The 106,098-nt window shown below is 37.6% G+C and overlaps 2 protein-coding genes and 1 long non-coding RNA gene across 4 annotated transcripts; 1 reads left to right on the top strand and 2 right to left on the bottom strand.

The window, feature by feature from the left end:
* Window positions 1-9,891: 9,891 nt before the first annotated feature.
* On the bottom strand, window positions 9,892-27,017 carry LOC108674770 (mitochondrial proton/calcium exchanger protein). 2 transcript variants are annotated; one of them, XM_018162741.2, is made up of 14 exons: window positions 26,701-27,017; window positions 22,063-23,131; window positions 21,661-21,804; window positions 21,273-21,410; window positions 20,811-21,014; window positions 20,452-20,598; window positions 20,120-20,221; window positions 19,557-19,748; window positions 17,097-17,231; window positions 16,271-16,414; window positions 15,752-15,898; window positions 15,107-15,282; window positions 14,021-14,153; window positions 9,892-13,776 (listed from the first exon to the last, which is right to left on the bottom strand). In XM_018162741.2, the coding sequence occupies exons 2-14, from the start codon at window positions 23,128-23,130 to the stop codon at window positions 13,546-13,548; spliced, it is 2,961 nt and encodes a 986-aa protein (XP_018018230.1). In that variant the 5' UTR covers window position 23,131; window positions 26,701-27,017; the 3' UTR covers window positions 9,892-13,545. The 2 variants fall into 2 exon arrangements, with proteins under 2 accessions (XP_018018230.1, XP_018018231.1); XM_018162742.2 differs by having other exon boundaries at window positions 19,581-19,748.
* Window positions 27,018-28,753: 1,736 nt separating this feature from the next.
* On the top strand, window positions 28,754-30,321 carry LOC125178639. Its single transcript, XR_007156974.1, has 3 exons — window positions 28,754-28,963; window positions 29,953-30,039; window positions 30,201-30,321. It is a non-coding gene; the product is annotated as an uncharacterized LOC125178639 (long non-coding RNA).
* A 16,672-nt stretch (window positions 30,322-46,993) lies between these two features.
* Window positions 46,994-94,853, bottom strand: LOC108674774. Its single transcript, XM_018162745.2, has 6 exons — window positions 94,781-94,853; window positions 87,991-88,761; window positions 56,490-56,695; window positions 54,292-55,706; window positions 50,296-50,407; window positions 46,994-47,360 (listed from the first exon to the last, which is right to left on the bottom strand). Exons 2-6 carry the CDS (start codon window positions 88,739-88,741, stop codon window positions 47,223-47,225), a joined length of 2,622 nt encoding a protein of 873 aa, XP_018018234.1. The 5' UTR covers window positions 88,742-88,761; window positions 94,781-94,853; the 3' UTR covers window positions 46,994-47,222.
* Between the last annotated feature and the right edge of the window lie 11,245 nt (window positions 94,854-106,098).

The following is a 106,098-nucleotide window of genomic DNA, read 5'->3' as shown; positions in this document are numbered from 1 at the left end:
GAGATTATTATTCGGAAAGTTTCACTACAAATTCACGGAAAATAAAGCCTGCCAATTTACTAATATGATAAGGTTCAATATTTGTTATGGAAGACCTGGAAGGTTTAATGTTTGCTTATGGTTTTTAATTTATTAATAGTGCACACTAGAATGAAATAACTGTTATCTTATTGCTATTGATAGTGAACAACGGTTGCAAAGCTTGGCGTCTTGGCCGAGTCTGGGCTGAAGAGAAAGCCGCCCTGTCGAAGCGATCCATCTAAGGCGCGTCAGCGAGACTCTTTCATTACAAGCGCCGACGAGCCACGGCACCGCTCCCATGTCAGCGCTGCAACCTTCGTTTGGGGCGGCAGTTTAGTCAAGTAAACTTGTAAGCGAGGAACATTTTTTTTGGTATACATCACTTTTTTTCGGTTAAATAGAAATAAACTAGTACTCTTTTGGAATAGCATGAGCGAGAATCTGTCAGCTCTCGAATCTACTTGGTTAAGATGGTTAAGATGAGGCGCGTCACCGACTGAAGTATTGGCGCCCCCTCTCGAATCTACGTTTGTTGGGTGTAGTAGAGTAAACAGGAAAGAGATGAATTTTTTCAGTGAATAGAACTTATTTTTCAGTTTCATTAGAATAAACCAGCAAGCTATTAAAATATTATGAGTAAAAATCGGCTTTGAATTTCAAGGCCTTTGTGAAGTGAGGTCGGTAAACAATGAACTTCAATCATACCAGAAACAATGAACTGTTGCACATCACTTTTTGTAGGTTTTAGTGAAATTAATTAATTTGAACCCAACTTATATCAGTTTCTAATCTCCTATGGCAAAAATATTTCTAAAGCGACATTTTCCAGGTAATCCTCACTTATTTTCGTTTCAGTGAAGTGAATCCAATGAGCGATAAGTTTCTCCTCAGTAATCCAGCAGTTATTTGTAGATTACAATAATCAACAATTTAAATTATTATACAATTGGTGCATTTACAATATATTTTGAATGTAATTAAATAATTAATTACTGAAATTATTGTTCAAACAATAACAAAATACTTCAAATCTACCAAATTTTGACGAGCTTTGTCTCCCGGAAACTAAAAGTATTTTCAATAGATAGGCCCATTTTCAAGACGTATATTAGTTACTAGTTTTCTCGAAGCATGCGAACTCATGCATCTATATATAGGATGACAATATTTATTTCTGATTCTAAATATCTTCACTGCGAATGTCCCTCAACACTTATATCTTCTGTGTCCAGGTGTGAATGAAGCAATAGAATTTAATTTCGGAATATGTTTGAGGAAGTAACATTTTTCGATAGTTGATCCTGTTTAGCTGGCGCAGACAAGCGTTTCATATAGGAGCTGGTGTTTGAACTCCCTTGTTTACCGCGCTGGAACGTGTCAATTTACTAACAATAGACCTGACAACTAGCGACCCATCACAATAATTCTTTAGTTTATATTTAGGTGCTCCCTTTACGGTGAACTATCGCTCCCATTAAGTTGTAAGTATAGATAATGCTTGGCAAGAGAGACCTTAGACATGCATGTATGCTGTAGCATACTCGTGTGCATGCTCAATAGAAATATATGAAACCCCTAAAGTTAGTGAGCACCGTGAAGTGTGTTTTACTGAAATAAAAGGCTTGTTGATGAATACGGAATGATTAAAAAAATATATGTCCCAAATGTCTACTTACATTTTTCGTCCTCGAAAAGAAGATAAAAATAAGTGTGTTTTGCAACCAGTAAGCAAATTACACAATCTCTGCGATTCGATGAAGCTCTTCAGAAATCGTGATGTGTGAATCTAATTTAGCAAGCTTCCGCTGCATGAACCTACCTATCTTTGTAATATTGCTTTCAAGGAGCTAATAATTAGATAACCTTTACAAGCTATCCTTTGAATATCATAGCCTGATTATATATGCATGGCCAAAAACTAACTTTTGACGGGCCAAGAAGCAACTCTCGTATTCTAATTTAATTTTTAGAAGTTCTGAAAATTCAGCGAACTAGGCAGCCAACGTCAGACTTCTACTCTCCATTGGCACCAGCGATAATTTTTTTCCGTAAATATTACAAAAAATTGAGTTATATACCGACGTCAAACCAGAAAAAAAGCCTACACAGGCAAGATGATTCTAATGACTGGGCCGTCACACCCACGCGATGTTCTTCCAAACGTGCGAGAGGGAACTCGATCATAATGACGGCACTATATCATAATGACTGTAATGAGAGAAAGTGTCCAGGACAGCCAGCTGAAATGACGGCGAGAATAACAAGATGAGTTGGACAGAATATATTGCATTTAGGTTGTAGATCTACCGGCCTAAAAAAGAGGTTAGGAAAGGTAATGATCTTGCGACGCAATCATTATTTCAAAATGACACATAATAATGATTGCAGCTGTTCTTAACATTGAGATAAACGGATTGATTATCGCGGCTCGTTGAAGTGTGTACATAAGCGGTAAAAAATAAATTACATTTTATTAGAATTGTGTGAAATATATTTACTTATCAAGTTTAAAATTTAGAAACAAAAATCTGTAAGAGTTTGAGCGTAATATCGGCTTTTGTGTATCGCACTGCAGATTTAAGTTAAATAAGAAAAATTCGTTTTCTGAGGAAAGTCGCTTTGCTTGTTCTCATGGGTTGGTTTCGATTGTTTCCACGATTCAGTGAGAAAAATTAATGGGCAATCCGGTCTAGATAGTGACACACTTTCTTATCCACAGCATGAATACAGAGCTGACATAGCTCTGATACGCCCTTTTAATTGCCGGGACAAACTGGCAAAAGACTCACATTAGGTCAAAATGTGCATCGTTATTTGATCAAATTCTCACTTGTTTTTCTAACACGCTGCTAGCGTATATTGATTTGATGGAAGAAAATCACGCATGCATGCAGACCTAGCGACTCCATAGGGTTTTTCACAAATGACGATTCATTTAATTTCCTTCATGTGACGTAAACGAATTTATGAAGGTATGAGTAAAACGCAAATGTCATTTTATCTTGCTAGATAGCTTGATTCAAGTGGCTTTCAAGCTATTCAAGAGGCTTTTAGCTACGATAAAATTTTGCTCAGTAGTCTCGAGAAGTTCCTAAGCCGATATGACTCGGTTTATTTTGTATAAAGTTAAGTAGTTTGGAGGAATACTTATAGTTAGTGAAAGTTAATATGCTTCTAACAATTTACATTGAAGCTCTTATTTTGCCTAATTCCTGACATTTCAGGTCGGTTAAATACGTACTTTCAACTGGGAAAACTGTAAAAATAAATACGTTAACACGCTAGATGATATAATGATGATAATGATAATACAGCAACAGTAAAAGAAGAAATGGCATACATCGAGAAAGGCAGGACGTAGTAAAACTTCCTTCTCGGCCCAAACCAAATTTTCATTTTAAAATCTTCCACTCGCTCATGGAAACTACCGCTCAATAAATACGAGCTACATTATATACACCTAATATTAGTTGTCACAAATATCATGAAATATGCTTGTATCCTTAAATCAGGAAAAATAATACCGAGTGCGGATCGAATTGCATTAATAATCTGGTCTCAATCATACAATTGCTTATTAATGTTCAACTAACTATGCAATCAATGTACTGAATTCGGCGACTTCAGAAGTATATAGTGTCGTTAAAATCGGTCACGCCAAGATTGTCATGTAATTAAAAAAATAATAATGACAGAGTCATACTCCGATCTAACTTGGCTAGAAAATTTCGGAGAAGACTCGCCGATCGATTTTCTTGCTCATTGTTCGGACAATTTCACTGTAAAGTCACGTACAGTATTTTGTTCTGAGGGTTTTAAATTAGGCCTGAGAAACGCCCATGTTTTGGTCTGAACCCCTCTTGAGAAACTGCGTTCGTGTGTCTGGACTATCCATCAATTAAAATAATGGCCTTCAATGAGATTAGTTTTTATCATTTTGCAGATGAAACAGCGGTCTAAGCATTACAAATTTTGATGTTAAAAGCTAAAAAAATCGCTATGAGTTTTCACATTTTAATTTAACCACTGTCTTTGCATTTTCACACCCTCAATTACACGCGGTTACAAAACAAAATTAACATATTTCCAGCTAGAGCAGCGTGAATCATGAGCAGAAATGCCTGGAAGTCTTGCCAGCAGCACGGGAACATCAAGAGGAAGTCTTGTTTGGATCAAAGCGTGTCACCAGCCCAGACAGGCAGAGCGCGCGGCCCACACCTTGATGACCAAGCAACCTGAGCTCGTCTTCAGCTAGAGAAAGACATGGGATCAAAGCAAGAGAAAGACATGACAACAGATCAGAAGAAAGACATGACAACAGAGCAAGAGAAAGACATGATAACAGAGCAAGAGAAAGACATGACAACAGAGCAAGAGAAAGACATGACAACGGAGCAAGAGAAAGACATGACAACAGAGCAAGAGAAAGACATGACAACGGAGCAAGAGAAAGACATGACAACAGATCAGAAGAAGGACATGACAACAGAGCAAGAGAAAGACATGACAACGGAGCAAGAGAAAGACATGACAACAGATCAGAAGAAAGACATGGCAACAGATCAGAAGAAAGAGAGCATGTTCTGCACAGCTTCTATTCTCCTGTTCTTACGCGAGAGGAAGAGAATACGAGATGGTAGTCTGTGCACAACTGCATGCCTATATACATGATCTCAGACGACATGGAGCCATGCGAAGAACATGTTCAGCTTTATAGAACAGAAAACAATAAGTTCTCAGCGACGACGAATGACGTATAATGTCTCTCTTTCTATAGGCGGAGCGGAAAAACAGGCAGAACGTTACGGTATTGAGGTTATCAAACTGATAAGCAAAATTTAAATTTTATGGCGGCATGCATTTTATCAGATTTATCAGAAGTTAATTAAAAAAAGCGAACTTTCAATTTATAATGATTGGTGATGGAAAGAAGTAGCAGAAAAATCATTAAACATTAAATAATCACTGGCAGTTAACCATTAAATATATTTCGGTGTTCAACGTCAGTTCGAAAACGTTTTATATATGCCTACTCAATATATCACATAAGTGAAAGGATCGAGTTCATGGCTAACACTACATCAAATTTTCCACAAATCCCTCGTATTCCAACAGGTAGGGCACAAAATTAGTCAAGCCCCGCACTGGATGAATGTTAATTAAAAATCTAATCTGTGTTGTTGAGCTGGTGGGCAATTAGGCAGCGGACATTAATTAAGAGCAGCGCAAATTATGACAGACCGCGCGTGCTCGGCGGGGCCACATCGTAATCAACTTTCCGATGACATTATTGGAATCTGCAGCCACAACTTCCACTCCCGATATCACAGTTTCGTCGCTGATCTGTTAAAAAGTATAAATACGAATGACCTGTTAGTTGAAATTTGTGATAGAGTGCAGTGTGACAACAAATGTAGGTATATAGAGTGAGTAAATGTGAAAAAAGTTCTGAATATATGAATGAATTCTTGGATTATTAGTGTTGTATTCTGTACGTTCATACTCACAACTGTCACAAGACTAATTTATTTCAAAATAAAAATTAATTTTCAAATGAGAACGTCAGTCGTAGGTTGATATCTGTATTGTATCACGTTCTGAAATCAAGAACAATAACTTGAAATTTATTACGTGCTTTAACGCCTTGGTCGTCATCCGGGAATTTATTGAACATGAATGGGAAGAATATAGAAACTGGCAGGTATTTATTGAACATGAATAAGTGCTACGAAACATTTTCAATAATTTACTTATAAATTTTACTTGGTCCTAATTTTTAAATTAATTTACAATTTAAGCAGAGTAACGAAATGAATAAATTTACTGCTACCGAAAAATGAAGCAAATTAACAATCGCTGATCCATTATAAAAGCTCTCGAGGGTAGATAGCTGCAAGCATCTCGTATTAACATTCGCGGTCCTTGAGTGATTATATATAATTATTATTTTCAATGAATATTATCTTGGAGTCCTATCGAAGTTGCCAGTTCAGCGTCCCAAAGAGAGATAAGAACAATCTTTCTAACTGGAATTTATTGAACATGAATGGGAAGAATATAGAAACTGGCAGGTATTTATTGAACATGAATAAGTGCTACGAAACATTTTCAATAATTTACTTAGCAATTTTACTTGGTCCTAAATTTTTAATTAATTTAGAATTTAAGCAGAGTAACGATATGAATACTTTTAGTGCTACCGAAAAAATGAATTAAATTGACAATCGCTGCTCCATTATAAAAGCTTTCGAGGGTAGATAGCTACAAGCCTCTCGTATTAACATTCTCGGTCATTGACTGATTATTATGTTCACTGAATATTATCCTGGAGTCCTTCGCAAGTTGCCAGCGTAACGTCCCAAAGAGAGATAAGAACAATCTTTCTAACCCATGCTAGCTGACCGCATTGGCTGCACGTTAAATGTTCATCATAACAAAAAGCGATATTACAGACTTCTATGCGCAATGTAATCAAACAACAAGCATTACATGTATTGAGCTGCACACACAACAGAAAGAAAGACTCACCAAAGCTTCCTTCTGTAGAACAAACATGGAGGTCGGGATAGGATGGGTTCGTAGAAAAGGGCAGCTCCCGTTCTCCTTGTACCCTTGCTACCCCTTAATGGATTGACTTACGTGGGAGAAGATACACTAACATGATTATTACTGAGAGCCCTTAGCTGAAGGGTAAAATTTTCCGTGAATTCATCGATGTGGAGGCGTGAAATATTACAGCCATCAACTTATTTGTTCATATACAAAATATTGTCCGATATAATTAATTGTCTTGATTAATTAATTATCTTGCACAATTGAATCGATTCCAGTAGAACTTATTCTTTTGTGACATGTTTAAATAAATGCGATATCTTGGCAAGATATTTTTCTGTGCCTCCGTTTGTCAGCGCAGTGGATTACTTTATTTCGCTATTATTTTACACAAACTTCACTTGGAGAAAGATTCGCTAGCAAGCATAAAGCTGTGGCATCCTTCCCTTCTCCCTAGTCATCCATTCGTAGAACGGGTGGTGCCGACAAATAACTGCAAATGTCTGATATGCGACTGCATCAATAAGTTTTCAACTTACAGGGAGAACTCGATTGTCGTTCTTTCAAAGAGATGGACAATGCAAGAGAATATACATTTTTTAAACATCATATATCCCTATAACAAAGCACAAAATTTCAAATCATTGAAACAAAACACATTATAAAGTACAATTAGTTTTGAAGAAGGAGTTTCCTCAAAGATCTTAAATCTAAACACACGAAAAGAACACGAGCAACGCTGCATTTTGTACGAAATGTATGGATTACGGCGAAGTTATCATTCAGACATTTCGATGAAATTTGGTTGACCAAAACAGCACTGAAATGCAAAAAGTATAAATGATGAGGCACAAATTTTTTAAGCGAGTATGAACTAATTTTTTAAAACCTGGAGGCCAGGTTATGATTGGTTAAAGCTCAAATGATTTTTAATCTTTCATTGGGCAGAAACAACCGTGACCACAATATTAACCGTTGCATGATGGGCGCCGGCAACAACTCGGAGGAAAAAAATTCAAGTGGCAATCTCACGTGCGAGTTCAAATTAAGAATTTTCAACTGCGATGAGAATTCTTTGCACGTATCATATGAAGCCTAAGGCTAAATGCTACCACATTTCCCGTAGACGAAAGCGAGGGAAAGAATTTACGCGGCTGGCCAATTTTATTACTGGCTGTATTGGACGCGCGTGTTGGGGCGCTGGTGAACCACGATATAATTCCTAGCAAATGAGAGCAGTCCCGCGGAAAGCGGAAAAATCGAATATCACAAAGAAAATATAATTTACTGAAGGAAGGCGGCCACTCGTGCTGAGAGATATCAGCTGAATGTAACACATTTTCATATAAACCTGAGAAAATTCGTGTTTAGGGAATCTAAAAGCAACTTAAATATTTTTACTCATGCACATACGAAAGCGATGTTTACATAATAAAGGCAGGACGTATGTAAGAAATATAACAAGTTAAAGGGTTGACGTGACAGCGCAATTTTATCTCGTGGTGCATTGGCCGAGCGTGACAGGGAGTTTGATATCACGCTACATTCAGCAGCCACAGCACGCACGCTAGCCTGAAAATTGACTAGCCGTTTCACCGTGTCTTTATTGAACGCGAAATACACTTAATATTTTCGGAGCCATTTCTCAGCCACGTAATAAAGAAAATTGAGGCCAAAATACTAAACGATGTTTACGTTCGTGTCGAGACTGTTATTCGGTGTAATTGAGTGTGTATCAATTAAAATATACGTGAACTCTTGCCGTTCAAATCGGGTTGGAATAAATGCTCTCACTTTGGCAATGAAATTTAATAAAATATTTGTTCATTTTTAAATGAAAAACTAGATACCTCAGTGCACAATCACATTAAATAATATCGTGTGGCAGATAATTATGATACCTGTATCAGGAGGTAGTCACTTAGCCAAAATCAATACAGCTTCTTGTGCAGACTCTCGCACTTATTTGTCCAGGCTTCAGAGTGCTTGCTGCAGATTCCGGATAAACCCTACACAAACAAACCCTAATTTGCGGAGGCACTAGCAAGGCTCTCTCCACTTTCCGTAAAAATGCCAGTGGATGATAAGCCATCAACTTGCATAAATATTGTACGATCTTATGCATTTGATGCAACACAACTTGAACTTAACTTGCCGGCTGCAATTTTCTATGTTTTGGCATTGCTCGAAATCAAGCTCACGACAGTTAACATAAACGTCGATGTCAATTGAACCCCATATTTTAAAGTTATCCTGTGTTATTTATTAGTAATTATTTCCATTTTTGTCACGCCATGAAACTAGTTTTCTTCTAATAAAATCTTCGAGGCAGGCGGCGATGGCTTTGACAATTGAAACAATTAGATAATAAATGAAATGGCATGAGATTAACATTAAACAACCTTAATTACTTGAAGCCCAATAGAACATTCTAAGCAGTTCAAATAATTGAAGATCAACCAGGCAGTTGCAACTCAGTACCGCGAAATTGAGGGGAGGAAGTCAACGTTAGCCGTGCATTTGATACATGGTTCTATTTCAGGCAATTAATTTAAGGTTTCACATCTAACCGACTTGGAACGAAATATTGAATCAAATGAAAATACGTCGCCACAGCTGCACCTAGTGTTTGAACTCATCTAAACGTCAAAAACTAAGTGTGCAATTCAACTCACGCAACAACTCGTTGTTCTCCAGTTGGATCAACAAACTAGAGGCTATTTTGATAAGACACGGGCCGGGAATTTACGTCCGGCAGGGCAGACAGTTTTAGAGGCGTTGCGATGTTAGGCGAGCAGCTGCCGTAGATTATCTGCCTGCCGCCGCTACTAAAGCATCGTTTGGAAGCAGCGCTCTGGCACGCGAGCTGTAGCACGGCTGGCACGCTCCTTGCAGATGACAATGATGTCTTCATAGCTTAGAAATTGCGTTCATATTTAATAATTTCATTCAATATCTAATAATTGAATTTAATATTTAATGAAACGTCGGAATTGCTTCCCTTATTATTTACCATAGTTAAATATTTATGCCTTAGAGTTCGGAGTTGGAATAGCAGGAGCATTTTTAAAAACGATCATGAATATAATAAATTGAAATTTTAATTGAAGTCTCAACAAAAACAGTAAGCAACGATAAATAAGCTAGCTATCTAGATCTAGAATACTCAAGTAAGATAACGATTTTATAATACAAGGATTTATTCGCAGATGAAAGGCTTGTGTGCGATTGCCCAATATTACAGGGTGGACATTTACGATCAATATCTCGTTCATTGCGAAGCTAAGATGATTTGAGTTATCAAAATAAAAAACGCCGTGGCATATATATTTCTTTATTGTGGTTCAACGAAGTCAATAACAACTACAGGACTCATGAAGGACAAGATGGCGGCAACTAGCCACAGTTCCTGGCGTATTTACTAAGAAAAGAGGCGCCATTTTACCTTGAGAACCGTAAGAGAAAGAGAAGGATTTCCGAGAATAATTTCCATACAAAAAGTCATCATTAAAGATCAGCCATTATTCTTTAAATGCCGTCAACGTTTCTATAATAAAGGAAAAAATGGCCAGGTGATGCAATGGTCAGTCGAGTCGACTTTCGCTCATCACATACATGCAGACAATTAATGTTCTGTGGTGTTCGGAAAATAAGATCTTTTTATATTGAATCACGTTACATGTCACCAAACCTTTAACCAACCGATTCCAGACGGCAGTGGTGCATGTGAATACCACTTAGACTTATGTACATAATTATATAAATTTAATTTGAATGTAAGTCGATTATGAACTTTGTAAGCCATGTCGAGCGCATGTGAATATACATACTTGAAGTTTAAGTTGTACGTATAATTGTATATAGTATGAAGTCATATAATTTAGTCGGACAGTTGGCACCCTGGGCGTGCATCAATGTGTAAAGGCTTGAAGCTAATAAGCTCGGTTTTCACATTTGAATAAAAGCGATAGCTTAGAAGCAATTAAACTTCTAAAGTTATGGCGAAATAGAAGAACAAATGAAACATTTTTCAGATACATGACAATTAATAACAATACGAAAATATACGCGATAATTATTTCAGTAGTATTTATGTGATCTATTAGTTCATTTCGAACCAGCGAGCCCGGATTTGCTGTAGTGAAATTACCTTTTAATATTCAGGTCATCTTGGACTCTGTTTAGATTTTAAAAATCAACAAAAAAAGGAAAACCATATTATACGTAAACGTAATTAGGAATAAATGCAAAATTGAGACAAGACGCAGAGATCATCGCTGTTGTTATAACGCTTAACCTCCTGCAACTAATAGGAGAAATCCGTGGATATTGAGAAGGGAGATAACGAATGTACGTATTAGTATACGAATACAAAATTCATGCGAAATTGGGCACGGGAAAATACAAGATATCATAAAAATATACATTTCTGGTATAAAACTCACCGAGATGGATTCAGTCCCGGCAACATGGGAAGAGAAAAAATTCGGCGCATGTAATATCTCGATTTGATGTAAGAAGATAGCAAGTAATTACACTTCATGATGATTATTTTAGACATTATTGATCATTATTAATATATCTTGATAAACAAAACGGGGAACGAAGAATACTGTCAACGATATAAGGTCAACAGATGACAAAATGGTTTAATTAGTAGACAAGTTATACTCGTCTGTCCTTAGAGGTCAACGAAATAGAAATCAAAACTAACATAATTTTAAAATAAATTTCTGATTAAAAGGAAACGATGATAAATTTTTTCAAATTAATTAATTCTAATGTGTGTAAGTAAGAAAGAGAAAGTAAGAGAGAGAGAAAGTAAGTAAGAGAAAACGAATTTAAGATTACCGGAACTGACGAGATAATTGAAATAATTTGTAAGCGTGAAAAAAAGACTTCACATCTGCACGCAGAGACTGGGAAGCATTTGAAAATAATGAAAATGAAAAAATTATTTTCGTATTTAAGGGAAATGAATAACAACTAGAATATTCAAGTAAGATAACGATTTTATAATACAAGGATTTATTCGCAGATGAGCATTTTAAACTTTTACACTCCGGAACTTACAAGAGAAAGCTTGCTCGATTACCTCCCAAGTCCAGGAGAGCTTCAACACAAAGCAGAGACTCAAGCCTCGACAGTTGAGAGTATCTCATAAGACCCCGAAAGCACCTACAGCAGTCAGGTAATGAAGACGTTAATATATTGTAGAAGTTTCATTTTCAAAAGCGCACCGAAATGTGCTCGGTAAATCTCAGGAGAATTTTTGGAAACATTGTATACAATTCAAATATGAATAGTCAGGACAGACAACAAAGCGCAATACATTAGATTCCTAAAAATAAAAATACCACAGTGAAGACGAAAAAGATCAACAAAATATCTGAACAAAAGCACAAATAATAAATTAAAATTAAGGCAAGGGTGTTCAACGATAACACTACACAAAAAAATGAGGATAAATCAAAGTAAAATGCGACAGTGAAACGAGAATCGATGAGGGTATATATAATCACCCAGTACCATATAGAATCAAATAAATATAACCCGAGGATGACACCGAACAACAACAGTTAACACAGGAAAACAGCAAGAAAATTGTATTGTCTGTATTAAACCTCAAAGTTTGAGCCTCACTCGGGGTGAGTTGTACCTTCTATAGATTAGTAATAGAAGAATTTCTAAATGAGATCCTAAAGCATTTGTAATTAAGTATTTCGAACAGGCCGATCGCCTAACTGCAAGAGCCTCAAGCGTTGTAATACAAGTGGCGATATTGTATATACATATAATGTGATAATTTACATTGACATATGTTACTCAAATTATCATTGTTTTAGGATTAATTAATAAAGAGTTGCTTCCATTCATGACACGTACTAGTATTTATCAATAATAAGCCAGGAACGTTTGACATGTCATCTAATGGCAGGCTTGATTGCAAACAATGAGATTTTAACCGCAGCTTACAAGAGAAATTTTGCTCGATTACCTGCCAATTGTGGCAGACACAAATTTTAAATAAAAATGTTGCTTGCAAAAAGTTACCAAGTAAGGTAAACTGTAATAAACGAAACATTTATTAGTAGCAACATCGGCGCTATAGCATCAGAAGGGCGGCAAAGGTCAATAAACTTCCAGATTTTGAAGGGAAGCTTGAATTTATGACACACAAAACTTTTCAAGGTCGGACAAATAAAATTGAATGAAGAACAAATTAGGAAAACGCTAATAGCATGGAATTTTCAATTGCGACTTCTCTTAATTTTATTCAGATGTTACAAATGAAAACGGAGAAGCAAAAATACAATAGACTGCCTCCATCTGCATACCGTCAAACCAACTAACTTTACAAGCTTCTTACATGTAATTTGGCAATCTAACCCTACAAATCGTAATTCTGCCCAGTATCATACGAATTTATTATTTATTGACAAGCGGCAAGTTAAGTGCAGTAGCTGCTGAGTGGCGACTTGTGTGGCATTGAAGGTAGATGATATAGTAGGTGCTTGCTGAAATTTTGCATTCAACTGCGACACTGAACTGCTATACATTTAAGTAGTATTGAAACTCGAACAAGTTGAGCTCAAAATGTACCAATGCTTAAATGACATGGCCTTGAGCAACGGCTTTTGTTTTCGTTCTGCACAACCAAAAATATAGTATTTTACTATTTTACACTACTTTCTGCATAACACAATCGAGAACAACAACGACAACAACGTTATCAGGTTGCATGCAGAGGTGACTTGCTCTTCCCTTCGTTCATTGGCAACACGGAAAATGAAAGTTGTTTCGAACTGACTCGTGTTCATCACATCCAACACCGATACACTTTTAACACAGGTGTCTGTTCAGGGATTTCAGATGCACTAGCATTGATGGCAACATATCAAATTCGGGCAGCGGAAGCGTTACAATTTAAACTTTACATCGTTTTCTATCCTAAGATACCCGTGCAATATTCTACAATTGCTTCTGCTCAGCAACTCCAGCATCTGGAGCATCAAGAGCAGCAGGAGGCGTGTCGGCACCAAGTTTGGAGGCAGCGACGGCTTTGATGGCGGTCTGTACGACGGTCTTAGTCTCGAGCTGCTCTTCCTTCGCCATCGCCTGCACCACCTCCTCGAACACCTTGCGCGGCACCTCAACCTGGTCCTCTGATAACAGCTCGATCGTCTTCAGGATGTGCTCCAGCTGCGGGAGTAAAGGCCATGAGAAATCAACTAATAGTTAATTAAACCGAATAACATATCATTGACAATACGCAATAATAATTTTAAAGAAACGTTACGAACAACTAGATATTCTGAAGGAATCTTAATAGCTTGGTCAACCTTGATAGCCAGATGTCACGTCCATGATAATTAAACAAGCAGGTAATTAATCCAAATACTTGATTAAACAACTATAAATATTTTAAAGCAAAGTAATGACCGACCTTGATGGAGCCGTCGTTGTCGGTGTCCATGGTGGAGAGGACCTCCATGATGACCTGCAGCTTGGCCGAGTCCGGCGCGTCAGCGACCTGACGAAGGTGCGTCACCAGGTCCTCCAGGTTCACCAGCGTCGTCCTGTCGTGCAATCAAATTATTGAGTGACAAATGACTTGTTAATATATAACATAACACTAGAACCTAGAACAAAACACTATAACCTAACGTTACAGAACCTAGAACATAATACTGGAACCTGACGTAAGTGGTTCACCAGGTTCTCTAGGTTCATGAGCGTCGTACTGTCTTGCAATCAAATTGCAGTGAAATTATACATATACATGACTAATAAAATATACTATAAATAATAATTTTAATTACATTATTACATAAATATAATAATGTTAATATATAGTGATTCAAGGTTATGGATAAATTACATTACGAAATACTTGGAATTTCTTAGATACCTATTGGACTAAGTTTGATCAATCATGAACTCTTTACAGAGCAGAAGCAGGTTTAAATCTTCTATGCTGGATTAATTTTTCGGATCTTTTTTGAAGGTGATGTTATAAATTTATAACAGCTACTAAATGATTCAACATGTATCAAAATTCGAAGAAAAACACACATGATTACTATTCGACCTGAATTTCGACATTAGAGATTTGACATCAGTTACCGACGGGACTACTTCTGATTTTCCTATAATCGTAAAGAAGAAATTCTCATATGCACTCAGGAAAATGAACGAATCATTCTTCTTAAAGGGCGACACACTTTCTTTCCACAGCTCGAGCAGAGGGCGGACGCAGATAGCACCTACATGCCCTTTAATCTGGCCAAATAAGCTAGGATGACGCACAGATGGACAAAAAATTGACGAGGTCTCAGTTATTACTCTGAGTGAAAAGCAGAGAATCTCAGTATAAATACACAACTGGATAGGACGACACACACACAAGGACAAAAAGTGCATTACTTTTGGACCAAGCCTCAGTTATATAGTCCCATATAGTCCCTATATGTGGTAGGTAAATAGAGTCCCATTATAGAAATCCAGTAAAGACAAGAAGTGATGCACTCACTTCTGGAGTTTGGTGGCTTGTCCAGCCTCGACGACCTTATGCATCTCCTCGGTCTTGGCGTTGAGCGCGGCGATGACAGGCTCCGTCTTGGCGATGAGGCGGTTCACCTTAGCGAAGAGGCGGCGCGCTGCCTTGCTCTCGCGCAGGTCCGTGCGCTCGGGGAATTGCGCTACAACCTGCCAATCATAATTAAATAACAATACAAAGCCAAAAATCACAAAATTTAATGCAATACAAAATCTACAACAACAAAATTGAGTACCACCAATACGAAACCTACATTCATAATCAAATGCGGTACCAATACATAACCTACAGCTACAATTTAATAATTTCAGAGAATAACCTCGATATACTCGAAGAAAAAACACTATTTTGATCAAATCAACTCCTCAATCGAAATTTAAAAATTAAATTTCTCCTCAACCGAAAATTAAAAATTTACGTAAATTATTCACATTTGGATAGTTATAAATATATTCGAGTGTCAAATTAACGAACTTGGTCGAGTTTTCCTTGTAATCTAATGGAAATAACCGGAATCCGCCAAAATGATTCACACTTAGCGAACGGTGACCTGTATTATAAACCTAAATGACCTCGCCCAAAATCAAAATCCTGACCACAGCTTGGCGAAGGCAGTACCTGCTTGAAGTCCTCGATGTCCTCCTGGTAGTCGCGTAGCTCGTCCTTGATGTCGAGCAGCTCCTGCTCCTCGATCAGCAGGCGCCGCTGCTTCGTCCCTAGCGTCTCGAGGGCTTCCTCAACCTCAGCCAAATCTTCGCTGCTTAGCTGCACGCAATTAAAATTTATAATTAATAGGTTAATACTCGTACTTCGTTACTTTTTGGGCCGTACTATCAAAACTCGCTAAAGTACATAAAATATAACTCAGTACTCACTGCAGTGAGTGACAGAGAGCGCATTTACTCGTCGACGAAAACGTGAAGTCACGGACAGACGGACAGACAGACGGACATGACGAGCACAATAGCTTTTTTCCGTAAATGAGAAAATGCGCTAATAATAGTTAAAATACACGTAGTGGCCGAAGTACCTATGCTAGCAGCCGATTTCTCGATTGTGATTGGCGAGTTTAGCTTGATAAGCTGTCAGTGATTGGCTGATGGAGTTTCAAAGTTTCGAACTCTCAAATGTTTTTACCTCTTCAGACTTCTCCTTCTTGGCCTTCTCTTCCGCGAGTTTGTGGTCAGCAAGTTTAAGCTCCTGATCCTCTCTCTCGAGGCGCAGCTCCTCGGCAGTGTCCACCAGCACAGGGGCGCGGTCAACGAGCTCTTCCTTGTCTTCCTGCGGCACAATCATTCACTTCGTTAAGTATAAACAGGCTCTTCGAGCAGTAAATATACTTATACCCTTCTATACTTTATGCAAGTTTGATCGGAGCCCAGAGAAAGTTTTCTGTTAATAATAACAAAATTCTAGTCTTCTGTTAACTTGCATAAAGGAATTACTCCAGCCCAAATAAACCAATATTTTTATATATGTTACGCATGTCCGGTTCATTGTAGTTGATATGAAAATTTTTTCGTGAATCTAATGCAATTTTGAACATAATTTTCAAACATGTATATTGTTTTGAAACCATTTAGCAGGATTTTTACACCATAATAGCATTTGGTACAATATTTTAACCGTCTCTATACGATTTAATTATGGTTATAATGGGAGATGCAAAGGAGGATACTAGAAGGAATATACTAGTCAGCCCCATCAGAATTGGTACAACCGGTCTAACATTATACTCAATTCCATTAATGTCCACTTAATAACTCGATACTGACACCTGAAAAAGGTAAATAATTTTAGAATTTTAAGAACGATTCCTCTACCTACGAATCCTTTATAACATTTTCATCACTGACACACATGTATACTAATGAAATTAATCAATCAAAAGCAATGCAAACCCAATAATGGTTAGCCTACACAGAATATATACAGTAGCTATTAATAATAGAATAATAATTGCCTTTATTTCGCCGGCGGGGGTGACGGTAGCCTTGGTCACTTTGACAGCCTGCGCGACGACGGCCTCAGCAGCAGCAGCGCCGACTGCAGGTGACGCCGGGGCCACGGACACCACCTCCGCCTCTCCGATGCCGAGCTGAGGGCGCAGTAGGCGTTAATGCGTACACTTCAGCCAACGTATTTTTTTTATTAAAGTATGTAAAGTAAAGTGAAGTATAAAGTAAAGTAAACGTATTAGGGTTCAATTGAGACATCGTGTAAGGCAGGATATGTCAGTCACTAAAATGAATCGTCAGTCAAATATTTTCGACCACTGCTGATGCATTGATCATTCTCATTCATTATTATGTGCCAAATTTTCGTTAATCTATGGTACAAAAATGTCGGTAAGATAAGCTGTAAATGGTACAACTGCCACACACACTCGTTATTTCAAAGCGTGGCAAATCGCGAACGTATTGCATAAGAATTTGGTTCCGTAGGTGGTTCTTCGCAGTAATCTTTAAGAACCCAGTGCACCAATGTACAAATAGTATGATGTCTAACGAACTGAATTCTTGGGATGGGAAGAAGTTTAAGAATGTATACATACGGACTTAAATAATTTCCATCATTCCTAGACTTTCAGAATGAAAACTTATAAAAAATAATAAAGAACATAGGTAGCTGGAAGAGGCAGAGAATGGAAAGGTAAAACACAAATGCTGATTTTTTAATGAAAGCTCTCAAGTGAGTCTATAGAATATTTCCGTTCATGGAACCGAAAAACCGAATTAATATGAAGCTAATCGTAATAACTAACAATAAGACCAAAACGTGACTAATTATTATTATAATTTTTAAAATTAAAAGACAACCATGTAGAATGAAAAAAAAGCAATTTCTTAAAAAAATGGAATTACGTATTTCCGGTCACTACTTAATAGAAAAAGTTAAGTTAATAGGTACTTACAAAAAGATCAAAGTAAGGGAGATCAGTATGGCCCTAGCCTTTACTAAGGTGAGGCACTAAATAAGGTTACATAAATTAGTAGTAACTGGGGAAAAGAAGACGAAACAAATTTTTAGAAATCTTCACAATCAACACAAAAACTCTACAAGCGGTTTCTGTTAATAAAAATTTGATATTTTAAAACTTTGTTATAGGCTGTCCATCTCACTGCAAGTGGCTGGAACCAACTTGGGAATTAACTCTCCCCTAGTTCTGAGTTGAAGTAAAGCTAGTTTAACTCTTGTAGGTACTTCATGTTGTATTTATGTTGCCTAGTGCAGTTTCAACTGGGCAATCCATGCCAATCTTTGTTCGACATTTGTATCAATTATTTTCGATCTGCTAGTGATAGCTATGGATGTACGGTACCGTATATGCTACAACCTTGGTATTAAATATCAGATCGAGATGAGGTTATTATTGAAAAAAACCATGTACCTTTTGATATGCAAACCACATATAATCCTCTGAGCATACATGTGCCTAAATTTTAACATTGATGCTAGCAGATAAGCATTATTCAATGGCGTTCTACTACCCTAAATGATTCAAGGGTCTCTACATGTGAACTATCCAGTAAGTCGAGATATGGCGGGCATCTTTTGAATCACAATGAAAATTATAAAAAACAAGCACCAGGTTCCCTCGTCATCCTCTATAGTCTATACATTCAACAACTAAAGGCTACCGATTACAAAGAAGCTAAATTATTCGATTGAAGGAATGATTCTAGTAGGTGTGTTATTTTGAACGCGTGTCAATGGTATAACAAAACTAACAGGTAAACACAAAAATCTTCACTGACAAGTAGTGGAGTTGGCTTCGTTAATATATGATGAACAACTGCAGCGCGACCGAACAAGCCGATCTAAGTAAATTATATCCAAGACGTGACATGAAGCGGAAATCTCATGAAAAAATAATTCAACGATTAACTTATCTCTGGAAAATAATAATATTTAAAAAATCTCTGCATGCAGAATTAGTGCAGAAGTCATTCAAAGGATAATCACTTGAAATTTCCGCAGTCAAATTATTCAATTTCTCAAGTTTTCAATGCTGGCAGATGACATCATGAGGTGATCAAAGCTTCAATTAGACCCTTACCATAATGCACATAACCAGCTAAGGTTAAATTACTCAGAGATCGGCTTATTCGCTCCTAGGCAATGGCCACACGGCATGTCAGGTCAGACGGAATGTCAGGCCACACGGCATGTCAGGTCAGACGGAATGTCAGGCCACACGGCATGTCAGGTCACACGGCATGTCAGGCCACACGGCATGTCAGGTCACACGGCATGTCGAGCCACACGGCATGTCAGGTCACACGGCATGTCAGAACACACGGAATGTCAGGTCACACGGCACGGCATGTCAGTTCACACGGCATGTCAGATCACACGGCATGTCAGGCCACACGGCATGTCAGGCCACACGGCATGTCTGTCACCCAACACCGGCTCTCACCTCCTCGTGATAGTCCACCCTCACCTCTCCCATCTTTTTGGCTTCTTCGAGCATTTTCTTCTTCTTCTCCTCCTGCATGTCCTTCTTGTCTTCCTCGATTCGCTTTTCCTCCACTTGGATCACTTCGAGGCGTGTTCGGTTGTCGATCTTTCCTTCACGCTTGCCAATAGCAGCTTTCGTACGTGTTTTGATCTGAAACAAACCATAAGATTTATAGGCTGCAATGTTCCAATTCAACCAAATCTGTGTCTCAGTATGGTGTCTCCTCAAGAATTAAAGAGCATGAGCGTATGCAATGCTCCTAATTTTCAACCATGAGCATACCACGTCTGGCTCTCTATATATGGAGATGAGTAATTTTACAATCATCCAAATTCGTTGCATGAAATTGCCTCATTTTATTGGTAGTGGGCATCCTCAATTTACATCTACGTACTTTATTCAGGAATGAATATCCCTTAAAAAATTAATTGATTAGCCAGAATTATCAATACTTTATGCACTGATAAAATAACATCCAAAAAAGCATTAAATAACTTTAATATTGCACGTAGGCCACTCACTTCGTCGGGCAGTTGCGAGATGGTGGCGGCAAGTGAAGCGTTTGCGTCCAGAGTATCTGGCAGGTAGAGCGTGCGCGAGAGCAACAGCAGCGATGGTGGAACCTTTTAGGGAAAACATCTTCGTGAAATTCGGGAAAAACGGTTGGTGATTTGCCTCCTGACGTTAATAATGCATAATGTACGGAGTTTAAATCTTACTTACTTGAATTAAAAATCGGTGTGAGTACAAAACTTGAATTAAATGCTTTTCACCACAGCTAAAACAAAATTTAGATGAATGAGCAGAGTTAAATTACAGTTAAATTCAATAGGAAACGCAGGGAACCAGTAACCTTCTTATCAAGACTGAGCTCGAGCCACTGCTGCAGCTGAACCCTGAGTCTGGTGTCCGTCATGCCGTAAGCTCTCATGCCTCGAGACCGACACGCCTGCTGCAACTCCCACGATGACAAGCTGTCCACTCCCTCCACAGCGATCAACTGCAAGAACATAACTTCATTGCTTCTCTGACTATTATAGGTAATTGAAAAGTGACTACGGTAATTCGCCTTCAAATATTTATGACAAGTCAACAACGAACATTTTTAAGAGAGTCATTTTTAAAATGACCTGTTCGTTTTTAGGCATGTTACAAAATTTACTACTCACTTCGTCACTGAAATATTCATCAACTTTAGAGATTGTGACTCGCCTTATCGTCAGCAGCGAGTGAGCGGAGCTTCATACGCAGCTGGAACCTGAGGAAATTGTTAGTGCCAAAAGTCTGCATCTCCAGCAGCCGGCAGAGCGCCGTGAGTTGAGGGCGAGACAGTGAGTCCAGGGTGATGCTGTCGGCGAACAGCTTGCTGAACTTGAGGATCTCTTCATTGCTCACTACCTCTCCTGTGCGTCGTACCTTGTAACGTAAGATCACGTGTCACATCTAAGCATCAATCTAAAAAAAACCTATAATAATCAGTCCAATGCAGCACCTAATCACACAGATAGAGTATAAGGTAATGCTGAGTTTGATGTGATTTATACCAAATATTGTGTAAATCGGTTGTTGCCTAAATCAAGTAGCCATTATGTATTTAAATTTATGTTCATAAGAAGCCCACACAAAAGTGAATAATAAGAATACGTACCTAGTTGGCACAGACAAAATTCTCACCTTTTCAAAGAATAGTACGAATTCTTGAGCACTTTTGGAGTGGTGGTCTTTGGACTGCAGAGACATGCTGTCGAGCGTCTCTTGCAAGAACTTTGCCATCTCCAGTTTCACTTTCAAACGTTTCTTCATCTTTGCCTCCTGAACAATAGAAATGCAAAGTTAAGTTGGCTTTATATGAGAGTTGAATTATGCTTTCATTATCCATTCAAAGTTTTTGTGTTGTTCCAAGTAATTTGCAGTATTAAAGGTACCTACTGCAAATATGAAGGTTCATTTTATAGGAGATATGTTTATTCCTTCCTTAACCATTTAGAAAATTTTTATTTGTTCCAAGCCAACTTCTGAAAGGTAAAAAAGTTAAGTTACCTATACTATAAAGAAAAATTACCTTCTCATTTGCAGTCTCGAAGGTACTGGGCAACATGCCAGGGAAAAGCTTCAGGGCCACGGGCAGCAGAAACTCCATGAAGGGAACAATGATGAACACAGAGAAGGGCAGCAAACGAAATAAGTCCCCAGTAGTTCTCACCAACTGGAAACAAAACGATCAGTACAAAACTATGTCAGAGCTAACAAAATACTTAATCTAAAGAAATGATATAAATAAGTTCATTTTAATTAATATAGGTACCAATATAATATATTCTAGTTATTGCAATGTCCCTTAGTGCATAAATTCGCTTAATTTAATGCTCTTTTTCAAAGAATTGACTATTACAAATTTTAAAACAGAAAGAGAGTGAGCAAGATAATTTTAAATTGCATAGCACGAAGAAGCAGATTCACCAACCTGTCTGTGCTCTCTTCTTGACAGCTTTTCACCATTCAGAATTCTGTAGCAATACTTCAGTGCAATTTTGGTGTCAATGAATAGCAGTCTGAAGCCATGGTAATAATGAACTGCCTCTGCTTTAATACGAGTCCACAGAGACTTCTTTTCTGCAACAACAGAAGGCAGAGGAGGAGCTGATTTAGCAATAGCTAGGTTTATGGTCTCGGATCGCGTGGGGGAAGCGGTGGGAACTTCATTCTGCATTGCAGCAGCGGTTGTAACAATAGGAGCTTGACTTGCATCCTTGCTGGCACTGGCTGCTATCTTCTCTTGATTCAGACTTTCAGCTTTCTCTTTCAAGGCATTGACAGTAACTTCCACTTGAGAAGATGGAGGTTTGGAGTCTAGAAAGCATGTGGTTGTATGGAAAAACCTTTTTGAAATTAATCCATTTCTGAGATCTGAATCATAGGTAAAATAAATTTCAGGATTGAAATTGGAGATGCTAACCGTTAGCTCATTGGAGTTTGATAAGTCTTGGTATGGGCTAGCAGGGCCTTGTGCTGATATAGCGAGGGAGGAGTGAGAAGGTGAATATGTATCCCACAAAAAACCAATGGGCCTTGCAACACCCAGCATTCCGGGGCGGGAAGTTCTAACTAAATTCAGTGAATTATTATTTATTCCTGTTAAATTGTGATTGGAATAAAGATGTGACTGGTGTGCACTTGAAGGAATTTGGTAGCTGTGAAATCTTGGTCTGAAAGCTCCATTTCTTCTTATTTTTGACTCAATGCCTTGTGAGATGGTTGGCTTCTCAAGAGCAGAGTTGTCATCAGTAATCCAAGTGGCAGCAGCATTTCTGTCATCTTCTTTAACATCTTCTTTGGCAATAGTTGAGATTTTTTGCCAGTTACAATGAGGATGAGACAAAGTAAAATTACTCTCTAACAACTTTTTCTCATACTTTTTGCAGTGTCTGGAAGTGGAATATTGAGTAAGGTGAGAGCAGGGAGGTAGAACAGATGCATAGGACTGGAGTTGATGCCAGCATTCCCTCTTTTGAAGCAGCCTCCTGGACAACATCCTGAATATTGTAGAATGGAATTAGTTGGTGAATTATTTACAAGTTATATTAAAATTAAATGCATTGCAAAACTGTAAATGAATTGTAGAGCAAAAAATAACATATTTCTTGTTAAAATTCAGCTTTGCAAGATTAGCATTAAAACCAAGTTTTATAAACAAACTTTTGCTGATTATCTCTAATAAAAAAATTTAATTGACAACATAACAATTTTACACAAAATGAAGATAACAAATAAGATGCCACATGACATAGGTACCTACAGCCACATGAAACAACATTTCACTCAAATTGTTACCATTCTTGAAAACGACATAGTAGTATTTAACAGAAATCTAGAATGTTATCAGAAAACTTGTATACCAAATTCATTCATTACTCTGCATGGCAGCAAACAAGAGACTTTTTCAGTTGCCCTTTAGTTTTGGAGTCCTATTAGTAGACCAGGTAAGCATCAAGTACCATCAAATCAAGAACTGGAAGCCATGAAGTCTCATCAACCACTACTAGACTGTGAGTGAGGCACATAAGACAACCAAGTATGAAAGTGACAGAGACATCCATTGCCAATTACACTTTACCATAATATGCAATTTACAATTGATGCAGATATATATTGTAGAATATTTATCTATCCTCCAAGCAATGACTAGAGCTTTTCTGCCTTTTTTTGGATTTTTTTCCTGCCAATTTTTCTAGATTATTGCCTAAAATACAGCAATATCTATAATCTAATGTTAACAAAAACGAATCAAGCCACAAGAGACAAGTACTGGTAACCATGGTTATTAAAAAATCATCAATTTAGAGCAGCAAGATTTTAGTAATAACAAGGAATTTTCCCATATTAAATTGCTGAAGCCATGTACCGGTAACCAAAGTTATTAAAAAATCATCAATTTAGAGCAGCAAGATTTTAGTAATAACAAGGAATTTTCCCATATTAAATTGCTGAAGCCAACCAATAGCAAATGAAAAATACCTATTGAAGTGGGTAGCAGAAATAGTCAAATGGGGTAAGACAGGATCACAGCCTTCAAGGGTTAAGAAAGGACCAGCCCATGGCATGCATTCTAATCGCACTTTATTTAATTTGATGGAAAAATATGTTAGTGCAATCATTGCATGTCTTTTCAGTTCAACCCTGTTCTGCAAATAATGAATTTTTGGGTAATTTTTAAAGAAAACCTATGTAAAGAAGGGTCACAAAATAGTTGACCCTATTTAGGAAATAGCTCTGTCTAATGACAAAAAATATTTTGGCCAGGCTTGTGGATATAGGCAGGTAACCTCAAATAATAAGCAACTTTTGAGACATATATACTAGGCATTCCTGCCTGCTACCATCACTGCCTGACATGTATTCTAAAGTGGGGTAAATAAGGACTGGACATGAGGTAAGACGGGACCACTAAATGATCCTGTTTTGACCCACCAGTGGTCCTATCTTACCCCACAAATGGTCCTGTCTCACCCTACAAATGGTCCTCTCTTACCCCATAGTTTATCAAAAACAGTTTTTAAATGAATATTTTATTGTGCATAAGTATACATGTAGTAGTATTTTGGTCAAAATTTTCATCTTTTGTTCAAAATAACCATTTGAACTTTTTGATTAGAGAAATTTAGTGTACTATTGTAAATTGCATTAAGGGGATCATGGGGTGGAGAAAATAGGAGTGTCTCTTCCCATTAGTGAGCTGCAGAACTATGTGCAAGAGTGGTTGGACCCCCCATTGTCTCTTCCCCCATTAGAAAGGTCTAAGTTCCCCCCTTCAGGGGCAGTGCCCCCCATTTGCAAACTATGACACTTTCCTCAAATTTGTCATTTGCATATGTAACTGAGTTCTACTACAATGCAGTGAATGCACCAAAACTTGGAGTTATTTACTCAAAAATAAAAAAAATTGGAGGGGGTTTTACGACAAGCTTTAAATAATAGCTCTTTTTCATGGGTCACATTTTTCATTTTTAGATATGCATAATTTTTTCATCTTTATATTATTATATTTTATCTCTATATTATTATATTTTATCTTTATATTATTATTTTTCATCTAATGCCCATTGACAAAAGTTTTCTATGTCAAATAGTTTTTAAGTTTTGAGGGTTTTTTTTTAGAAAAACTAAAAGTGGTCTAAGTTATCCCGGGAGTCTAAGTTACCCTATTTTACGGTACCTATGTCATATTGACTCTATTTATATAGTCCATTTGCGCTCGTTGTTATTAGGTATTGATCATGTCTATTTCACCAGCCAGGAGGATATCAGGAAAGTAGTCCTGATGTTGACATACAGGTTTGTACCCTAATTGCCACAACCAGTCAATCACTAGAAGGCACCTATGGCACATCTCACGCGATGTTGCCATTTTTAGTTATGTGATTCATGTCCGCTCGAATTGCAATCTATAAAAGAATCTTCTTACCTGGGTTGACGAGTTAGCAATCTAGTCAACTCATATCCAACCGGAACACAATGTGGATATACATTTGCGTGTACGGTGTGTGATAGCGTTATCACGCGTCATTATTTACATTATTTCAGCCTTTTAGGAGTGCCGCACATCATGCGCATGGCGCATTTTTTTTACCGGCATAGTACGGCACACCATGCACATTAATTAAGTAACAATATTAATTCCCACGCACCTGGCACATCTTCCTGAAAATGGGGCCTAGGCCTATTAGGCCTTTAATGCCCATTGACAAAATTTTTCTATGTCAAATAGTTTTTTAGTTTTTTGTAGGGGTTTTTGTTTAAAAAAATTAAAGTGGTCTAAGTTAACCCAGGAGCACAGTGACAAACCAAAGATTTTTTAGAATCAGTTCATTTTTAATTTTCTCATTTAACTTTTAACCAAGATTTAAACCAATTTTTTATGTATGATAATGCTGGTAATCCATGATACCTACTTTACTGCTTACTGGTAGTGGTATAATACTTATAGGACTCAAAAATGAACTTGAGGAAGAGTCTAAAAAACTCCCTGCTTTGCCACTATGCGCGGCACCAGGAGTCTAAGTAGACTAACCCAGGCAGCAGGCCCCCTTGCACCTTTTATGGATAATTATGGTAGTGGCAACTGGCAAAGCAGAGAGTTTTTTAGACTCTCCCTCAAGTTCATTTTTGACTTTTGAGTGCTCTAAAGACTAAAGTCTAAGTGTAAGTAGACCAGTAAAGTATCATGGATCCTACCATTATCATCTTACATAAGAAATTGGTTTAAATCTTGAGAAAATTAAGAAATTAAAAATGAATTGATTCTGAAAAATATCTGGTTTGTCACTAGCCTATGTTCCAAGACATAAAAATTTTGAAAAAAAAGTGCCAAGTAATAGTAATTAGTAATCCCATCTGACAATTTGTTGTACTTGCTTGGGCAAGCTTGAGAAATTCTAATTCCTGTATATTTATAGGTAGGTACCTAGGAAAGGAAGGAAAGCCTAGGAGGCTAGGAAAAACCTAAAGTAAATGGTTGACCGTTGGGGATTTCTCATTCTATTCTAGGCTAACAGAAATTTTTACTTTATTGCCTAAACCTAAACGAAGAAAAGTAAGTACTCACTTGAATTTTCTAACGAGTAACGTAGCCTTTTTAGAACAATTTTTTACTGATAAACAGGTTGATTATAAAATCAGTTGAATCGTTCTTAATAATATTTATCGATGAGTAATTCTTATGCAATTTTTCAGCGCCGAGACAGCTGCGCGACCGACAGGATTTCGCTAGTCCGCGTTCAAGGAATATTGGCCATAATTTGCTATGCACACGTACAGTCCAAATGTCCATAAAAATATGTTAAATAAGTGAGACAAAATAACTAAAACTCCAGCAAACAATGAGAAAAATTTGTACAATTATCTAGGGAGAAAAAAAATCACTAGAAATAGAAACAAAAAAATTGGTTGTAGAAAGAGTGGGAGAGGGAGAAAAAACAGAGATATTCAAACCATAAGAAATATTCTTACAAAACAATCATGTTTATGTCAAAAAGAGTTTAATCTTGATCCTCTAATGAAAAATTCAGCATTCTAATGAAATTTTATATAATTTCATATATCCAGCTTGAATCGGAAAACTAACGAAAACTCGGCTGGTTATCGACTCTCAACATTATTATTTAATCGCTGTTAATGCAAAAATGATTCTTTGGCTATGGTAATGGAAGTAGAATTTAAACGGAATGTCGGCGATCGTTGACGAGGCAGGGCATGGGGATATATACTTGCATAGAATTAAATCTAGAGGATCATTAGGTATGCTTGCTTTTGATGGGGATAATAAAGGCTGAAAATTTTTTGGCGAATTCATAATAAACGTGGATAAAAAATAATTTGAGAAAGTAACATCATACCAAAGTGATTTGTAGCACTCATGAATTCGAATAAAAATTACTAGTGAGAAAATATTTCCCATTTGCGCACTCTACCCGTTTACCGTAGTTGTTGGTACGGTGGTTGCTGTCAGGATAATACTGTATAGTGGTTGTGATGATTCTTAATATTTGTGAACATTTTATGAACAAATAAGCAGTATGCGCAATTACAATTATTTTCGTCATTTAACTGATAATGAATAAAGTTCCTCATTCATGGAGATTATAATGTGAAAATTCCCAGTTCCATCACTCAGCTAAAACGATTGGCTTTGATCTGTGTTCGAATGATCGACGAAGTAAGTCACTGAATGTAGCTTTAAAAGTTGTAGGCTGCATCTTTGCGTTTATAAAAATTACTCCCCGTGCCCCGTCTATACTGCGAACATTGCATGAACTGCGTTCCTCAGGAGCAGGTCATAAATACAGTGAAGAGAGCGGCTAAAGGTTGAGTAGTGGTCGCTAAGGAGCCATTTTATGACAATAAATTTGGCTCATTTGTTTTATGAGGATTTCCTCTTAGCAGCATCGAGTTAAGAAGAAAAGTTGGCCCAGACCAAGCCGAGCTTGCGATGAAACCACCTGTTGGCATAGTATAGTTACTATAGTATCTTCGGCATTGAAGGATAGGCCTGGATAGGCAGGCCTGTCGTAAACCTGTGGGATGGGACTGTAGCGGCAAACCAGTGATTTTTTAGAAACTGTTCATTTCTAATTTCCTCATTTACTCAAGATTTAAATCAATTTCTTATGTATGATAATGCTGGCATCTATTATACTCTACTGGTCTGCTTATGGGACTCAAAAATGAACTCAGCCTGAGCCTCACTCAGGCTGAGTGAGGCTGCTGGTGTTTGAGGCCGCAGCTGGGGCTTGATGTCGTGGTAATGAGTGTCGTCCTCTTAGATTTTGCATTGTATTTGAAATAACTCTGATTTTAATTTATTTTCAAGGATAATAATCGTATTACCTAACTACGTTGCGGTACGTATCGGCAAGTTTTTAAGACGAATCTTATGCACTAAATTTTATATTCATGCAACTGAATTAATCATGTCTAAATTTAAATTAACAGCAGAAGACATCTTCTCTGATGTTTACTTGCAATTTGCAACCACGAAATTTGGCAATCTTGAGGTTAACCCGAAGCCTCGAGATTTCAGTTCAAAACAGCCAGTCAAACAGCAGCAGTACGGCTCCGATTCCTACATGCCCATGGCGATATCATGATAATTACTTCTCTCCACCCTCCTATTAGTAATCTGATCGTTCAGTAACCCGTAGCAACTGTTTTTTGCTCGTGATATAAAGATATAAAGCGGCTATTTTCTCTTCGGTCGATCCCGTCAGCGATGTGGCATGTTGTTGACTGTTCTGCAGCAGGGCTTCTATGTCGCTTGTTGACGTCTCTGCGTCGTCATTGGAACTACACGGAAGTCTACTCCAGTGAAGGTGGGTTGCAGTGCATGGATCTCGAGTGTCATGCCGGTTGGTATTCTATTTTCAAATTGATATAATGCCTGTCACTGTCTTGCGAGCACCTCTGCCACTCGGGAATTTTAAAGATAAATGTCATTCATATATCTTTCGTAAATTATAGCTTTCAGAACTTTGTACCAGGCATATTCACAGTTATTGACGAGATTCATCCTATTTCCTTTAACTTAGTCTTGAATTTTGTATTAATTCATTTCTTGCTATCATTCCAGCAATCCTAACCCCTTTCAGAAAAAATTCCCCGCTGCTTCGGGGTGCGCTTGAAACTGTAAGTTTCCATTAAATAATTAATGTTTCTGTGCCGCGCGTTCTTTGCACAGCTCACACGTTTGCGCTTTCAAGAGAAGCATAAGTAGTTGGGGTATCAATTCTTTTCGTCCTCGAACGAAATTTCTTCATACATACAGGCCACCAGTCTCTGGTAGAAGAAAAGTGGTCCAATTTCACATTCCTCACATAATTAAATGCTAATCAATTTTATTAATCTTCATCCTGCAAATTTAAGAAGTATTGAATTTAAATCTCATATATCAAGATTAGCTGAAATACCAAATAACGGCTGTGGAGGTGTACTGTCCACAATCTTCGAACACCTTGCAAATGTAAACATATTACCTAAATTAACTTGGACGAAATTTTCAGTGCATGTAGTAGTTTTTGAATCATGACCGTTTTTCAGGTCTATCTGTACTTGTGTCCTGGACTCAAATTATGGCCAATAGAAAAATAATGTCTAGAAAATTTTTGTTTATGTTATATTCATGCTTGGAATGACATCGGTAAACATAATTAAGTTTTGGTAAATTCTGTGGTTCGCAAAATGTTCGGCGCTAAGATGCGGTAATTGCAACGCCACAAGTAAAAGGAGATTTCAATAATCTCAACCTTAAATGTATTACTATGGTAATTTCAGATCATTGTGGTAACTCGTTAACAACTTCCAGCTTGCAGTTGCACGGCAGCCAGAAGACAGCTGTGGTCGGAGCATGGAGAGACCCCGTATCTGCCGCCTACATTCATAAAGTGAGGAGGTATGTACACCGTATTTTGTTTCCGGTTAGGATGTGGTCGATCCTCTACTATTTTCCACTATAAAAATTTGTTTCTTATATACCACTGATATTAACGTATTATACATAACTACAGTACAGTTTAATTAAGTTGATATGCAATGCGTACGTTATTTTGGCAGAACTAACTCGGGTGAGCTGTGAAAATCTCCTCAAGTTCTAAGCGAGGAATGACCAACAAGTCGAAAAATTCGTTAATCACTGGCATAGATAAAGCACTCATCAAGTTTTGAAGTACGATTTAATGAGGGGCATTTTTCGTGGGTTTTCTTCATTTCTCGCTCTTCAAGTATGAACTTACACCATATAAAATAGAAATTCTCTTCTTCTCGTTTCTGCAATGATTGTCAGATACTTAGAAACCCTGGTAAAGAGAATCAGTAGTTCCATTGATTGATTGGATTGTATAGTGTTCGTAAGAGTACGGTGTTCTAAATACTCCCAGCGATTCATTTTCTGGCTGGAAGTTACATTTTCTTGCTCAAAACCTTTTTTAAGCTTTCTAGATTCTTCATTGTATTGTCTTGTGAAGAATTCAATTTAATATTGTTCTACGTAAAGGTCTCTGGCAATTTTCCAAACACGGACTCGAATGAGATAAAATAGACATTAGTTTCAGAAACGGGTTTGCAATAAATTTTAGAGACAATTAAGTTTCGGTCTGGTATGATGGAGTAATATTTCAGCTGTTTCCGGATTTTTAATCAACTACTGAACACTGCGCCCGGTTATGTGATGGCAGAATACTTCATTTGAAGTCCATACCCTACTACCAGCGAAGTCTCGTTGTTGCTAGTTGAGTCATTGGCTCTCCTAGCTATAGGACGACTTCATCTAATGTCGGAAGTAAGCTTTGACTGGCTTCTTTTTGAGGCATTCAGCTTCTCCGGTAACTGTTCCTATTCCAAGTTGCTGATCGAAAAGCAACACATGCAGCTTGTACTATGGCGGGCCCCAATGCAACGAGAGCGCGGGACTAAGCCATCGATTAGACGCAAAACTTGCGCCATTGCAGCCAAAACTTGGAGCAATTCAGGGGCTTGAATGCTGGGGCTGCGTTCAGATGCTTCCTGCCTCGCATTCAGGTGCTGCTGCGTTCAGTGGCATTCTACTTTGCCTACCAGGGTGGCTTTGCGCATTCTACTTGGCTTTCTGGTACACTTAGCGCCGCCTTCTCGTGCATTCTACGTTAAATGGTAGAACAGCATTGCGCTGTTTTCCATGTTCAGTGATGCCTTTAGGTCTGTCCTGCGCTGGTTCTAAGTGCATTCTACGTTGCTTTCAGGTCCATCTCGCATTGTTTTAGTGCATTGCAGGAGAATGAAAATTTTTGTTTTTAATACATTCTGCATTGCTTCTGATTGCTACGTATCTACGATACATTCAGGCGCTTAATGTGCTCCATTCACACGTTTATTCAAATAAAGTATTTTCTTTATGAAAAAATGAGTAGAATCAAAACTGGCAGCTATGAAGAGTCATGATGCATTTAAAGTGTTATCGTTTATGCAGCCTTTCTCACATTGTTGGGGCATTGTTTGCTTAATCTATAATTAGTTGTTGTGATTCATTTATGGAAAAAATTTCGTAATTAACTTCATGTTGACAAGTTTAAAGCATATATATATTCAGAAGAGTCCATAAAGTTAGAACTTCCTGAAAACAAGTAGTTTTTTCTCATATTGGATGACAGCAATTGATCGGATTGAGATGCCGACGAACATGAAATTTTCTATCGAAATGGTAAATGAATGGGCCAATTAACTCATACTCATGCATGGTCTTACGTACTCATGGCGAATGTCACATCATCATAGTCATGCAGGTATATTACAATACACAATAATAATATAATATTCCAAATTATAACAATAGAATATTATTATTAAGTTTGTACGTAATTATATTATATTCCAAATACTAATATTATTTTATTATTATTACAGAATTTTGCATCATATTCTCGCAAGTTCACAATTTTTGGAGCGGTCCACATTTAAAAATGTTTCCTTGATATTTTTTATGCTTTGTTTCGGCCAATGTGAGACGCGGCGCGACATCGGAAAGCTTTTTGAGAGCCTCCAGACCTGAAGCTCGGGACAGTACAGGCATCTAGTGTCGCTTCGATGTTGATATTTAATGATGTTTTACAATGATCATCCCTGTACTATCCATGATTTCTAATATTGTCATTCGTGTGTCTGCTGCTAGGTGCCTTTCAATTTGATACATTACGTGCAGCTTATCTGAAAATTATTATCGAAATATTTGCAGTAATTAAATATCTAACTGAGGGCCGTTCGTAAATCGTCTATGATTTCTAATAGCGGGTCCCAGGACCGGAGGTCTGCTTGGGCCTTCAGGTCTATTGCTGTAATTGAGCTTCCGTGTCGACACATCTGGTGACACCTGACGCTAAATAATGCAAAGACAAGGTAATTAGTACGCTTGGTAACACGTCAAACAAGAAGCTCCGTTATATAGGGATCAATTGTATAATTTTCGGTTCAATATTTGCCTATAAGTTCGGTCAATGTAATCACGATGAGGATGAATCACGATGAGGATGATGCTGGTATGAATTCCATCCGAGGAATCTGTGCTATACGCATAGAAACGCGTAGAGGAATATGAGTGGAAAGCTTATATAAATATCCGTATTTATTTATGGAAATAATTATTTAAAATTTCTATGGTTTATTTTCCTTAGAGTACATCTTAATTGCATATAATGATACTACTCGTATTCCCCCCAAAAAATTCAAATAGAGCATTGGGATCTGTCTTTTCGCCGCATTTCTAACGATTAATGATCTATTCAGAATACAAAACTTTTAACTTTGAAAAATAATGCTTGACACTGGTGTATGAATGAAAACATGCAGGCTCAGCAGTAACAAACAAACCGATGGCCTGAGATATGTAACAGCACACAAACCCTAAATTACGATTGCCACAAGTTTGTTGTTAAACATAATACGTAACACCCAATAAAGCTTTTCTCAGCACCGCAACAAATGTGCCTCTTAATTGACCAGAATGACGCAGCACGCAATAGAGTTTAATTTACAGCTTTGCCCTGTACGTAGGACTCAGCGAGCGTGCGAGCAACTCTTCATAAAAGTTACTAAATAATGTCTGGAAAACTGCCCTGACAAACGCAAAGCGATTATAAGCTGCTGCTTGTGTCAGAGGCCGAACACTCGGAGAAATGAGTAAAAATTTGTCCAAATAACGATGCACTTCCTGCGATTTAGGGGTCATCGTTCACCAGTATCCAGGCATATCAAGGGTAGGCTGGCTCTCTGCTTGTGCTGTGGGTAAGAAAGCGTGTCACCATTCGGGCCATGTGACACGTTCACTTTCTGGGTGTGCGAACACATGAAGAATCATTCAGCCTTAGTACTGAGGCTCGATAATGTTTGTATTGTTACACATTAATGTTAAGGTTTTCATTCAGGTGTTTCACATAATAATACACTTAAATCGTTGAGGAATGATCTTGCAGTCTCACAAGGAGCACAAATAGAAAATTTTTTCTTTTATTTATTTTTGTTCCCTAAACTTGGTTGGCTAATTTTGATTTCTGGACTATATATTCACAATGGAAATGCGATGATAATAGACGAGTCAATTCCGCGGGATTAAAGGAAAACCATGCATTTTCAAAATATATTGTATAATAAAATAGACATAAATTCTTTCATTTCATCGAATGTAGACAGAGAAGAAATACTTAATACCGTTTGTAAGAACATATATCTTCATGGATTTTTGACATTTTTTTAGTACATCGGTATCTAAATCAGAATATCAATTGAGTATTCACTACTTAGTTCTACCTTTTCAGTATACACAATCCCTCAATGTACAAGGCTTCAAGTATGCTCTACCGTTATTGGACGGCCCTATCGTGTATCTGTTTCGCCGCGATATCGATATCCATGCAATAGCTTTCCGCGTGATTGTCCATGCCAGGGCAGGAATGCAATAACCTGCGCTCGTACAATGCTTATATTCAGTGCATGTTGTCGCCATCCCCACGAAGAATTACTCATTGCTAAGCCATCAATATCACTTTATAGTCATTGCTGGATTTTTAATTGCCAACCGTTGACATGGTACTGGCCATTGATAAGCAAACGACGACTTTAACGAAGCTGAATTGATGTGCCTCATATGCAAAGCAGATTCTGAAAACCATTGTGCATCAGTGACGTCGACCGGACATATTTCGAACGCCTTTGAATAATTGGCCGGAAATTCGTTAGCTTTTGAAATGAACGAGCTTACGCATGTTTCATGACGAGCTTTTCTCTACCGTTACTGTACATTTAAGGCAACATAACAGCCTCTAACGGCAACTTCAAGCCACCTATGAAGGCCTCTTCCGACCGCTCGCTCCCACGCCGTTTCTGAACAAAATTGTCCTCCTGAATTGCTGTGGCAACCGTTTTGAACGACCTGAGCTCCGGAATTGCATATACGAGAGCTCAGCTCTGCAAAATGCCTTAATGTTTCATTCATATTTCCACGATTTTCGAGAAAATACTAACATTTCAAGACAACTTTCTCTGCAGATTAATACCGTTTCGAGTGAGTATAGCCGTTCTCTACGACGAAACCTGCTTGTTTCTCAGTTTCTTTGCGGGAACAAGGACAATTTTTCAGCCTGCTCGCAGGCGGGAATTGATGTCCAAAATATTCAAAAACCTTCCAATTTTATATCATTTTCTTCCTTTTCTCGCTAGACGCATTCCGCGACAAACTCTCAACCACTATCTCAAAACTGAACGTCCTTTCCTGCGCACCTGACTCTCTTGATCCAAACTGCCCATTTAAACCACCCTAAACACCTAAGATAATTTGGCCTTCAGTCAGTATAATTCCTAAGCTGCATGCGAGCGCCCCAGACATTAAGGCTTCATATCGGGTCAACTAATTATCGAAGAATATTCTGTAAAACATTTCCACCGTCGCATCATCTGTGCCCTTGGGCGCAAAGGCTAACCTTCTGCACGGAATTAATCTCAATTGCAACTAATGGTCAATGTTTGTTATGAATAAACATCGCCCTGCACAATTCCTGAAGCAAGCTGGTTGTCTGCATCATATTTCATGCATAACTTTTGCCATTCCTATAGCCGCGCAATTCCCACTTCGCTCGTCAGACAAGCGCGATGGGAATTTTGCGCCGCTGTTAACATTGCTCATAATAATTAAATGGCATTAAGCTTCTCCTGGCTCAGTGATGGAACAGACGCCATTGTTGTTCACGTGTAATAATTAAATAGCAACAACAACAACAACACATTTGGCGCAACAGACACAATTATGATTCATATGAAACATAGTTACCATATATAGGCTGCTATGGCAAGGTATAGGGGAGTGTGTCTTGTGCTCTAGAATGATATGTAGACTTACAGAGGGCTCCAATTATATCAAGAAGTGAACAATAGCCTAGTTGGAGCTTAGATGGCAATTTAAACCTACAGGCATGAGTTCAGTAAGATATCACACCTGAGATTAGCGTCAATAAACGTTAGTAGTCGCTATAATGTTCCTTCAATCTGTGAAAAATAGTAATGCGGAAGCTAAACTTTCTTGATTCGTAAGCAATTAGGGTTGTCAGGTCTTTTTAATTTAGGAATGTTGAATTTGTTCGCCCTGAATTTGGTGAGACAAATTTGTGTTTAATTTTTTATGTTGATCAAAATATCGGAATATAAAAACAATTAGCTGGATTTGAGAAAATAAATTTTTCTTCGTGATTGAAAATATAACCAGAATACACGGGACCATCACAACCGCAATACCCCTCTCAAAAATACACACGTACAACAAATATCAACTAACCAACTAAAATAACTCAAATATCATAAACAACTATAAAACATATACCAAATTCCTCAATCACTTTAGCGCAATCTTCTCTCGACAAACACATCATCACCAATTCACTCACTTCAAACAACCCCACCACACACTCTCTATCACTCAGATAATACAATATAAACTGTATATCATATCTCTTTTCAAAATATATTGAGTTAAATTTCTTTCTACGAAAATTTTTTCGGGGTCCCACGCGTGTAATAAAAATAGTAATTTTTTATAAACGAATAACAGGAGCTTTAATGTACGCTTCTGATATTGACCAATAAGCCACATTAGTTAAACACTTTATTATACCTTGAACACTGCATGTATCTAAGTTTCAAGCAGAGTTTCATTATAAAAGTATTAAAGGAAGTAAAACACGAGTTTTTGGCAACGATTCAGAACTACGTGAACGTGAGGCAGGATAATTGGCATATATTACGGCCGGGGCGCATGCCGGAGGCCAGCTTGCCAAACTTCACACTATAGTTCCCATTCCTTTCATTAGGTAAGAACGCTAGAGTGCATAACGGCCTATGAAGTCAAGTGCTCAAAGCCACAGCGCCGGATGTCCACAGTCACAACTTAAGCTTGCCAAAAGTAAACATGGCCATACTGCATCTGGCCAAACCTCATCTGGCCTAACCTCTTCAGGCCTAACCTATACGAGCTGCAACCTTTCTTCACCCAAAACAAACCTGAGCGGACCTAACCTAACCTCATTGGCTGCAAGAAGTTAGAAAGGCGGCCTAAGTGTGCTGGTAGAGCCAGTCATTGGCTGTAAGTAGGTTGTGAGCCGGGACAGCGTGAATAGGTTAGGCCAGAAGAGGTTAGGCCAGAAGAGGTTAGGCCGGAGTAGGTACAGCCGGATGGGGAACTGCCTGCTTATGAGCGAGCATGCTCAAGCATTGGCTGAAGACTTACGGCGCTATTATCTTTCGGCAGTGTGTCGCTTGTCTTGATTACGGAGTTCAAGCGTAGTCTGCGGCTTCTTGTGCTGAGGCTGAGTAAAGTTAATGCATGGTGAAGCTAGGCGTTGGCTCCAGGTCTTATTTAAGAGTAAAATTTGTGGCCTACGGATGCGCCCCCTTACGGCCGATCTCTGCTAGTTGGAAACATAGGAAAAATTGTGAAGAGTTATGCTGAATTTTCTCTAGAGGTAAGATTTTTGTAATGCCTATAAATTATGTCAATGATATAGTTTTTTTTGCAGGATTGCACGCGAAAGTGAAAAGCGTTTAAACAATAACTACTATTGTACTATTATTGTGAAAAAAGTGTGTGAAATCCAAATTTTTTCATTGGGAAAATTTTCATAGTTATTTTTATCTTTTCTTACTGGCATAATTATTTCTAACACAGGTATGCATGTTATACAATAGCAGTTGGTTTACTGCGAAAAATCATTGCGATTCTATTCAAATATTTTGCAACACCGTTGGAACCTGGACAATTCTATTTATGTTTTTTATATTCACGAATATTCATATATTATGTTTATATTTTCTTTATATTTAATTCATCTATTATATGTTCTGAAGAACGACGACGTTCAAAACTTCTAAGCAACGTAACAGGAAAATTGATATTTTCCCGCAATTTTATGCCATAAAATACGAAGAACCTTGCAGAAAATGTGCCCGCCAGTGCTGGAGGTCGAGCTTCCGGCCAGTTTTAGCGAGAGATGGAGGAGGCTAGAATAATATTTTCCAGCGTTAAATTCTTAGGACGAGTCCATTGAAATAATATAAGAGACGTCGGTGTGGTAGTGTAAGCTGAGTAAAAAACTTCGTAGTCATTCGTAATTTTTAGTTGTTGTACGAAACATAGTGGTTTGCATTGATGATAAAATAAGTATTAAAGTCAAATAACATTTATAACTTGAGGCGATTTGTGCCATATACTCTAATTTGTGATTAGATTGAATCAATAGCTTGTGTCGAAAAGATAAGGAAAATATTCAAATTTAGCTTCAAATCTTTTGTGCTACTATTAGGAGTATTTTTTAGAGGAGTTAAATGCATTTTTTCGTAATTGTATAAATTATTCAAATATTTTTTTTATCGAAACGGAGAGTCGGCTGTTTGATTTTTGCAATTGTTTAAGTTCGTTAATTATTTAAAATTTTAACGAACAATCTTCTCTTGTTTAAAATCTTTCGAATAAATAATCATATTGAGTTAAATTTCTTTCTACGAAAATTTTTTTAAGTAGCTTTTATAATTATATATACAATAGAAGCAGAGTTCGGTGCTAGAAAGAGATGCAGATTTAGAGAGCTATATAGGAACTCGGTATGAAATATGAATATGAATGCTTGAAAAATATGAAATAATTACTGAAACATTACATCAAATTCAGCATAAGTCCAAAGTTTGACGAAAGTTAAATTTTATTATTTCTTGCAATTTTATCCCGGATTGAAGATCGTTCTCTTTTATTCTTGAGCTCGACACCTCGCAGGTCAGGCGGCCAGCAAGACATGCAGTTATTATTATACGCCATGTCCAGACTAGCCTCGTGTCTAAGCTCTATACGCGTGGCGATATCTGAGCTAAATGTGCGTGGCGATATCTGAGCTAAATGTGCGTGGCGATATCTGAGCTAAATGTGCGTGGCGATTTCTGAGCTAAATGTGCGTGGCGATAGCGATATCTAAGAAGAATGCTTGGGGCGATGTCTATGCTTTATGTGCGTGAAGATATCCAAGATAAATGCGCAATGCGATCTCCAAGCTTTTTGCGCGTGACGATATTTAACTTGGATGCGCGTGGCGAGAGGATAACCCGCAGCTACAATCTCCCGCGCATGATTTTACGTCATACGTGCTCTAGCTAGTTTTGCAACTGGATCAAATCGTTTTTATAAAAACGTATTTGTCCATGGAGGCGCAAATTAAACTCTGCTGGCGTTGTTCCCTTTTAAAAAAATTTAAATATTTCTCATTTTTGCAGAGAAGCTGAGAAAACTTGTCGACTCTTTCATTAGAAATTATTTTAAAACTAAATGACGAATCATTTTTCGAGATATTTATTATTCACTTTATACCATCATTCGGAATACGACTTATTGATTTCATTCAGGACATTTGCCGCAAATATTTTTTTCATATTAATTTCTGAACCAAAAATCAACATCTTTCTTTACAGTGACGTTTTAGCCGTCATTTGCATTTTTTAGATGTCTTTGCCTCGAATAGATCGCTAAATATTGAAATTTAAAAGAACGAAAAGAGAGAAAACACTTTTATAACAATTTTGCATTAATTTATTAATCGAAATTAAACGGATATGGTTTATCAAGGATTGCAAATTACCCAATGAGTTACGATTCATTGGCGCCATTTATAGGCGGCTTGTAGAATCGTCAGTCGGCCGCCCAAATAGCGCCTTGAGGGTTCGTTACTTTAGTTAAGGGTATCGTAGTGAAGGTCTGCCCTCGACTCGTTGTAGCTGCGAAGTGCACCAGGCTCGTCAATTACGGTATTTTTCAGCGGCCACATCCAACAGAATGAGTCCAAATAGATAAAGCATAAATAATTGAAATCCAATCTGGAATTTTGGAAGCGGACCTTCCAGCCATTCGGAGAACGTAAGATTGCATTTTTATTCTCCTTATAACGGCTGCAGCTGAAATTGAATCGAGCCGTGACAGCCAGAGCTCGGAGGGGTAAACACAAACTGTAAGCTGGTGTAATTCTTAATCATTTGAACTCATTCACGTTTCTCATATATATTATTCGAGCTTCCCTTATTTGAAGCATTTTGATTATATTTGTCCCCATTGAGAATGTACAAAACGAAGTTTTTAAGTGGTTGTTTACTTAACGAGTCCGTTCTGATGTTTTAGGTCTTGCTGTAGTTATTTCGTTCAATTTTTACCGAGATGCGATAAAGAAGTGCTTTCATTAAGTTTTCCTTAAAATTGTTTTGTTCTCTTTTTATTAGTTTGGTTATATTACGAGGACATTTTCATTTTTCCGAAATTAACCAGCAGAGTAAGAATGAAAGTAAAAAATTAAATAATAAAACTATGTTTTGCCTGTTTTTGCTTTATTTTTCATGCGGAGTTAATTAATGCGAGGCATAAGCTTAACTGTCCTGTAAAGGGGCGACAGCTTCAGCCATATTTCTCGGCCACGAACGACTGCAAAAAAGCTCCAAGTCAACTCCGAGAAATTATTTGCATTCAAATGGGAAGCGGCAAAGTTGCTTATTTGCAATTTATTGGAGAGTTATGGAGCACCATGCCATGTCTGTGAGTTAAGACAAAAACGATTAAGAAATGAAATCTACCCATTTGATTCCTTCATAAAAATGTGTATGAAATTAGTTTATTGGGGTCGTATATAGTCCATAAAATTATATCGAAAGTACTTGAATAACTACCACTAAGCAATTACAAACTTGCTTACGCTGGATTAAAGTGCTGCTAAGCCCGACAATTTATGACTAGTCAGCATCTCTGCTTGAGATACGGACGAATATTTTGGACGAGGCGAGGCTTGCGTATTTTTTGTAGGAGAGCTGAACAAATAAAAAGCTTAGTTTGGCGAGCGCAAAAGTTCCGTCAACGAGTTCCTGCTAACATTCTTCTGCTCGAAAATGCTTCATAAGCGCAACTTGTTAAGGCGCTGTTCAAAAATTTCAGCGCTGTTTCAGAATTCTATCGTCTGGCTGGAATAACTCGTGTGAACGCATTGCTCATAATGACTCACAGATTGAAGAAGTTTGTGCGTTGCAAACGAGAATGTTTCGAGAATTACAGGACTCGAATGGGTATGCCTTCAAATTCTCGTTCTTCTGAAGCATTGCCATCTTTTCCACGTGATATTATTTCCACGTGATATGTTCAGTCTTTAAATGCCTAGCAAATTACGGACCAGGCAATAAGTCCAGCAGCTATCTCAATCAATCGTCATTTATGGAAAGATCGGGTTCCAAAGGCCGGATCCCTCGTGAATCAAGTCACGAAAAATTCAAGAATCGGTAACAGGCCATGGGCCTATTTCTTCAGTGCCGACACTTCTATTCTATTCTATTCTACCACTCAAAGACCTGTTTACCGTAGTTACTTCATCGTTGGTGACGATGACGCAACGCATTGCTGTAAGATTTCATCCTTCGAAAAGCAGCTGATAGATTTACAATCAATGTAGAAGTGTATGCTTTGATAGGAACAATTTTATTCTGTAATGACCGTCATATTACTCGTATTTGACCAAAATTTGGAATCCATTATAAGTGTCCAAACAAGCTGCTGAAAATCTTTGATATGAATGCGGTTTTTGGAGACACATGAATAATATGTCCATGGCATCAAAAGTGAATATAGATATTCTACAACGCATCTTAAATATTCAATGAATTCTTGAACACTATATTTTGAGCAAGAACCAGATAAGACGGATGAATTTTTAAGTTTTCATTGTTGGTCACTATCAAAGTATTTATATTATGTGTGTTCTGTTCGCACAGCTAAAATATGCTTCCAGAAGCTTCTTCAACAAATTATGACGCTACATTTTGCAATTACTATTGTTTTCACTAGGATTATTTAGCATCTATTTGGTATTCAGACTGTGTTCAGTGCCTAGCTCGCGCCTGAGATTTTATGTTCAGTGATGTACGCAGATGGGCTGGTCGAGAATTGTGCACCAGTTCCTTATCACAGCATTCTGTGTAGGCCACTTGTATATTATTCGTACTCACAAGCCAGCCAAATTTCTGCTTCCTGAGACCTGATGATTCACGATTGCAACTACTGTCTTTTCATGGATTATCAGAGAAAGAGTAGAGTTGGATATCTTGATGAAAAGCGTTAGATGCCGTAAATAGTTGCGTTAGATGCCTTAAAGCGTAGCATTCGATGCCGTAAAATGTAGCGTTAGATGCCGTAAAAAGTAGCGTTAAATGCCGTAAAAAGTAGCGTTATATGTCGTAAATAGTAGTGTTGGATGACGGAAATAATAGCATTTTATGCCGCAATTAGTCTATTTACGAGGGGCATCCGGAAAGTAGTATACCCGTTTGGGAATTGAACAAAAGGAAGTAAATATTAACAAATATAAACATGTTTACTGAAAAGAACATGTATTACACTACTTCTCTACGTAATCTCCAGACAAATTTAAGCATTTTTTGTATCGTGTCACGAGTTTTTGTATACCAGTGTCAAATTCCTCCGCCGCCAGTGTATTGAGATACGTACGCAGTCACGTATTCTTTCAGTTCTTTGTTATTTTGAAACTTTGTCCCTGCCACGAAGTCCTTGAGTTTCGAAGGCAGATGAAAATCTGAAGGAATTAAGTCCGGACTGTAGGCTGGATGGTCGAAAATTTCCCTCTTGAATTTTTGGATAAGTTGTGTTATTTGAGCCGTATGCGGCCTGGCATCATCGGGCAGGAGACCGACGCGCAGTAGACAACAGACCTCGCCGTTCGATTTTGAATTGCCCGCCGTAATTTATTTAATGTTTCTCAATATGCATTGGCATTGATTGTATCTCCACGAGTCATGAAATCGATGAGCAGTACACCTTGCCGATCCCAGAAACACTGGCGGCGGAGTGCTATGACACTGGTATACAAAATCTCGTGACACTATACGACAAATGCTTAAATTTGTCTGGAGATTACGTAGAGATGTGGTAGTGTAATACATGTTCTTTTTAATAAACATGTTTACATTTGTTAATATTTACTTCCTTTTGTTCAATTCCCAAACGGGTACTACTTTCCGGATGCCCCTCGTAGATGCAGTAAATTGTGTGAGATACAGTAAAGATATACCGTGAGATGCCGTTCAGGGTACAGTGCACCAGTGCCGCTGGGTTGAGGCTCTGCAGTCGGCGAGGAATGCATCTATCTAAGTTATTGCCCAGCAGTACTCGCTGACAACTTGCAAGTCATTGCTAGTAGCATTACATTATTTTAAAAATGATATTGTATTTAGCAGTGATGAATAAACCAATTTGTGTTATTATTTCAAACTTTTCCTTTTAGCAAATTAATTTTTGATTCGATCAATCAAAAAAGATGCTTAATCTGACAACGCATTATATGGAGTTGAAACTCGCGTATTTCTTCCTAATCGCACAGATTCAGAATAGCCATCTAATTCTTCCTCAAAACGTAAACGTTAAAAGCCCTTAGATATTCAAGTGAAAATTGATCCCTTATAGTGCAGGCTTCACTACTGACTTTGAATTTAACTCCTCAATTATAGTTATATTGTAGAATATTTATAAGTATTTTAATTAGAATGGGACTGCCGAGTCGCCACAAAATTAGCATCAGCATTTAACTTTTTATTCACAACGAAATTCCTTCCCAACTCTCGTGCCATGGCTTCAACTATGCAGAGAATTTTGATTAAAGACGCGCACCGAATCGTCGCCAGAAACTCACGCGTCAAGAAAAAGTTATTGGCAAAAGTTTGGAGATTTGGGAGATATTTTCATAGGCATGGGGCTTTTGTTGGGATCGCGTCTCATCACTATAGTGAAAGTTTCATTATTCCTCACAATAGTTTTAGCGTTAGTTCTTTCAAGAATTTTCGTCTTTTAAAACATTTGCAGTTCGAAGTTCGGAGATCCGTCTACGTTTTTTATGAAAGGATTATAATAAATTATTACTTAATTATTATTTTGAAATATTTCAAGCCTGGAGTTTCAAAGACTATGAATCTCGTAGCGTTCATTCCTCGAAATTCCGAATTTATCTCTAAGAATAAATGACATTGTTTCCCTTAAATTTTATTTTATTTTTATGTTTTTATAACACGCGCGTAAGAGAGCACCCTTGTTCGTGCTATCTTGCATATATTCAATTTTTGGAGTTGGAAGGCCTAAAAGTTTCTGGAATGCCGTACCGTTCATTTTGTTAACCATAAAAAATGTCAATAAGAAGAAAAAGTACGAGGAACTTTGGAGTCTTGAACAAACTTACCGACATTTGGATGAGGCAGGCGAGAAAAACAACTGATAAATCTCGCTGACGTACCTCGTCAGCTGACCGCCCCTAAAGCCATTCTTTATGCCCACCTGGTAAAAGGGAAAGAGTATTCGTATCGAAATAAATCATATTCTCTAGCCCCTGAGCGGTTAGTTTATAGCTTCTACTTTATGTGCAACATCGGGAGAAAATTGTAATTTTTTGGGCCGAGCCTGAGTTACTTTGGAAAAGTGAAGTGTAATTTTTTTCTAAATGGATGGTTTTAAAGACAGATGCAGTTTGAGAGAAGTTTGTCGATTATTATTCTTGTATAGTTAAATTTTTTATAGGAAAATTGATAAAAAAATATATGAAGGTGATAATTAAGTGTAACCGAGTAGTTAAGATTACCAAGCTTGGAGCAGCGGGTTGGGGGTTCGAGACTCGCAACTAGTAGTGAAATTCTGTTGAAATCTGCCAAGTGGCCTGTTGGTTAAGAATCGTCGACAGGCCAGCATGAGCCAATCGAAACACCGCGAAAAATTAATTTATATGTGAGCAGCCAGAGGTATTTTTTCAGAGCTGACATCACGATGTATAAATTTATATGAGCCATTTCTACGCGAAAAAACATGCAAGCTTCTGAAGCTCAAATTTCCATATTTTTATTGAAGCTTAGATTGTATAGCTTTTGCTATTTGTAGGCAACATGGAAATATATCAATAAAATTTAATAATAAATTCGCAAATATTTTTATATGATTAGAAATATCCTGTTTATTCTGCCTTAACTGTCAGCATATTTACAAGGCGGATATTGATTAACTGTTAATCATGTTATAGAAGAAGAAAAACGACCTATCCTTTTACTGAATTTCGAAACTTGTAGAAACTGATCAGAATTTCGAAACTTGTAGGGATTATCCGTTCAGTTCCAATTGCCTAATCTAGGGTATTTCAACAAGTCATCTGATTTCATCAAATGCATCAGATGAATCTTTTATTGAATTAACGAGCTGATTTTAACGATATTTGGCAGAATTGAGTGTACTGAATCAGTGATCAGTTTCCGATTAATTTTTGAAACTGGTAATTTTTTTGGCTTGATTGTTGAAAGGAGGTGAAAAAAGTCTAGGTCTACTTTAACTCGTATTTATTAATAGGACACTGAGATCAGGCTACACCTTGCCCTACGCATAAGATGGTGTTGACTACATAGCTACTGGAAAACTAGTGTCTGATGCCCGTACAGAAATATTCTTATACTCATTACGACGATGTTATCTTGCTGAGGTCACCCTTCTAATTCCCTAACAATCTAGTAATAGAAAATTATTGTGATGGGCTTGACAGGCATTACGTATCGTTACCAAGCGTCAAGTTCTTTGTAAACAAATAGCTAAAGAACTTCCCTGTCAGGCATGAGTGAAACTTGGCGGTTGAAACAATTGCATCTTCTAGGTTTGTATCAGAAAAGTCTAGTAACCGTTAAGTTAAATAAATTAATCGTTTCATACAACTACTCGAGCTTCGAGATGAAAAGATGTAGTGTAATCAGTTATGTTGTAATGAACTAAAGGCTTAATTTGATATACATATTGACTGCAACTTAGGCATTCAGAATATAGCTCTATAGAACATTATATTATGCTTTTTAGTATCTTACAAAAACAGTAAATAATCCGTGATCAGCTCCACTGACATCATATGCACTAGAAAGTCTACCAGACCTGAACAACTTACGTAAATCTTCTATCTATGAACAGAAAAGAGAATTGTATTATAATTATTATTTGTAAATCCTGTTCTAAATTTAATGATAAAAATTGTTTACCATCGCAACTTACAATGCATTATGATAAATGGTTTGAACTCTAGGATTCCATACATAGAAACGTGTCGACGACAGTTCACTATATTCAAGGGTAACTACATTATACTTGAAGATAAATATCATTCTACCATACAAATGTATGTACAAATGAATCGACGTTTCACGCTCATGTCGTACATTCGATTATAAAATTTAAACATGACCAAAATTTTAACAACCTTCAAGTTGAAACATGGCTATATTAGTCTTCAACAGATTTATTCCAATACAATATTATTTGCCGCATGTAGTGCGAGAATTTTGTTGATATATGGTACTGATAATAATTTAACGATCTCAACACTAACCGCTTCAAAAACAGTTACTTGAGACGTGGCAGAGTGAACAAGTCGGATTAATCTTTACCTTATTTAAATTTAACTTTCTAATGCCGTTTGTGAGAATACAGGTGTAAAATAACTATAAATTTGAATTTAATTGGAACACGAAAAAATGTTGCTAGTGGAACCGAAGCTTGCTGATCAGAATGGTAAGCAATATTCGTGATTTGTTTATAAGACTTCACACTCCAGAAGTTCAGCCCCTATTTACCATGGATATATGCATTCGATATAAGGCCTAAAAATTTGTATGCATTCGATCCGCAATCAAATTCCGGAGGTTCATTCATATTCACCTTGCATGTTTCGGAGTAATTTGTTTATTTCACAGGGCGGTAAATTAAGTCACTTTTGAATTCGTTACAATTCCCTGCGCCGTAAAAATTGCACAATATGCTTGATGAAAATAAATCTATCAGTATATGGTGCAAGTCTTGTAGAACGGCGTGTGAGATTATTTGTTATAAATCTACATATTATTCGGCTTTTTCGTTAGTTTCTTCCTAGGTCGAACTAAATTATGTGGACTGATGTTCGCAGATGTGGTTTTTAGTTTTCATTTTGGTAAGTAACTGATTTTTAATGACTAATTTAAAACAATAACCTGTGAGGGGAAAAATATAATTATGATACTGTGCGATACCTAATTAAGGTCAGCTTTTTAGATATTGGATGAATGTAAGTAATGAGTTTCATGTGTGCACGAATGAGGTACCCTACTAACATACCTGCGTCTATACCTTACGAACCGGCATTAAAAGAACTCGTTGGTACCATATCTTGCCGTCCAAATTGTTCGAAAAAATTACGTAAAACGGTCTGACTGGTATTTAAGTGGCCGGTCGGCACGTGAAATTGAACACCAATTTATTTTTCAATTTAACACAAGAGACCTGTTCTACATTTGCAAATTATAAATTATTCACTAAAACGCCGTTCGGACTGTTTTTTCGTCGTTATTCAAACAATGCATGCATGGGTGCCTATAGTGCCACGACGGTCGTTTGAAGCTGAACTAGTGCCAATAGGTGTTTTACTTGCTTCAATATCCACTTCCTTATCTCTTGTTGCAGCACTAGGATCTCAAGTAGAGATAGTTGCTTCGTTTGTTGCACTAATGTCGAGGTAGAACAGCTCCGGGTTGCGGAGCCACTAGAGCAACTAGACGCTTCACTAGCCTCTCCCACTGCCGCACTAGATGACGCACTGCACCATCTCTGTGACGTCGAATGCCAGCTGCAAGTTCCTCCAGCTGCAAAATGAGGAATCAATAACTATTAGAAACTTGATTGATAAAGAAATAATAACAATTAATGTTAAAAACATTGTTCCACGTCTATAATTTGTGACGCCACTAAAACACGCGCCCTTGCAAACCCTGCAAAAAAAGCATATTTCGCCTACTTTTAGCCAGAATTAAAAAAAAAACTATTCAGTACATGAGCAAGTTGTGTCACCATCTACTAGAATTGAATGAATTGTTCAAAATGTACGTTTTCAATTTTTCACAAGAATGCAAGTGCCATAATTAAGTCCCGAAATGTCTCACGGACTTTTATTAGATTGTCAGCAGCTTTTGATTTAGTAGCTGTCGACCTTTGGAATGAGTTCACTTTAAGTAATAATTTCCATCTGAGAATATCTGCCTAAGTTATTACTTAAGGCAGGAAGCAGACGGAGTGCAATATTGTTCTGCCTCTTAAAAACAGAACGCCTTGCCGTAATGGAGAGCTACTGTAAAAATACACCTTTTAAAGTTTGTTGGATGAAAGAATGGGAAAAGTCTTGAATGTTGGATTTAACTCCAAGGCCAAAAGAAAGCTAATACTTAATTTTATCGTGTTGATTTTAATCGTAAATATTACAAATAGTTTAGGATATTTTAGTCTCGCGTGAATATGCTCGCAACGTTAACCGAGCAGCAGGCAGTTTACACGCGGCCCACGCAATCCTCGCACAACGTCGTGTTATAAAGAACACATTGATGACTGTTTTTAGAATCGTAAACACAGAGGAAATATATATTAATTTTGGGGAATATATTCTCATGTGTAGCTTCTTGAGCGACCAGTATTTTCGTGTCTAAAGTTTTTTTATTAAAGTTATATGGTTTAGCTCAACTTTTTAAGAATATAAAATTGTTTTACTTCAAAGTTATTCTTTATTGATGCATGTAAGATTATAAGGACAATAATTCCCTCTGGGGCAATAACACTTGAATGAGAATAATAGCAAATTTCTACCAGCATTTAAATGTACATGGTGATCATCATGATAAAGTAATAGTATAGTATAGTATCTTCGGCATTAAAGAATAGGCCTGGATAGGCCTGTCGCCGATTCTTGTGCTTTTCTTGACTAAACTGGCCTTTTGATCAGATCTTTTCTACGGACGGTAGATTTAAAATCGATTCTAGATATCAGTTGTTCCGTAAGGTAAGAAGCATTTTAAGACTAAACATATGCTCTTGCATGGCCTTGTCTAGTCTGTTCTTGAACGCGTTCATACTCGGAGCATCAACAATATCTTCAGGGAGGTATAGTGATCATCATGATACAGTTATGACTACATAGTGATCATCATGATGCAGTTATGACTACATAGTGATCATCATGATGCAGTTACGATTACGAAATCCTAGCACAAAAGTTACACAAAATAAACTCAAATCCAATCTCGATTTTATTCATGCTATATTCAAAAGAAGCAAAATAATAAATTATGACCACTCAGTTCAGGAAATTACGGCCTGACGGTACAAAATGGCTCTCCTAGTTCGAACTAAACAACTTAAACATCTTAGATCGAGAAGTTTAATGCGGGAGTATTTTCATCATGGCATTAGCAGGCGTTAATTAAGAAGGAATGCTGCGAGCCTGCGAGGGCTGAGTGGGAGGAACTGTTTGCCGAGGAAATCTCAGCTGTTTGCTCAGCAATGCAAGGTTGTTTGTTGTGAGTCTCTATGAAGCCTCTGCGTTTTTTCATTAGCCATTATTTTAATAATTAAAGAGTTGTTCTTATGTGAGAGCTAATTCGAGGTTTTTCTTTGTTGGCGGAATTTTGGTTCACGAATATTCATTGTCGCTCGTTCTTCATTATCCGTCGCAAATCCTGAATTCGCCGTCACGTTTTCCTTAGAAAGTCACCATCACTCGTTGCTCATTTTCCGCTACAAGTCTAATTTATCGTTGCTAGTTTCCCATTCTCAGTGAAAACTTTTTAATCCATCGGTGTTCATTTTAAATTTACGTCATTAGCCTCAAATTGTCCGTAACTCTTCTCAGTTTTACCGTCGTTCGCAAACAAGCTCTATTATCCTCGTCAGCCATGAACTTAGCATCACTATTCTCAAATTTACCATTTGCCTCCAATTCTGTTACACTCGTCCAACTTCATCACGTCGAACCGCAAATCTTCCCGCGGTTACCGCCACTAGACACCGCGTGGTTCGTCTCGCGTTTGCCGTCACTAGTTTTAAATTCATTTACATCGCCTTTTCAGTCACTTCTTATCGTTGTTTTGAATTGCCCTTCATCACATCGACGCGTTACTCGTTTGCGCTTTCTTTCCTGAGGACGCGGAAGTCCGAGTGAGGTTAACGCGGCCTAAGAAGGGGTTCGTCGCCGGGTGCAGACATTAATGTCGTATCAACTATTTGGTAAAATTCAGTAATTGTTTGAGGTGATAGGTAAGGCTTCCTAAATAGTTATAGTTAAAAAATATTTCAATAGTCAGTAAATGAGTTCACCCTTAACTTATCCAATTTATTTGTATGCATTCATTCTTGATTGCATGACTTCAAAATTTGGAGAGATTGATTTACATGACAATTTTATGTTTTCCGGATTTTCGATACTAGCACGCAAGTATTGGACCGAGAAATATTGCTCAAGTAAAACATCAATGATTATCGCAATGTTGCCGTTAGTAACTTGAATTGTAATTTTTTTAAGATGAATTTCCGTTTTCTTGTTCATCTCCGTGAATATTCATGAAATAGTTTTCACTGCCCTATAATCCGATGTAAGTTTTGTGTGCTATCAAATAAAAGATGAACTCATCGCGTTTGTGGACGACGATTTTACAAAATTTAATTGAGACGGCATAAAACTTGAGTGAGGGATCAGTATGCGGACGTGTGATGTATAAGGAAGTCCCCGCTCGCCCATAAGATGACATTACTTACCTTGAGCTGCACCTGAGAACCCAGCCAGCGAGGGGGGGTGGTGTCGGGGGTCAGTGTTAGCACTGGGGGGCTGATGCTGTCCTGGGTCTCCACACGCACCACGTGACCGACACTGGGCAAACAAATAACAACATGTTAAAACCATCGCACTCTCAGTATAATGAATGGATCATTCTGTCCAAATAGTGAAACACATTCTTACCCTTGCAGCACAATGTGTTAAAAGGAATTATTCATGGTGTTCATATTGTGATACACTTTCTCACCCTCAGCACGAGCCACAATGTGTTAAAACCATGGCACTCTCAGAAAAAGGAATGATCAGGGACACAGGGTGGCCAAATAGTGAAAGACTATCATACCGATAGCACGAGCTGAAAGCGGACTTAGCATTGATACGCCATTTGGCTGGGCCAAACTGAGTCAGAATCACCCACCCAAGGGCAAAAATTGCGTCGTTATTTGCGCAGAATCGCACCAATTTCTCTGAAAGCAGCCATTCACCGCGTAGAACTTGAGGGAAATTGAGTCTAAGAATTATATATATAGGTAAAATTCGGGAAAAAAAGATGGAGATTGTACAATTCGTATACATATATAGTGTAAACTAAATCAGGTGAGTTTTGAAAAGCTACTTGCTTGTTCTAGATCCTGAAGAAGTTTACCGTGCACATCACCCACAGAACTACTGCCCACTGCCCGACTCTCAGCCTCGGGGCGTCGTTCACTATGAACCAAGTCTCCCATGCATCCCTGGAGGTATGCATGCCGGCGGCCGCTCAATTATGCAAATCTCCGGCCTCCCCGCTATCGGAAAACTGAATTGAGCTGAAGCCTTGCCGATATAAGCATCGTCCTGTTGCGAACGCTTATTGCCAGCACGAACCTTAGGAAAAAGCGTCATCACATTGCTTTTTCAAGTAGGAAGCAAGTTTTAAGGCCTAAAAATTTGTGAACTGCTGATAGAAATTTATTGTTCAGAAAAGAACCTAATTTGACGCGCTTTCGAAAAAACACACAGTTCACCACGTACCAAAGCAATGTAATTTCAATGCGATTTTCCGCAGCAGATTATTGGAATTTTTTCCTCAGTTTCGGTAGGAGACTTTGCGGGACTTTTGCTTGCGCTAACAGATTTTCTATGGCGCCTACGCTTGACCTTTGTTTGTTTGGCGTGATCTGCTTTATAGTGTTGGCCTCTTTTGCGTTATAGAGAGTCCTGGCCTCTTTTGCGTTATAGAGTCCTGGCCTCTTTTGCGTTATATAGAGTGCAGGCCTCTTTTGCGTTATATAGAGTGCAGGCCTCTTTTGCGTTATATAGAGTGCTGGCCTCTTTTGCGTTATATAGAGTTCAGGCCACTTTTGCGTTATAGAGAGTCTCGGCCTCTTTTGCGTTATATAGAGTGCAGGCCTCTTTTGCGTTATATAGAGTACTGGCCTCTTTTGCGTTATATAGAGTGCAGGCCTCTTTTGCGTTATATAGAGTGCAGGCCTCTTTTGCATTATAGAGAGTGTGGGCCTCTTTTGTTTTGCGTTGTGTAGCGTGCTGGCCACTTTTGCGTTTCATAAAGTGCATAACTTGGCGCATTTTCTCATTTATTGAAAAAAGGCTATATTGTGCCCGTCATGTCCGTCCGTCTGTCTGTCTGTCCACGTTTTGGTCGACGAGAAAATGCGCTCTCTGTCACTCACTGCAGTGAGTACTGATCTAATTTTTTTATAAAGCGTGCTTTTATTTTGTATTTTAGAGCGTAGGCCTCTGTAAGAGCATTGGTCATTATACCCACACAATAGGTAATGACTTATGGGGTAAGTGCCAGTCATTATTCACACTGTAAGCAAGATTAGAAATGAAAAGAGACGGGAACTGGGAATTTACTGCAGTTTAAATTAATAACAAAAAGCATTTGAAAATATATATTAAGCTGTGGAAAAATAATGCAAATAATACCTTTGGCAACGTGAGCACATGCTGCTGCGATCACCTAAAAGGTAATGCAGAAATAATAAATCGGACTTTATTTTTATATAGAGTTTCAACAATTTTTCAAGTTTTCTAAAAACTTCCTTTTCAATTACACTTCCTGAAGCAAAATCACGCATCGTGGTACTGGAAAATCAAGCGGACTGGTGATTTCAACAACGGACATCTCTACGGGTTGCCAAAAATTCATAAAATATCACCCACAGAACTACTGCCCACTGCCCGACTCTCAGCCTCGGGGCGTCGTTCACTATGAACCAAGTCTCCCATGCATCCCTGGAGGTATGCATGCCGGCGGCCGCTCAATTATGCAAATCTCCGGCCTCCCCGCTATCGGAAAACTGAATTGAGCTGAAGCCTTGCCGATATAAGCATCGTCCTGTTGCGAACGCTTATTGCCAGCACGAACCTTAGGAAAAAGCGTCATCACATTGCTTTTTCAAGTAGGAAGCAAGTTTTAAGGCCTAAAAATTTGTGAACTGCTGATAGAAATTTATTGTTCAGAAAAGAACCTAATTTGACGCGCTTTCGAAAAAACACACAGTTCACCACGTACCAAAGCAATGTAATTTCAATGCGATTTTCCGCAGCAGATTATTGGAATTTTTTCCTCAGTTTCGGTAGGAGACTTTGCGGGACTTTTGCTTGCGCTAACAGATTTTCTATGGCGCCTACACTTGACCTTTGTTCGTTTGGCGTGATCTGCTTTATAGTGTCTGAAACATTAAGTGCAGGCCTCTTTTGCGTTATAAAGTGCAGGCCTCTTTTGTGTAGAGTGTAGGCCTCTGTAAGAGCATTGGTCATTACCCACACAGTAGGTAATGACTTACTGGGTTAAGTGACAGTCATTACCCACACTGTAAGCAAGATTAGAAATTAAAAGAGACTGAAACTGGGAATTTACTGCAGTGTAAATTAATAACAAAATGGTATTTGAAAATGAATAATAAGCTATGTAAAAATAATGTAAATAATACCTTTGGCAACGTGAGCACATGCTGCTGCAATCACCTGAAAAGTAATGACTAAAGAGCAAATTGTGAATGCGACGTTGACTTCCTAAACGGTGTGGCACAGGTAGAAGGAAAGTTATAATTTTATTATAAAATAAAACTCGTCAAATGTGTAACACTATACACATGCACAGAGTGCTGTGGCTGCAACTATTTACCAGCCTTGCCCTAACTTTATTTATTGCGTGATCGTGACAACTCTCGCTGGCTCGGGACTTGATGCTGCTCGCTTTGGGCAAGCTGGACTAATGTCAAACAAAGTACAATTTTACTCTATAATCATTTTTTATTGCTATAAATAATTATTATTGTTAACATAACTTATTAAAATCATCTTTGTAGGTAAAGTAGCGTGCGTCTTCCGAACTGCTTTTTGTCTTCAATATCCAATCAACGCATGATTTATGTTTAAAATTAGATAGCAATTAAATGTTTCACAAAAGAGTTTGAAGCTTTTACACACAGAAACGCAATTCCAATGTACAACACCTGAAAAATAGTTAAGTTTTCTAGGCATTTCGTTCAACTGCAATTCTAAACTCGATTGAAAATAAACTCAAAATTTATTTATTTTTCTGTTTCCGATATCTGGGACTGAAAACACGTAAACTTTCCAATATTCAAAGCCTCAGTTACAGATATGTGAGGGTGAGTGGACCCTCTGGCCAGAAGTGTTGGAAATGCAGCCAATGTCGCTACAACACAACACAAGCCTGTTTTTTAGGCAACGCGCGTTTACCTAACAGCAATGCAGAGCGCTTGGTCTCATATTTTCAATATTTCCAGAGCGCGTGGAGACTACCGATATTTTTTCAATGCAATCAAAAAGAGAGGTAACCAACCAATATATGTTAATACTTTATGATTTCGGGGTTTCTCCAGACGTGCCGGCCATTTAATTAAATAACGGACGATCTCTAACAAATTGTCTGAAAATAGTTGTTATTTATTGTTTTAAGCTAGTGATATCCTCTTCCCAAATCCCCCCTTTAAACCCACCTGTTTCTCCTGGCGTGCCGGCCGTGCGCGGCGGGCAGCACGAGCCTGAGTCGTGACACGAGGTACACGGCTGGAGTTGACAGCTCAAACTTGCCCTTCTCCCTGAAGCTGAACACGTCTCCGGCGCTGCCCCGCACCAAATATGCCGACGTCATGTGCAGACCCGTGAAAGCTACGCGTATCACCCCTTCCAGCGATCTGAATGCCGTCGGTGTGGCATGGACACTTCCTGCCAACGCGGAACGGACTTTCCGTGTTTTCCTTGCATTTGAGTATGGTAGAGCGCTGAGATTTTCATTCTTCGACGGAATTTTCTGTTCCTTTTTTATTTTTGAATCAGAAAACTCTGATTGGTTTTCATTTGTTGACTGGAATTGACGTGTTTCCTGTGCTTTTGGAGATTTATCTTGATATTCAGTCGTGGAATATGATGAGTTTTTCAAGATAGGTTTAGGGTACATCCTGATGCTGACTATGCCTGATGGATCAAAGTTGTTCTCATAATTGTTTGTACGAGCTAAGAGATGCAAGGATTCAATTGCATCTACAGATTCTTTGCTGTTAAAAGAACTACGGGATTCCGTGCTCCCCTCGGACGACTTGTTGAGTTCAGATTGATGGTTCTTCGGTCCGCGAGTATTTGAGCTGCTCGTCGACTCGAGTGTTTTTCTCGACGATTCATGGCCGAGCTTCAATTGGACAGTAACTGGACTGGAGGGACTCGTATCACCGCAAGAGTGCTTGTCAGCGCCGCATTCTATTGCGTCACTCAAACCCTCGACGCTCTCGGCTTCGTCTAAACTCGAGTGGGTTTTATTTGAGCTGAAAAATACTTGTGTGATGCCTTGAATACTCTCACGGGATAGCTGCTCAGATTTGTACCCCGTTCCTTGGTGCGCTCGCCTGTGGCGAACTTTACCTGAAGATTGTGACGGATGAGGAACGTCGTAATGATAATCATAGTCAAATTCATCCACGTAGTATGATTCTTTTTTTCTTTGTTTCATAGGCTTACTGGGGTACATATTTTCTTTTAGATATTTACTTTCATCGCTCGGGTTTTCATATATTACGCTCTTTTCATTATCCACAGCACGAGTCTGGTCCAATTCTTGTGATTCCTTATTATTTTCTCCGATGTCTTCATCGTAGTGGTCTCCGTACTGATAGAAGAAGGGATCGTATTCTTCATCGTAGTCGGACACAGTCACTTGTTTGAGGTTGTTCTTGTCCCCTCCTTTGGGATTTCTTCTCAATTCGAAATGAGAAAAAGTTCCTGAGCCAGGAAGATCAGATTGCTTGGAGTGGCGACTTGAATCCTGCCCATATTGTGTTTCAGTCTTTGTGGAGTTCTCGAAAGAACCTGAATGGGTCTCCTGGAAACGTTCTTCCAGAGGATCGAAGACGAATTTCACCTGAAAAGTGAATGCAAAATCCAATGATCTTCTTCAATGAAATTTAAATTCTCTTGAATTTAACTCCAAAGTACTGGTTCGTCACAGAACCCATATAATATATCGAGCATTCGAGGGAAGAGCTCAGGGTGAAAGAATGACACGTTAGGGGCTCCGATGACATCAACCAGTGTTCTATTCACCACCAGTCGCCGATGCTTCATACGGAAAAATAAAATATTTAAATTTCAAATGCGCATATACCGCAAAAAAAGAGTTCCTACTGTAACAGTTATCGTTCCAATTAATATTTAGTTAAGTTGAGCAAAAACAGAGTTTGATCCCAACCGTCTTGGTTTGTACGACCTCTCACATAATCAGATTTTTGGATTTGCCCTCAATTGACCTCAGTTTCATGGACCGTCAAAGTTTGACCTTCAATATTTTATGTCAAGATGGACAAGTTTTGAACGACCTTTGAGTTTTATAAAATTTTCTTCTGATACTTTCAGTAAAGTAGCCGCGCGATGGCTGAAATGGATTAGCCTACAGCAGAAAATGGCTCAACTTGAAACACTGCACTTTATTCTCATAACTTATAGAGCTGCCGAAACAAAAATTGCTTTCACGTAAATTTATTCCATTACATTTGCTCTTTACCTCTTATGTTAACTCAGCAACTATCATGCAGAGTGCAGACAATCAATGACAAATTAAATTTATTAAAATAATCGTGATTGCAAATGATTAAAACAGTAAACTGGTATTAATATAAAAGACTCCCGAGCACAAATCAAAGGTCACCTCTTGCACGGTCATGGAGCTGAAGCCGGTGAGCGTGATGTTGTCGAGGAGGAGACGGAGCTTGAGAACGTCGCCCTCATGGACGTACTTGAGGGGCGCCGCGCCGTGCAGCGGCTCAAGCGGGGACTTCAAGCCCAGTTTTGGGTGCGTCTGGTGCGCCTTCTGCGCCAGCGCCAATAGTGCTGAGGCAACCACCGCGCACAGCTCTGTAGCAATAATAAATACAAGAATGAGTTATAGACAACCCTATTAAAACTATCAATAAAAAGAGTTTAAAATGTTGCGGAATAGCTGCTGCCTGTTTGCGCAGAATTTACTCTGGAGAATATATTTTTTTTCTTCGTAATGAGTTTTAGTCAAATTTGATTGTAAAAGGAAAAGTAAATGTAAGGGAGAATTTCCAAAACATAGTTAAGTTTCAACGCCGTAAATGTTAACGATAAGATCTCTCCAATAGCTCAGGGTTAGAAGTCCAAACTTTCATGTCATAATTTATCACACTATACAACGAATGATGAAAACACTGAAGCACAACTGATCATTTTTATCTGGTACTGAGCTGGGAGCCTTGCCAGAATTATTGTTCGGTAGCTCAGAATAAGATAAGGCTACTAAAATTTACTCATTTCATAATCAGCAACGTAAATGGTTCTGACCCCTGCAATGTAGCAAAACTCTGAAGGAAATTTAAAGGTTAAAATGTTGCATTGTCGTAATAGGCAATCACTAAAACCATTATTTTTATTGCGCACAGATCTGAGTGAAGCTCCGCGTCAATGGATTTCATTAACAGCCCTTTTAGCGCTTTGAAGGCAATATTGATGTTTATCAACAAATGAGTGGAATGAACGTTTTCACTATATGAAACTTAAGCGATAAAAACGAATGCCTCTATGAACACCATGGCATACATTAAAAATAATATTATCAATTAAATTATGGAATTTTCGATAAATGATCGTGTTAGATAGATTAAATACATTGTATAAATCTTTTCGTTATATGATCGAAGTCGAGCAAAATGTTAGGCATTAAACCCACAGCCAGTTCACCAAATCAGTATAAAGCTCTTGGAGCGCAGATATTTTATTGCAAAGCTCTCCTACCCGCCATTATTCATAACAAATATTTCGGAAGGCTCAATTTTGAATCGTCTGAGTGGAGCGAAAATTCAATTGGATGTGAGCAAACGGGCGCGCACTCCGCTTTCTTTGAGCTATCCCATAAAAACGCTTTACCTGACGGTTACCTTGTAAGTTTGCTCTTCGGGGGCGGCCTAGAGGATACTTTCATTGGATGTTCTCAGTGTTTGATCTTATGAAAGCAACTCGAGCCTAATTCACCTCTCATTCTCAACAGCCACTCCTGTAGAGCGCGTGTTTTATTCAATGTTTTACAAGACCGAACTGACTACGGATGATGAGCTTTGGGAATTAAATTTTACTAATTTTACGTGCATTAATGCTGCATCTAATTGATGAGAGCTTTTAACTTCGAAATTTCCTCAGGGTTTATCTAGAATTAATTCTCTACGACGTTTATGAATTCCCCCGGAATGCTACGTTCCCCTCTTTCCGTTTCCGGTTACATTCGCTTCGTCTGTAACTGCTACTTGTTTTGCATGTACTGCTATTGTATATTGCAATTGCATTGCTATTGCAAAATTTTAAAGCTTCCCCAGAGAATGTTTGAAATTTGCTTTGAAATTATCATAGCAAGAATCCAGTCATGAATATAACGGTGGCATTATGGCGGCCTTGTGGAAAAACACTTTTCGTCTTCGCTACAACTTCTCAGTCCCAATATGCAACTTCTTCGTCTTTTTAACATTACTGATGTGAAAACAAAAGCAGACATTTCCACTGGGAAAAATTCAGAGGCTCATTCTATACTTTTTGAAAGTTCCTCGCGTTCATCTTGAAAATTGCTTGGGGCTTCAGAGAGAAGCATTTTCTTCTAAATATTTTATTGCTTCATTTTTTTGTTCATGTGCGAAATCACCCAAGTGCGTCGTAAGCCTTCAACGAGTACCTCATGTTGAATATTAATATTAGTAGTTTGTTAAAAAACACAATATATAGTGAATTTATATTAATTAGATTTTAAATAAAATTTCGGAACAAGGCCCCAAGGTAGCTCGAAGAAATTAAACAACCGGAAATTTATTTCGTAAGAATTTTCAGGAAATCAAATGTTGTCACAGTCATCATTTCTGTTCGATTTTAGTATTAGAACTAATTTCATCTCGAGGAAATTGCTTCTTGTTCAAACCATTTGTTGATTTGTGTTTTATGATGCTTGAATATTTTGTGACTGAGTGATCAGAAAAAATGAGTTGATGAAAGAAAATATTTGAACGGCCAGTAATTAATTTATTTGAAAAATTACCAAATTTTCACAATCCTACTCTTGGGTGGTTTTGCTGCAATCTTATTTGAATGAAAATTAACATTCCGCTTAATGGATAGGATATCAATGATAATTTGAGATTTTCTGTCAAATGAGCCAGCAAATAATTATATTATTATTACAATTATATTGGATTATTGCCACACCAAATTGCAATGCTAGGAACGTGCGAATTGTGACTGACTCTAAACACAGCAGGCAATCGATTTCTTACGGAACTCACGCCTGGTAAACCTTTACTGCCAGAACAACTGTCAGGAGTAAAGGTCGTTTTTCATTGGAATGACCCAAGTGTGAGATGGCGTAAGCTAAACTAAATTTCGTCTTCTGCCGCCTCTTCAGTTTTAAATTCAATAAGCGTAGCCATAGCCGTGCAGTATATGGAAGAAATTCTCGTTTTGCAAATAATATCTGAGGCATAACTACCTTAATCAGGTGCACGATGAGCCAAACTCAACGATGTTGATAATATTGATTTTGTATTAAGCAAAGGTATTAATTTTTGTCAATAATCTTCTAATGCTGATGAGGTTTAACTCGGTTAAGAGTTATCTGCTCTCATTAGCGTTCAGAAAGGGAGAGACATGCGTGCTTCAGATACACACCAGATATTTGACGTTGATGCAATGGTAAGTGAACGAATCGACGTTAATTAAACGACGTTAATTAAATGATGAATGACGATGATGACGTGATGAATCGACGTTAATTAAACATTGTTTTGACATCATTTGCGTGGTGGGCGAGGATCGCGCGCGTGGCAGCCGCGTCGACATAATAAGCATAACACTCGGTTAATTGAACACGAGACTGAGTCACGAGACACTCAACCACAGAGTGTGTTTGCATGCTTTTGTACGAGACACACGTACCAACACAAATGCAGTTGTTGCTACGACTGTATGGACAAGTCATTAGGAGAGTATGGAATATGGCCCCAAGGTAGTACTAATGCCCCAATTAAGGTACTCTGCGTCCCCAACGGACGCAGGGACCGTAATTTTGCGGATGCGATTATGATTCGTTCAAGAAGCTGGTACTACGAAGAAATAATAGTAAAATAAAATGGGCGCGATTGAGAAGAATGGGTTTTGATTAATATAAGCATGAATAAAATTATATTTTACATTAACAGGCAATCACTATGAAATTTAGTCGACCTAATTTTCAAACATGAGGTCGACTAAACCGCAGGGAAAGAATTTCCGAACATGAGGTGTTTCTTATAATTAAATCGACGCTCCAGCCTTCCGCATCCCTCGGCAGATCTGCCAGCTTTGTTCGATAACATCTTACAACACGATACTCTTATTTAAGATAATCGTGCATGATCCCTTTCATCGACAACAAACAATGAGGACGCGCGCAGGTCAGGAGCCTTGTAGCATTTAGCCGCCTTTCCGAGACCCTGCGAGCTACTGAAGGCTTTCATCCCTGACTGCATTTGAGCCTCAAATTTCGGTAGCCTTGGACGGTATTTTATATAATTTTTTGGCCAATATTTCGGCAGCCTCTGGCCAGCTGAAGCTCGCCCAATGGAAATTATCCCATGCTGTTTGAAATGATCATTCGATCACTCTTCATGACTCGTCTTAGTTCAGTTCTTAGTTTGCCAGCATAAGATATGTTGACGGCAATTAACCAGCCACGTTATGCTTGTTGTACTTCTTGATTATGCCTGTTGGTTAAACTTGATGGTTAGCTTGATAACGTAGCTCAACTTTTATAGTTTTTGTTTCGCATGATATCTTATTTGCTTACAGGAGCCCTGATTTTCAAGTGCTGATCGTTTAATTGTTTAATATTTCATTTAATATTAAATTTAATTTAATAATAAATGTGGTAAATGTACATGGAGACAGGAATAGCAAGGTATTAAATCACTTAGTTGCTTGAATTGTAAAATAACTAAGATTTTGAGACCAAAGAAATTGATGCTCGAAGAATATATTACAAATAAAGATGGATAGACGAGTAGTAGATATTATAACAATAAATATAACTCAGTACTCACTGCAGTGAGTGACAGAGAGCGCATTTTCTCGTCGACGAAAACGAAGTCACGGACGGACGGACAGACAAACGGACAGACGGACAGACAGACGGACAGACGGACATGGTGAGCACAATAGCGCCTTTTTTCATATATGAGAAAATGAGCTAAAAATGATCAATGAATGACTAGGTAGAACAAGCACAATCAAACTGATGATGGAGCTAGACTCACAAACTTTTCAAAGAAGATAGTCGTGATTCTAGTGACATGTTCCTCGTTTTGAAATTCTTGGAATATAAAATTAACCATTCATTTCACGTACTTTCATTAACCATTAATTTCATACAGTTTGCGACAATGCGACAAGAAATTCATCGAAGGCATGGAAGGCAAAACGAATACGTTTATTCTAACATGCTTTCTTGGGGAAAAATATGCTAGGATATTTTCATGAGCCACTCAAGTTTTTGTGATACCAAGTCCGTGAAGTATTGCTGCAGTGATGTAGTTCATGTCTCTGCCCGACTGTGCATCACATCTAAGGTAAAACAAGCAAAATTTTACTGCCGCGGTGCGTCAGCAGTTTAAAGGCCAATAAAATGCCAGTCGAGAATTCCAAGGAGGAGGCTCCAAAATTAACAGAGTGTCCTTTTCGTGTTAGATTCTTTGGGACTCGACGTATTTTTTCAGGATTGTTTTCGGGACTCGATCAACGAGGAAATTATTTTCAAACAGTATTGGAATGTATCCATTGCATTATTTCTTATTGAATTGTAATTTTGTTTATAATTATCGAATTGCATTAGTGTATGAACATTTGTAGACGAGTTTCAATCAAAGTAAAAAATTTTCTTGTAGACTAGGGTTTCAAGACCCGTTTGTTGTGACCTATGCCAGTGATTCTTGCCCGAAGTTTCCTCTAGTATAAAATATTTTATTTGCCTCGGCTACTTGTGTAAATATTGGTTGAATTAAAATTCTCAAATTCTTGCAAATGTATCGTTCGGTTGGACTCCATATTTTGACCTATAAGCTGATAGAGCTCTGCATAGACAATTACGTCCAAAATCTGGTCAAAACCACATCCTCAATCAGTTCCTGTAGACTTCTACCAGCTTAAGTGTTTTCTATCAAAATTTGCCGTCTTCAAAAATTGAAAACTATAAAATAACTCGAATATGTGAAGATTCAGTATCAAGTAAAAAAAGGTTGTGTTAATTACTAAAGTTGAACCCAAGCAGTTCCAGAATTTTCTTACCTTTTATCCCGAATTGAAACAACTCACTTTATCCCGCCCTCAAGGTTACGATATGAACTACAAAGTTTTGGCCCCCTTCTCGGAATAGGTAGTTTGTTCAGTACTGAAGTTGACATAAGTTTATCAGTGCCTGGCTCGTCAAGGCTCAAAGGGTAGCACGTCAACACGCTCCGAGTGCTTGCTTTGCCGCGTGACTTTCTCAAGATAATTGAGCAGCAACTTTCCTCATTATTTAGTAAGTACAGCTCCTTGCTTGTGTTTCTGGCTAGTTAGTATTCAACAATAAACGCCCAAAAATATACGATAATATTGGTTTATTATTACGAGTGTCAGAAAAAAAATTTTGGCTAGTTTTACAAGTAATTTCAGGCTTAAACCGTTAAGACTTTATGATATAAATTTGGGTAGCGTCGTTAGCAATGGATTATACAAATCGGAAAAAATTATGTGTGTGTATTCCATATATTTTCTACAAACGGCAATTTGTTTAGTAGCTCAATGGTAGAGATCCCTACTTGCGTTTGCAGCTGCTGGCATGTCATTTAAGTCCTAGGAGCTTGGGTGCTCTGAACTGGGGACCCGTCTTAGTGGATCTAGCATTCCGGGTGACCCTAGCATTCTTCTGACTGCAGTCCTACGAAAATGAGGTCTTCGAGTTTAATTTTCAGTTCGATTCCAGTCACTGTAAGGTCAGCTGTTCAGGTTTTACAACTGGTTTTTCGAACAGCTAGTGCGCTTAGGCTAAATAGGCGTTATTTCAGTGGATGGATTGTGTTACAATATAGCGGGGAATAATCGAGACAAATTCCAAATGGTTCTCTCACTTATGTCTTAATAGACATTTTTTGAGAGTCAATGAAGTTTCAAAGAGATGCAGGTGGTACATCGGTCGATGACTAACTGGAGCTCATTCTCAATTCTTGTGAACAATGGGCTACTAGGTTTGCAGTAGATTTTTTTCTAATTCGTCTTGACAAGCCGGCGTTAGGCGAAATATTTTGCAGGTTAGTCAACAAGGTTAATCCCTGTTAACAACACGAGCGGCTTGAATAACCTGCCGAGTGCAAAAAGAAGTGTCACTACGCGCACGTAATGTTGGACCAAACACAACAAATTTTTGGACCAAGCACAATGTCCTCAACAAATTTTGGACCAAACACAACGTTTCTAAAAATTTGGGCCTGCTTAAGTGCGTCTGCCCGTTCTCAGTTCATATAATAGATGTAATGGACACTTAGCTAAGTCCAAACGGTGGATCCAATTTACGACGTTTTGCTAGCCAGATCATGCTGCGGGGGTTTGGCTATTGGTTAATTGCAGCTGCTTTATTGGACGCTTAGCCCACTCCAAGCAGTGGATCTAATTTCCAATCAACGAAACTGAGGAGACGTGAATACAAACCTTAACGAGTTTTGCTGGAGTCTCAGTTTGGTCACTTGCAGATCTTGGGACTTCTAAGGAACATCCATGATTGAAGCTCATTGATTGGCAGTATTGATCCTAAATGAGTCAACAGGAGAACTAATAACAATGCACTTGCCAAAGATCGAGCAGGTTTGAGGCACTGCATATGTAGAGACCGTATAATGGCTTCATGACACCGCAGTCACAAAATTTGAATTTTAAAACCGGTGAACGATCCAAACCTTCTAAATGTAGAATAACTCATTCGATACTTTGTGATTGCTAGATTTAATTTTGAATGAACGAACTGCGGGATACGGTGCACTAAATGTCTTTCCCTTACAAACGATGAAATGAATTGTTACGGGTACAGATCAGAAATATTTTATTGTATGTGGTTTTACAAACCTAATGACGCATCATGCGTTCATAACCAGGTAACATAGCAATATAAAACGCGACGCTGTGAGGAAGAAGTGATGCATAAGATAACAGAATTAAACTACCGTCGGTGATGAGATACCGTGTTTATGATACGGAACTGTGCTTATCTTGAGATCCAGTGAACGAATTGCCAGGAAAATATTTAGTCGCACGTTTAAAATTAGTTCCATCTAATCAGTGGCATCATAATAGTTCTTTATGATCGTCTGTTCTCTTATAATATCAGCGATGATGGATTGCTTCCAATGAGATGTTTCTGCTAAACAGATCTTTCTCCCTAATAGCTATTGCACTCTGAAAAAAGCTATTGAAATCTGAAACAGCCCTTGAACTCTGAAACAACTCTTGAATTCTGAAACAACTCTTGAACTCTGAAACAGCTCTTGAACCCTGAAACAGCTTTTAAACTCTGAAATACAGTGGCTCACAAAAGTATTGGATACATTGCAATTTTCTTCATATCTCAAGTTAAAGTGCGAGATTTTTTATAATAATTGGTCAGTTTATTGCTAATGGTGCTAGAAACATTATATAGAATGGATATTGAAAAGTATGCATAGTTTAGATTCTATTCAACAAATAGAAAAATTAACCCTCTCAAAAGTATTTGGTAGATGCTAAAAAAACAGAAATAACTTTTTTTGAAGTACTCAAAATTCGCTTTTCACTTCGGACGTTCTACTAACCTCATAACGTTGTCTAATTTGCCAATTAGAGCAGTTTGCTATTGTTCCGGTTAAGAGATTTTGTGTTCCGGTTAAGATATTATTCAGCTTCGTCTTTAAAATCTAATTTTAAATGGCTAAAACTCGAGAGTTGGCGACAGATTTGCGTTAAAAGATCATAGATTGTCACAAGAAACAGAATACGGAATAATATCCAAAATATCGTCGAATAATATCCAAAAGAGCTTGATCTATCATTGAGTACAGTTGGAAATATCATCAGGAAGCAATCATCCTGATGATATCATCCGAGCATGCTGTTGCTAACCTTCCAAGACCTGGTTGTCCAAGGAAACTAACGGACGGTAATGCGAGGTGGATTAACAGAAAGGTACAGAAGAACCCGTTTGTTGCTCGCGGTGAAATTAAAAGCGACCTGGAGGAATCTTGAATTGATGTAGAAAACGACACAATCAGCAGAGCTCTAAATCGTACTGGTCCTATGTCAAGGTTCGATCAAATTCCTTTTGAAAGTTCGATTTTTGTTTCGTCCGACCAGGATTTTGTCCGATTTCCCAAATCTTGTGGTTTTCACGTTTCGGTACTTCAACAGAGGAATCTTTCGTGATGAAAGATTCCTCGTGGTGGAATCACCACGAGCAACAAACGGGTTCTTCTGTACCTTTCTGTTAATCCACCTCGCATTACCGTCCGTTAGTTTCCTTGGACGATCAGGTCTTGGAAGGTTGGCAACATCATGCTCGGATGATATCATCACGATGATTGCTTCCTGATGATATTTCCAACTGTACTCAATAATAGATCAGGCTCCTTGGATATTATTCGATACCCCTTCCGTTTCTTGACGCAAATCTGTCGCTAACTCTCGAGTTTTAGCAATTTCAAATTAGATTAGATTAAAAGCTGCATGATATCTTAACCGGAACACAAAATCTCGTAAACAATAGCAAACTGCTCTGATTGGCAAATTAGATAACGTTATGAGGTTAGTAGAACGTCTGAAGTGAAAAGCGAATTTTGAGTACTTCAAAAAAATTACTTTTGTTTATTTTTGAACATGTACCCAATACTTTTGCGTGGGTTAATTGTTCTATTTGTTGAATAAAATCTAAACAATGCATACTTTTCAATGTCCTTTCTATTTAACAGCACCATTAGCAATATACTGAAAAAATATTATAAAAATTTCGCACTTTAACTTGAGATAAAATTATAATATATCCAATACTTTTGCGAGCCACTGTAGATTCAAAATCTGGAACAGCCCTTGAACTCTGCAACTGCTCTGACAGTTTCAATATTACACGTGCCAATAAAACTCTTAACGTACGCAGAAGTCTAAGGATTATTCATTAAGCACCTTAAAGCGGAAGATAGAAAAAAACATCCTTTGCTTTCATTAATAACTCAACACATAAAAAAAACAGGTTTTAATTCTCATATAGTTCTCATTCTATCTGATCCTTTTATACTCGTAAAATTTCAGTCAATTTGCAGGACTATTTCATTCCTTGTGGTTGAAGATGGATGACGATCCCTGAGATCGAAAGCCTGCAACTCCGCGTACCGCTTTTGATTACATTTGTGGACGCTTTCGGTTGAGTGGAGTCTTAAGCAGATCACATTTCGCGCAGACATCGCTCCTTATACGACTAAGTCCAAGTTTGGGATTTGCGGCATTGCGCAGAGTGACTAGGTTTTTGGCGCATAATTTTTTAAATTTACTGGCGATCTACTCAGGGAATTGAAGAAACGCTGCTGATGCTTGAAATTTATCAAAATCATTTGGGATGGTTGGAAATAAAATGTATGATTTTGCATGATTATTATTAAGTTATATGCTAAGGTTCCATTAATAATTTTCAACTGAGTTTCTTATCAATAAGATAATTGTACCCCACACTGATCACTAGTTCGCTTGACTTGATTTATTTTACCTACTATTTAAGTAGTATTTTCAAACTATCAAATAATGATAAATTTGAGACATAAAATTTATTGCCATAACTTTCTTGGAACACTCCCAACATAACCTGGTTGAGCTTTCCGACCATTTTGGAACAAGTTTGCCATCTTTGCATATTGTTGCATTAAAATATTCATTTAAAAGCCAAAGGCACCAATTATTTTTCATTTTCCATTAATAATTAGAAGAAAGAACGTCCGAATCCTTTAAGGTATAAAGCCCCGCTTCAGCCGAGCAAAAAATTCTATGCTTTTTTTGTCCTCTTTTAATAATTTGGCCTTGTTTTGCCGAGACTGAGTTTGTAGCCTATGTTCAGTTTGCTTAAATAAATACTGCACACATGGGCATCTGTTCAACAATAAAACGTGTACACATTTTTTCACTGATGAATTTTAGATATTGCGGTAACATCGCTTGAATCGTCTAGTTGCAATACCTCAACATTTTTGATGCCAGGAAAACAAAAACGATTTTGCATTTTCCTTAAACTTCATACAACATTTCCGATGATATGAGTGTCATTTTAGAATTCGCAATTAAGAATAAATGTAGCAAAATGAGCCCTGTACTGTACTGGTACCTGAAGTATTTCTTTATCATTTTATTTGGTCACGTTCTGAATATTAACATTTCTTTAATTTGGTCATGTTCTGAATATTAATACTTTTTTCATTTGGTAACGTTCTGAATATTAATATTTTTTTAATTTTGTCACGTTCTGAATATTAATATTTTTTTTCATTTTGGTCACTTTCTGAATATTAAAATTTTTTGCATTTGGTCACGTTCCGAATATTAATTCGGAGTCACAAGCAGGCATGGGCTGCGTTGCAATAATTTGTCACGTCAATTCTCCGGAATATTGAGCAGCGATGCCGAGGACACTCGACTGCTCGTTCGGTTTTTGTAGCCGCGCAAGAGCTGGAATTATTGAAGGTCGGCACCGGCGATTGATCTTTATCTCAGATAGATTCGAGCCTAAAAGCTCTCTGTGGGAGTTGGAATTAAAATTTAAAGGCATTTCTGTTTCTGCTGATATTCGTACCTAGAAATTGGATGCAGTACATGAAAAGTTTATGAAATGCTAGTTATACCCTATTTCAGTGTCCGAAAAAAATAATTGATGAACCCGTTTTCATTACATAAGTCGTCCACGAATGAGACGTGATCTTACCAAGCGACCATTGCTAGATTGAACAATAGCTACATTTTTATATGCCTGATTCATTGAGCATTTCAGAACACCTCTTCTAATGACATATAATACAATTCATAGGAAGTATTTCATAAATGAATGTATCTTCAGTGTAAAACAAATACTCATTGGTCTGTTTGGTTCGATTTTTTTGCTTACCACAATAAACTGACAATCTATTTCCGTTAACTAAACAAATCGTAATACCGAGCTCCTGATTTTAGCTCGCAGCTCTCCTTGTTCTTCCCAAGCAGGTCATTGCTCTCCACTTATAATACCAGTCACTAGGTGCTGGAATAAAACAAGTCACAACACCAGTCACTGGGTGCTGGAATAACACCAGTCATAACACCAGTCAGCGTACTATGATGGGTGCTATGATACACTGGGTAATGGAATAACGCCAGTCATAACGCCAGTCAGCGTACAATGATCGGGTGCTATGATACACTGGGTAATGGAATAACGCCAGTCATAACGCCAGTCACTGGGTGCTGGAATCACAATGTGTCGGTAGGTGTTAGACGCGCCTCAAGCTGTCCAACGCGTCACCGCTAGTGACAGCGTCAACTCTGCATGGAAAAAATGCCTGCTTGCCATACAATTTGCGTGTAACGCTGCCGAGATGCCTTAGGCTGCCGAGGTTAATGTTTGAAGGTTATTTTCAACAACTGGTCCACACTCACAGTAAATTGTAACAAATATTTATAAGAAATTTGAATATTTTTTACTTCTACCTCGTATGATCTCATCAAAATGTTTTGTTTTGTTTGTGTGGCTGCACTGTGATCCAAATTAAATTTTACACTAACTTTTTGGTACCTTATTTTCATGTTATTCGTAGGATTTCGCTTATATTACGAGGCCATAAAAGAAGCAATGAGGCCGTTGTTATTGCACTTCCCGGAACAGAAGAAACCTCACTATACTAAAACTCACTTCGACAACGGAAAACAAAAAAAAAAGAGCTTGAATGAGCTCTGAGAATATGATTTTGCCAGCGTCGCATTCTCTCTTTCTTAGCTAAAGCTAATGCATTGTGGATCATATTACATGTCGCTTTCACAACCACAATGCCGATCTCAAGAGAATATATATGTTTAATTATATTCAATTATGTACTTATATGCTATGCTGACAAAATTGCGCAGTGTTCTTGGCGCTGCGTATCTCGGTCCTCGGAGTTTATGGGCAAATTTACAGTGGAGGTCAACACGTTTATGGCTATAAGGACTCGTTAAAACTTGCCGCAGAGTTACGCCTTGCGGAGTTGGAATTTCTCGGCATTAACTTGACTTGGGAGTACTAGATTAGTTTTCAGCTGCAGTCTAATAGATTATATACGAAGTATGAAAATCATAATATATCATGCAGAATATTGTCGATAAATTTAAACTCAATGGAGTTTTTATCTTTTTATGACTAAACGAAGCACATCAATGCCCGATGCGATTTTACGTTAAATTAGCATGATTAAATGAGCGTGAGTAAATTAAATATCTCTTTCAATATCCGTAGAGTTTTAGAGTTCTAAAATACAGTTTGTCTATAACAGATAATAATTACTTTAAAAAATTTATTCTAGAGTGTGAACCAGGTGAGATGAATATACTTGTTCTAAGAGATACTTAACGAGGAAATCTTTACAAAAATTCGAAAGTAGTGTGTCCCGCAATTCACTAGCATGATATATGCTAATAATAAATCCGAAAATAATTTGTAGCACAGCTTGGTCAAATGAACACATGAGTGTGAATGCAATTCTAAGAGTTATAGCTATTTTTTCCCGCTTAATTTTAGTCTAAAATTGAATCATGGAAATCCGAACCAACCACGGAAAAAAGTTAATTTAAAAAGGCGTTTCTTTCTGGTATTCACTTAAGAACCCTTTCAGGCGGTATTTCCATCCACCGGCTGAGTTGGCCATTACGTTTCAAGCCCCAGCGCGTTATAACTCCACGGCTTCCGTTACGACCATGTAGAAAATGGATACAAATGTATTTCAAATATACTGGATATATGTACGTATATTAGGAATAATATTAGAGAAAACTATCAATGCTTTCAATCTTCCAAAACGCTTCATCTTGAAAATTTGCAGCTCAGAAATTGTTAGAAAATACTTGCACTAATCTGCAACATTTATTTGTTTCACTTGCACTATCATCATGTACAATTTCTTTTCGAAACCATTTTCTAAGATATCATTCGAGTTTGAAGTTAACGGCAACTTAAATTCCCACAAACTTTTCCTTAAATCAGAACCACAGGATAAAATTAGCACTTTTTGTTGTGTAAATTATCTTGTTTTATTGGTTGAATATACTTGCTCTTCAAAAATCAGGCTAATTTTCCTTTTATAATGGAAGCTTAGATTTGCCGGAACCACGTCCGTCCTCTTGAAACATCTTGGTGAATGGTCTACATTTCACTTAGTTTTGCTGATATTTCAGTCAATCTCACCCAAGGCTGGAGGCGTGCGCATTTCAGACGAGTTACTCGCGGAAGTTGCCGCAAAGTTTGTGTTTCCGCCGGCGCTGAGCTGGCGAAGTGCTCCCTTTATTCGCAGCCTTAACATATGGAGATGAGGGGACTGGCCGCTGCTAACGCTCGTCGTCGCAACTTCTCACAGCTAAGATTATTCCCTTGCATTCTGGCCAGCCTGAGGTGCGTGTGATGCTGCAGGATTAATTTGAAATATTTCGTCATTTTCATCACTGATGATGTAGAGAGCCATATGAGAACTTAAGTGCTACCTAAAATATGTAGAATATTTTAGATTATACTCATAGATGATAAAACGAAAATTTTTATTTAAAACCCAAATTTATTGGAATGCTGATGGAGAATGTGAGAATTATCACAATTCACTGAGAAAAAGGCTACGTGATGCAATGATGTTCAGAATTTGGAAAATTAAGCAAGCCCCGCGTTGCATCACTTCTTCGCTTAAGGCTAATTTGCGAAAATAGAAATTTATTCAATTGCTATACTAGAGAATGTACCGGCGTTAGGCTCGCTCAACAACATACCGCTGAAATTCGCTGAGTTTAAAGTTATTATCATTGCTGCTGTGAAAAACTCGAACAATTCAAGTGCTCGCCGAAATTACTCTGCGGCAAAAATTAATGGTGATGTTCTCGTAAAATACCTAAACTCTGTGAACTCAGAAGCTCTTGATTGGAGTTGGCCTTTCCAACACTATTGGCGCCTCCAAAAAATATAATTATTTTTTATAAAATAGGTGTTTAAATAATTATCGGAAATTGGCAACATGAGAAGCAAATTGCATAATGTTTTCCAGTGTAGTTATTCCATTAAAGAAATTACACAAAGGTGCTTGGAAAAGTGCAAAATTTTTACATGATGAAATTCAGTAGAACAGTCTATGCAAACCTTGAAAATAAATAACTCAATGAAAATGTCAGTCATGAGGCTTCGAGAAAATGTCAGTCTAAATGCAAAAAATCTGCTATTACTTATGAAAGATAACTCCAATAAAATCTTCTTCTACAATGAAAGAAGAATAACAATTCAGTTTTAATAATATTAGTAAAACCTAATCATCATTTCAGTATTTTTCCTCTTAATTAATTGTACATTTAATATCGCATTAGGGTTAGTAAGACCTAATATCTCAGCATTTTGAACGCACAATAATATTTCATCCTTGACAAAATTTAAAGATAAACAATACACGCAACTCCATGATAACGCCCAACCTCCAAGTCAGATTTTAGGAGCTTTCCGGTCATTTATTTAACACGTTGATTTAGAAAAATAAAATAGGTTTATTTTGACTCAATTTAATTTTGCCTACTAATTCGGGCAGTCCTGGACATTTTTCGGAAGCATTCTTTGGCTCGAGATACTCAGAGTCTCAAAATAGGTCCCTTGGAGAGTTAATTTCATTCTATCCTCTAGCTGAGCTCTATCTCTGTGACCTTTAAAGTACTCCTTTGACAGTGGAAATTAAGGGTGCAAATAAGTCCATTTGGAGTCCAGCAGAAGCTTTTCTTGGGGCAGCCAAGGCTCTCGCGGCACAAATAACGTGTATATGACCGGCACTCTGAGGACGACATTGCTTATTTTTAAGCTGCAAGAATTTGACGAAGCCCGCCTCATTAAAGCTCCAAACCACAGCTCCTGGATAGTTTCGAGCTGCAAAATGAAATTCTTCATAGTTTCCCGTATTTTTCGCGAGAATATTCTTGCATGATGTCAGCGATGTATCTTATTATTTTGATACTGCGAAATATCAAAATTAAAGTCTATTATATATCTAAAAAATTCGCCTGTTGATCTAAGTTTTGCTGACTACGTGAGGAATGATTTGTTGACTTTTTCGTGTTCATGTTAAAATCTTGATTTAAACTTATCCTGTCTATTCGTGGTCTTGATTATTCTCTAAACTATTTGTTGCTCGCATAATTGATCTTTCTAAAGAAGACCGCATTCTCTGGTGCTCGAATATTGATGTAAAATTGTAAAATATTGAAAGTTTATAATTGAGAGTTTTACATGAAGAAATATTTCTTATGGCACGAATATGTGGTTCTAACACGAATGAATATGTGGTGCGCGATAAATTTTGGTTTTTGTAATAAATTGATTTTGTGGTAGGCACAAATGAAAGCATACTACGAGCATCGCATTGAATGCTTGCATGGACACTAAATGAAGTTGAGACTACCAGCCGTTTAACTTAAAGCTTGTCCTAAGTTTTAAAATGAATTTAATTTTATTCAAAACTTTTATACAGCTAGAAGATGTAAAAATTAATTATTTTAATTTTTTATTCAGTATAGTCTTTCTTCACTAATTAAGGTGAACTTTCGTTAGTGTGAACTTTCCACTTTCATACAATTTATTACATTCTAATTCACTCCCACAAGAGATTTATCCCAGTTCTTCACACTGAATTGTAATCTGCACACAAAAGTTTCAAAGCAATGCCCCGGCATTATTCGACGTCTCATTTCTTAATTATGCGCTTGCTTTTCTCAGGAGGCGCTCCCGAGCTGCTCATTGCGCCGTGCACAACAAGGCTGTAAATATGGCCGGAAGCGCAGCGAAGAAAGATGCACTCTATAAATTCAGTTAATTTTTATTGAAACCCAGGTGATGGAGCGCCTGCTTAATCCTCGTTCTTTGTATCAATAAAGTAATATAATATTGTGAAATGACTTCTGCTGCATTGTTGTATCTGTATCGTATACTTTACACAAAACTTTGTTCAAATTATTAGATTATGACATAACTATTAGATTATGATAAAATCTAATAATCTATAAAATTTTAAATAATATTAATTATTCTGTTTTTATTACTAGTTAATAATATTATTGTCTCCGCAAAATTAATGCTTGAGAATAATTCATAAACAACATACGTATATATTACTGCAGATCGTCATAATACCTCTATTTTGAACACACGTGTAGCGATCTCCGTCGATATCAGCTAATTTAGAGGACCGACGGCGTCTGCATTCTTAAGACAAGTTATTTGTGTCGTCTGAGCCGGTCGATCTGTGGATGTTTTCTGAAATATTAGAGTTCGTGAGACGATTCATTAGCAGCTCATTAGAGCTAACTCGATACCCAATGACGCTCCAATGACTCGCAAACATCATTTGCATGGCGTCAAACAATCGTCGGGATTTAATCAATATACACAATGGAACGACATTCGCATTTTTTCTCGCCCAGAATGTTACATGCCGTCATATAAAAAAATTCATACCAAACCTAAGTGAATTCCCATCTGAGATGCAATTAAAGTTGCCCATTGAGAGTTGGAGCGGGGAAAGAATGTTTATTAAGGCCCATGCCTTAATGGGCCTTATTGTAATATAATATTGAATTTGTAGGTCCGACCACATGGACTATGGTCTTAATATAAAAAAATTTTGTTTGTTTCTCGAGCTTAACATACTTCATGTTGCAAAAATTGAAAATTCTCTTTTATTGTCAATAAAATATCGCCTGCTGATGACAAATTCTCTTTTAAAAACATTTTTCACCAAGTTTATCGATGCTTGTAGATATTCAACGAAAAAATTCGCATTTGTAGCCCGCAAGTTGAAATATAGAAATTTAAATTCCACCACATTGGATTTATCTTTTGATTAAAGGTAAAATTGAATAAATTGCTCACAATATTCTGATCACTTTTTACTTTTTATATATTCGAAAAACTAGTTTCATTGAATTATTTAATGCATGTATTTGGACAATGTAAATTTGCAGTATATATAAAATGAATAATGTCTTAATTGTGCTGAGGGTGAGGTTCTCTACAAAATTAAGTACCTAAAAAACCGTTGTCAGCAAACTAACAATGCAGAATAACCGCTTTAGCGCCTGTAATAATATTTCACCAAAGAAACTTTCGCGGAACAAAGTTATATTTGCCTATACTTTCTCGTCGCGGATAAAAGTCGACAATTTGCTATTATCACGCTCACTAAATTACCAGCGTTGTCGATATCCTGCAACGCCGTGCCAACATTTAAGGGACCGAAAACGTTCAAGTAAATGAGCTCACATTTTATTTTATTGCGATGAAAATTATGCATTACACCGATAATAATTGTTGCAGCCGGATGTATATATAGCGGGAATGATTAAAGACACGCCATACCCTGTAACATATACATACGAGAATATATTGATAAGCATAATATCAATGGGCAGTTATAAGAGGGTATAGTGTATTGTACACATGCTTTTTCAAGTAGAGGATAAAACATTCTTAAGGAATAAGAGTTAATTCTAAAACATTTTGTAGGATTAAAATCTTCTGGCAATTATAAAAACAATCATGCTGTCATATTTTGCTAATTGTCTCGCTTGATCACTTAGCTGTGTGCCTCATTGTTTATCTGCAAACTATTGAGGCGCAAATTATCTTAAGGGAACTAAAAGGTATCATACGAGAAATCCAGTGATCCTACTTGCGCCGTATCCCTGCTCCGTGAACGGTGGGTCCCCCAGGAACATTATCGTGCATGCGGACGTATTCCTTGCTCAATTACATTTGAATAGAAATAGCGCCCAAGACAGTACCTTGAGATGCACCAAGACTGAACGCAACAGAGCAGCGGAATGAGGAAGCCAAGACTCGCATCTGCTCAAGGCTTCTTGCCCGTAATGGTCTAGAGACTTGCTTGTAATACGCACCAGGCCGCTACTGGCATAAATGCATGATAAGCTATTGAGTTTAATGTGAGATACACAAGTTTCAATGAGTCTCACTGCATTACCATTGAAAAATCAAGCATCAAAAGCTGAAAGTTGATGAATTTCTAACACCTAAACAAAATATGCCGCATACAGAAAAACCCTTCGTCTGCTAAAGATTCGGTCTGACATAGAACGTCATCCTCTCGCATGATGCTCGTCCAAAAAACTTCTGGTCGAGTGGGTTTCCTGGCATGCCATTTTTGTCTTCTTAATATTTTTGGTGGCAGGGGCATCCTATCGTGCACAGAACGTGTGCCTGGACACAAAAAGCTCATGAAAAGAAGCGCTTGTAAGCCAGGAGTTCTCCTTGTTCGGTAAAGTCGGCTGCGATAACTTCTCTCCAAGGGTTGTTGTCAGAAATTGGACGCTGGTCCAACATGGTTGACGCATGTGCAGGCCAGCACCAAGTGACCCTCAAGCTCATCACTAACCACGCATTCTGGGTTTGTTGCTGCCGACAAACATTGTCCCTCAGTGGCCATTGTGCTGCGTTGAGATAGAAAGTCACCCTGGTTCAATACAGGAGCCTTAGCGGGGCAATGTTGGTTCGTTCTATTCACTTGGGATTGGAAAGTCAAGTTTTGCAGCGGTAAGCAGATTTGCAAACATGTTGGCGACGAGTCCGTAAGACATTCAGATAACTATTCAGTATATCAATACTCTTGAACCCTCTACATGGCATCGTTGTTATAAATTAAAACACTCAATATAAGAATATCCCGCCAAATTTAAAATCTCCTGCGCTCTCTCATATTGATACTCAACCTTTAGTACTTGCTACTATTGAGATTCAATCTTTAGTGATTGCTCATTTTGAAACTCGAAATTTGGGGCTTGCTCTTTTCGAAACTTAACTTTCTGTGCTTGCTCATAATAAAAATTTAAATTTTTGCCTTATCACGATAATGATTTGATATATGTTGGCTCTTATTAGATGGGGAAAACATCTGGTCCAAATAACCACCTCATCAATTGGTCGGATGTCTCCATTTATGGATTCAAATTATCGGAGGTAATAGGATCGGGCGGCAGCTGTGGGAGATATCTGGGAACTGACCGATATTTTATAAGTCCTGGCTTATTTACTGCCTTCGGTGCTCCCAAGAGAGGCATCTTCTCCTTTATTTTAGGTGCGCTCGAATTGCCACCTTGCACGAACTTTCTATGGACTTAAATCCTGGAAATGTGGCCGTGAGTGCGGCCGAGTTTTTACCCTTTCGTGCGATGAGTATTGGCAGGCAGTTAGATCCAACCTCTTCCATTGGCCCTCATAAGAGTCAGTTAGCAGTAGTACTAGTGGTACAAACAAAGAGTGAGCACATGCAAATATGACATTGAATTTGCTCTGAAAAATTTTCGACGTTCATGATGCATCTAAAAATTTGCATTGACAGAATGTCAGTGCAGCATTGCGCCGAAAGAAATATGCAGGGCGCGGAAGATTTTTCATGGTTCTTAATAAACAAAAAAAATAATTATTACACTAGTTTAAATATATTTATAAGTTATTCATTAAACGTTATTAAATTGATGACAAGGAAATACAGGAACCAACACTGCAGATCTTTATAGCAAGAAAATTTGGGAAATATTTGAACTTGAATGAACATCAAGCCTTATTTACATGAAGTCTTTGTTGATATAGTAATTTTTGGCGCAATAAAGTCCGAAATGTAAACCAGCAAGCTTTGCTATTTCCGCAAAACTCTGAATTTTTCAAACTCTGCGCAATGCCAATGAAGTAAAAGCCCAATTATTTCTGAAAATAGGTAATCAAATTCGATCGCAGCCTTTCGAGATTTAACACCAAACTCTGCCAGAAGAGTCCGATCTTGACATTAAACCTGAAATTTTTTACAAATCGTATTCACTTTATAGTGTTTCTAATTAGAGTTTTAGTTCGTGAATGATTGAAATGATATTTACGCAATCAAAATATTGCGCTTCACTCCTGCATGTAATCGTAAATTTACTTAGCAAATCCAATAACAAGGTAACGCAATAAATTGGATTAAAATATACATATCAATTTCACGAGATCTATGATTAATTAGATGAAACTGATGAGACGGAGGGAAGCCTTTGTTCCACCTCGCTCGTGGCGAATTGCATGCAGTGATGTAGCTGCTATAATTTAATAGACATGCCCAAGAAAGTGTTGTAAAAATCGAACAGTTTTTCAAAAGATAGCAAGTGAGCGAAATACTTTTTTATTTTCGAAAAATATATTTTCGCTGTGCCGAGAATTTTACTTGAAAAATTAAAATATAAAAATTATTTCTCTTAAAATCTGTAATCGCTCAAGCATTTTCGAATTTTTCTTTTTATCATGTGATCACAATTATTTTTAAATTTATCTTGGGCATTTTAGACGTTTAATTTTTCTGTTCAATAGCCGATAATTGATGGAACATATATGATTTTAGTCCATATTTTGCTTACTACAATTGCACGACAATTTAGTACGTTTAAAACTCATTGGCCGCAACATAAATCTGTGTTTTGATCTATTACAGTTTTTACCATTTCATTCATTAAATGCAGACAGTAGAAGTCATAACAATCCTCACTTGAGGGCAATCACAATGAATTTTCACCAATTTTCTAATTAAGTGACATGTATTTAACATAATTTCTTCTTTCCTAAGTCTGGCATAGAAACGTAGGACAAAAATATGCCAAACTTAATAGTATAGCCTGACGCCTGTTTCCCCATGCGTTTTGAGAGCACCCACACCTGTGGAGCGAGCACAACCGCATGGGCATTCTGCAGCTTGTGTCAGCTTTGAAGTCTTGATGGAAGTCCCATCCGTGTCATCAGTCCACTATAAATTCTTTGCGCGTCAGAGAGAGCGCGGTCCTTGGACGCAGAAATGCAAAATTTTATGAATTGGCGGTATCATTCGTATATTTAGGAAGAGAAGTTTATGCAACTCCATTATGGTTTTAACCACTTATGTGCTTGTTATGGCGCAGTGTATTAACATGAAATCGTTCTGTTATGCCTCTGTGAGACACTAATCTTAATTAATTTTAAAAAACTTAATTAATTATAAAAAATTATTTCATCTCGTGCACTCAAAAACTGGTGGTAAACAATCACCAGATCGACGCCCTGATGAATTCACCGATCAAGGGATATTAAAACTGAAACGAATGTCTCAAATTAAATGACCTCTGATTAACCAATGCCGAGCTCAAGCTAAATGAGGCTCGAAAATGATGTGGACTCTGAAATCAAATGCTATTTTCCAAATGAATCTAAAATAAATCCTATTTTGAGACGTAAAGATAATTTATATTTTCTCGCATTTATTGCGAGTTAGGACCTACGTGACATGGATTTTGAGTCTAGTGCACTTTTCAATACCAACTATTAGTAAATACAATCAACCTGTTGTTTAAAAACTTTTTCCAGCTGTATAAAGAAAAACATTCTAGCTTTCAAAGCGTTCGCTTGAATTGTTTGCGAAGAAGGCGTCAGTTGATATGGCGAACAATTCCCCAGCACGTCCGTGCCCTACAATGTTTTTATCATACGAGCTGCATTCAGAACTGCTGGCTCAGCTGCATTTGTATGAACTTCATACTGCGGTCGATAACATAAAACTTTTAATGGTATTTTGCGTTTGTAAAGTTATTTGAAAATTTCAACCTACTATGCAGTCTAAATAGATAATTCATCTTTATTTTGTTTGCACCATATTGGAGTATTCATTCCTTGGATAAAGGATGAACAACTTAACTTTAAGGCTTAATCATCACAATTTAATCTGAATTTATTCAATTGCTCTTGCGTACACTCATAATCTCACCCATAGTAAATGCAAAGAAGCCATTGAACAAATCGGTAAATCGTTGCTGCAGGGCATAAAACTCATGCCTTTGGAAAGCACATAATCAACTAGCACAAAGAATTTTGATTGGCTGTATTCCACAACTTGTGGTCTATTGCACGAGACCTCGCATGCATTTCATACCATTGAATTTTTTCAATGGACTGCGGATCAGAGTGCCCGAGTTCTATAACTCTACAAAAGCCAATTCTAGATGACAGTTTTTATCAATGTCATCAGTTGATATGAACGGATGGAACATTGAGCAGTTAGGTTCCAGCGCACAATTTCAATAATATACTGAGTTTAAACAGGCCGAGAACTATATTATCATATATTATTGAAAATTTTGCAATCGATTGCGTGTGAGTAATTTAAAGGCTCGTTTTCATTTTAAGAATCAAATCAGCTATTTCTTAAACCTCAATATAGTTTCGAAATCCGAAACCACGTCCAAGTTTTTCTCGTATTTGAATCCAAAACTGTTCTCTGAAACAACAGCTTTGTTACTGCAGGCAACCTTAGAGGAATTGCAATATAACAGCATAAGAGTTATGCATCGACAATGAAGTTTTGAACAGTTATTTTGGGCGACAGTTATTTTCCTAACAATTTAGTTGAATATTTGAATATGATTTGCCGCGCCTGAGGGCTTTCAAGGGGATGTTGCCGCGAAGTGAGGGGAGAAATCTTTGAAGGTAACGCTGGGGCCTGGCTCGGCAACTACGAAGGGGGAGTTGGCTATCATCGTTATGTTTCACACGTAAAGGCTTCCTTATACAAAGCGTGGCACTTTCAGAACTGCCGGACCTTAGACATGTACGTGGGCATATGTATGACAACTTATTTTGTTCCATTGTCTCATTAATTCATTTGAAACTTAATTTTTTTCCAGTTCCACGTGATAATGGCGCGTGAGGCTGGCAATTTTGTGATAATAGCCCACTGTAGGTCAACTCCTCTAAAAAAATGCGTTTAACGAACATAGATGCAGTAATCCCTTCATATCCTGACTATTCGACCCAAGCTTGTCACTTCATTTGAGTTGAGACTATGGACAAACACGGCGAATAATCTTATAGATCTCGAGAAATTAATTGTTTAATAATTTAAAGGGATAGTGTATTAGGTAAGGAAATTTATAGCGCATGTAAGTGGCAAACTTAATATGCAATCATTTTACAGGCAACCATGTTTTTTGAGACTCAAATAATTGCCGCTCTCATCAGCATCAATTGTGGATTTTTTAAACTATTTAACTAATTTTTTAACTATTGACACAGAAGTTTTGTTTTTTACACAGTTTGACGCTCCGTCGTTCAGCAAGAGAAGGTAAAATTCAAATGATATTTTACGAGGTTCAACGGGTTGTCATCTCAGTTTCCAACATCGTATTCAAAGTTTGAACATATTTTATGGGTCGAGGAATTATAATGAAACTAGATTAAGGAGTTTAGATCGAAAGTTAAGCTTATTAAGAAGGTATATAAGCTCAACCAAATCCGAGGGTAAATCTGTTGAGTGAGATTATCTAGCATTATGAAGCGTAATAGGAATCGTTTCTAGAACATCGTCGCATACAGCAGATTTTAGAGTCAATAATAATTTATTATTATTGAACGGATTATTATTATTACAGTCCTTGTGCCAAGTTTAGGACTTCCTGGTCTAAGGATACGCCGATGCGCCGCTGCATGTACAAATTTTTTGAAGTATATGTATCGCTTGAGATTAACTACTTAAATCCAGCTAGCGATTCACACGGCAGTGAGGCTAAACACGCAAGTGTTTGAGCGCTTCGACTACCAGAGTAATGCTACCTGCCCATTAATTTGTCAGTGTTGACGTTGGGAGTTTCTCTTCAATTGGATTCCTCACCGACTAGCATTTATCTCCAGATTCCGGTCATTCCACAGGCAAGCCGCCTGACTGCTTCTTGGATGCCGCGCATCCAATTTGGTCCAATTTCAAATCAACTTAACTAAAATAGATCTCTATTCTTCGGTCTTAGCTACATAACGATAGTAGCTGAGGTAGATGAAATGGATAACTACTAACGGTAGACTGAAATGAATGAAATGAATGAAAGAATCGGCGACAGGCCACGTCAGGCCTACACTTCAGCGCCGAGATCACTATGTTATGTTATGTTATTAGAAATGATAGAGTGAAATAATTAAATTATGAATATCTCGACAACGGTACAAAATGCTCCAATAGTTCGAACAGGAATGAAAATAAACTCCCATTCCTATTTCGACAAGTTAAACCTTACGTTAATAATAAGGCAAATAATGAAGCTCTGAAGTATAACATTAAATATCAAGATCATTAGTTCAATATCAATTAATAGACAGAAGAAGTGCCCTAATACGTCAGAAACTTAAACGATAGTCGCCATTTAGAAAAGCAAGATAAAGATTTTATGTTATCACGAGTCATTGATATTACAGTATCGATGATACTACTGTCTGAAAAGTCCCTGGCGACAAACTAATACTGATTAATACTAATGTTCTCACTGATACTCAATACTATCTAATACTACGGACAAATTATCCGACCTTCTTGTAGCAGTTCTTCTAAACGTAGCTCCATAATTCTGCGGACTCGAGATACTCCGGAAAAGCCTGAGCTTTGCCATCGCCAGTCGAAACTTCAGACGAACACTCACGCAGCGCAATTACATTTGGCGGCACGCTATATTGAAGTCTATACGTTCTTTTACAGTCTCGTCGAGATTTATTCACTGCGAATGAACAGCTCGTAAACAACGCTGAGAACACTTACTGTCATATTCCGCTGAATTCTTGCTCATCTTCAAAAGGATGAGGCATCACAGCCCTTATATTCCTTCCGGACGACCACATTAGAAGCTGATGGCGTGAGAGACGCTCTTGGATTGCGGAAACGACAATATTTTGAAGCTGTCCGGCTGGCGTAAGCCCTGCAGCCTTCGTCGAAGCCTCTGGAGGATTTGTGTGAGTGAACAGGCAATGCCAGGCCGTGTTTGGAGCAAATCACATGCATTACTGGGTGTTTGGAGTTCTTTGCAAGCGGCGCACACATTTGCAAGTATTTTGTTGGGCTGGAGAGCAAATGTGGAAAACTAATAGGCTGATATGGAATAGGTAGAAAGCCGAAAGACAAATTATGATGACCGCAGAAATTTTACATGTGAAGAATATTAGAAGAAATTATTATATTGATGGGATTTGCAAATTACGATGGTAATTTGAAAATTCACCATAAAAATCGGTCAATAACAACAAACTAAAAAGTACAATTACATATAAAAAATTTTTCTTTTACTATAAACTAAAAACTAAAAAATGCGGATAATAACCTTCATTTGGCTTGCTTAAAATGATTTTTGCTCAACTTCATGTCGGTGACGAAAGACCGAATTCACACCACCCGAGGACACAGCAAGTTTTGATTGAAGTGCAAATTCTTGTTCTCTCTTTTGACACTTGACTCGTCGAAATATTAGGCTCTGTAAAATCCGATATTAAAATTGTCTCTATGCTAATCAAGTAATGCATCACGATGCCTTTTGCATTGAGATAATAAATCTGAATATTTTAGCCTCGTAATGCTTCCTCATACAGAAGCATGGATCTTCATAAGCTTGAACTTTTATTACCATGAAAACATGGAATTTGATTCTGATCGCAGAACGTAGGGCAATTATTAGCTGCAGTTTTGTGTAATCTAACTTCATCTTATTAGAAGCTCATTTATTATCCTAGGTTCTGTGCTCCCTTGGTGTTATTTTGCGTAATAACCATTCCTTTGCTACATCACAACAGGAAAATTACGCGTCTTCATATACAGCCAAGAAGAATTTCTTCAAATTATTTTGGTGATATCCGCAACCTCATTAAAGAAGCAGAGTAAATTTACTTTTTGTTTGTATTTAAAATGTCCTGCATAAAATTGGCATCCTCTTAACAATTCATCCAGTTTCTGCTCAAAAAGCGCAGAATGTGGTCGTGTTCGACCGGATTACATCACCCGCTTGCACTTCGTTCCGCTCATGCACCGGAACGCATAAAATAAGACCGAGAAGCCCAAGCGACGTGTGTTGCCAATAACGATATCTATTTACCTTATCCTCATAGTGCATGTTCACAGGTATTGGCATGTCGAACAGGACTGTTAAGCCTTTGATTGGGATTCGAGGAACGGTCACTGCAAACCTTCAGTGTTATTGTACCGTGTGAGACGCCATTAACACCATAGTTAATAGTCAAGAGGCCATTTCGAAGCTATCAGGCTGGTTTCGGTTGCGTGCTCTAGAGAGTCGGGCTATTTATGGATCCCAAATGGAAAGTGATCTTCAGGTGGACATTGATTGCTGGCTACTGATGTATTAAGAGCCTTTCCAATTAGAAGAGTCGGGTGGTAGAGTTCAGATGAAGATTAAAGTCGAAAATATTCCAGTAAATATTACAAATTGGAATGGAAGCGAGGCCATTTCTGGAATTTAGGTTGTCATTAAGTTCACATGGACGGACCGCACAGCTCAAATTCATATAATCGTTGGTATTATTAATAAATCTATTACGCCATCATCTCCTTATTAACGGTGGAATAATGAAATGAAAAAATATGCCTACTTCCATCAATGAATGTAAGAAAAACATCTCAATTGACTAAGTTTCTATGGAAACAAACAGAATAACTCATTCGGAGACTCGAGACTGAGTTATTTACTAGCAGTGATACTCGTAATCTGCTACTTCTTACTTATAAACATGAGCTGCATGCATACAACGCGCCTGAATCATGTGCATGTACATGCTTAAATGCGAACACAAGCAGGCCATCCATCATGAGCAACATCCACGATCACCATCCAACATGCGTGCAAAATCAACCCAACCTAACTCCAGCTCTCGTATATAGTTTAATAAAAATTTCTCCCTCCGAATGATGCATCGTGGTAATTTATTTTTGGCATAAATTCCATGAAAACCAGCAGACGTGCACACTGCCCAACACTTGCCATTACGACCTGATGATTCCTCGCTCTGGGAAAGCGTCCTAGAAAGTTTCACCAGCCACACTGTCTGCAGGGATCAAACTTTGTTTTGTTACCCCAAACATTCCTGCCATTGGGTTCTGGAACTGTAATGAATATTAATGCCGCTCCTGTTATAATAAATTGTATCTTTAGCAGAAATAAATACGGTGCTGCAGCTAAGACGTTGGCAAGAGGTCGCATCTCGCACTTTAAATGTAATTTATATGTGTAAAGATTATGCATTTAATAATTGAGATCCTCATCATACTAGTTCAACATACAAGTGAGGCGCTCATGAAACCAACCGAACATGTTTACGATGTGCAGGATCGACATTTAACATTGCAAGCAGTAAAATTGGATTGTAATTATTATAATTGATATAGTAATACCTGATTTCATAGCGATTCTGCTCGTCTCAATTTTTTTAAAATGCAAATATTATTAACCAATGAATTATGTTAAGTTAAGAGTTGTAATTTGAGTTATTTTAAAATAACAATCCGTTCGTTTCATTTGACTGCTATTACTACGAGGAAAGGTCGATTACAAACAACACAAAATCAACAAAAATTACAAAAAAACTCACACAAAGCGAAAAATGTACAAAAAGTGTCTCCTATTTAGACATGAGACGGCGCTCCACTTGGAATGTTTTTCAGTTCCGTTCACTGACAATACGAACAATCGAGTCCCCGGCTCCGTTCGTGAACCACGCAAAAAAGGACAAACACTGACAGAGCGCCAGCACTGGAAAAAATGTGACAAAATCGCAGCGTGAAACAAAGAGCAGAATGAGTTTCCGAGTGTCATGCAGGTCTTATATAGACGCACCAACGTAGCGTGGATCTCAGCTTCTCAATTTAGGTGCGTCAAGAACATAGCCTTTTATATTCTTCGTCTTTGCTCTGGAAAAAATGTAGCAGGATCTGGAAAACATCTCGGTGTTTTCTAGGACTCTGAAATCACAGTCCCGGCGGCTGCTTCTAATAAACAGGCACTCTGTAAAAATAAGAATTTTCCCACTTTTTCCACGGTGAGGCCGTGGAAATACATTCTCTGCATGTATTTATTTGAAATAAATTCTCTGCCAAATGCAATAAGTGGAAACAAATTATTTTATATACATTATATATTATTCCGACTGATAAAATTTCAACAGTTTCTTTAGTTAACATTAGAGCAAAAAATTATTCGTGTGAGAACTAAAATAAATGGACGATTATGATGATTATTTTCGAGAAAAGAGATTCATAGCCACTAGATCAATTTAAAGTGAAACTATCCCTAAACTTAAGAAGAGGAACTAGTGTACATAAATAAACAACACCAACTATTTTGTTGTTTAATGTTGATTCGAAGATGTACTGACGTTGTCCTTAACCTTTGAAGCAAGAAATATTTTCAATTGCTATAAAAAGTATTTTAAACTATTTCCATATTGACCATTAGTAACACCGGACTGAGGCGACCAATTGAACTTAAATTAAAAATCTAAGTACTTCATCAATCCACTATGAATATTATGATTCGAATTTGAACATAATTTTTACATATTTTCTGGATGAAAATAGAGGAACTGGTGGTAATTTTTTTACCTAAAATCTTTCTCTGAAAGAAATAACTTCATTATCAGCAGCACCATTCACTATTTTTCAGCAATAAATTTATTATCACGAATTGTTTGCCATTTCTTAATTGAAGTTAGTGCTTAATGTGGCTGCAACGATTGCCTGTTTGTAATTAAACGCTCGCCTGCTATATTATTCTCAAGCTTCGATAGTATAAACAGTTCTCTTGTATCGACAGGTAATGTGTACAGCGCGGATTAGGATAACGCTGACTTCTAGACAATAGAAATTTTTCGCGTAAATTTCAATGGGGGCGAAGATAATTGGGGGCAGCGGCTAATTACCTTTCCCCTGCAACTGTTGTTTAAACTTGCCACCAAAAAGTGGTCTGGGCATGGAAAGTGGTCTGCGGAAACTTAAGTAAATTGGTCTGCCTTGAAGCTCGTGGCGCCCTGACCTCTTAATTAATTTGGGGCTTTCTTTCTGTTTGAGATGCGTGAGCTGATTGGCTGAGAGAAATTGGTCTTCCTTTATAGGAGAATTAGGAAACCCACTGCATTCTGCTTTATTAAAGGCATCTATCGGACGAAACTTGATGATGATTATCTTTAATGAATTACTTTTTATGTGTGTGTGGGTATTGCCGTATTGGAGGTGTCAAATTTGCTTTAACTATTTAAATAAGTACGTAAATGAATGCAGTATAGTTACGTATGTAATCAGTGAAAGGTTTGATAACAAATTATGAACGGATTCTTAAGCTAAATTAAACTCTCAGTAATGATAAGCGTTTAGGTATTGACAACTAATTATGTAGAACCTTACAAATAGAAATGTACAAGACACATTATGACTTAAATTCCGAATATATGCATGGCGTTTTGATCGTAAATTCTATGTAAATATTGTAATTTTTAGGTCTGTGTTTTTTCACAATTTTTTGAGGAAATTTCGAGCCTTACTACCCTAGCAAAATTTGGGGTATGTTTCAGCCTCCGCCCCAGAGTTGCTATGTTTGCGTTAGAGTTATTCTGGGTCAGTTGGCCACTTGGTCGCAATCAGCGACTAGTCAGAACCTCCTTGCCGACTTTATAGTCTCCTGAGAGTAGGGCAAGAGTTGGCAGAATCCCCTCAGTCCCCTCACCAGGCTCTAGTAGCTGCCTGATTCGGGGACCGGAATGTAGACCAAAAAGCGGACATATATATAGAGAAGCTGATTAACGTGCGGTCCGAGTCCTAGGCGGTTCCAAATTCAGGGTCGTCACCTACTCAAAATTTTGATAGGGTAGCAATCTTCATGATATTTTCATGGTTTTGTATATTGCCCAGCGGCTTCGTTATATCTGCCGGCACTCATGCTACAGTGCTGCGCAGGCACCAGCATGCCTCACCGATGCTTTCAAAAATCCTTCATTGTCACATGTCAGTTGGGTACATTTAACCTTACAATGCAGTCTAGTATCAAGATGGTAGATGAAGTTTATTATAATCCTAGTTTATGTTCTCTCTTACTTCGCCACCATAACCTTACATTAAGGAAACAAATATGAATTATCCTCCGGAATGTAGACCAAAAAGCGGACATATATAGAGAAGCTGATTAACGTTCGGTCCGAGTCCTAGGCGGTTCCAAATTCAGGGTCGTCACCTACTCAAAATTTTGATAGGGTAGCAATCTTCATATTTCCATGGTTTTGTATATTGCCCAGCAGTTTTGTTATTTCTGCCGGCACTCATGCTACAGTGCTGCGCAGGCACCAGCAAGCCTCACCGATGCGTTCACAGAATTTATTTTAATAACCCGACTCATTTCGATATTAAGAAAACACCGCGACTTGAACCATGTAGTTCTGTGCAATTATCCTTCATTGTCACATGTCAATTTGGTACATTTAAACTTACAATGCAGTCTACTAGCAAGATGGTAGATGAAGTTTATTATAATCCTAGTTTATGTTCTCTCTTACTTCGCCACCATAACCTTACATTAAGGAAACAAATATGAATTATCCCTATCTCACCTGCTGTTTGGTCACATTCACTTAATTGAGTCTGAACACTGCATAAAAATGAGTCCTTACAATAAAATTTTCTACTCATAAAGAATGAAAAGTGTCTTCGAAATATCAATTGATAATTTTCCCAACATTGAATTGAAGAGAAAGAGAACTATCCTAATTTTCTGCCTGTAACTCACTTCTTTGTTGACAGAGGCAGATATGAACGGAATTGCCGTCACATATCTGTTACATTTGTCGGGAAACAGTCTTTCAAGTGATATTTTGCTCAGTTCAGTATAATGTTAAATTTATATTATAAATGTTAAATTTGAGTATCTTAATTTTCAGAAGAGTCTGTTCCTTAACGATGGAGGTTAAGTTAACCTATACTGACAGGAAATCAACATAAGGTGACCTCAATAAACGATTTAGCTATGGAAAATAATTAATCACTACTCACCTTCCTCATATTTCTTCTCTGCAAATTCCAGTAAATCCAGGCGGTTTCTCTCGTCAGGTTCGTCGTCTAATAATATATCTCGGGGATTTTCTTGCGATTGGGTTATCGCCTTTTCTTTGCGCGTAAATTGCAAGCTTTTTCTGGACAGATTTGGCTGGTCTCTCTCGAGACGATCTTGAGGATCATCATATAGCGGAACACGTGTGTTCTTCTTTGCTGGTTTCTTATAGAAGCTGAGTGACACGTTCCCGTGATGCTGTCCCTCATTCAGGCGATCTCTGTAGTAGTGATCTCGATGCTGGCGATGATTGTGACGATTATTATTTTTATTTACGAGATGATCTTTACGACGCCAATATTGATCAAAGTTTTGACGCTTCCCGTGTTGATTATCAACGTCAGCTGGATGAAGATAAGAGTTTTGCGAAGAACGTCCATGATAATCCTCGTTCATTCCGCGGTCATCTGGACCGTCTTTGGAATTGTACCTGAAGTAATACTGATCGAAAGGGGATCTATTTGCGCTTTTGTTAGGAGCTGTGAGATTTGTGACGTTAATTGCATCGGGCTCAGCTCCTGCGATGTTTTTGACGTCGGTGTAGGGATCGAACGTCTTGATATTTTCCGCTACTGAGTGATGAAGCTGTCGGTTAGTGGTCGTCGTGATGACTGAGGCCAAGATTGCAGTAGTGGGAGAAAATATTGTATAAAATAACAACGGGACCAAAGATGCTGAGAACTTTTTCGCCATGGTGCTCCTGAGATGCGGATCTGAAAAGAAAAGAGTGAGCCTTGAATTACGAGAGAATTAATTTTAAAAACTCTAATGCAATATTTAGTTTCATGTTTTCAGCATGCATGTTTGCAAATTTAATTCTGCCGTCGCAATTGCTAAAAACCTCTTAAACTTACGACAATTATAGAGCCTGACACACAAAATTATTCTCCAAATTGGACGCAAGTCTCTAACTATAAGTTTATTATTTCTGACTGATTAAAGGTCCCAATGTGCTTTTCTATAGGCTTTAAAAAGGACTTTGCAAAAATTTCAAACGTGCACAAATTGCTCAGAAGATAAAATTTCTTGTCATTGTATTAGAGAGGTATAATTTCGGTGGACTTATTAAAAGTTGCTAAAGTTTTAGTAACCCTCGTCCCTGAGCGTTAATAGACGTCGCGAGGTGATTTTGGAGGCGGACAAGAAGCGCAAAGGCTTTAGAACGATTTGGTGTGTTTCCGGTGGCAGAAAGGAGGCTTTGTAGAGATGTGACTCATGGATGGTGACTTCTAAAGCGCTTTGTGATGACGTAGAGCAACTGCTGCCCGACCCCACATGCTGCAGACCACAACTTCTGCTCGACCCACCCGGCTGCAAGGGTCAGGGTTATTTCATAGGCTGCGTGGCCGAGGCTCCGTGCAAATGCCGCGCGATTTACGGCGCGCTCCGCTGAAGCCGCTCCGCCGATTAGGCGCTCTGAGCTCCGTTGGGGAGACGGTCTACTTTTTATTAAGTCATCCCGATATTTATGAGTAATTTTGATGGCCATGTAAGCGTTTCTATCAAGGAATTCAAATTTCATAATTTTTTCGATGGCGGTTTAGTCAACAGCACCTACTTAACCTAGCAAGAAAAATAAATAATAATAATTTTCTTCCCAAGAAAATACTCATCTTTTATAATCTCAATTTCGATTTCTGGGTATATTTTACGCTATAACTTCATATTTTGGGGTTCAAATTTTGGATAATAATTTTGAAGCTCTATGTTTTTCATTGTTTTGTAGAGTAAAAAGTTTCTATTTATAATGTTTGTAAAAATATAAAAGAAAATTGGATATTGGGTCACTATTTTGAGCTCACTCCTGTGGAATTCCCGAATACATTATCGCCTGCCCCCCATTTGTAACCAGCCCCAGTCGATGTATCTGATCATCTTTTCAATACATTTTAAATCTCCTTCACGAGAAAGAAGCTGCCTCTGCTGAGGCCGCAGCTGCCCCCGCCTCCGTAAAATGCAATATTTGCACGAGGTGTCTGAAGTTTTGTTCTAATTTTTGTTTTGTCGGCGAATGTTCCAAGAATCTGACTAACCGACGGAAAGTTGTTGAATTGAAGCTCGCCACTGAAAGCCCGACGAATGGTAACCAACCACCACACTCAGACTTTGAATATGATTTGAATTAAGACCAGTTGTTTCCTTGCCCAGTTACCTCCCCCCCACACTTTCTGGCCTCTTTAAATAGGAGTTGAAGACCTGTTTCCTCACACAGTTACCTTGCACTCATTCGGACTTCTTTTACGTACAATTGATGGTTAATTGCGCAGGGTTAACAGGTAGAACACCTGAGCCTCTAATGGCTCCCATAACTTGGTTACCATGCCTTACGAGCGCACCAAATGGAATTGACGAACTGCAATAAGACGATGCAAAAAGAGATTTATCTGCCCATCTATCTATTGTTGAACGTCTGTTTTATTGTGATGCTAATGATACGGATTCTTGAGAGAAGTTTTTTGTGCATCTTTTCAATAATGGTACATGTAGATTTTTCGAACCGAAGAAAGAAATTTTAAAGGTCATAATTACGTGGCTGAAGTCAAATAGAATATATAGAATATAGAAATTCAAATAGAATATAGACGACAAAATTATTCGATAAACGTAAGTTTCGGCCCGGTTATAAGTTAAAGTTGAGTTCACATCTATGATTAATTTGCAAGCTTAGCGTAAACAATTGATGACTTTTTTAAAAACTTCAAAAACATAATATATGAGTTATAATAACATGACATTTGGTTCGCTAAAGATATTAGATATCTTTAGTACTTGCAAAGAAAATTGACCGATGGAAAGCATTTCTTCCGATGGAAAGCGAAGGAAATTGACTGATCCTTCGAGAATTTCTTCCTGCGCGCTATAGTGTGCGACCTTCTCCAAAATATGAGCGCTCCAGTGCAGTACAGAGAACAAGCTTGGGTCCGTAAATGTCTCACAACACATGTGCCTAAATTAGTAAAAACATTCTAAAGCAATTAGCGCGAGTCAAACAGTGATGATCTCTTGCTTAGAAATAAGTCTCTCCGATGCTCCAGTTATTTGCATCTCGAAGCTTGTGCCGTCCTGTTTTTCTTGATGAATGTCGGTGAATAAGACATGAAGGTGTCATGGCAGGTACTGACAAGTTTAAAAGTGTTAAAAAAGAATTTAATGATGGGAATTAAAATGACGATCATGATATGATGAAGTTTTAATCTTGTGTATGAAGTAATAAAATATATATGAGTGCTGAACGAGACACATCGTCATTTTGACGCTTTTAGTTCTGTGCAATTATCCTGATCCGTAAGTGTACCCTCAATTATGATTATTTACTAGCTAATGATATACTATGTATTACTGATGCCATACTAGCTAATGCTTGTGATATAATAGCTTCATTCGTTCACTAAAATATGTTTATATAGCTCAAATTAAAAATTTATGTTTTATATGCTGAATGCATTGAATTGAAGTCTACATTTACGTCAGTTTTTACATTAAGTGTGTAAGAGAAAAAAAATGTTTTAAGTGTGTAAGTGCAACTGTAGTTGCTTCTCATTTTTCCTTCTCTGTTAGGCGCTTTTGAAAAGTTAGAGCGAAGGTCATTGCAAACGTGGCACTCGGAAAGAAGTTGAAGAAGCAGCCCCTAGAGCACGAAAGAAAAGTCAATCTTCCAAACTCGTTCTGGTTTTTCCGATATTTTCTGTCGGAATTTTGAGGTTCCAGCAGATCCACCATCGATTTTGTTGAGAATTCTTGTTTGTTTGTTGGTGATGCGGAGAGACTCGACATGAGAATGAATTGCTGCAAATGAACAGGCTGATCTCGATGTGAGGAGTTGGTCGACGTTCAGTTGTGAAGAAGTCAATATTATATATAGTTTCCTGGTATATTTAATCAGATCCATTTTGTGGGATGAGGCAAAAATTAAAAGTCACACATTTGACCGTACGTCATCAGCTATAATACTAATTGGAATTAAAATAGTTTATGAAGTCGAATTGACATACCAATTGTTATTGACGGTAGAATTGACATACTAATTCGACTCAATATTTCTGCTTGGAATTTCATGTTACGCAAGAGTTGAAAGACAAACAGTTCCATTGAGGATGGAACAATTCATAGCAATGTACTACGCCACAATTTAACATGATTTCAATGGAAGCTTATTTGCCGCTATCGAGTTTTCAATAATGATAATTCTGGGCGGCAAATTTAAAAGTCACTAAATGTATTGGAGTTCACACGTACAGAATTAATGGCAGCAAAAACTGCAACGCAGGCCCTAATTAAAAATATAGTCCGCGCAAAGCGGCGGTATAATGAGAGAATGTATGGCAAGTAGCGCTTGTTAAGGCCGTCATTTCTAAGGCTTTTTGAGTTCAGTGATGACAGACGCCACCTCTTTAAGTTTACAAGTGTTTGCCATTACTCTCGCTGCTCTACTTTGGGGCGTCTCATCTCGTCCTTTGCTAAAAAATGTGACGACAATCAGTAGACTCGCTTTATACGATTTGCGACTTCGGAATTGAGCTACACCTCGATCAGTTCGACGAGCTTCGCACGTGAAGTAAAGAATTAAACTTCTATATAATTACTCAATGAACATTGCAGTTTTAGGACAGAGTTAAACTTCGATATTCTCTTTGAGCTTCTAAGTTTTAGGACAGTGTTACGCCTTGGTCTCTCGATGAGCATCGAAGTTTTAGAACAGATCGAGTTACACCTCAATTTCTCGATTCGCATCAGCGTTTTTAGTATTGAGTTACTTCACGATCTGGTGAGATTCGAGTTTTGAGACATATCAAGCTTTGAACAGTCATGATTAGCTTCACAGTTTACGCCGTAAAAACATAGGAAATTCATTTTCTTTAGGATGGATTCTACTTAATTTGGGTTTTGCTTTAATTAAGATTTATTATGCTTTACTCTGCCCTTTATCTCGTCTTAAGTCCAGCGGACTACAATTGTAGTTAAATTAGTCAATAAAAATCTGGTAAAGTAAAGATAGCTATTACAATAAATAAGCAGTGTCGCTGAGGTCATTTCCAGGAAAATGTTCTGAAACTGTATCTGGATGTAAAATTAAAATCATTGAAAAAATTAATTCAGTCTCTGGTCTCTGTGGAAAAGGTAAAGCATGCAAAAACATCGCGTCTTGTTCTACAGGCAATATCATCTTGTACAAGCTTAAGATGCCTGCTGCCTCCTTCTCATTAACAGAGACTGCGCTAAACTCCCATGAATATAATGCAACGGACGCTTCCTCGTAGAGTTAACATTAATTTATTCCAGAAAAATTAATGAAACTAAAATGTCAAATGTTCCAGGATGCTTGGCGTCCTCCAGCCGCTTTGTGTTTGTGTATGTCTCAGTGCGCAAGAGGTGGTCTGTATGAATATCAGTGCCTTTGTATGAGTGCCTTAAAAATTTACTTATAACATTACATGTGCGCTAAAATAGAGTGGTAATTACATTAGAGGTAGGTTTGAATTAATTCGTTTGAATTAATTCTAGTGAATAGGTCGTAAGTGTACCTCAACGGACGCTAGGTCGCATTTCCCTTAATTCTTGAAATATAATCAATCAAATTAGCGACAAGCTCGTATATGCCGGCGCACATGCACCGTTCGAATATATCATATTTAAGACATGATTGTGTCCAACCACTTATCCAATGTGGAACGCACCTATGTGAAGCACAACGTTACGTCATTTCGATATTCATTAAAACCCCAGTATAAGGTATATTTTATTGGGAACCTTGTATTGTATTGGTTCCGATAATAAAAATTTACTTATAACATTACATGTGCGCTAAAATAGAGTGGTAATTACATTTGAGGTAGGTCGTTTGAATTAATTCTAGTGAATAGGTCGTAAGTGTACCTCAACGGACGCTAGGTCGCATTTCCCTTAATTCTTGAAATATAATCAATCAAATTAGCGACAAGCTCGTATATGCCGGCGCACATGCACCGTTCGAATATATCATATTTAAGACATGATTGTGTCCAACCACTTATCCAATGTGGAACGCACCTATGTGAAGCACAACGTTACGTCATTTCGATATTCATTAAAACCCCAGTATAAGGTATATTTTATTGGGAACCTTGTATTGTATTGGTTCCGATAAAATTAATATTATCGTATAATGAATAGATACAAAATAACTACTAATCTTATACTTCGAATTGAAGAATTACAAATTAATTTTCCATGTTGTTGTTCGTATCAACCTCATTATCTTCGATGTGATTAAGTCGCCAGCTTTCCTTGTATGGCGCTTCTACAGGTCGTAGTTATAATCCTAATCTTCTCCTAATCTGGGTTCGAAACAAAGCTCTCGTCTGATATAAAATTTTTACTTTTTAAAACTAATGTGGCAGCCTTTTTGTTAGTCATCATTTATTATCTATAATATTCATTTTCAAAGGAAATGAGACCTATTATTGATAAAAGTTCTTTTTGACCAATGGTGTCTATTGATTTCGATTTAAATAGCTCACTGCTACATGCACAAGCTATATCTTGTTACCAATCATAACATACGGAGATACGAAAAAGTTATGTAAATAATAAATAGAATATTCTGCATTAATTCCGTAGACTTTCGCTGACATGTCTGACTCCCAGCTGACTCTTACATATATCAATAACTTTATAGACCTCGTCTGTATTGAATGAAATGCAACGCTACTCAGATCGCATAAATTTGCTTGCTGCAGTAAGCGGCTCACGTACTTGCAATTCTCGCGCACCGTTCTGCCTTGGCAGTGAGAGCGACACTAGCGAGTCCTGGACACCCAACTTCTTCTCACGGCAGCCAGCATCACACTGAGCAGATGATGCCCACCTTGGATGAGATGCCCGTACTGAGACGCCTGCCTTGCCATAAGAGATAAGCTCGAGATATTTCGTGCCCATCCTAAAAATCCTCAACCCACGCAAACGCTTTGCCTTCATGTCTTTTTTTGGCTATCTTATCTTTATATTTTAGGGCCTCTGCCTTCATGTCCTTCCATTTTAAGGGGTCAAAATAATATTCTTCTGCATCAGAGCTTCAGCAGCGCATATTCTCATGCATTATTACACAATATTACGTTGCTGATTCAGACAATGAAAAAATAAATTTATCTTTCTCCCCACAGTTCCCTATGTTAATAATGTTTCACATTATTGCTGATTCGAACGTTTAAATTTTCAATCCTCCTTCTATTAGAAACTATTTTTTAGCCCCCAAATGGAGAGTTTAAAGCAATAATCAAAGATTTAACTAAATTCAACTCTTCAATTAAGTCTTATGTGGCTCACGTTCTCTACTGCTTAACTCGAAATATCTGAGTGGCAACAGCAATACTTGTCCACGCTCAGTGATACGTGTACTGTACACAGTTAGCGATACGTGTACTGTGCACGCTCAGTGATACGTGTTCACGATTATCTTAGTTTAAAACAACTATGAAGATCAGAGCCTCCCTTGCTCTGCACCAATGACGTGCAGAACTGCTCTGCACCGGCGACAGGCCGACGCTGTGCCGGCGCCGCGCTGTACACGCTCGTCACTTGACATGCGCTCTTCATTCCAAGATTTGCTTGCTAACGACTAAAGTTAAATTACGCAAGTTGCCCCTGAACAGATTAAGGTCTCATTGCTGCTTGGCCCCAAGTCGGGCGGGCTGATTGAGGGTCAGTCGTTTTGCTCAGGCCAGACAATGCATGCCCGACATTTTCAAAACAATCCTGACTTCTACGATGAGAAAAGGCTTCTGTTAAGATATACTGGCTAAATGTTTATTTTCTGAGAACACTTTATAAGTCATCCTTGTCGTTTCTCCAAAATTTAAATATCAGTGAAATTTAAATATCCATTATACTTACATTATAATATCATTATATAATCTATTATGACATCAAAATTTAAATATCCATTGTAATATTATATCAAGCAACAAGCACTATGCAATAGCTGCAGCAGCCGACGCTGCCCAGGCAGTTATATTTCATAGCCCATGCATCCCGTTCCGCAGCAGCGCTCATCCACGTAATTCTTCCAGATTTCTGCATGAACGGAAAAGCAATCCGGAGATAAGCCAGATGATCCGGTGCAACTGGAACACGGAAAAGATTTCGCATTCGAATGAAGTTCTCCCATAGGTTTCGCTCGTGCATGGACTGCAGCGAAGCATAAATGCTTTCACGTGCTCAATTCTAAGAATATATACTGGAATATTTAAGAAATCGTAAAGGCAGCATTTCTTTAGTAATGTTTTGCATTGTTTTGCAACCTTTTTTTCAGGAGTAAATAGCAGGGAATCCTTTAAAATTTTGGTTCATTTTGGCCAAGACTACGAGAAATTTTTAATTTCTTATCGTTCACAAGCCTCTCATGATAATTCAGCTTTAATCAAACGGTGCAGATTTTGAAGCGCAATGCAAACTTCTTTTGTCAGATAATGAAAGGAAAATCAATGCCTGGGTTCGGTCGTTCATCCCGCGTTCTCTTTTATGCGCAGTTCCGAGTAGTGCCGTGTTTAGACAATCAAGCTTTGACCAATTAGTCAACTCCTTTAACTCCGTGCCATCAGCAGCTCCGTATTCATCGACTGAGCATTTCGACTATCTATCTGAAATGCCGATTCCCAGTTCCTTATCTATGTGAATATCGTGTAATTTTCATTTTCAAATTTTGCATCATCCACGTGCTTTCATATCTACTACGCAGGATGATGGACTTGCATCTATGTACGATTAGAAATTGTGTAATTAGGCCTTGAAAATTGGAAGTTTCTTTATTCGAAAGCAAGTGTGAAAATTACAATCAAATGATGAATTGAAAAATGAATCCTTCGGCCGATCACATCTGTAGTGATTAATCACTGGCCTCATGTGCCTTCGTTCGTTTAATTTAATTTATTCTGGATAAAAACTATAACTAATTTTGCGATTGTGTAAATTTCATAAACGATGACACAAGCTTTATGGTTATTCCAACCTAGCTGAATTTTAGTATGAAGGCAGCCTGTTGCCGCGTTATTTTTAGCCATTGTAATGTTCTTAAAACCTACAAATTATATCACTAGAAATTATATGACATGTGATGTTATGTTTGACATTCGATTGAAAGTTTCATTTTGTAATTTTGTAATCACTGCAACCCTGCTATATAGCGTAAGGCGAAGTAAGAAAATGGTCGTGTCATTATGTTTCGCCCTTTAAAACATGCAAGAACACGCCATTGTTCTCCCTAGTCTTACTCGTTCATTGCATTCATTTCAGCTACGCTGTCTTGCTCATTCATTACATTATTCATATTTACTCGAATGTCTTGTACAGGGCACCTGCTCCATAGCTTAATTACCAGACTCACCTTTAGCCTCTATTACTTCGTTCAAGCGTCAACATTGCGGCCATATTAGCTGACTTTTGTTAGTAATTTCATCAAACTTTCATTTAACACTTGTTTAACAAAAAAAGTCAGAAATATTCACCTATACATCGTTGGTTTGACGTTATCAAACTTAATTTCTGAAGTCTATTTTAGAGAAAGCTTGACGTGTATCTACTAAACAATATAGATGAGTTATCCCTGCTGCTGTACATGTCGATATCTTTACTTATCTATATTGTCGGAATGTAAGGGTATTAATGCGAGGGTAAGGCCCACAGGCCCCTCATTACCCTCATTTAGAGGGTCATTAAGCTGGCGTATCAATGACGACCTCGCATCCATTTGTTCGCTACGCTCCGTCACTTCTGTTGCTTCTAGACCTGATGCTATTCATTGTTGTTGTTGATATTGCTAATACTATTGTTTATGGTATTGTTGATATTATAGGTGCATTGTAGCGGTGATGGTAGGGGGATGGCGGAAGCTGTTATTTAGTTAAGGTTGTGGTGGTAAGAATTATGGCTAAGATTATGATATGAGTAGTTGTTGCATATGGCAGTGTGGTAGGAGAGGATTTTGTTGTTGGTATAGTAACGATTCCCTAGCACTAGAGGAAGGTTCTCACGTGCTGGGGAAAATAACACAATTGACCAGCCTTGTTGTTGACAACGACTTAGTTCCCACTTGAGGTAGCTTTGCTGCTTCTCTTTACTTTCATCATTATAAATATTTATATATTGGGCAGTATAGCGATGACATTAAATAGTTGGAACGGAATTTGACGTGCAATCGTTCCCGCGGTTGTTCAAGGTATCCAAATGTTGTTTGTATAAATTTTAATCAAGCCACAACCAAGAAAACTATTTTTAAATCTCTAGCACTCGGCTATCCTAAGTCTTTATAATTTGGCTCAAGCTACCGTGTTGGCTCACCTAAACGTGAGATATTTTCTATTCACAAAGAAGGTTTTGTTCTAAAAATTTTCACTTTCATTATCTATAACCAAATTGTTGTATAATTTTTACATTTTATGATCTGCCAACTAGCATTTCGTATTTGCCTTGCTGATTCAATTAATTTATATTGTCTATTGGAAACTTAAAAGTGTCCGAAGTCAAGAACGAAATCAAAAATATTTCCATGTGTTCGTAACATAAGCGCGCGTCGATGAGAATATTTTGTTTGAGAGGACGGCCTGATAAATTATTCCAAAAAGGGCGACATAATTCACCATTGTTTTGAAGCTGTGATATATTTATCGTGGCTGGCCGTGATAAATGGACGAACTGAGAACGACAGGACAGGCGCGCCCACCAAACTTCCTTGCAACATGCATATTTAAACGCACATGGCGATGCCTTCACCAACGTAGAGGCACCGATTGTTGGAATAGAGGTCAAGTTCGGGCCATCCTGTGCATGCATCACAGATACAACATAATTATTCGTTTAGTTTAATGTGCGGTGCGGATATGTTCTTATAATTTAACAGAAAATTTCTCCATGTGAGTATATAATATCAAAAAAAGTAACGCTAAAAAATACATATTTCTTCTTTGGTCCTCATCTGTAACTTCATGCCATGATTGTGATGTAAAAAGTTACATAACAATTTATTGGCGAGAATGACCTCAGGACGTCGCACCAAAGAGCTTCAATGTCAGTAAATAAAATGTTGGTAATGGGTCAAAATTAAAGTTTCTCGGCAGCCTTTCATGTTTTCCATGAACTTTGCCTCTGAAAATATCCTGGACTTGTCCATAGAGGCGATCAAAATTTTCGTTGAAGCCTGGTATTTCACTCACAGCCATAAGTTAAAATCCTATGATAAGTTAAGAAGATTTATTATTCTAGCATATTTAAAATAGATTTATATTTTTTTTGTACTATGCAAGCTATGGTCATATGTATTAAAATAATATTCTGAATAAATATTGCGTATTACTTGCGTAATAAAAAACAATTATCAATTTATATGTGTAAGGCAACGAAGGGTTTGGTTATGTATTTTGTGTCTGAAAAACACCTGTTTTAAGGTTCACGGTATATTGAGCTCCACGTTTTAAGCTTAACCTTGCGTTGAGGCAGGACAAGCCAGCTCTTTGCTCCTGCGCTTGAAGGCAATAATTTACGAGCTCGAGGCAATAATTTTCCGCCTCCAAAAATGCGGTAAACCTCACGTCGAGCGGCGCTAATCGTTCCGCCTTGGGGACAAACTCAAACTTTGCAGTCAAAAGTTGCACGCCGTCCGAGGTGAACGCGATAAGAAAGACCCGATGCACAAGCACGGCTCTCATAGTTTCTGCCTCATTTTACTTCCTAACTTCATCACAATTCGGCTGCAAGTTTGTACGTGGTATTTTCCTTGAGATTTAATCGTGGGTTTAGCAAAATTCAGCTAATTTTTTATAAAACTTGAACGATACAAGCATGATGGAAGTTGTGAACCTCGGACTTCTGAAGGAACTTATTCTTGAAATAGTGTATCGTTAGTTCAGACTTCATAACGCTAAATTTTACCAAAATCCTTAGTAACTACGGATTACGGATGTAGCTTACAAACACCCGTTACTAACTTCTGTTACCAGTCCTTTTCTGGCCACATTTCAAAATTCGAATTTTTAGATTGTTAGATGGTTGAAAATTTATTGTTATGTTTATGGCAGTCATGCAAAAGACACGAATTATTTTTTAATTTTTTGTTTTCTCTCCTAAATCATGTTATAATTAATGATTCTCTTATTCTATATCCTCATTAGACAAAAAAAGTTTTGATTTTGGTTGTTGCCAACTCGCCTACACTTATCGTAAACGAAGGTCTCGACTCCTAATTATAGCCAAGGAACTCGATAAGTTTCAACGCGCAAGGAACTGTTAAGATATTCGACAAGTATCAACTGACTTTGTACTCATCAATCACTTACCACGGCAAGGGACGGTATCTCAATAATTCCGAGTAATTAATAATTCATATAATGTCTAATTTGTAAAAAAATTTGCAGCATCAATTTTCGTGCAACATGACCAATTACTACCTGCTCTGATCTATATTAAAGGCATTGCCAGAAAATCCTGAAAGTTCTGAAAAGTAAGAAATGCAGAAAGAATGTCAGTAAATTTTCTTAGTATTATGCTGTGTCTTGCAACTCCGCTCTCGACAGGTGCACTCAGTTCATCGACGCAAACTTCAATTAAGAGCAACAGCCTACCACTTTTCGAGCGCAAAAATCTTTCTTTAGAATCACTGTCTACTTTTCAATCGTCATTGGAGTTGGCCAATTTATGTCATGAGGTGGTTTTAGAAATTATTTACGGATCATCTCCGATTTACCTTCGGCCAAATGCTGGCCGCTGCAATTACTTAAGTGATTTTATTCCAGCAGAACTGGCGTTTAGGACGTCAAAACGTTACCAGTGATTGTTAAAGGCTTTCAAAGGATTATTAACGACTGCTTCGACTTTAGGAGATCATTAGGTGGCTTCTGATAGGCTTAGGCTGTCAGTACTCATTGTACCCAGCCAATAACGGCTGTCTGTACTCATTGCAGTTATTGAGGATCGAGACTTTGTGGAGCTCTTCTGATACCTGCTGCTGTTCGATTTCTACAATATCGTCAAAAATTATCTAAAAACAAAACTTGGACTCCAAACTAAATAAAAAAATTCTATTTATCATTTATCATGGAGATTTGGAATTTGCTTAGCATTAAGTAACATTTAGGTAGACGCAAAATCCATGATCATGAACGAGTTATATTTTATACATGTGAATTAATTTTTTTTTTGTTTCAACTGAATCCGATTGTTAATTATATATTGAACTGTTTCTTTGGCATGTAAAATTTTGCTCATTTTTTATGGATAGTAAAATCTAATGAAGTTTCTTCAAGTTTCTTTCGGAACTAATTCGTAAATTTGCGGAAGAAAATTGAACCCGAGATATTACTCAAATTTTTCAAATCATGGAATTTGGTAGCATTCCAAATCTTTAGACTTTGACCTTGGCTGAATTTGTGAACTCCACTCAATTTATCTTCAGCTAATATAGCAGACGCTGAACCAGGCTGGACTGATGCCCTCGAGATTCTCTAATGAGGCAAATAATATGAAAATTTTCCGTCTTTATTTATCGTTAAAATATTAATACGTGCATACATACTCTACATCATCGATTCTTTCTCGAGGAAATTATGCAGCCTGCACTTTTTTCGGTTAGTTGGAAATTATTTTGATAGATTTTTTTAAGCCTCTTGTTCTTCGCTGCTGGGATTTTTTAAAATTTTTTCGCTGCTGGAAAATTTCTGAATTGAATTTTAAATTTGTCAATGATTTAAAAATGTATTTTTATAAAGATTATAATCTCGATGGGGCTCTTCTTTTCATTTAGGAGAGGATCAGAATCGTGGTCATAATCTAGATTTAGAATTTTCTTGTTGTTGTAAAATCATGGACCGATATAATGGAGATAATTATCCATTTTTTGTAATTTTCCTTGAGATTTTTACTAAAATAAATGACGAGCCAGGTACGTTGAGCTGCCCTTAACGAAGACGGATCACCTTCAGCTCTCTCCCTCATTAGTGAAAAACGTCCACGCGCTAAGACCTTAAAAATTTATTTTTTTTTCGTCAAAATTTGTTTTCCCGTTACTGCCATTTTTTAAGACAAACATTAACATTATTAACATTACATTCTAAATTAGGAGAACATGAACATAACATAGAACACTTTTTCGCACCAACGTTTTGTGAAATCTATATCCCAATGAATGATTTCATCGTTAGAACCAAATTCTTGCGTGAGACACCCGATATATATAGTACCCCGTCATCAATTGAGAATTGTTTTTTATCTGCTCTACTCAGAAAAGCATAGGTCATAATTATTATAGGAATAAGAAATTGTAAAACAACTTAAGTTTACTAGGGTCTCTTCAGCTGCAGACCCTGAGGCGCTGTTGACAAGACCAGTTATCTGGTTCACGTGTTTTTAGGCGACGTTCGTTTCCTGAGAGGAAAGCCATAAATTCCCGTTGCAGAAATAGTGAGGCGCGACAGGGTCTTCCGCACTGAAGAATAACATGCTTCAAAAATACAGTAAAATATATGGCTGCGTATATCTTCATGCCGCACTTCTTAATGGATAGGATGTATCAATCAGTAATGTCGCTCATCCAGGGAAGAAAAGTCGAGCATCGTATGAAATTTTGATGAAAATGACGGTACATACGAAAATTTATAGTAATTACCTATTGATATTAACCACTTGTCCACATAAAAATTAATAGAGAATGCGGGAACAGACGTTTGCAGCAATAGCATCTCAACTATCTTACTCAACAGCAAAAATTTTGAAAATTACGAAATTGTCAGATGATATTTGAATATTTCCTGCATATTTCTCCAAGAATCTTCTTTATAGAGGGAATAAATTGACGAATAAGAGAAATGTTGAGTCAGCAAAAGGTGGAATAGACTGCTGCTGTTGCCCTGACACCAGCAGATCCTCTCCGTGAATGGCGCAGCAACATGGCAGTTAAGCCTTATGATGCATCGCATGACCCCTGCGCCGAGATCCGTGGGACGAAAATCGTTGTGCAACGCAAAAATTTACTATCTCAAAATTGTAAACTTTATAATGTTGAGAGCCAAGCAACTGGGAAAAATTGCGATTAACATACAACGAATACCTGTATTGCATGTTGACAACTATTTGTAATTTATGATAGAATTTTTACGCCAGAAATTTCATGGAATGATTTGTACTCAATTCTCATTCGCTTGTATTGAAGCTGATGAACAAACACTATAGAATGCCCTAAGCCCTTTACCAATTGAAAATATGTTCATGATGTTGTGCTTCATCTTAGATTATCTACCAATTTGATATGAAATTCAATAGCCTATAAAAAGATAAGCTTTTGTCGACCTCTTTGCATAAAAAGGGTAAATAATTTGCGACCGAAATTACCAGCATGTTTTATCTAAATTATTATTTGTTCCTTGGCGATGTGGGTAATTAAGAATCTTTCTCTACTTCTGCTCCTACTCTTGAAAAATTTCGTTGCGACCGATCACAAAAGTTATACAAAATCTAATCTTCAGCTTAAGGTTTTATATGGCCGCTCAATCCAAGGCCTTCACGACATTCTTAATATGAAAAAATCGGGAAGCTCGTTTAGCCTTGACAACAAGTAACCCGTAGCATCAATGTTGTCTTTAAGGACGAACACCAACAAGTGACCTGCAGCATCAATAATGTCTTTCGGGAAGACCATCAACAACTAACATGCAGCAGTAATGTTTTCAGTGCTACTATAGTGAAAGACTTTATTGGATACTCAATTAACTTCCTTATCTTCTGGAGGATGTGTTGTACTCGTATTTCTCCAGTTTTCTATGCAAGTTTTTCCAATAATTTATAAGCTTAAGTTTTATGCGCTAGATTGCAGTGTTACAAAATTTACGAATTTCATCTTCTAATAAAATTATAACTTTACTCTTACCTTTGCAACACTGTTTAAAAAGTTAACGCTAACTTCTTAACGTTAACATTATGTTATGGCTGATCCCGTGAGCAGGTTAGTTTAAGCTCTAATTAATACGTTCCCTTTTGTTAACTTAATAAATTTAATATTGTATTATCATTTCTGCATTCAAATCTTGAACTACGATTATTTATTAGACTTACCTTTCGACAGGGCCATGAGTTGCCAAGAATATTTTATTATCATTATTATTTTCAATTAATTATTCATGCTTTCAACATTTAGCTTAATTACAGTTGCGATTAACAGTCGATAAAATCTCCCTTGAACCTGTCAATTTAATTTCCTATCTTGATATATAAGAGGATATAAGAGGAAAGCTTATAAGTTCGCCTCATACCTCGATCTGTGTAGGTAAAGACAGGAACTTACCCCACAAGATAGTAACTAGATCACATAAATATTTATAGAGATGAAATAAATCAATAACTTATGATGGGAATGAAAGCTGAGAAAAAAGTATTAAAAATTACACTGTTAAAAATTACAAAAGCTGACTTTCAATGTCAAACGAGCATTAATATCAATGATTTTCATAGTCCAGAATTGAAATTCCTCAATTATCCTTGAAAATAATCTGAACCTAACTATAGCATAATATTCCTTTCATCATGTTATGTTGGGCGTAATAGGCTCAACTGATTTAATAAACCTGAAAACTAACGATTTTTGGACACAATTTTATTCATCTATATATAATTCCGTTTCTGTGCTGCTGGAAGCATTTTAGCCTAGATTTTTTTGTCTCTCTAACGATAGCGATTAAATCTTTGTGTCTTTTATCCACGAGCATGGAAATGCATCAAAGACGACCTGACGCTTCTAATTTACAAAACTGATTCTCTAAAATACTATTTAGTTCGCAGAGAAGGTCTGGACAAAGTCTTTTACACGGGAAGGGTTAGATTTTTAGCTGTAGTGAAATAATCGTATGCCTAAAAAGTCTTAGTCATACTTTTTCAACGCCAAATAAAGAAGAAATATTCCCAGTTGAAATGTAATTCAAAAAGTCTATCAATATCGAGCAAGCTGAAGCTTATTTCAGGCGTGGTAAAGACGTGCACGATTTTTTTCATTTCTGGGAGAGTCTTTGTCTTATTTTAAATTCGAAGGACAAAATAAAACTGAATTTTCGCACTTTTATACGTAACCTTCTTCACTGATACGGAGCCCGAAACGAACAGCTCAATAGCATTCACAACCGCCTGTTCGACTCTACTTGTCCCGCCCACCTACACGTAGCCTTTATAGAGATAAATAAATAGCACAAGCTAGCAGGGAAATAGACAGTTTCGGACTAAAATGGGACATGTCGTACCTTAGCTTCTCGTCGTCCGAAACTCTGTAGAGCTTATTTCGACTTTTCTCACTCAAGGATGACCACAAAGAAGGATGATGTTTGGAATTTTTGTACTAAACTTTCTTTTTTCACTAATTTATTTCTTTACCTTCTAAATATCTAATTGACGCAACAAGATATACATTTCTAGGATGTATAACGTATTCTACATCTTCTAGCGTATTCTTTCTAGGGATGTTAGCGTATTCCACAAATGAGTTCAAAGGTCGCAAACTTCAAAGTGTATCGAGCGAGAGACGTTCTTATCGAGAGCTACAGCGAAAGCTCAGCTCTAATTTATTCTAATAAGTGCAGAAATATTCTTCGTCTGCGAACGGATTACTGTGCATACATTACACGGGTGCAAGCAAGAGAGAACGTAAGATGCAGAAGTTAGCTAGGAAAGTTTAGAGGAAATTGCATTTAGAAATATTTCAATTAAAGCGTGTTATCCACATCAGTGCTATAAGGAGGCAAGTTTTTCTTTACTCCCAAGCATTAATAATTGTTTGCGTGCAATATATTTAGAATTTGATGAATTAAAATCTTTATGCTCCAGAGTGAATTTCTTGTCCGAAACGAATCGATGACTCGTTTCCGTGACTATCTAAATGCCGTGCAGGATCGGTCACAAAATAGTGCTTATTAATGCGTAGTATAATATCTTTATTATTGAATATAAATCATTATTGCGGATTGCAGCGATGGAGCTCTGACTTTTCATGGTGACGGACGACCGTGGTCTATCGGGGATCATGCCGTGACCACGAGTCACAAAACACATAT

Source organism: Hyalella azteca, unplaced genomic scaffold (genome assembly GCF_000764305.2).
Source record: "Hyalella azteca isolate HAZT.00-mixed unplaced genomic scaffold, Hazt_2.0.2 contig11506, whole genome shotgun sequence".
NCBI classification, from domain to species: Eukaryota; Metazoa; Arthropoda; class Malacostraca; order Amphipoda; family Hyalellidae; genus Hyalella; species Hyalella azteca.
Note: the sequence above shows the minus strand (reverse complement) of the source record. Positions and strands in the feature narration are given on the sequence as shown.

Excerpts from the sequence above, each read along its gene's own strand:
- LOC108674770 (XM_018162741.2), bottom strand. The coding sequence starts at position 23,130 with ATGTTGTCCAGGAGGCTGCTTCAAAAGAGGGAATGCTGGCATCAACTC. Across the intron at positions 20,222-20,451 it reads AGCTCAGTCTTGATAAGAAG|GTTCCACCATCGCTGCTGTT; the intron begins GTTACTGGTTCC and ends TTTCCCTAAAAG. Across the intron at positions 15,283-15,751 it reads ACATCGAGGACTTCAAGCAG|GTTGTAGCGCAATTCCCCGA; the intron begins GTACTGCCTTCG and ends TATGATTGGCAG.
- LOC108674774 (XM_018162745.2), bottom strand. The coding sequence starts at position 88,741 with ATGGCGAAAAAGTTCTCAGCATCTTTGGTCCCGTTGTTATTTTATACA. Across the intron at positions 56,696-87,990 it reads AGAGAAGAAATATGAGGAAG|AGCTGTGCGCGGTGGTTGCC; the intron begins GTGAGTAGTGAT and ends TTATTGCTACAG. Across the intron at positions 50,408-54,291 it reads CGGCACGCCAGGAGAAACAG|TGTCGGTCACGTGGTGCGTG; the intron begins GTGGGTTTAAAG and ends TTGTTTGCCCAG.